Genomic DNA, 125,743 nt, shown 5'->3' with positions numbered 1-125,743 from the left:
AGAAGCAGATACACAGATCTGTATGGCATTTTTCAGTACACCTCAAGATGGCTATGTCTTGACTAAATGACTCTACCTAAAAGGTAACAGATAATAGGTGCCAGTAAAATAAGCAGTTAAATCTGATAGAGCCATCAGTCTGATACACTGATGGCAAAACACAATCTACCTATTATGTGAGAACCAATAAATAACCTCTCTATGCTTTATTTAAAAAGTCTCCGATTTTAATACAAAATATATGCCAGGGACTGGTAGTGTGCCCTCACCAATTCAGTTCTTGGCCCCACCTTTAACTCAGAGTATCACAGCTTCCTCCACCTGCTGCTTAAGGGACTGTTAATGGACTTGAACAGCTGTTCAAGGTGTAATGAGCTGCATCAGGGGGCAAACACTGGGGCAATGTGATCCCCACCTGCAGCGACCACCAGAGTGAATGGCAGGACAAAGCTCTGCTGCCCTCGGCTGTAAGCACTTGAGAGTAGCAAAGGAAAATTGGTTAGACCTCTAAGTAACCATGACTTTACATACAAAAAATTCAGGTAAGCCAATCCACGGTTTGAAGAGTGCCCTTCAATATAGAAAGCAAAAAAACACCTATTACCTATTTTTCCCTCTTTTTTGGTGTGTAGTATCCAGAACAAAGTACAAGAGCCAAGCTAAGTGGAGAGTCCTCTAGCACCCAACATACTACAATATATCATATATAAATCCTCAGTAATCTAGCATATAATGTCAGTGGTTTAGATCTTTAAACCTAAAGAAGGAAATACAAGTAACATGATTCTACCCAGGCTGGTCTCCAGACTAGCATGTAGTTAGTAAGAAGAGGTGTGGAAAATACTGCTATAATTCAAATGAACTCATAGAGGCAATAACATGGGTGGTGATCAACAGTCTGCTCTTAAAAAGAAAGTGACATGAAGACTCTAAAGTCAGTGTGTATTCTGCTAAATGCACCACTTACTTCTAAGCATCAGGATTCTAGTTATATATTTCAAAATGAAAATTATTTACATCTACAAAAATGAAAGGAATCATGTGTCTAAGGGACACCAGCTGCTAATAAAATATGTCATTGTTGTGTCGGGCAACACCACACTGACAAAGACACGGGAGGGAATCATGGAGCAGTCTACATAATGCAGGATGCTGCTGAGAGCAAGATCCTGGCCATTTTTATTTATAGAATAATCATACAGCATCAGCTATGTGCATTAGGAGGACAAGGAGAAAAGGATATATGAAACTCAGGAATGTCATCTAGGGCTTGGGGGAGCATGAGTCTGCTGACCATGTTATCAGTTTGATGAGCAAGTGTTGCCATCAAAACTGAACCCCAGACCCCTGGCCATGGTTCTAATCTTACAACAAGGCATTCCACTGATCAGCTTCTGGGATCCCTTGTCATATATCAGTCTTCGGTCCCCTGGGCATTCCTGGTCATAGCTCATGACATATGAGTCCGGAATAAGTTTGCACATCTGTTCTCAGCCCCCCATGTGTTCCTGGTCATACCTCTTGATGCACACCCTTCCCAGAGTGATCAAGCTTTCTGCTCTTGATTGATATGAAAGGCACTTTGTAAGGTTTGGCTCATATGGCTGACTGACCGGTTCTGAAAGGCAGTTCTGACTTTGTATAGGAATGTAGAGCTGCAGGTAACCATAATGGCAGCCAAACAGGCCGCTTAAGTTTAGCAGACCCACATGTCTCTACTGGAAAGAATGACAGAATTTTGTGACTTACTGACCTGCAGAGACACCAAAATCTGTAACAGAACTTCCTGTACTCCGAGGGGCTGTTTTCACCTACTGAGTATCTGATTCCAGTGATGTATAATCACAATAGTATGAATACAGAAATCAACAAGAGTCCTGGGCATTCTTATCAGTAACACATTCTATTTCTGCAAAGCATTTTTCAAATGCTTGGATTATAACAATGAAAAACAGAGGTTAGGAAATGAGTAATTTCCACTTACATACTTGGAACTCCACAGATATATGCCCTAACATTACTCACAGATTGATTAAGATAATAGATCATTTCTTCTTTAATCTTTCAGCAGTAATGTCAGGAGGAATAACACCTCCAGGGTACCATTCACTTCCCACAACCCAAGGTAGAATGTAAAGCAGATAATTTGGCTCATTTTATGTTCCAGGTGGGAGAACAGCAAGAAGTCCAGCTCCTTGGTCTCCTTTTATTGGTAGTAAAGCTTGATTAAACCAAAAGATCAGGTAAAAATGTTATCCTGGTATAATTCTGTCCTGCTCATGCACTTGACTTTAAGTGATAGAGGAATTCTTGAAAAAACATAAATCAACTTGTGTCCATCAAATTGTACTTTCAATTTTCAGAGAAAGTAAGTAGTCACTGGATCCCACTATTAAAAAAACAAAAACAAAAAACTGTGACGATTATCACAATTAGTTATAACAGTTATTTAAAAAAAAAAAAACTGACTACTCATTCCAATGGGAAGATTAATAGATTGAAAGATTAATGATGAATAGATTAATGTGTAACAGGGTGGTCCCCAGGAAAGGGGGAGGTTCCCTGCCCCACCCAAGGGAGGGTGGAGCTGAGCAGGGAGAGGAGAAGCTGCAGAAGAGACTGAGGAAGGAAGCAGGATAGAGCCAGGAGACCTGGAGGAGGCGCGTGGAGCCTAGAGACATGTGAAGAAACTGTGCTTGTCTTTTGGTTGTGGACTGGGTGACACAGATGTGGGTGAGACCCATGGGGAGGTGACAATGGCAGCTTTTATCTTGATGTTGATTTTGCTCTTTTCCTTCCGGGCTTGTCTGGTTGTTTCTGACCCTTTTCTGTGGGTCCCCACTGGAAGATGTTTTAGACTTGTGGCAGGCTTTGGGGCCTTGCTCTGGGCCATTCCCATATGGATGGACTTTTACCCATGAGGGGATGGGTAACTTTGGGTGCTTCATTTAGAAACTAGACTCTTTGCCTTACCTGTATTGTTTCCTAGTTTTATTAAAGTTCCTTCCCATTAAAGTCTCATATGTTTTGTGTTGATGAGGCGAATGGCAGAACCCATTTAGAATAGGCAGGTTTGCGGGGTTTGGGCTGCCCCTCTCCCTGTCCTATAACAGATTTGGCGCCCAATGTGGGGTGCCAAGCTGTTATAGAGCAGCCCCGATATTGAACGGGTTCCTGGCTGTGGGTCCTCACCCGCGTGCTTAAAAGGGACTTATTAATACTCCACTACAGGCAAACACAAAAGGTTAATGAAAGGTTTATTTACAAGGGAAAAGGAAATAAGGAAAATGTACAACTCAGGGAGAAAATAGGGAAATAAAGTCTTTAATGCGTCCTACCCAATCCGCCGACCTAGAAACCCAAAGGCACTCTCCGAGATGGCCGGACGCTGCGAGCTGGTGGAGAGCCAAAATGGGGGACCCCCCAAAGCCCACGTGTCTGCCTTTTATATTAACCTGGTTGCTTAACCCCAACCTCAGTTCCCAGCTACCTTCCCTTTGGTGAGGATGGGATTTGGAGTTCCCAGTGTCTTTGGCTTTGGCCTGGGGTGGGGGTGGAGTCCACAAAGCCTGTATGGAATTAGCTTTTTTGGACATCCTTTTCCCCCTAACAAATGGAGTAATAGTTAAGATAACTGAGGACAAAAACATTATGACGTCTAAACTAGCAAGTTGATGTTTCTAGCTCTCTATAAGAGAACAAATATTTGGGAGTAAATAACCCAATGTGATTTGTAAAGATTTGCAAAATGCTCATTTAATGATAAAAAAGCATACACTAACTTCCATTCTTAAAGCTTTCTATTAAATTATGGGTCAGTTAGAAGTTTCACTTTCAAGTAGAAATAACTTTGCAGATTCAGAGAATAGGTCACACAAGGTACTGCAGATTTCTCTTTGCCCCCTGCTCTGTGTCTCTTGGGGAAATTAGCTTCCATGTAATGAGGATGTTCAAGCAACCTAGGAGCCCACAGGGCAAGGAGCTAAGGTCTTCTGCCAACAGCCAGAAAGCAACTGACACTTCCTGCCAACAGAGATGTGTATGAGTCATTTTGGAAGCTGACCTTCTAGCTACATTCAAGCTCTGTGATGAAAGCAGCCCCTGCTGACATGCTGAATGAAATGACCCGAGGAACCCTAAGTGAGAGACATTAGCTAAGATTTTTCCAAAGTTCTGACCCACTGAAACTGTGGGATAATAAATGTTCAGTATTTAAGTAAGAAGAGGAGGAAGGGGGAGGAAAAGGAGAAAAGGACTCAATAGAACTTGAAAACCAGGGGGACACCAAGTCCTAGAGGATCCTGTTAGCCACACCAAAGAGTTTGGAAATTACCAAACTGCTCCCCAGCTAGGGGGAGGGGCCGAGGAAGAGGAGGCACTTCAGGAACTTCCAAATGAGGAATGAGATTATTAACTTGTAGATTTAATTGCTCCTATGTGTTTTGAGATGTAAACATTTCAGGTTCAATAAATTCAGTTACAAGGTGAGAATGTCTTACTTCCCTAGTCATTATTGGTATTTCTCTGTGTTCCCTTAGCACTTTATAAGCTTCTACTGTAGTATTATTTCATTATAAAGAATTTTAACAATTATTTTATTCATCAGTCTGCCTTTCCCTGTTAGACTGAGATCTCCTTGAGGACAGAGATCATTGTCATTTATCTTTAAATCCAGCTCATTGGTCATCTTTTTTTTAAAAGGATTTATTTATTTATGCATATAAGAACTGGGGTACAGGCCAGAAGTGGGGGGTGAGAGGATTCACCAGAGAGAGAGTGGGGAACAGAAAAGGCAGACTGACTGAAATACACTGCTAGGGGAGCAGCGGACTAGACAGGAGAGGTCTGCTGCACCATGTGGGTAGCTCCCTGGCTGGCTGGGGATCAAACTTGTGCTGCAGTGGCTGCCGATAACTTCATAGGTTGTGTCTTAACCCCTTGCACCATCAGGGAAGCCCATGATCATCCTTGTGAGCCTGGCCTTTGGCTAAAACGTAGGGTGGTGAGTGAGTGACTGAGTGACAGTGTTGACAGTGTGGTAGTCAGTAGATCACAGAGTTAATGAGGGAAAGGACATGGCTTGAGTCTTCCTGTAATCAATTAGCTTTGTTCTATTTATTGATCCAAATGGTACCTTTAGTTCTCACCAGCTGTCTCACAAATTGTGCCAGAACAAACCTAACTACAGATTCCAATAATGGTGAATCAGTAACACAGTAATAATGCCTAACGTTTGTTTAACACCCTTACAAATTATTTTTACATTTTTTTGTCATTTGATATTTATCCATACTAGATGACTTATTCATGTGGAATATAAAGAAACAAAACAAAGCAACAGACAAAACTAAACCAAAGTAAACCCTAGATATCTGATGTCGCCTTCAGGGGGAAGACAGGGGTGAGGAACAAAGTAGGAGGGGCCCCAGTGGACTAAGGTAAAGGGTTATGGGTGTTTTGGTGGCGGGTGGGGTAAGGGCTGGGAGGGAGGAGGAAGGAGGGAAGGAAAATAATCCTGTAAAATATTCTAGGAGTGTTGTTACTGTCTTTATCTGTAATGGTAAACAGAGACTCACTAAGGTTACATGATGTACCTGATTGTGTAGAACTAGTAATTTGTGTTTTTTTTTTTCCTTCCTAATATAGAAATACTTTAATGTACAAATGCTGGAAACGAGATTAGAAATAAAAAATTTGACTTTACTTCAAAACTAGTTTAACCATAAGCTAACAGCGAAACTTTTAAAAACCCATTATGGATGGTCAATTAACAGGGAAACTTTTTAAAGCTCTGAACTGATGGCAAAATTTCTAAGTCTTAAAATGTTTAATATATAAAGAGAATAAAATCATTCAAACATTCTCTTAGAGTATTTCTGCTTAGGTCATGATCTTTGTACTTTGGCTAAGGATCATTGTATGCTGTAAATGCTGAATACAGTTTGGTGTGACATCATTTATATTTTCCGTTATTCATTTTTTTTTTCTTCTGTAAAATTAGTGTCAGCACCATACTCAGGTATCAAATTGAAAAGCTTCTGCACAGCCAAAGAGACATTAACCAAAACAGAGAGACAGACACCCCACTGATTGGGAAAAAAATCTTTGCACTCCATTCGATGGATAAGGAACTGATCACAAAGACACACAAAGAACTCACACAGCTCAACAAAAACAAAATAAACAATCCAGTCAAGAAATGGGCAGAAGAACTCAAAAGAAATACAAATGGCCAACAGGCATATGAAAAAATGTTCCACATCCCTTATCATCAGGGAAATGCAAATCGAAACCACAGTGAGATACCATCTTACACCAGTAAGAATGGCACATATTAAAAAATAAATAAATAGGGCCTCCCCGGTGGCGCAGCGGTTGAGCGCTGCGTTGCAAAGCTCCCCGCGACCTCCACGGCGCTGGTTCGGTCCCCGCCTGCTCCCCGGCCACCAGAGGAGGGTCCCACATGGCGCGCAGACCTCTCCTGCCGCCCGCTGCTCCCCTCAGCAGTGTGCCTCGGTCCTTCTGCCTGCTCTGCTCCCCGCTCTGGCTCTGGTGAATTCTCTCACCCTCCCGTGCTTCTGACTGTACCCAGTGCATGTATAAACAAACACACAAATAAATAAATAAATAAAATACGTGCCTCTTTAAAAAAAAAAAATAAATAAATAAAAAAACAAATAAATAAATAATAAATAAATAAAAAAAAAACAAGCAACAACAAATGTTGGCGAGGATGTGGTGAAAAAGGAACTCTCCTACGTTGCTGGTGGGAGTGCAAACTGGCCCAGCCACTGTGGAAAGCTGTCTGCAGGTTCCTCAGTCTACTAAAAATGGAGCTACCATATGACCTGGCAATTCCACACCTAGGGATCTACCCAAAGGACACAAAAACAGTGATTCAAAAGAGCACCTGTACCCCTATGTTTATTGCAGCAATGTTTAAATAGGTAAAACCTGGAAACAACCCAAATGCCCAAAAATAGATGACTGGATCAAGAAGATGTGCCATATATACATACAAGAACTGGGGTACAGGCCAGAGGTGCAGAGGTGAGAGGATTCACTAGAGACAAAGTGGAGAGCAGAACAGGTGGATCTATTGAAATACACTGCTGAAGTGAACAGCAGTTGAGACGGGAGCGGTCTGTTGCCCCATGTGGGTCACCTCCCTGGCTGGGAATGGAAATCGCACTGCAGTGGCTGTGGATAGCTTCATAGTGCTGCATCTCAACCCCTTGCACCACCAGGAAGGCCCCTTAGCATGTAATCTTTTTCTAAACTTGCCCAAGTTTGTCAGCCTACATCTTGGTTACTTTAACCATAAACCTCAAAAAATTGCATAAAGGGGGCCTCCCCGGTGGCGCAGGGGTTGAGCACTGGGTTGCAAAGCTGCCCGCAGCCTCTGCAGCACAGGTTCGATCCCTGGCTGCTCCGCGGCCACTGGAGGAGGGTCCCGCATGGCGCGCAGACCTCTCCTGCCGCCCGCTGCTCCCCTCAGCAGTGTACTTAGGTCCTTCTGCCTGCTCTGCTCCCCACTCTAGCTCTGGTGAATTCTCTCACCCTCCCGCACTTCTGACTGTACCCAGTGCTTGCATAAATAAATAAATAAATAAAAATAAATCTTAAAAAAATTGCATAAAAGTAATTGCTATTTATACTCCTTCTGATTAGTCAAATGAGATAGTCTATTTAAAGCAATATAGTATATACCTGACATATCAAGTATTCAATACTTAGCTACTAATAATTTATATATCACCAAACTTCTTTCCAAGTATCATTATCATTTTCTATTACTAGCCTCCCCTTTACTTATTTCAGTAAAGTTTTCAGAGGAGTTATATTTTTTATTTTAATAAGAATTTATTTTAAAAGTCAAAGTACTAGAGTCTGAATGGGTCTGTCTCTGATTCATAGCTCTATTGTTTTTTCCCTGTATGGTCTTATACCAGTTACAAAATTTTCTATGCCTCAGTTTCCTGTGTTTATATGTATTATGTGTTCAAATGTGTATTCTTTTTACCTCTTCTATTCTTTATGGATTTCCAAATTCACATTCCAAATGAATTTGACAAAATGAAAAAAATATTTTATGCCCACTGGACATTTTTACATGCTTGACAATAGTTAAAGTTTATATGTAAATCAAGTTATTTTGTTCAATATTAGAAGAAATCAATATCTCAGATAAAATATTTATGTACACAGTGATAAATGATTTGTGGGTGTCCCTTTCTTCAGAAACAGCACTGATGACTTTTCCTCCCCTGTGAAGACTAAGGAGTATAATTTTGCATCACAATACTGCCTGCCAGTATTTCAGGAACTAAGTAGTATTTGCTAATGACTCCACAAACAGTACAAATGACTTCAACAGAAACTCAAAAACTTCATGATGACTGAAGAGAATCATAACTGACTGGAAATTGTACAGATTCAAAATGTATGAAGATATATCCAAGATAAATGTGCAAGATAATATGAGATGCTGAGGTCAGAGAAAAGATAATGAAGGCACTTATTCCAGTACGAAGACTTTACAGGATCTGCATATACATTCTCTTTTAACAGTTTATACTGTTTAAAATAATATGGAACAGTTTATACTATATCATACATGAAACTACTAAATCAGTTGCAACAATCTGGCTTGTACCAAATATATTTATATTCAAGAAATGCAAATATTTCACTAAAGCAAAAGAACTTAATGCAATTTATGCTTCTACCTTCCTTTCTGCCTCCACCTTACTCTGCAGCATTACCTGTCCTTTAAGACTAGTTCAAGGGAACACCACTTAAAACTAGACAGAGTACCAGATTTCAAAAACAAAAATTCACAACCAACCAAAATAACAGGTGGCAAGATATCTTTATTCTAAAACATAAAAAGCTACAAGACCCTCCTGGCATCAGTTTTTGTATGTGAAGAAATAGAAAAAATCAACAGAGAGTGTAAAGGGCTTGAGAATAGAAGAACCCAAAAATAAAGGTATTCACGTAAAAGCACAGTGGGACATGTGAGAACAGCATCTGCATACCTCAACCCAGGATGACTGCAAAACTCTATGTGAATCCTCTCACCACCTCCTCATCTCTGGCCTGTACCCCAGCTCTTGGATGCATAAATAAATATATCTTAAAAAAAACACATAACTTCATCTTTCAAATAAGCAAAAGTAAATTTAGGAAAATGAATTTTCTCAATAAGCTGAGAAAATAACATAAATTAGAATTCATAAATAAGATTATAGAATTCAGAAAAGAATTAGAAATAAAACAATATTTTTTATAAATTAAAGAAGAGATTGTATATTTTTAGATAAAAAATATGTACAATGGTAAAAAGCACTCCAGATAAAATTATAACTATAAAAACTAGGCAATGAAAAAATACATATATTGAAGTTTCTGAAGAAAAACATAGCAAAGGTTTTTACATTTGCTATGGAAAGTATCCTGAAATGTAAAACTAAGAAAAAAACACTGAACTATATTGTTTTAAGAAGGCATACTACATACTTAAGAAAATCAATCCATAAAGATCAATACCAGCACATATTCTAGCAAATTTGCACATTTAGGCAAAAAGGACCCAGTTATTTATAAGGAAAAAAAATTATACTGTTTTCAGAATTTTTGACTATGTAAATTGCTAGAAGGCAATGGAATAACAAAATTAAAACATTTAGGGAATGAAAATATGAGTTATAAGTTTGACTTCCAAAGATAAAAAAGTACAAACTGCTTTAAAGTACAAAAACTCAAGGAATACAATTTTTATAATCTTTTCCTGGGGAATATATATGAAAAAAGATTTAGGTAACCAAAAGGAATGGGAGCATGTTAGGTAGAAAAACTGGTAGCATTGAGCATCAACAGTTGTTAACACCACAAAATGAGAGATAATCAGATCTCAAGTGCCTTCTTATCGAAAAATATAAACCACTTATAAAATAGTCATTTCAAAGAAGATTGAACCTGAGTTCCTTTATAAATTAAAAAAAAGGGGTCTATTAGAATGATCAAAGTGAAAGAAGATAAGATCATTAGTGTTCTTTTATTGCTCAATCATATTGCCTTACCTGAACAGGTACATTTAGGAGCAGAGTGTAGACAAAACTGTGTCAGTCTGAAGAAGATCAGAAACTATATTTCTGAACACTATGAGACAATGGCCATGAAGATCCTGATGCAATTTAACAATCTCCACACAGTAAAACCTTGATGACAACTACATTATGACAACAATACTACAAATGAGGAATTCCCCTCCATCATTTGGGGGCAGGGAGTCTTTTCCAAGGTGCTGCCTCCACAGAAAGCACGGAAATTGAGAAATCACCTTAGCATGTAGTCCACGTACATGATTGTGGCTGACAACATGTCCTCAAGCTGTGACATTATTGCCCCCCAGTGACAGTGGCTGCTGTCAGAGCCTCTGAAATGCCAAAGGGTTATAAGTTCCTTGTTGCTTGTCAAGTCCTCACCTGGTGCTGACTCTAGTTGACTTGCTACTTTAACACACTACTTGGCGTTTTAGAAAAGATGGCATTTCATAGATCATCTTTAACAATAAAACTGAAGTCGTGGTATAATGTGATCGATTTTTGGCTCAAGTACTCAAATCTGTTTTAATTGGATGTATATTTTAATACCTCAGAATATCTGAGCATCACTTTGTAACAGGGTGGTCCCCAGGAAAAGGGGAGGTTCTGGGTTCCCTGCCCCACTCAGATCAGGGTGGATCTGAGCAGGGAGGAGAGAAGCTGGGGAGGAGACTAGGGTAGGAAAGAGGAAGGTTGGAGAACAAGAAGGAGACCTGGAGGAGGCACATGGAGCAGAGAGACATGTGAAGAAGCTGCATTTGCTTCGTGGTCCTAGACTGGTTGAAACAGATGTGGGTGAGAAACCCATGGGGAGGTTAATGATGGCAGTTTTTATCTTGATTTTGATTTTGCTCTTTTCCTCCCAGTCTTGTCTGGCTGTTTCTGACCCTTCTATGGGTCTCTACCAGGAGGTGCCTTAGACTTGTGGCAGGTTTTCAGGCCTCAGTGGCCCTGCTTTGGGCCAACCCTGTTTGGCTGGACATTTACCCATGAGGGCATGGGTAACTTCAGGTGCTTGATTTGGAAACTACATTCTTCCCTTTTCTGTATTGCACACTAATCATATTAAAGTTCATTTCTATTGAAGGTCTTACACACTAGAGTATGTTTTGTCTTGATCTGTTGGATGGCAGAACCTAACTAGAATGGGCAGGTTTGGGGGTTTGGGGATGCCCTTCTTCCTTTCCTGTAACAACTTCAGAATTAATTTTGCCTAATTAAGACTCTCTACATGTCATCGGAATACAGGATGATATAGGCTACTCATTAGTGATTTAAAGACTGATCATAGGAATAGCTCTGTACAAATAGCTGTAAAAATGTATATTGTTTGTACTAAATGCAATGCTTAGGTTAAGATACCACTTCCACAGAGTGTTCAGGATTTAGGAAGACAGATCAACCACATGGACTCTTCTCAGCAAGTAGTTAAACACCCCTGCAAAGTCGTTAATTTTTTCCAAACCTTTCTTTATCAAACTGTTTGACCTAGGGGTCTCCTGAATACACAGTTCAGGATGAAGACATAGATATGGAGGCTTTCCCAGGAGATGTCTCAGTGCACATTCTACTCCATAAACATGTTTGTCCTCTCTGATTTTATTTCTGGCAATTGTAACCCTTTTTTCATTCCTCCAAGCTCATATATTTCATTTATCAAGCCTGCAAACTGTGAAAGAGCAATGGATAAAGACTATTTCCTTCCAGAACAGATGGGCCTGCTAGTGATTTGCCAAACTCCAAAAGATATGTTCTTCCCCAAATCCTGCCAGAAAGAACTTGGGTGCTAAAATAGATACAGAAAATCCCTCTGTCCTGACACAATTGCTTGACTGTAAATTATGTTTCTGGATATAAAACCATCCAGCCTGTTTTATTTCCATTTCCATGTGCAGCACTCAATTCCCCTGACAATTTCTTAGTCATTTGAGGTTTGTGAACCGTGAACTTTAGTCTTTGGCTCTGTCCTCCTGTAGATTCACCTCTGCTAACTGAAATATGCATCGGACATTCTGGGGCATCTCTTCTGTCCTTCAGTTTTGCAGACTCATTCTGAAATCAGCCTCCCCAAATGGGTATTGCTATTCTTGTGTGTCTATGCATTCTCAGGATCTGTATTCATTGCTAATGATCTATAAAACCAGAATTTTATCATGTGGCTGATAGAGAGCTAAATCCTTTACATCTATTACCTGCACAGCTATCTTGGCAACATGCTGAGGTAGTACCCTTATCACCCCCAAATAATCAATGAGAAACCTGAAGCTCATATGTGTTATAATATTTGCTTCTGGTTTCTCAGTATCCAGGGATCCCAATTCAAGCAGGCTTGATTCAATGCAAGCTTGGTGTATTCTGTCATGCAAAGTTGTTCCCCCCAAACAGAAAGCATTTTTAAAACAAAAGTCTGAGTATAATTTTGGTGATAGCACTTGAGGGTCTTCATATAACAGAGGAAATAGAATTTAAATTTTAAAGCCTTCTAAAATAAGGTCCACAATATAATTAAGTCTTGTGTTTGTCTCCTTAAAGGCTAATCTGAGCTTTCTCATGGCTAGTGCTCGCCCCCTGCTGGCGTACTTATTTGTTTTTAAAGAGGCGTCTGCACAGCTAGAATCTTACTGTGGGGTCATTAAAATATAACATACTTTCTGTCTGCTTAGAATTTGGACAGGAAAATCACCCTCTGACCTCAGTAAGTCAATGTGTAAAAGCATCAAATGGTAAGAACTATATGAATATGCTTTATTATGATTTTTCTGCAGGGTGAGATAACTTGCCACCTTTGATTTCTGGGCAGTCTGATTTTTGTCATGTACAAAAGATGGCAGATGAACTCTTATTAGCTCTCCCTTCAGGTGGTTCTGATGAGGGAAGCAGAGAAGAGAAGGTGGATATTCTAATCAGAGACAGAATTAATTAGAGCAGAAGTTCACCTCTGTGATTCCATTTTATATCTGAAGAAAAAAAGACACTAAAAACCTTGGCATTTACGCCCATCTGTTCCTCCCTTCTCTTTAATAATGCAGTATTTCTTTTGCAGCCAGATACTTGATGAACACTGCAACACTGAAATGGAACAGTCAGCATCTTACTGGTTTGTCTGCTTCTTGAGACTGATAACTGTCACTGTGTTTGCAAAAGTCTCCTTTGGAGCCAAGGGAATCAATCAGATGTGTGCTCTGCAAAAAACAGGAGCACACACACAGAGAAATAAAATTAAAGATAACAAGTAATATACTTGAAAGAAATTATAAATACATAGAAATAGTGACTATATCAAAATATTAATTTATTCAAATAGCATCAGTATCGGGAAAGGGCAATATCCAAAAATCAGCAAATTAGTAGCTTTCAATATGTGTTCTCTATTTTTCATGCAATGATTTATACATTTATTTTTCTGATACCCTCATCAGCACTGTTAGAGTGAAAAATTATATTCCTTAATCCATCAAAATGCCTAGCACTGTGAGAGATTAGCTAGATAACAGAGTGAAAACAAAATGAAAGCAGGGATCTAAGATTATTCCTAAAGTCTGATTATATAAACAAAAGTGAAGACATATGGAAAGACATTAAAAATAAGAAAGCAGAATAATTAAATAGGAGGTGGATTTATACTTTCTATGACTTCTTTTCCTCAAATTCTTGACATTGTTAAGGTTGGCTTGTAGATTTCTCATGCTGATGGATCCAAAGATATAATTTATTCTGCTACAGTACATATTTCTACAAGGGGAATTAGCTCATGTTTGTAGTAAATAGGAAAGTAGTTATAAGGTTTTCAGGAACACCAATTTTGTTACAGAGGAAACATTACCTAATGATAAAAATTGTACTTTATGCTAAACTCTCACATACACTAACCAATTTAAAGTACTGACATACATTAACCAATATTCTCAATGCTCTCATTTTTCCAGTTTTATACTATTAGGGAAATGAAGGCTTAGAGATGCCATAGTAACAAAATCATGATTTGAATGCATTTTCCAAACCTGCTCTGAACAATCACATGCTATTACTCTAAGACACAGTGGCAAAAGCATCCCTATGTTTATTTACACTTACATCCTTCATCATGAAGAAGGGCACAGTTTGGTATATAAAAGAGCTAGAACCCCAGAAACTCTTGGCAACAAGTCCATTTTCTGAGAGGTCAAATAATTCAGAGATGAGATCTGCTAAGCATAGTCCTCCGGGGGCAGAAAGGAGGGCACAAGGCCTCAGAACAGACATGCCCATATGCTGGGTGGTGGGCAGGAGTGGGAGGCACAGGTATCCCCTCCCTCTGCTGGATCATACTTCATTGTCTCGGTATCCCACAAAGTTCAAGGAGTTGTTTACTGACTATTTGCTGCGGCAAAACCTCAGGCATGAAGAAAAGGATGTCGAAAGGAGACCTGAGGGCCATCAGAAAGTAGGAAGTCATTCCAAAAGTGTTTTACTTACACACATACACACACACACACACACACAAAAAAAAAAAAAAAAAAAAAAAAAAACACAGGTATGGCTCTGAGAGAGGGAAAAAGAAAGACAGAGGGAGGTTGAATATTTTTATGATTTTGGAGTTCACCCATCACTAAAGATAACTTAAATACTTGCATCATATTTTTGCCTATTATGTAATATATAAAAAATAGGAGATTTCATTATATGTGGAATCTAAAACATTCGGACTTATAGAAATAGACTGGAGGTTGCTAGAGGCTGAGAGTGGAAAGCTGGGGTGAACTGGGGAGGTATTGGTTAGAAAATACAAATTTGGAGTTAGAAGAGGAATAAAACCTGGGATCTAATGTCCACCATAGTGACTATAACAATATTGTATTACATACTTGAAATTTGTTCAGAGAATAGATTGTAAATATTTTCACCACACACTAAAGACATGGTAATTATGTGAGGGGATGGAGTTATTATCTGACTTTATTGTGATAAACTTTTCATCACTTTATATATATATATATATATATATATATATATATATATATATATATATGAAAAAAACATTGGGGAAAAAAACAAGGGAAAATGTGAGGGTGAGAAGTTGGCTGCAAAGAAGAGAGTATCTATGGAAAGTAACTTCATAGATAAACTTTATTTGATGCTGGGATTAGTTAAAATAAATATGAAAGTATTTACTATTAAAATGATAAAAGACTAGGGCCTCCCTAGTGGTGCAGTGGGTTGAGTGCAGCACTGTGAAGCAGCATCTGCAGCACAGGTTTGATTTCTTACTGGCCAGGGAGACACCCACATGGCATGGCAGACCTCTCCTGTCTTGCCTGTTGCTCCCCTCAGCAGTGTTTTCAGTCCATCTGCCTGTTTTGCTCCCCACTCTGTCTCTGGTGAATTCTCTCGCCCTCCAACACTTCTGACCTGTACCCCAGTTCTTATATAAATAAAATAAATCTTAAAAATAAAAAATAAGGGGGCCTCCCCGGTGGCATAGCTGTTGATCGCTGGGCTGTGAAGCTGCCCGCAGCCTCTGCAGTGCTGGTTCAATCCCCAGCCGCCAGGAGAGGGTCCCACATGGCGCGCCGACCTCTCCTGCCCCACGCTGCTCCCCTCAGCAGTGTACTTTGTCAGTCTGCCTGTTCTGTTCCCTGCTCTGACGAATTCTCTCACTCTCCCGCGCTTCTGACTATACCCAGTGCTTGACTAAATAGATAAATAAATCTTAAAAATAATAATAAAATAAAAACATAAAAAAGAAAATGATAAAAGACTAGACAAACGACTCCCTCACCCTCCAAAAATAATCTAGTTCAGGATCTAAACTGTATGAGCACCTTATAATTATTGAATGAGTAATCTGACTACTTTCCAGACTACATCCTTATTTCACATAGTACCAATGCATTTTCATGGTAATCTGAAATAAGAAATTGTCACAGATTATGAACACACCCAGTGCATCACTCTTGTGCCTCTTATTTAGAAAGGCTTTCCTTAAATGGTAATCAAACTTCAAACAAGACAAAGCATGCAAAGATATCTCTCAAAAACCAAGGACACCCTGGTTCCGAAACTCAAACTATCCTTTAGAAGAGAGATAATAAGGTGGGCTCCATACTTGGTTGTTTGCTAGAGGATCCTATACGGTTGCCACAATAACCCTCTAAGGCATAACTTGTTACACAGATAAAGAAAGTAAGACTTAGAGGAGTGATGTATCTGCCTGAGGGGACAGTGACAGCTTAAAGTTTCACACAGATTTGATTCTACTTAGAAACAAATGGCCCTTTAGTAACTGGGTAAATGTGTAGAAATGGCATTACTACCAGAGGAGGTGTACCTTCTTAGTGCTGGCACTTAGAGGCAAGAGGTAAGAGGGTGATATCAGTGGTCTATTTAAGTATAAACCAAAAAAAAGGGAACAAAAAGGATTATCTAAGGGATTTCTAAATTTCACCTCTAGTCACATCACTACATCCATTAAAATGTCATAATTTTTCCTCTTCTAAAATGTGAACAGTAAAGATTTGTTTTTTCAACTTCATTTTATTATGGTAATACCCAGCTCAGACTTTATAATGAAATTCATGGGAAACGAATTTGACATTTACTTTATAAAAAATGGAAGATATATTCTAATCAACACAAATCATCTATCTGTATTGAGTTTCCACATTCACCTTGCAGTTTGGATTTATTTACAATTGTGAGCTCTAATACAAAAAAACCTTGTCAGGAAATGTCTCTCAAATAATACTGCCTGCAATAATTTATCAAATTAGGTTAGAAAGCCTTTGTTTGAACCCAAAGAGAACATTCTCAGCCTTACACAACTGTGGTGAAGCTACGAGTTATGGGAGGCAGGTACGGTGAGGGTTAAATAAAGATGGCCACCAGCATGGACTGGTCAGCAGATTACAACTTCAGCACTAACTGTTTCCCTCTCTTCTGTGCACACTGTGCACACTCCCCTCCACGTCTTCTTGAGCTGCTGCCACCATCCATCTATACTCCACCACATCACAACCACCCAGATTCTGCAGAAGATACTCTAAATATATATAAATGTTTTCGAGATGGAATTTCAATAGCCCTGTCACTTTGATTGTGTTTCGGCCAAACACAGATTGCTCTAATGACCCACATCATTTTGGCTGGAGTAGTTTCAATTTTTTTCATTTCATAGTTCCTTTCATTCTAATGAAATAAAAGGAATAGAGCAGCTGAGGATCACGTCTTACTAACCCTGTCTCATATAATGCTGACCCCCTTCATTCAGCATATTCAATATTTAGCATTATTTCTAGGTTTTCTAGTTAATTTTTCAAGACATATTTTTATTTATTTATACATACAAGAACTAGGGTTTAGGCCAAAGGTATGGGGGGAGGGTGAGAGGCGTCACCAGAGACAGGGTGGGAAGCAGAACAGGCAGATTTACGGAAATACATTGCTGAGGGAAGCAGCGGGCGAGGCAGGAGAGGGTTGCTTCACCCCTGGCTGGGAATCAAACTCATGTTGCAGTGGCTGGCAATAGATTGATAGCTTAATAGTGCTGAGACGTAACCCTTTGCACCACCAGGGAGGCCCCTTCTTAATTAAATTTGACATAGTATGTATGACTTAGACAAAACCCATACTGCTGATTTCATCATACAAAAAGAGGGTGAAATCTTCACAGAGTAGTCCAGCATCTCTGTTTACATGGAGAAATACTACAGATAATTTAAAATATGATCTAGATAATGCACACTAAAAATACATATTTGCCTTGCACTTAAAGGCACCAATATATTGGTACTTCTGTGACAACACGCATGCTCCAATTATCTTCTTATATTTGCAAAAAGAAATCGAATTTCAAGTCTTAGTTCACCTGAGAATTATAACGGACTGAAACATTTGTGATTTCTTGATCATTTTGACTTTCAGCATTGACCTTGCATCTTGACTTGGCACCACCATAAATTCAAGTTACAAGAAGACAATATAGTGTTCTCCATGCGAGGGTAAAAACACATCATTTATTTACTGGAAATTAAACATAGAATTTTTAAAATTCATATGAGGTTTCTCCCATATCTTTGAGAGAATAAAATGCCCTATCCCTTAAACATAAATGAAAACATTGAAGAAGGAAAAGTCTTACTATTCTTTCATAAGCTTGTGCAGGGAGCGATCTAAATTTATACTTCTGTAACAGACAGATCTAAGTCATAACTTCCACTTGAAACCTATAGTTGGAAGACAAAACTTGTCACTTGCATGTGTTAGAATTTCAGAGTACAGTCACAGCTAATTTTGGATTTTATTTTTATCAAAAGAGACAGTATGGTACTAGGAGAAGCGCTGAGATCTGAATTTGGAACTTTGGGGTCTGAGTGTCAGGTTGACCAACTCATAACTGTGTAACTGTACTATCAGATTTTGAACTTCCTGGACACTTTGTTTTCTTCATTCATTTGATTAATACCTTCTTTGCAAATATCAGTCACTAATTAAAATAAATAATTATCCAAGTACATATTAGGTGAGATTTCTATACTGAGGAGTGGTTTTTCAAAGAGTAACATTATCTCATACCCTCAAGAAGCATACAGTCTAGTGCAATAAATATGCAATTAAAACATGTTATCAAAATAGATTTAGACATGGCTATGTTATGAAAATGCAGAAGAGAAACACTTGGCCAAGACTTTAACTGAGGAGGTGATTGCAATAGAATCTGACAGGTTATTGGAGCTAAATGAGATGGCATGTGTGAAACTGACAGGTACAGAGTAGTTATTCCTCCTACATTCATCACTACAAGAAATTCAGGCTCTTTAGAAAACAGGTGGGAAATGATGAATGAGAAAGGAAGGAGACAGTGGTAGAGGGAGAGGAGGGCTTGAAGCTCAAAGTCATGCACACTTTCCTGCCCGCTGTGTGTCTTCCCAGAGGCACAGCACCTGTCCAGACCTAACTGCATCTGGCATCTGGTGGTCTATTAACAAGAAACTCTGGATTCTGCTATTACATTGCTTCCAAAGGCTGTAAGAACTAGGAGAGATTTGTGATGAGAACCCCAATCATTCAGCGGCAATTTAGCTAGAAACTGGAAACCCCTAAGATCTTTCTATAACCCTTTCAATCCCAAAGTTGCACTAGGGAGATTAACATCTAATGTGTTGGCATGTGTAATAACAAATGCTTTTGGATATGTAGGTTACATATCCTCTCCGCTATGGTCTCTAGTCCCTGCCACAGGCAACTGTCCCAATTTGTAATGCATCCATTTTTATAGCAAATTTGTATAAGCTTTAGCTAAGGCCAAAAAGGAGACTTTTTATTCTGCTTATTTTATAATACAAGTCTTAGGTGAGGCCATAATATTGCTATTCCAGAAATATCCATGGGTCTAGAAGATTCCCCAGGGTTGAACCAGATAGCAGCCAGAGACATGCTGCTAATATGCCTTGACTTTTGGGGCCCTCCTAAGGGGAACCCCTAGGAACATGACACAAAAGCTGCCTGTTGGCACAGCCTATTTTCCCACCCACTCTTCATGTTCTTAAAAGGAAAGCCATCAATTTCTCATTTCCCACGGGATTCAATAGTTCCTCCTTTACATCAAATTAATGGATATTCTCCACATAGACATAAAATGTGATCTCTGATCATTTAACCATGTGAATATGAGGAAAAGAATTCTCAAAGTGCATTTCAAAATCCTCTTATCACATCAAAGTCTGAAGCATGATATAAAAAGAAGCCCAAATTACCTCCTGGGAGCAGCTGTTGAGAGGTGCTAATTCCATAACAATTTGCTCTATTCACTTCTATTTTACTTAATGTTTTGAACATAGAAGTGACATTTATTTCACATTTTGCACTTCACATAAATACAAGGCACTCCAGCAATCTATTTTTCATTTTGCTGTGCTCTTCACCAAACCCATCTAAAAAAATTAGATATGTGAAAAGGTTGAAAAATTTCACAATTTTTTATATGATCTGAATATTATGAGTATGTGGCCCCTACCCTTTAATGATTTCTCTGTTAACTTGGAATAAGAATCCCTCATTTCATTGCAATTGTTTAAGGGGAACAGTTTGCTGAGCTCATCTTATTACTACCTGATAGCCATGCACCTAGACAGTTGATTCCTAATTTGGTTATACAGTAGATTAACTGGGAAACTTTTAACAATCTTAACTCCTCAATGTCACAACTAACCTATTAAGTCAGAATACCTAGGTTAGCAGCCGGATAGGAATCAGTGTCTCTAAATATCTCAAAGTGTGTCAAAGAGGCAACAAAATCTGGAACCACTGGCTTAGCAGGAAGTTGGTACTGAATAGATAAGTGATAATAACTATTGATAAAAAATAACAGACAAGTGCAGGAGTGGACTGATGAGGAGAGAGTGAATGAAGGGGAAAATGATTTAGTTAGAATTCCTGAATTTAAAATCTACCTTGCTTATGTCTGTGTACATTGGGCAAGGCAGTCACATAGTATGAGACCATTTTCTTTTCTGTGAAATAGAGAAAATGATTTGTTCTAACAACACCACCATCATCTTAATCACCATTACCACATTTACTTCTAAATCACCATCTGAAGCTCCCACTTGGTTCAGATCTGCATAACAGGAAAGGGATAGCCATGCTTCTCCAAGCCATGGGTCTCAGGTCTTCAGAACCCTACTCTTAATATCTTAAGATATGCCCTTTTTCTCTCAGGGCAATGCCTTCTCAAAGAATGGCTTACTGTGTTATCTGCTTCCAGAATATTACTTAAAGCCACCACTATAAGTCTCAACATTGTCAAACCCCCATATAGTCCTACAGCAGGTGTATGAACCAAAGAGTCATATCATCCTATGCAACATCTATCCTTTGTTCTCTGTGGTCAAAGTTTTCCATTTACTGAGGCTTAAGGGATAAATACACCTTGAAAAAATACAAAATCTTCCTGACCAGCTGGTCTCCAGCTCTGCTGGGACACAGCCAACGGAAACACTTGAATTTGCAAAAGGATGGATTTGAGTTTAACATAAGGAAAAATGTCCTAGAAGCAAAGGTTACTCATACTTAAAAAGTAAATAAAGGGTATAGTATCCTTTTCAGTGTTAAATTTTAAATATTTTTTTTCTATTATTTTGTAGGAAAATGAGTCCTTGCAGGGTAGTGGTTAAGAACATGGTTTTTGGCATCAGACAGAACTGACTTTTCATATCAGCTCCACCACTTGCTAGTTCAAGCAAGGTGTTAACCACTCAAGCCCAGCTACCACCTTCTTATCTATGGGTTAGGATAACTAGACATACCTTACCAGGTTGCTTTTGAGAGTGAAAAGTGCTCCCTACACTAATTAATGGGTTTTAATCTTGTTGTAATAGAGCTAAACATGTTCATAGCACACTTGGATATGCTGTCGATCTACACAGTGGGCAACCCCAAAAGAGGTCAGTTATACACATTACTGTGTTGAAATACCAAAGATACCTTTAAAGATAAAACATATTTGAAATCAAGGCAAAATATTGAAATGTATCAAGTTGTAACTCGGTCTCCACTATTCAGTTTGTATCTGAGTCCAAGTCACCCATTAATGCAGCTTTATAAAGTTAAATTTGGATTAAAAGAATGCACAGAGATTTTCACATTTGTTACAAACATACATAAATGATCACTAAAGAAAGTTCAACAAAAGGGATCTTAGAAATTTTCCTGTCCATTGCTCATAGTTTAGTTCAGGAAACAGCCTTAGAGAAAAGGCATAATCTTCTCATATTCTAGTGAGTATCAGAGAACAGAGAAAACTCCAGGGTTCTTTTCATAAGATTATTATATTAAATTTCTCTTTGTAATCTATCAAAAACTGTTATTACATAAAGATCTAAAACTAGTGGGAATACATTCATGAAGCAAATGCATTTGCTTTTAGCTGGTTTCCCACAAGTTTCTGTGAACAAAGTTCTTACCTAAGCAGAACAAAATGTGTGTAGCTGCTAACCCTGAGTTTGCTCTCTCAGATGGGGGAAAAAACATAATCACTGGTTGCTACTCACTGTTTCCATATCTTAGGATTCAAATCTATAATCAGATGTGACTTTCTCTAATCAGGTGTCTATCTCACAGAAGTATTCCGTGTCTTACAAATGTGGATGGATGCTAGATGTGAACAATTTGAATGTTATCAAAAAGTACACATAAAAATCTTGAGTGTCAATTGACCTCCAACCCCCAAACATTGTCTTCTGTGACAAAGAGGAGAAATTACAACAAAATTAGGTACCACAGAATTATATCGGAAAAGACTAACATCAAATTAGCTAGTACACATCAAATACTACAGGGGCAAAAACCTTTGTTCACACCTATCTTTGCCTTGCAAGTACTTTCTAAAACTGGCTATGGGGAAAAGTAAACTACAATTTAACAAGTAAAGAAAAAACAAAGAGGCTTTCTCAGAGAAAATTACTTGACCTCTCAGTATCTCAATTTCCTGCATATAAAGTGGGACTAGAATTGCCTACTAAAGGTTTTTTTGTTTAAAACACACTCATAAATAATAAGGTGTGTTGCATGGTAGTCTCTCAATATCAGATTGCCCTTACCCAGGCCCTTCTTTGTATTTAAGTTTAGGAGTTGCCATAGAGATGACTTTCAGAGACCTGATGGGGTTAATGTAGATTTTTCTCTCCTCAACCTGGACTAATACAATATACTGAGGTAAGAGTGTCACAGATGTTTTTCTAGATATATTTCTGTGTATTGACATTTATATCCTCTTCCTGCATGTGTTTCTGACAATGAGGCTAGTGGTTCCAAAAATATGAAAAGAACAAAAAATAGATAGTGGGAGATTTTTAAAGGTTAAATATAATTTTAGGTAAGCCTGACTCTATTATAAGATACCTTCTTCACTCAAAAAGTACAAGCTCTTGAAAATCAGTATAACAAATGTTTCTCAAATTTTAATGTACATAAGAATCCTTTGAGAACTGTATTTAAAAATGCAAATTCCCAAGCCCTTCCAATAAAATGATTCAGTATTTCTAGAGCAGTGCTCCAGGAATCTGAATTTTTGCAAGCCCTTCACCTGGTCCAGGGATGATCTGAGAACAGTATCTCTGACATTCCAGGAAGCTTCCTGTAGGATTCAGCTTAGACTCCTGGAGAGATCACAAACCTCCAACTCTGGGATGTGCAATCCGAAGATTGCAGTACTGCAGTAAAGTTCATGGGGGCCTATACAGCATGCTACAGGGAAATAAAAGGAAAAAATGACTAAGTACTTCACATTATAATTAAACACATTTTGGAGAAATTAACCTACACAAATTACTTTAGATAACTTGCTAGATAACAAATTACTTTAGATAACTTGTTGTCTTATTTCTCTCTTATAACAATAGGCAAACAAATGCAAAGCCAAAAGAAACTTATAAAGATGACCTAGGTTGCCTCAATAAATAATTCCTACTCAGGTGCTAAATTTTTTGAACATCTTCCAATCTCCTTTCCAACAATAAGCAATAAAGGATTTAGGATATTAAGTAACTATCTGCCAAATAGTAGCAGGAAATTTACCTAAACAAAATGTTTCCATTCTATTTTTTCAGCTTGTAACATCCTCCAAACTGCACCGAACTAAAATACCCATTAAGTACTTTAAAGGCGCCAAGATTCTCTACTGCCGATGATAAGTCATTAATTATATTTTAATTGTCTATTCATTTCTTCATTCATCCCCCTCACCACAGTGTAAATCCCTTGAGAGAAGGCACTGTGTCCTGGACACTGCTCGCTCCCCACTGCATAGAACAGTTTCTAGCATAATAAATAGAATAGTTATGAATGACTTAATGGAAAATACCGTTAGTGGTTTACCCTGCATAAAAAAATAAAATCTAAGCTCTTTCACCACAATATCCTAAGCTCTGAATTCATCTCTCTAGCCTCATTTCCTATCTTTCACATCAGCCTGAGGTCTCTCTACACATCATACTCTCTATCATCCCTGTGGATTGACTCTCTCCATTTCCAGTTCTTGAAAGGTTATTTTCTTACCTGGCTAATTCCCACACATCCTTCTAGAGTCATTTAGCTTCTCCTCCCCTTTTTTTAAACTTAAGAACTCAGAAAATAGAAGAATTCTGGCTCTAGGCTCTTAAAGTACAATAAATATAATTCTGTTGGTCTTTAGTACTTTTGATAGTTCTTATACCAAATGTTTCTCAATAGAGTAATTTCTTCTGAAAACAGTTATCATTTTCTCCTGTCCTTCAAAATATGACATTCAGTAAATTGGCATTTTAATAAAAAAGAAAAAGCAAGCAAGCAATACTAATTATGTTAGAAAGTCTAAGTAGTTATAACCTGGGTAGTAGTTTTTGAGATGGAAAATAATATTAAATTAAGAGTTTGGTTTTCATCTATACTTCCAACCTATTCTTTTGGTTAATTTCAGTTCTTACACATTTACTTTATGAAAATATCCACAAAGTTGTACTGAATTACATAGAAAGTCAATCCCGCTGACAAAACTAAACTATCTATTCAGAAGAAACTGTCATTTTCCTGGGCCTCCCTGGTGGTACGAGGGGTTAAGCACAGTGCTGTGAAGCAATCCGGCCTCTGCAGCACGAGTCTGACGCCCTGCTGGCCATGAAGCAGCCCACATGGCGAAGTAAACCTCTCCTGTCTCGCCCGCTGCTCCCCTCAGCAGTGTATTTCAGTCAGTCTGCCTGTTCTGTTTCCCACTCTGTCTCTGGTTAATCCTCTCACCCTCCTGCATCTCTGGCCTGTACCCAGCTCTTGTATGCATAAATAAATAAAAATTAAAAAAAAAGAAACTGTCACTTTCCAAAATTTCTCATATTTCTGAAGACAAAGTCACTGTGTCACTATATGGAAGCTGTGGCTTTCAGTGTTATACTGTCCATTTGTTTCTTTTTTAAAAAATATTGCAGTAACACTGCACTATAACATTATATAAATTTCAGGTATGACTCATTATAAACCAACATCTGTATAAACTGCATGATGTTCACCATTAAAAGTCCAATTCTATCCTTCATCATACAATTGAACCCTTTTACCCAATTTATCTCTATAGCAAAACCTAGAAGGTCATCTTCTGACTTTATCAATCCATCACCATGGAACAACTCCCAGACAATAGCAATCATCTCATGCAGTCATGATTTTCTGCAATAAGACATCTAACAGGAGCCTCTGATGGGTACAAAACACTCTATCAAGGGCCGTTAAGACAAGATCAAAGAAACACAGGTGCCCCTTTCAGGAAATAAAGAGCACTGCAGGATCATAATACTTCATGGGAATAAATTCCATTAGAAGTAGAAAGTGTGCAGTGGTATTACGTAGGACTGTAAGACCTCAAGAAAGGGAAAGGCTGCTTCCCACTTGGGAGAGGATTCAGAAAATGTTATGAAGAACTTTGAACTATGCCTTGAGAAATAGGGATTGAGTGTGGACAGGAGAAGATGCAAGAAAGGGTATCCTAACAACTGAGCACTGCTTTTGAGCTGAGAGCTGATAAATCAGCTCTCTAGTTTATTTGTTCATTCACTGATTCAAAAAAATATTAATAAAATACCTGCTTTGAGTCAGACTATTCTATGCTTTTAGTACACATAGGTGAACAAAATAGAGAGCTTAGAATGCAAAATTGTTCTATCCACTTCCTTTTCTCATTTTCACTTTGCAAATCTGGCAGCATATGATTCTGGAACACATCAGAGCATAGATTAAAGAGCCCAGAGCAGACCATATGGGCTGTTGTTGATTAACTGCACAAAAGTCATCACTGTAGGTTTGAGACCAAAATTTATACCTACATTTGGAAAGACAGGGGGCAAAAGAGAAAATACTATTTCAGGGTTTGCTCACACACAAAGTATAAGAAGCTAGAGCATTCATTACAACCTACTAGCCTCTGTGCTAATGATTAAAAAAAAATTAAATTGTCAAAATCATGAAATAATGAATTCGCATTTTTCTTTTTGGAGTTTTAAGAGACAACAATAATTAGGAAAACTGGAGCTATCTTAGAATGCCAGACATAAAACATTTAATATTAAAAATGATTATATTAAATGAAAATTATCTTTATACACCAATTAAAAGACATATGGACAGTGGATTAGAACACATGAACATATTTTATGCTTTCTACAAGTAACTTACTTCAAATAAAACAGGTATACTGAATGTAAAAGAAAAGACAAAGATAATGTGTGAAAATCAATCAAAAGGAACAGGTTACATTAATATCAGATAAGATACAGGTTTCATAGGAAAGGAAATTATCAGACAATGCGAGAGACATTACTTATAGATAAAAAGGTCAATCCACCAAAAAGAGAGCACCCTAAATGAACCTGGATCAAATACAGATATGTAAAATATGTAAAGTAAGAACTTAAAAAACTAAGTGAGAAATAGACAAATCTACAATTACAACTATAGATTTTAATCTGACACCTATCAAAATTGGATAAAACCACCAGACAAAAAAATAACAAAGCTAAAGAAGATTTCAACAACAGTATCAAGCAATAGACACTAATTGACATTTGAAGAACAATCCTCCCAATAATTGTAGAATATACATTCTTTTTGAGCACCCACAGTATAGATATCAAAATTGGCCACATTATAGACTGTAGAGTAAATGCCTACAAATTTAAATGAATTGAAGGCACTATAGTGTATTTTCCATCCATGAGGAAATCAAACTAAAAATCAGTAACAGAAAAATATAGGGAAAAATCTCCAAAAGCTTGGACACTAACCAATATACTTCTAAATAGCCAGTGAGTCAAGTAAGAAGTCTCAATGGAAAATTTTAAAAATAGATAGAACAGAACAAAAATGAAAGTAAAACATAATCAAAATTGTGGGAAACAAAGAAGGCAACACTGAGAGAAAAAGTCATAGCACTAAATGCACACAATAAAAAGTCTCAAATTTGTCATCCGAGTTTCCAGGGCATCTCTTAAAAAAAGGAGCATAAAGTAAGTCCCAAGCTAGCAGAAACTTAGAAACAACAGAGATATGTGTAAAAAAAAGCAATGCAACTTAAAACAGAAAAATAATAGAGAAATTCAATGAAACAAATAACTTGTTCTTTGGAAATATAATAAAGATTGACAAATTTTTAGCAAGACTAACAACTAAAGAAAGAGATGAACAACTACAGATTCTTTAGCTACCAAAGATGTAGAGTACATAATACATGAACTTTACCCCATAAGTTGACACCTTTGATTAAATATATCAATTTCTCAAAAAAAAAAAAAAACTACCACAACTCACAAGATGAAATAATTTTAACAACCATATACAATTAAAGAAATTGAATACATTAATACAAACCACACTAAAAAGTTCATCTCCAGACTCAAGTGATTTCACTGGATAATTCTATCACATCTTTAAAGAAGAATTAGAACAAATGTTACATAACTTATGCCAGAAAACAGAAGAAAGGATACTTCTCCACTCATTTTACAAAGCTAGCAATAGTTTGACACCAAAATTGGACAAAGAAAGTACCAAAAGAAGGGATTATAAGCCAATATGCTTCATGCATCTAAATGTAACAATAGGTAGCAAAAATATAAGCAAATAAAATTCAGCAATATATAAAAAGAATTATATACTATAACCAACTGATATTTATTTCAGGGTTTCCATATTGGTACAGTATGTGAAAATTAACCAATATAATTCACTACATTAACAATTGAAGGGATAAATATTACATTATCATATACATTGTCATATCAATAGTTGCCAAAACAAACATTTGACAAAATGTAATATTCATTCATTTAAAAATGCAGAAAAATAGAAATTTCTGCAAACTAATAAAGAGCAAGTATAAATAAAATCTTATAATAATTATTATATTTAATAGTATAAAACTGTATGTTCTTCCCTAATGATTGGGAACAATGCAAGAATGTTTAGTCTTACCACTCTTATCCAACTTAACATTGGAAGTGGTAGCCAAAGCGATATGGTAAAAAAGAGAATTCAAAAACATAATAATATATAGGAGGAAATAAAACTGTCCTTACTTATCATACATGCTTGTCTATGTAGAAAATCTCAAGGATTCTACCCTCCCAAAATAAATCTTCTAAATCTAATATGTGAATTAAACAAGGTTGCAGAATACAAGATAAACACATGCAAAACAGTGGTATTTCTATATACTAGCAATATATAAAGGCAATCAAAATTTAAATATACTACTATTTCAAATTGCTCATGAAATTGAAATACTTAGGTATAAATCCAAAATATGTGTATAGAACTTTATGCAGGTTTATATAACACTGGTGGAAGAAATCAAAGAAGACATAAATAAATGCTTTGATGTACAATATTCATGAATTGGAAGACTCAGCACAGTACAGTACAGATGTCCAATCTCCCCAAACTGATATCCAGATTCAACACAGTTGTTATCAAAATTGCAGCAATAATTTTTATAGACAAGTTTATTCTAAAATTTATATGAAAAGGAAAGGAAACTAGAATAGCTAAAACAATTATGAAAAATAATAAAGTTGGAGGCACCAATCTAATTTTGATACTTATTATATAGCTATTTTAATTAAGACTATGATATTAGCAGACAGACAGACATACAGATCAATGGAACTGACTATTAAGGAAACTTCCTCAAATACCAAATTTAAAGGAAAAAAACACAAATATGTCCAACTGATTTTTGACAAAGGTGAAAAGCAATTCAGAAAGGAAAGATAGCCTTTTCAACAAATAGTGCTGAAGCAGTTGGTATGGATAGGCAAAAAAAATTAACTTCAGCCTCGGACAGAGGTTTATACAAGAATTTATACAGAATTTTACTCAATAGAAAACTAAAATCAGTGGATTACTGATTAAAATGTAAGCTATAACACCATGAAATCATTTCAAAAAAAGATTAAATCTTCAGGGACCCACAAGTAGGCAAAACATTCTTACACTTGACACCAAAATCATCATCCATAAAAGGAAAAATTAATAAAGTGGATCAAAATTAAAAGCTTTTGATATGCACAACATTGTTAAAAGGATGAAAACTTATAAAATGGAAGACATTTTCAAATCTTATCACAGACAGAGCAAAAGGGCTAGTATCAAGAATATATATAATGAATTCTCAAACTCAATAGTAAAAAAAAAAAAAAAAAAAAGCATAAAAGACATAGACATTTCACCAAAGAAGGTATGTAAAGAAAATACATTCAAGATCATTAACCATTAGGGAGGTAATTTTAAAACCACAATGAAACATCACTATATTCCAATCAGAATGTTTAAAATAAAAGCTAGAGGCAATACCAAATGCTGGAGAGGATGTAAAGAAACTGGATCACATACATTGCTGGGAGGAATGTACAGTGTCATGTCCACAGGGTAACAGTTTGGCAATTACTTAAAACACTGACTATGTGACCCAGAAAACACATTCTTGAACATCAATCATAGTAAAATGACCCATGCATTCAATTTTTGTAGGGCTAGGGTATCAAGACTCAAAAACAATGAGGAGATGAGGTGAAAGCTCTGTGAAAATAGCATTTAAGGTCCAGTATCAATAAACAATTGTAGATACAAGTGAAGTTCTAAGGATGTTCTTGCATTATTAGGTATAACTGCAGGAAAGACATTGATAAAAGTATCTATAAGCCATATCTTGAACATTCAATAGAGAGTTACCAAATAGACAAGGATAGGGAGGGTACACAAAGCTGGGAAATTGGAGGAGCAAAGGCCCAAAAGCATGCATCAGTGTGGTGCAGTCAGGGAGATACATGACTAAAGCACACAATGCTAATTGGGTGTGTTAAGGCTAAAGGCCAGAGGAATAAAGACAGACCATATCACATGTGACATGTTAAAATTTTTTGGAGTTGGGCCTCCCCGGTGGTGCAGCAGTTGAGCGCTGGGTTGTGAAGCTGCCCGCAGCCTCTGCAGCACTGGTTCCATCCCCGGCTGCTCCCCAGCCGCCAGAGGAGGGTCCCACATGGCGCGCAGACCTCTCCTGCCACCCGCTGCTCCCCTCAGCAGAGAATTTCTTAGTCAGTCTGCCTGCTCTGCTCCCCACTCTGGCTCTGGTGAATTCTCTCACCCTCCCGCGCTTCTGACTGTACCCAGTGCTTGTATAAATAAATAAATAAATAAATAAATAAATAAATAAATAAATAAATAAATAAATAAATAAATAAATAAATAAATCTTTAAAAAAATTTTGGAGTTATTCAAAGCTCATAGGTCTGCCCAGTGGGTTTTATATACCAGTGCTATTGTGACTTGTGCTAGAATACAGGGAATAGTATTAGAATGTCTAATCATATTTATTTTATTTTTTTTAAAGATTTACTTATTTATTTATATAAGCACTGGGTACAGTCAGAAACGCAGAAGGGTGAGAGAATTCACCAGAGCCAGAGCGGGGAACAGAACAGGCAGAGTGATGAAATACACTGCTGAGGGGAGCAGCGGTGGCAGGAGAGGTCTGTCATGCCATGTGGGACCCTCGCTGGTGGCCAGGGATCGAATTGGTGCTGCAGAGGCTGTGGGCAGCTTCGGAGCCCAGCGCTCAACTGCTGGGCCACCAGGGGAGGCCCTTATATGTATTTTAATGTATGCTTAATTTCAATTTTTGCATTTGTTTTATCATGCAATGTGTTTGGGCAATAACACATATTGATGTTTTGCAAGTGAACAAATATACATATTTAGGTGCATTTAATTAAACTTTTCCTTTACTAATGCAATACATTATCTACAAAGTTTGAAGACAACTGCTATTAAAATATAAGCAGTACCATAAAGAATTGTGACTTTTGCATTAAAAATGCCTTCATGGTAAGGGAGAACTCGGGCAGCAAATAGTATAGATTAGAGGCAAAGGAGAACAGTTAGGATGTTATTGCCATTGTCTAGGAAAAAAGGGACTATTATTGCAAGATTTTATCAAAAAATTAACAGGATTTAGTTTCTTATGAAAGAAAAGAAGTGAAAAGAGAGGGGCATTTGAAATGACACCTGTGTTATTGGACGGGGTTATTCAGGGGCAGCAACACTAGCCGTAGTAATTGGGAAAAGGGAATAGAGAAGCTTTGGTGGGGAAGGTAATAAGATCTACTTTTGGAACATTTTTAGTTGTGAAATTCCTTAACAATCAAATGAAAATGTCAATGATCTAGTTTGACTGGTGGGTTGTAAAGCTCTGAAACAAGATCTAACTTGGTGATAAAAATAACTAGGAGTTAACAGCTTCTATTCAGAAGCCCCACAAATGAAATGGAGTGTCCAGAAAGTGAAGTGAATAAAAAGGAAAAGAATTTCAAGGACAGAAACTAAGGGAATTCCAATATTTAAAGGAAATGCACAGGAGGAAAAGACAGAAAAAGAAACTCAGAGGAAAAACAAAAATTGTTAGGAACAACATAAGCAGAGACAGGAGTACGGAAGTCCAGGGAAGAGAGAGCTTCATGAAGAAAAATGATTTGTGTAATAGCCTTTGTAAAAAAAAAAAAATTCCTCTGATCATCCTGTTAACCTTGTCAAGTATTTATTAAGCACTTACAGTTAGAAAAAATTCATTAATTTTACCATCATAGGATTATGGATGTGAACTACAATTTAGAAGAGAATATCTGTGAACAGTATTCTCAATATTAAACATTTTTGTCTTTGTTTCACTGTCAGAGGTCAGCACAGGTAACCCCAAATCCAGTATATGATAAATTAAGAGCAACATGAGTTGCATGTTCTGTGAATCATTAAAAAACTCTGACACTGATGTTGTCCAGATGTTAGCAAGTAATCAAGTTAATCATCTCCATTTTGGTAAATGACTTCATATCTACTACATGAATCCCTGACATGAATCACAACACCAGGGACCTGACTCTCCTTGTAGCACACAAGCTGCATGTGGCACCAGGGCACACTTCCTACTGGCAAAATAGAAAATAACGTTACCCAAGACACAGCTCAATTAATTTCATCTTTCCCAGTAGTGTACTAAGATTCTCCAAAAAAAAAAAAAATCAACCAGCTGTATACTTTTATTTATCTTAGCAATGAATTAGAAAACGCAAGCTCAACACATAAGCTAGAATTCAAGGTGCCCTCTGAATCAACTCTTCATTCTGAATCACACAGGAAGGCGTATGTGGTTAGAAGCAAGGAATCATGATTGATCAATCCACACACACACACACACACACACACACACATTGTAATACAAAGGTTAAGGTTACAATTAATAAACAAAAAAGGAAAAAGAAAAAAAAAAGTTCCTGCCTGGAATGGCAATCTCATCTGGTTCTTTCCCTGGGAAACCTCTTGATTAAGTGCTTTTTCCAAATAGACACATTCATTTCAGGACAAACCCATTAGACAATGACTAGATGGTATTTTTCATTTGATACAACAAAGTGTTCTCTGCAGAGATTAAAAATAACTGTATTTGGGTTTAAATCATTCCAGTACCTTGCTCTAGAAATTTTAAACTAAAAGCGTATCTTAAGATCTCAGACCTGAAACACATATCTGCATTGCTCAATGATATTTCCACATCATTGGGCTAACATTTACAGTGTGTCTTTGGTAAATGCTGAATGAAGACATTAGGATACAGCCTTAAATCTGTACATCATATTGATTCTGTCAGGCAGTGAGTATGTGTGAGTACAGACAGCAAAGACACAAGTAAAATTCGAGAAAGTCTACTGAGGAGCAATTTTCCTTAGCACAGATGGACCAATCAGGTTGTTTTTGAACACCAATATTCTCTATATTTAATCCACCACTGCCCTTGAGGGAGTCAAAATAGACCTCTTTCCAGAAAATCTTTTAAAACTGTGGTTGTTTTTTTCAAAAATAGGCTACCAACATTTTACTCACTTTTCTAGACAACTGACTAGCCCTCCCATCAATAGATACAGATTATTTGCCCTCCATTTGCATCTGAGCTGCCCTGTGATTTTCTTTGACCAACAGAATGCAATGGCAGAGACATGTGTGGTTTGGGATCTAGCCATTAAGATGACTGGTAGCACACATTTGTGCTCTCTTGGAACCCAACTGCCAAGCTGTAAGGAAGTCTATGCTCTCTGCCAGAGACAGCAGTCATGGAGAGAAACCCTGGGAGATAAGACACCATATATAGAGAGAGGCCATGTGAGATCTGGAGGAGAATGGAGGCAGCCCAGCTGACAGTAAGCTTCAAGGTCCCAGACATGCAAGAGAGGACGTCTTGAATGTTCCAGTTTAGCCCAGTTGTCTACTGAATGCAGCTAACTGAATGACTCTAACTGGAGCAAAAGGACAACTATTCAACCATTGGAATGACAAGAAATAATAAACCATTGCTTTAAGTTCATGTTTCAGATGATGTTACATAGTAATAGAAAATTACAACAAATGACAACAGTCCTCCTGTCTTCTGTCACCATTAGGTCTCTTTTTAAAAATACTTTTCTTAAAGAAAAACTACCATTTCTTTCCTATACCTGTGGTGCTGAAGCCAGTTCTAGAATGAAGAGTTATTCTTTCCAATGGGTACAATGCCAGATAGTATAAATTTCACTATATTAGAGATAGCCTGTCTGTATTTACTATAATCTAATTCACTATATTGGAACAAATACATAGGCATTTTATTCTTCAAATTCTGCTGATTTTTATGTAGTCAGTATAAGAGCAAACTTCAAATTTAGTGTAGCCTCTCCCTACTACATGCACCTAAATGTATCATTCAGACCTAAACTGATATATCACATAGTTAACTAACTACAAAACCACAAAATAAGTTATCTTTTTTTATAATCAGATATGATTTCTTCTTCTGACATTCTAATTTTTTATATTAGATGCTTTAAAGTTACTTACAGTCGATAGTATCATCTAAAGTGTCAGGAAATACCATTTTTATGTACTAGCATTGCAAAAGAACATAGCGATTAAAGTGAACTCTATAAAAATCTCCAGGCAACATCAAATATGATCCCTTGCATTAGTGACTCCTGTCATTGTATAATCCCCATTCCTTTCTTCCAGGTTGAACTTCAATACAAATTCTTCCCAAATAGAACAGAAAGGGCATGACCGACTCCTGAAATTGTTTATGTTCCACTGACAAAAAAAAAAAATCTATGGTATATCAGGATTACTTATACAAAGGGTGAACTAGTAAATTAGATTCTGAAAGCAGCAGCACCTGGGGATTGCGCCCTAGTCTGCCCCAAGAAGGCTGTAAACTGCACTGTATTATAAATCCCAACTGCAATCGCTTACAGTAACACTTTCTCATAACAAAGCTAAAAGCAGATCTCATCAAGTATCCTCCCAGGGGAGTCTAAACAGAACTTTTTTTTTTTTTTAAATAGTCAGATATTCTGTCTCTCCAATAATGGAGATCCAATATCGGAGACCCCTCCAATAATGTTCAACATGCAGATGTGTGTTATCTCCTTTTTTATAAACAATACTTCTGCAGTTTTCAAACTCTGATTGAGCTATCGCATATACCTATTTCATTTCACTGCTGGCAGAATACACTGATATGATTTTGCTCATTGTGTCGTTGAAGACACCTTGATAGTGCAATCCCAAATCCTCTGTTCTTTTCACTTTATTCTAGAAGAGGCAGACTCCAGACTTTTTATATATATACATATATATATATATATATATGTGTGTGTGTGTGTGTGTGTGTGTGTGTGTGTGTGTCTTCTAATTAGATCAAAGAAGTTGGGATCCCTTTCAAATTTCCCTGAGCAATCACATGCCAACAGCTACCAGTGATGACTCCCAATTCTAAGTTTTAGATTTAGACCTTTTCTTGGAATTCCAGCTCTGTATAACCATCTGTCCTCTGTATATTTCACCACTACTTCAGAACTCATGTGACCAATTATTCATTCTCAGTTCTGTACCTACTGTCTGACAATGGAATCCATTAACTCCTTATCTCCTTCTACCTAACACTCTACATCCAGTCACCCCTAATTACTATCAATTCCACCTCCAAAAGCAACCTTTGAACCCACTGGTTCCCTCTCTCTTTCCTCAGTGCCTCGGTTATTGTCTGGACTCTTGCACTGTATCACAGTATCACGGTATCACTGTATCACTCTTGCACTGTATCCCTCTATACAGCTTTGCCTCTTTCACAATCAATTCCCTGCACAGCAGCCAAAGTGATCTTTTTAAAACAGAATGAATCCTGAGTGACAGTATAGTGGACTGGTTAGGAATGTTGAAACCTGGTTGAAATCTGGCCATACCATTTTAGGAATATTAGTTAATCTATGCTCACTTTTCTCAGAAGTTAAATGGGAATAAAAATAGTACCAATTTCACTGACTGTTACAATGATAAAATTAATTATCATCTATAAAGTTCTTATATCAGTATCTGGCACATCTTAAGTTCTTAGAACAGTGCCTGCACACGAAAGTGCAATATAAGCATTTGTTAAAGAAATGGATTCTACTATCTGCTTAAAATCTTTTTCTGGAGGAAAACGCTTACTCAGGGAAAGAGATCCCTCCACAAACTGCCACCTAATTACCTGTCTAGTCTCAGCTCATTACTTTAATCCCATGTAAGAGCAGTGTGCTGGGATAGTAAATGACTGGCAGATCCTGAACATGCCCTGCTATTTGATTCTTCCACTTCCTGTTAGGGATGTCCCGATCCCAAGGGACCAGGAAACACTTTGAAATCACTAAATGTCAAACTACTACTTTTTTTGTTTTGTTCTGGAATCTAATTGGTATCTCTAATATTTCATTTACCACACTGCCTTGCAATTATGTTTTTGGCAAGCCTACTTCCCCTACCAGACACACTTTTCTTTTTAAAGATTTATTTATTTATTTATACAAGCACTGGGTACATTCAGAAGCGCGGGAGGGTGAGAGAATTCACCAGAGCCAGAGCGGGGAGCAGAGCAGGCAGAAGGACCGAAGTACACTGCTGAGGGGAGCAGCTGGCGGCAGGAGAGGTCTGCGCGCCATGTGGGACCCTCTTCTGGTGGCCGGGAGAAGCCGGGGATCGAACTGGTGCTGCAGAGGCTGCAGGCAGCTTCGCAACCCAGCGCTCAAATGCTGCGCCACCGGGGAGGCCCCAGACACACTTTTTTAGATAGGGACTTGTCAGGCTTCTTGAGATGTTTTATGGTTATCAAAATATTTAATAAGAAACATAGGTTAAAATTAGTATTTATATTCATTTGTTATCTATGTTTTCTCCTTATTCTTTCAATAGTATCAGTAGTGGTGGTAATCATCATCATCTTCATTAACATATTATTAGCATCTTACTGCTTTAATATTCACAAAGTACTTTGAAGCAATTATTTTGATCCATGGAGTAAAATACAAAAAAAAAAAAAAATGATGCCTACTTTACTGGTGAGAAATCTATGAGTTACAGGGTTTCCCTGGGATTGGACATCCATAATCCAAATCCAGGACTTTCAATTCCAAATCGTATGCTGTTTTCCTAATCACAGACCCTCCCTTTAAGATGACAACTTTGTATTATTTACATAAAGGGAAATTAATGATACTTCCTCCTTCACCTTCTTCAAAAAAGTCCTCTTCTTTTATGTGAGTAAGATACATACTCCCCTATCAAAAAAAAAAAAAGACAACTAAACTATCTTGCTTTAATCAACAAGAATAATCAAATACACTAATTTCTTATATGCACGTTCTTGTAAACACCAAGATCGGGATCATTTGAATTTACTTTGTGTTCCTAAGGGGGTGGGGGTACGGATACCAAAATATGAGACTCCTTTCCAAGGAATTCCAATCCTGGGAGTTAATATGGTAGCCTGGTGGGTTATGTCATTTCAGTATTTGCAGACTCAGGAAGATATGGTGAAAAACAAAACATCCAGGCACGGGGATTTTTCATGAGCTCTAAATAAGGAAGCTCTTTCTTTAAAAAAATTTTTTTTTTGGAGACACCTGCAGATTAGGCTCAGAGCCAGTGTCACTGGTAAATAATAGTCTGGTGTTTATGTTTTCACTGGGGATTGTTTCTCCTGACACCACAAATTAAATGAGGCAGCCAGACTCTCAGAGCCTGCAATTTTCCTGAGATTGCTGCGTATTTAAAATCTAAACAACAGGGCTAGCCTGCCTTTCCAGGGAGTTTAAGAAAGCCAGAATGTAAAATACAAAAGCACTTCTATCCTATTTGACTATAAGGGTTTATACCAATGCTCAAAAATGAGTATTTTTCCCTTACTTCAGAAGTCCTTCCATATTCAGGTGTGTGGCAAATGCTAACTGCCACAAAGAAAACAAGGCTTTCCCTTGGGAAAGAGAGGCTGCATTGCCAAACACACATACCATTTGGGATTTGAAATCTTGACAGGCCCCAAACAAAGGTAGTTTGTTTTTGTCTCCTCTTTATAGATTTTAGTGTTTAACTTTTTAGTAACACGAAAAGTATATGATGCACTTTATTTTACCTTTATTTTAAGAAGCTGTCTGCCCTAGGTGTGACTATTTGAAATAAGAATCTAATGCATTTGCTATAAAAGTCCATGACTATCCAATCAAATAACCAGGAGACATTTATTCACTCCATTGAAAAGGCAGAATAATGTAAACAAACTCCCTTTGTTCCAGGACATTCATTCCCCATGAAACTGAATGCTACTTTCTCTTTATAAAAACGATCAACTGAAACAATACTCTGAGTCAATATCTGACCCAGAACAGCTGTGAAAGCACAATTTTCTACTGATAGCTTAATCCCATCTCACCTTGGAATACTTAGTTACAAACTGGCAGATACTTAGAGCCATACTGTCCTGGACGCATTTTATGAGCAACATTCCATCTTTAGGGGAAACATTCATAATTTAAATAAACTTTGATGGGACTATAACCGAGATGAGAAAGCATACATTGTACAAAAATGAAGAACGATGTAAAAAATATATAAAATTAAAAAATATAATTAAAAAATCAACATTTTAAAAGAATTCATATTTTGTTTGTTATAACACTTAGATGATTCAGTGTGCAAAAGTCTATGTTTTAATCAAGTGAAACAAGAGGCTTCTTTTGGGATTAGGAAAAGACATCTCTTGCTTTTTAATTTCCTGACTAAAAGCCTACAAATGGCACATCAAATCATCTAAAGTTGCCATGATATTTAAATATTTAGGTTAAACTAAACACAAGGTCATAAACCATATTGCCCAAATTACCCCAAACTAAATTTACCCTAACCACAAGCTAAACATATACAATAGTTTGTTAAGTTTCTTAATTCACGGGTGTAAAATATGAAAGTATTAATAGCATCTGACATTCCCCAAACATTTATCTAATTATTTTTTCAATTGAGTCTCATACCAATGCTATAAAAGAAAAGAGAAGGAATCATTATTCCCCTTTGACAGAGATGCTGAGCCTCTGAAAGGTGACATGGCTTTTGCAAGGTCACCCAGCTGGTACATGGCAGATTGGCCACATATATAGTGAATTGGCACTGAAATACACCAAGCTACACTCTTGAATAAACCTGCCTGCTACCTAGGAAAATCCACTTAGCCCCCAAACTGCTACTAGTTGCCAATCTGACATAAATTATCTCTAGCGATAATTCTACAAATTGGTAAGCACGGAAGGAGAGTTTCTGAACTGCTGTGGAGCATTTTTAAATGTGCTCTAAGAGAATCGCCAACATTCTCCTGGTGATAGTTCCACTCCAAGGAGAGCCCATCTGCTCACCCTCAATGTGCCCTATTGAGCTCTCTGGACACTCATCTCTTTCCAAATGAATCCTGCTCTCTGCAGCTTTATATTTCAATAGTTTTTACCATAAAACCAACAATGTGATCTCTACAGTAACCGTTACTATGGCATTTTGAGCCATCAATCAAGGGTCCCAGGGCAGTGCCTGCAGTCATCAAGGCTAAGAATTACTCAGGTTGTCACAACTCTCTTCATAATTATTTTCACCATAAAGATTATACAGTACAAAATTGCCATGAAGACAATCCTAAAATAATCTGGAAATAGTTCTGTTTAGGACCTACAGTGAGTATCTATTATGTGCCTGCCTCTAGGCTAGATCTTGAGGATACGTGAGTCTTTTATGAAAAGTAGACATAAAAATCACATTGTATCTTGGTGAATGGTATAACTAAGAGTTTTGGGTACAATTATTTCCACTCAGGTGAGTGCACAGATTTCACAGAAATTATTTCATTTGATCCCATTCTTACAGGTTAATTAGTAGTTGAGTAAACGGGGAGTAGAAACGAGAGTATTTTATTTCTGCTGCAGTTGACAAGCATATGAATGCATCATTGTCCATGGCACATCTCTAACAACCTAATGTTGAAATATTCTAAAGAAAGGCAAAAACTCCCAGAACAATACATGGAATGTTTTAGTAAATAATAGCTATGGAAATATACCTCAAGCATTTCACCATTGATAACTGCTTCTGAAAAATTAAAGACACTTTAATTATTACATCTATGTATACATTCTCAACGCATTAAGGATAGAAAAATATTAGCTATAACCTAGTTAAATATCATCTTTTTTGATGAGGCACAGAATGATTAAGTGTATTATTTTAAAATCATACAAATACTCACTGAAAGAAGATTAAAACTTAGATTTCCTGGTGTCTGAGTTAGCTTCTTTCTGTGATACTGCAGCTCATTGTTGTAAGTCAATAATTTTATCTTAGAGATGTCTTTTGTAAGACTTAAGAGTAGTAGTCTGAGGTCAGAAGGTCATGTTAATAAAACCAAGAGGGGGTCTCCCTGGTGATGTAGGGGTTACGTCTCAGGGATATCACGCTATCACCCCTGCGGCCTAAGTTTGATTTGAGGCCAGAGAACCCACATGGCACAGCAGACCTCTCCTGTCTCACCTGCTGCTCCCCTCAGAAGTGTATTTCAGTAGATCTACCTGTTCTGCTCACCATTCTGTTTCTGGTGAATCTTCTCATGGCCCACATCTCTGGCCTACACCCCAATTTTTTATGCAAAAATAAATAAATCTGTTAAAAAAATAAAACCCATATACATTGTTATTTATTTTTTGCTTCACATGAAAAGGAATAAGTCACTGAAGAAGAGAACATGGTGGGGGGAAGAAATTCCAAAGGTAAAGGATAAGAATGGAGGTAAATAGAAAGACCAAGAGTGAGAAGACCTCAACTTTATTGTGATTCATTCTTGTTAGATGGTCTTAAGAAGTGGTTTGCCCCATTCACTTCTGTTTCATCATGTGTAAAATTGAGCCAATAATATCTGACTGTAAACCACTTGTATGCGTTCCTGTCTTAGTTTGTGTTTGAACATATGTTGTATTTCTACCATCTCCAGGAAACCTTTTTTATATACCCTTAATTATTGCTCACCCTGTCTGTGCACTTGGTAATATTAGCTCCAGTGTAGAAATGAAGAAACTAACTTGACAAAATTATGTGACTTGCTGAATGCAACTTATCCAGTAGATCACAGAGTTCAACTAGAACACAGCTCTTTAAGCCGATTGCTTTTTGTTAGTCTGTTCTTGTATTTTTTCTTTTTTTTTAAAGATTTATTTTATTTATGTATACAAGAACTGGGGTACAGGCCAGAGATACAAGGGGTAAGAGGATTCACCAGAGACAAAGTGGGGAACAGAACGGGCAGACTGACTGAAATACACTGCTGAGGGGAGCAGCGAATGAGTCAGAAGTCTGCTGAGCCTTGTGGGTAGCTCCCTGGCTGGCCGGGGATAGAACTTGTGCTGCAGTGGCTGCGGACAGCTTCATATTGTTGTGCTTAGCCCCTTGCGCCACCAGGGAGGCCCTCTTGAATATTTTTCTTTAGAAAATTGAAAGTGCCATGAAAATATGAGGTAGTCATAACATATCCAATAATCCTATGTATCTATCTTTATGGGCCCAAAGCACTACAAATTCCACCATCCTGTCCACACACCAGAGTGAGAGGGCAGGCATCTTGAGTACTTCATAGTCCAGAAAAGATTAAATAATAAATAGCTGTAATGTGTTCTGACATTTAGAAAGTTGATATCCCACTGAAGAAGTTATTAGATTGGAGAACTCTGAGAATGACAGATGTTTAAGCCATTTGACTTCATTTCATATGTAATGTATAATCTCTACAGAGATGTGGCCAACTTTAACATTAACCAGAATGTATATATTTGCTTTGTTTGGTTCAGAAATCATCTTGAAAATGAAATGCCTTTTATTGACACAACCATAGATATAAATTCCTATCTTAAAAATAGCTATGTTAATAACATGGCAATTTTTCCCCATTGAATAATGGGGAATAATGGAATGATTAAAGAAATAATGGAATATTATTTCTAATAAGCATATTGAGACTGCTCAGCAGCTTTGAAGGTGGTTACCAATATGAGAAGCAGTTTTTACAGCAGCAATGGGAAGTTTGCAGAATAAAAAGTAATGAAAATATCAACTCTATTTTCCCATTCACATCCTGAGTTAATACACAAGAGCAATATATCTTCCTGTCACAGAAAACAGAGGCTGCCTCAAAAGTTATGCACCATCTACCCTGGCATCCTGGCACGGCTTTCATATCTTCAGTAAGCCTTTCCCCTCTTGCAACAGGGACAGTTCAAATTATCTTCCCACTGTCTAGAAAACACCCTGCCTCCATAACTAAGTTTCTCTTCAGCCTTCACAACTACTACCCTTCACGTCCATCCATCTGTAAGGACTACAAATTCCATCCATCACCGTCCACATGCCAGAATGGGAGGCAGGCGGAGTCCTTCATAGTCCAGAGAAGATTAAGTTATAAATAGCTGTAATTTGTGCTCAAATGTTGCTTCCTCAGAAAACTGTCCTGAGTCTCTTGCCTTAGTCATTTCCTGTAGTTAAACCCTCAGGCCATGTGCACATTTTGCTGTTGTTGCAGCCATTGTTAGAAGTGGAATTTATTATTTATTTATGTATGTAATTATTTTATATAAAAATGCCTCCCTCACTAGATTAAAACACTAAGAGAACAAGGAACCATACCTAAACCATCATATCCCCAGGACATAGCAGAGTGCCCAGAACATGTAAAATACTCAGTAAATGTTATTTGAGAGAGTATGTGGCTCTCTCCTGGAGAAGACTCCATTTATCCTCCTTCAAATACTATGCCTGGAGTCTTTAATCCTGAAGGGATTTATAAACCAAGAAGTTAATGCTTTATAAGAATAAGATAAAACAGTTAATTATTAATATAATGTTACTTTTGAAATTGATACCTAGAGAAATAATCCAAGAGAAAGGGAAAGAGTTTATGTACAAAATAATACAATGTAGAGTTACCCTAACAGTACATATGGAAATAGGCTTATAATCAACAATAATGGTAAAACATGATGCCTCTATTCAGTAGAATGTTATCTACATGTGAAAGTGAATAATTATGAAAATTATGCTTTAAAAAGAAAAATGCTCAAATGAATAAGGCTAAGAGAATAAGAACAAAATACAAAATTTTATGTAATCTTGTAGTATACAAATCATAGATTTATTTATAAAAATAGACTGGAAAAACATGGAAAGAAAAGCAACTTGATGTGGGAATGTCATAATCATACCTTATAAGTGTGATAAAATTATAATGAACATTTTTACTATAGTTCATTACTTGAATTAATATTTCAAATATACATAAAGTAATCCTTAGAGGCTGCCTGCAGAATGCTTTTCATTACTTTATGTACTAATCTTGAGAATTCTATAGCATGCGACATATGGCATACTTTCCAGGGTAAAGAACAACTAGGTTATGCCTTGAATGCAGAATGCGAATACCAACCAACTCTTAATCTTACCATTGAAAACTCCATGACCTACGACTATTGAGTGACTTGACTGGGATCTAAAAATGACATTATTCCATCAGAGGATTGTCAGCTTCTTGAGATTTTCCAACGTACCTCCAATCACAAAATAGTATTAGAGTTGGACCTCTGTTGGCCTAGAATGGAGATAATTCCAGCGGCATTCTGTTTAGAAATCAGAACTCAAGCAGCTATAAAGGAACCAGCTTCTGAGAATCCCCTCTGATTCCAATCAGTGAGTTAATTATTACTCAGCTAGGGAAGTTCCACCCTAAAAGCGCTGTTTCACTAAGGCAAGCATAGTCTCCTAGGAAAACAAGTAGGTCCTTCTAACATTTACACCAATGGCTAATTATGTTTGTTTATGATGCGCCAGATACATCTCCAAGCATGCCATTCATGGCTACTCTATTTCACCCTCACAACAACTCCACCTTTGAGGCATTATTATTAACCTTCACTTTTTAACAAAAGGAACTGAGACGCCATAATAGCTACATCACCAGCCCAAGGTCACAGAACCAGTATGCATCAAGTAAGGAAGTGACGCAGAGCCCACACATTCAACCAGGATACTCTCCTTCCATGAGAAGGTGAGGTCAGAAACACTTTAGAAAAAACTGGCAAGACAGAAAATACCTGCTTCCATTCTGAGATTAAATTCACGTGCATCAATGAGCTTCTTATATCTCCACATATACGAAACAAAGATGGGAGAGGAAGAGAAATCCCTCCTGAGAGTCAGAGAGGCACATACGTGACTGTAGAAAAGTCGCCTGTGTCCCTTGTTTCTAAATAGCACATTAGAGCACCACGCAATACCCAACCAAATTCTCAAGTCCATGGCTTATACTACCAGACAAATTCCATGCACTGTGTGACAGAAGTTCTCGGATGGCAGGAAAGGCTGGAAGACACATCTGGCTTCAGGATCCTTGGCTGTACCACCAGTCTTTGTGTTGGAAAACAGCCAGTTTCCGGGAGTCCCTGTGGGTCCCAGCAGTCACCAGGCAATGGGAGTGTAAGTCTTCACTAGCCCCAGCCAGTGTGTCGCATCAGCTACAAGGGTTGCAACAGTCCCTGTGTGCAGGCTGACTTGGCTATCACAGCAAGGAAGAGACATAAACAAGACTCGCTAACCAGGGACAATGTCACACACGGATGCACCTCTGAGGGGAAGGAAGGATCATTTTCTAGCTATGAAAGACTGAGGGTTGAGAAGTTTTTTCCAGCTCTGCTTTAACTAAAAAGACTGTTAACAAACTGTTAATAAGTGTGACGTGACAAATGGGTGAGGAAAAGAAAAAAGAATCTTTGTAGGGAAATAAACAGCTATTCACAAAGGGAGGGAGGCAGCTGGGACTCAAGCCAAATACCTGTTCAAGTCCCTGGAGCTGCAGCTAGACTGGGAGAGGAGCACAAACAGGGCTTCAATACACCACTGGGTTGAGTCCCTGTTGCTTCTGCAATTGAGAGGCTCTTATAAACAAGGCAAGCAAAAAATAATAATAATAATAAAACCAATAAGTACAGTTGGTAAATAATCATCTATTCAAATAGAATTTAAAAAATCCAAATTTTAAACAAATAAAATTCTGGCAGGAGACTCTTGCTAGGGGTAAGGGGAGAATTTGCCTTATACATATTCACAATTTTTGCTTTTACAGTCCTACTTCTACTAGGTTGTTTTCTTTTGATTCCATTGCCACCACCATGCTTGGTCCCAGGAATGTCTTACTCTCCTTAAAACATACAAAGCTAAACAATAGTCAAGAACAACAAAATTATTATCCCTTTCTCTCAGCTAAGACAGGTGACTGTGTTGCAAGTGACTGAAAAATTAGGGACAGAAGAAAAACAAACAGTAACAAACTATTGCAAATAGTTTTTAAAAGTACTGCTTCTTAATGTCAATGAATGTCATCAACAAATAAAAAAATCTATTTTTCAATCAATGAAAGTAGCCGAGAACTTGATACACCCCAAGCCTTTTTGTCTGAAGCCAAATGCTGGTTCCACTTTGTATATATCTTGCCTGTCCTACTTTATTTCCCATGGAAAGAATAATAGGATGACTACAATGTATATAGTACATGTTTGCATATGGGTGTGTGTGTGTGGTGGAAATTAGATGGCAGAAGAGGGAATAGGATGGCGAACAGGTCCTTCATACGTGTAAAATGTCTGACCACATCTGAATTAAATTACCTTAAATCCAAATTTTTCCCCTTGCAAATTTCAAGGTTCTCATCTCCCTGGGTCTTCACCATCAAGCCTGCTTCAGATGCCAACCACTTGTTATCTATGAACTGGTGTACCCACTCACACAAGTTCCTCCCAGACCAGTAAGAGAACTTGATTTTCTTTTTGTGCTTTAATTCTTGAGAGTGGTTGACTAGAGCCTTCCTAGTTGCTCTGTCTTTTGGAAAGAAAAGAAAAGAAAAAAAAAAAAAAAAAAAAAAAACAACTCTTGGCCTAGAGTGGACCCACCCCTCCCCCACCATGGCTAGCAGGGAAGGCTTCCAGCCCAGCTCAACCTAAGTGGCCCTGGAAAACAGGCTACTCCAGAAAAATGGAAGGCTCAGATGGAAGCGAGGACTGGTTAGTGCCCTGGTTTTTAACTTAAAGGCAGAGCAGCTGGAAGCAGGGCACTCAACACCATAGGGTCAGCCCCTTCCTCAGCCCTGGAGCCTTTAACTGCAGCCTGAGAGAGAAGTCTGGAGAATTCAACAGAAATAAATCACTGCTCACATTCAAAAAGAAAGTTGGAGAGGGAGAGATGGAAAAAAGTGAGCTCAAAAAAATGACTCACTGCAGGTTTACAACTTACATAGCCAGTAGTGATGGTATGGGAATAAAAAAGGGCAAGATTCTCTCCCAAAGTTCTCATTTTATTAAACAAATTCACCAGAACTACACTGTGAGAGAGACAGAGGGGGGAATGCCATCCTGATGGAGTTCTTAACATCCAATTGTAGACTCATAGCCAGATCATCTAATTCTTTACCTTCCTGACAATTTTTAACTATGTACAAAGAGCCTGTAACATCTCAAAGAGCAGTCTGTGAACTGTATTTCTCAAAGCTCCAAAGTGCTCACTCAAATTCCTGACTCCCTACCTGGACCCCAACTTCATCAGAATCTCTAGCAAGGGGATCCAGAAATTCATAGCTTCCTGATGATTCTTGGGCATGCTCACATTTGCGAGTTCTCAAGCTTCAAAATGTACAGGAATCCCCTTGAGAAGATGCATAAAATGAACATTCTCAGGCCTGGGATTCAGTCATTTTGGATAAGGCCCAACAATCTATATTTTTATAAATTAATTCTAGTAATTCTGAATCAGAACACACTTTTGCAACAATGCACAGAGTTTCAGGGTATTTGACAATGCATACTCCTGGAGTTCCCAACTCTCTGACTACTGATTGGTCTCATTTTTCTGTCTTGCAGATCTGGGCTTTGTCTTTCTCCCACTGGTGACTTCCTCAATGCTACTTCTCCCCATGCTGATTCAAGTGCAATAGGAAATGACACTGAAGAGAGAGGTTATTTCAGAGAAAATTCAGCTTAATAGCGATAAACTACAAAATAAAAGATTCTCATTTTTCAGGATGTCCTTCTAGAAAACATCCTTTTGTACCACCTTTGACCTAAAGGCATTGCCACCATGCAGAGACTTGAATCAGGTTGCACAAAAAAATCGCTGCCCTGGTTGTCAGCTCTTCTATTCTCTGAATTATGACAAGTCCTGATCACAAACTATCCTGCTATCCTGCACCTTCATTCAATAAATAACCTATGTTTAACTTACATAGCTAGCTAGCTAGATACATCTATATCTATCTATCTATCTATCTATCTATCTATCTATCTATCTATCTACATTTTGAGCCCCTATTTTAAGATTTTGGTTTTAAAAGTAAGAGAAATAAAAGAAACTATAGGACAATGTATATTGTTCCAACTATTTTTTCATACACCTATACTCATATGCATAGTGTTCATTCATTGATAAAAATTTGTATCTTGTATTTCCCTTAATACTTATTTATTCATTTATTCACTTACTTTTATTCAATAAACTTTTAATATACTACAGTGTATCACTATTGGTTTACAGTTTTTAAAAGTTTTAGTTGATGTAACAAGCAAAATATAACACAACTTGCTGATAATTACTTTTTTTACCAGTGAAGAAAACGGTTTTCAATTATTTGCTTAGTAATTGTATTCTCTTATTTATGAAATATACACTCAAACTCTTTGTCCATTTGTCATCTGTGAATTTTTTATTAAAAAGTTTTATATATGAGAAATGTAAATATGTAGGTGGTCACAGTTACTACAGTATTTCTCAATCTATAGTCTGTATTTTTTCTTTTGGTTACTTGAAATTTTTCATACATGTAAATGTTTTAAAAATCATGCTATATAACAGTGCATATAGCTCTTTGAACTCATGTCTGTGCAACCTTTAGGTTAATACCAACAAGCAGAATTGCTGAATAACATGGTAGATATATATTTTTTAATATTCTGAGATCCTTTATACTGTTTTCTAGAAGGGCTAGACAAATCCACATTCCCATCAACAATGTATGAGGTTTCCTTTTTCTCCACATCCTCACCAACACTTGTTTGCAGTCTTTTTGATACAGGTCAGTCTCATGGACATTAAGATGTTATCTCATGATTTTGTTATGCATTTCCCTGAAAAGTGATAATGACCATTATTTTTTCATATACCCTTCTCTTCTGCCAATGTTTTGATTGTTTTTTTGTTTTCTTTTTGTTGAGTTGTGTGAGTTCTTTGTAGACCTTGGATATAAGCCTCTTGTGGATGTATGATGTATGATGTGAAAATATTAATATTGTCTCCCATTTGGTAGAATGTCATTTCATTTTATTCATGGTTTCTTTAACCTTGCAGAAACTTTTTACTCTGATATAGTCTCTTTGTTACCTTTTGCTTTGTTTCCCTTGCTGTTAGAGTTGAGTCTCCGAAGATAACCCCAAAGTCATGCCATGGAATGTTTTCCTTATGTTTCTTATAAATATTATGATTTGGGGTTTTTTCATATATATATATATTTAATCCAATTTGAGTTAATTTTTGTGTATGGTGTAGTCTAATTTCATTTTATACATATGAGTCTCCAGTTTTCCCAAAACCATTTCTTTTTTTTTAAAGATTTATTTATTTGTGCAAGAGATGGGGTACAGGTTAGAGGCATAGGAGGGTGAGAGGATTCACCACAGACAGAGCAGGGAGCAGCAGTGGAAATCACTGCTGAGGGGAGCAGCAGGCGAGACAGGACAGGTCTACCGCACCATGTGGGTATCTCCCTAGCCGGCCAGGAACCGAACCTATATTTCAGAGGCTGTGGACAGCTTCACAGCGCTGGGCTCAACCATTGCACCATTGGGGAGACCCCCCAAAACCATTTTTTAATACACTTTCCTTTTTCCCAAGTCTGAACCTTTATCATAGATTACCTGTCCATATATGTTTGGCTTTGTTTCTGGGCTCTCAATTCTATTCAATTGGTCTGTGTTTCTATTTTTACTCCACTACCATATTGTTTTGGTTACTATAGTTGTGTAGTATAATATGAAGTGTGGAAGTGTGATATAGCCATACTTCTTTTTGGTCAAGATTGCTTTGTTTATTCAGGGTATTTTATAGCCAAGTTACAACCTAAGTGTACAATGACAGATGAATTGATTAAGAATATGTGGAATACTACTCAGCTGTTAAAAAATGGAATTTCACCATTTGTGACAATATAGATGGAACTTGAGGGGAATAAGCTAAGCAAAACAAGTCAGTAGGAAAAAGACAAATACCCATGATTTTGTTCATATGTGGAATCAAAGAGAAACAAAACAATCAAACAGATAAAACTAAACCAAAGCAAATACCAGAAATCTGACTGTAGATATGAGGCTACCAGAGGGAGGCAGAGAGAGAAGAAAAGGTTTAAGGGTGCGCAGTGGCATATGGTGGACAACTATGGGTACCGTGGTTGTGGGTTTGATGTGGTAACACACATCTGAAGAGATGTAAACCTATACCTCTAAAACTTAAAGAGGGTTGTAAAACAGTGTTACCTCATTTAAAAAAAATCATGTTAAGTAGTTCAAATTCAGTAGTTAAGTAGTTCAATTTGGAGCTATTTTCATTTATGTTTTTTTTATGAGACATAAAAATTGATTTCCTCTCTACATGTTTGATAAGTATATCTAACTTTCAGTTAATCTACTCAAATTTGGAGAAGAGTTTGCATTTGCCTTATAATTTCTCTTTAGGTCTCTATAATACCTGAGACATTGTCTTCTCTGCAGCATGGTAATTGTACTGTTCTTTTCAAACCTAGTAGGCATGAGTGAACATAGAAGTCCAAACAGCATTAAAAGGCACCCTCCTCTCTGTATTATAACCAATCATACATGAGTTGGGCTCCTTAAACATGAGGTGTCCTTGCGGTAGAAACTTTATTATATTCAGCATTTATCTTTTCCAAACACCCTGCCTACCCCAATCTCAGCAGAAAGATTTATACCAAATATGTGCTCAAAATAGTTACAGAATTTAATTGAATATCACAATCCATTGGCTTTATTAATTTTTAAAAATTTAAATTTCTAATGTTCATCAACCATAGCACTCTATTAGAAACATACATGCCTCTAACTTTATAGTTATATATAAATTTAAACAGCATTTTGCTAAGATAGGCCAGAAAAGATTCCATAGAGAAGTGGTGTAGCTAATTTGTAGGAAGCAGTTAGGTGGACCTCATGACAGAATTCACCACACAGACTGTGTATGAGTTGATTTGGCCTTGGAGGAAACTAAAGTGTTAAAAGAAATAGAAAATTATTGTCTCCCTAATGTGAGTGTTTGATAAAGAAATATCTCCACAGATTTTTTTGTTTATAAAATATCTCGCCTAATTAGTTAAAGTCTTTCTGTGAAAAGAGCCCCTGGAGCTTGGACTGGTGAACAGTACTGATTTGAGTCCCAGGGCTCAGGTTTACAACTGAATAACCCTCAGAAGAATTGGCTTCAGCTCTCAACAGCCTCGAGGGCAGGTCCCTTGGACCCAGCACTGTCCAAGGAAGCCATCTGGGGGCACAGTCACGCTGTAGGGCTAGAGAGAAGGGAGGGAGAATCCTTCTCCTTTTCACTGGCTAAACCTAGTAATTGCAGTAGCATCTTATTTCATTCAGATTCAAATCATGCAAAATTCCAAAGGTCTAAATATCTGCTCCAGGTTTTATATAAAAACTGAGCCAGAAATGCAAGTCATTCCATGCAACTCTTTAGCAAGGGACCCTAAAGCTTTTGCATTTTAATAAATGAATAACACATTATAGTTATTATTCTCATGAATGTTTCTCTTCCTTTCAATATTTTACTCTTCCCAGTATGTATATCTTCAAGGATTTCTGTGAACTTCCCCCAAGGGTAAAATGCAGTTATAGATTGAGACCCAAAAGTCCTGTGTTCTGATACTCTCACTTTTACATTACATTCTTGAGTCTCAGTCTACTTATCCATAAGATGGGAGAGCTGGATTCTATTAACACTAGAATCACACCCTGATGATTCAGGGGTTCCACTAAACTTTTTTTTTTTTGTAATTTATTGCTAGGTTATATCATTTAATATATTTATATGGAATAAAATATCCAAGCTGATAAAATGATTTTTTAAAAAAGCACAATGCAGAAAAGTGCTCTAATATGGAATTTTAAAAAGACACAAATATTTGTTTATATTCATTAGATGCTGCTATTAGAATGCAGAGAATACTAGTAATGGTAGTTTCTTGGGCACTCAGGAAGCAAGATCTTGGCAGTTTGCATGGAGAGGAAAAATTACTGTATATTAAATATGCCATTAGTGTTTGAATTTTCATCATGCATGTGTTCTGTTTATAATAAAACAGTATTATATTTACATACATATACATAAATATATAAACTATATACAAATGTGTTTTTATATGCACTGAGCTAATTATTTGTGTTAATGATAAAATCAGGTTTAATATTTTCACCATTTGCTAATATAATTTGTTCTAAGACTATCATGTATCACTTGTGCAGTAACACTCAACCAGTGTAAAAAAGGGTTTTAAATATTTTAAAACAGTAACTTCGAAAAACATGTATAAAACTAAGTGTTTATATAGTTCATTTTTTAACACAGTGGATACTCTCCAATGGGTCATATACTACTAGCTAGACCTTTTTTTTTTTTTTTTTTTTTTTGTGGGACCCTCATCGGCGGCCGGGGAATGAACCGGCGATGCAGAGGCTGCGGGCAGCCTCGCAGCCCAGCGCTCAACTGCTGCACCACCAGGGGAGACCCTAGACCTTTTGTTTTTGTAAATACTGTAGTAAAGTTTTTTCCTATTATCTCTAAGTATGTATTTGAATTTATACAGTAACAATTGCTCTAAGTTTTCAATACTATCTTTCTCAGAATGCAAGTATCTGCAAGTTTGGTGGAGTAATCATAAGACAAACAAGACACTATATCTAATCTCCAATGGTTCTGTCAGTTTGATTTTTTTATTCATTTATTCAACAAATATTATTAAGCAACACATATATGAGCATTATCCTTGAAACTAGTAATAAAGATAGTGATGGTCCCTGCTCTTTGGTAAAAAAGAAATACATGAATTTTTAATTAGATAAAAATAAATGTTATTTATGTTAACAGGCATATTATTTACCTTACCATATAAAATTATCTAACCATTATTTACCTTATGTTACTACTCATTCTTGTCATGAGAACAGTTGTGTGCCACAAAGTATCACATGCATCATCTCAGTGAATAATTATAGTAACTTTTAGACAGACGTATTATTATCTCCACATTACAAATGAGGAAACTAGTTCAAAGAGGATGAATGACTTGCTCAAGATCCCTAACAAGAAACAGAAAGACTCAATTTTTGAGGCATGAGTTTATCTTTTTTGATCACTGAGAAGTATCCCATTGTGTATATATACCACATATTCTTGATCCATTCATCTGTTTGGAGGCATTTTGGTTGTATCCATATCTTAGCTATTGTAAATAGTGCTGCAATAAATACAGGAGTGCATGTTTCCATTTGAATTAGTGTTTCTGTGTCCTTTGAGTAGATTCCTAGGGGTGGAATCAGTGGGTCATATGGTAGATTTTTAGTGTTTTGAGGATTCTCCACACAGTTTTGCATGGTAGCTGGATAAGTTTATATTCCCACCACATGTATAAAAGGGTTCAAAAGAAAACCAAATTTTAAAAGGAGTAAAATGATCATTATTTGTAGGTGACATGACAAAATGCATAGAAAACTCTAAATATTCCACTGAAAAACTACTTGAAATAATAACTACAAACTGCAGGTTACATAACAATTTACAAAAATCTTTAGTGTTCCTATATATATATAACAAGTTGGAAGACAAAGAAATGAATCACATGAAAATGAATTAAACATATAGGAATAAACTTAACAAAGGAGTTAAAGGGGCTACACAATGAAAGGTGTAAGACATGGTTAAAAGAAACAGAAGACACAAAGAAATGGAAAGATATCCCTTGCTCATGGAGTGGAAGAATTAGCACTGTAAATGCCCATCATAACCAAAGCAATATACAGATTGAATGTAATCCCTACCAAATTTTCAATGGCATTCCTCACAGAAATAGAAGAAACACTACTGAAATTCATATGGAACCATGAAAGCCCCAAATATCCAAAGCATACCTGACCAAAAAAAAAAAAAAAAAATAGTGGTCCACAGTCACAGACTTCAGACTATAGTACAAAAATATAGTAACCAAAATTTCATGGTATTGGAATAAAAATAGACACACATGAAAATGAAATAGAATTGAGAGCACAGAAATAAACCTGCGCTTACATGGATAGTTATCTACAACACACAAGCTGAGAGTATACATTTGAGGAAGGAAAGTGTCTTTAGCAAAGTATTAGGAAAGCTGGATAGCCTAATGCAAATAAATAAACAAACAAACATAAATAAAACTAGACTGTTATATCTTATTCTATAAAAATTAACTTAGAATAAAGACTTGAATATAAGCCAGAAAGAAAAATACCGGATGGTCTCACACATAGCAGGAATCTAGAAAACCTAAATAAGGGACCAAGAAAAAGAGTAACTATAAGAAAAAAAAATCAAAATCAACAAACAACTATGAACGAGAGAAACACTATGGGGGTGCGGGGGGTGGGGTGGGGAAAGGAGAGATTGGGGTCAAAATAAGGGGGTTGCAATTGTATGGGGAATATAAAAATAAAATTAAAAAAGAGATTATTAATTAAAAAAAGACCTGAATGTAAGACTTGAAACTACAAAACACACAGAAGAAAACAGCAAAACACTCCATGACATTGTTTTCAGAGATGTCTTTGTGGATTTGTCTCCATGGGCAAGATAAACAAGAGATAATATAAACAAATGAAAAAGCACAGTAGAAGAAACTATCATTAAAACAAAAAGACACCATACTGAATGAAAAATATTTGCACATCATACATATTACAGAAGGCTAGAAAGAACTCAATTTAAAAAAAATAACCAATCAAAAAAAAAAAAAAATGAGCCAAAGAGCAAAATAAATACTTCTCCAAAGATATACAAATGGCCAATAAGCACATGATAAAACACTCATCAGCACATATCATCAGAGGAATGCAAATCAAAACCACTGGGAGATACCATCTCTTATCTTCGAGAATGTCCATATCAAAAAGACCAGAAACAAGTGTTGGCAAGGGTGTGAAGAATAAGGAACCCTCATATGCTGTTGGTGGGAATATAAGCTGGTGCAACCTTACAGAATGGGGATTTCTTGAAATATTAAAAATAGATCTACCATAATATCCACCAATACTACTCCTAGATAGCTACCAGAAAAATTCAAATACATTAATTCAAAGGGCTACATGCAATCCAATGTTCATTGCAGCACTATTTACAATAGTCACTGTATAGAAAAAAAAAATGTTTCCAACAATAAAAAACAAGTGGATTAAAAAGAGGGGTATAGGGCCTCCCCGGTGGCGCAGCGGTTGAGCGCTGGGTTGCAAAGCTGCCCGCAGCCTCTGCGGCGCCGGTTCGATCCCCAGCTGCTCCCCGGCCACTGAAGGAGGGTCCCGCATGGCACACAGACCTCTCCTGCGCCTGCTGTTCCCCTCAGCAGTGTACTTTGGTCCTTCTGCCTGCTCTGCTCCCCGCTCTGGCTCTGGAGAATTCTCTCACCCTCCTGTGCTTCTGACTGTACCCAGTGCTTGTATAAATAAATAAATAAATAAATAAATAAATAAATAAATAAATCTTTAAAAAAAAAAAGAGGGGTATATATATTCACACACACACCACACACATACACACACACAATTGAATGCTATATATGCACAAACTTTTTCCATTTGCAACAATATGGATGCAACTAGAAGGTTTTACACTAAACAAAATAAGTCAGAAGGAGAAAAACAAATACTGGATGTGGTCAACTACATACAGAGAAATAAAACAAAGGTTCAGACAGAGCCAAACCAATAACAACCCTAGAAGTCTGATTATAGAGTTGAGGCTACCAGTTCCGGGGGGCAGGGGTAGTGTGAAGAGTAGCATGTGGCCCAGTGGAATTTGGGGAGGACTATGGGTGCATTGGTGGTAGGTGTGGTGTAGTAATATACATCTGAAAGGATATGATCATATACCTTTGACTCACATACAGTGTTTTAATCAATGTTACCTCATTTAAAAAAAAAAAAGAAGTTTAAGGCCTGCATTTGGTCAAGTAAACCAATCTATTTTCCAGTCAGCCAACTGAGAATGAGTAGGTATGTCAATATTAATATTAAAGGAACACTGAGATTCAAGTGTTTTTTTTACCTTTAATGCCCCTGAACAGTGTTGTAGCTACTCCACATTATCACTCTTTTCTTATGTGCTTTCAAGGTCTAAATACTAAGTACTCCTATCTCAGATGGAAACCATTATCTCCATTTTCTTTCACTTTTCCACAACCACTAAAGCAGGTCTTCTCATTCACAGCAATACCTTCTCATTACAAAACAATGTCATGGTGTGTTTTGCCTATGTTTTCTTCTATGTGTTTTATGGTTTCAAGTCTTACATTTAAGTCTTTAATCTATTCTAAGTTAATTTTTATAGAATAAGAGACAGTGGTCTAGTTTTATTTATTGCATTTTATTTATTTCATTACAAATACCTTCTCATTCACAGCAAACTAAGCTGCAAATATGACTTCCTACATGACCTAGATTTGAATACAGTCCTTCAAATTCCATTTTCCCAATACCAGATCATACATATTGACTGGTAGATAGAAAAAGTCACTGATGGCAGTATACCTGGTCTGATCATTGTGGGACTTGCACTCTATTGATTTGGTGGGGACACTAGTATTAAAAAAGGGCAAAATTATCTAGCTTTATAACCATTCTGTTCTGCATGGAGACATCATAAGAAACTACAATTAATGAAGAGAATGCCGATCAGATTTATCTTGTTCTGGCTGGATTTCAATTCAGAAGACTTAATTAGAATGGAAATTATTTTCTCTTGAGAAATTATGCAGTGAAATATTTTATGTGACATTTGATGGATGTACTTCTGATTGATTTTGATAGGCTCCATAAAGAAATCTTGTGAGGTAGAACAATACGACTGGGCCTGTTTATTTACACTAAGAAATTCTAATGTTTACATCTGTTGGGGTCAAAGTAATCTTGAAATCTGAGTGGGTCTGATGTCAAACAGTCTACATTCGCTTTAATGTTCCAAATTGAAGATATCTATTTATCAACATCACATAGTTGATTTTTTATGAACATTTATCCCATTAGTTAGAGAATATTTTAAGCAAATAAACAATTACATCAGAATATCCTGTAACAGAACAGAGCTTCAGGTTGACTAGGTGATTACCACTGGCATCTTCCAAAGGTACTTTTATCAGGATGCATGCTCCAATGTTGTGGTCTCAACACAAACATCTTTAAAGCTTCTGCTGCTACTGATTTTTCCCTCTATTTCTCCTATAATTCCTCTTATGTCATTACTTCCTTCCTTTACACTTGGTGTTATTCCCAAAAGCTGACGTTAGTACCAGGGTCAATTTATGCTAGGGTCACTATGCTTCCTTGGCCTCCTAAAACCCCTGAAGACTCATGAGTAAATCTTTTCTGCATTGTCTTCTATAATTACAAATTATACATTCCCTGCTGCTACTGATATTGAAAATTAATTATCTATCCCTTAAAATACAATAATTTCTGTATTTAGCAACTAGCAAGTATTTAATATGAGATGAATGAACTGATCAGACTCACTGGTCTCAACGCTTTTTTCAGGTTTTGCATCCAATATTTACAGTCGGTCTCTTCACTGGTGCTAATAATATAAGGTTCTTGCTGCCCAACTGGTCATCTTAGGACTTCATATTTCACATCTCAATGGATAAAATTACTTTCTTCAGTGTCTTCGTGACCATATTAGTCTTCTTTCTCATCCACTACTTTCTATTTCTGGTTACACTTGGTGATGCTCTGAAGTACAAATTTGGCTCAACAATCTTTCAATCTGTCTGTATCCTATATCTAGAAAAGTACACCTAATAAAGTCAGGAGTATTAAATGATACTAGAGGACAAGTAACCAGAAAAAGAAGCCCCAGGATTTACAGATATTAGATTACTGGTGATCTGAACAAAACTAGTTTCACAGGAGTAATGACACTGGTGTCCAGGAGAATGTTGGAAGTGGAAAAAGTAAAGGTGGGAAGTGAAGATGAATTTTTCGAAGAAACTTGGCTATAAAAGAAAGAAGTGAGAATTCATCTAGAAGAGAAAATGGAAAGAAAGGATTTTTTTTAAAAATACAAAATCAAATATTGTTAAAAGCCATGAGGAAATAGAAGAGAGGAAGATATTGAAAATAGTCAAGACAGAGGTCTGGCTGAGAGAGAAAGACGTGGAGAATACAGAAAGAGGGGAGAATTAAAGCACACATGGAGGAATTAACCAATGACAAAATGTAACTTCTTCTATTGAGGCAAGTGGAAGAGAATGAGAATGAGAATGCTCTGAGTTAACTATAAGCAAAGGAATAGGACTCCTCAATTTTCATTTTAAATAGGTATAAAGTTCCTATGCTGATATAAGTCAATAGCAAGAGAAAAGACTTGAAAATAAATGATATTATGTGTTCTAGATGCAGTGTATATGTACATATACACATGTATATGAATGTATGTTTGTGTATGTGTGTGCTCTCAAATTGCTAGCAGCATTACAACATAGCACAGTGTTTTTAGAAATTCATTTGGTCTAAAAAAATGTTCACATATTTAACTCTACTGACTTCATTTCTAAAAAAAAATAATTCAAATAAACACAAGTTTATATACAAAAATATTCAACATTGGGCCTCCCCAGTGGCACAGCGGGTTGAGTGCCACACTGTGAAGCTGTCTGCAGCCTCTGAGGTGCCGGTTTGATTCCCGGCCAGCCAGGGAGAATCCCACATGGTGAGGCAGACCTCTGCTGTCTCGCCCACTGCTCCCCTCAGCAGTGCTTTCGGTCTGCCTGTTCTGCTCCCCGCTCTGTCTCTGGTGAATCATCTCACCCTCCCATGACTCTGGACTGTACTCGAGCACTTGTATAAAAAAAATACTCAACATAATGTGATTCATTAAGGGGGAAAAACTGGAAATAACCTAATTGTTCAATGATAGAGAAGTAGCTAAATAAATTACGGTAAATCTAGGCATTAGACAATTGTAAAGAGATAAAAAAGTCTTATTAAGAATTTCTAATTTCTTTAAGAATTCTCTCATGAAAAATAAATCCAATAATGTTAACTATATTAGATAATAAGTATAGAATGAAAATTATAGCAATGTGTAAGATTATTACATTCTTGGAAATACTTTGAGTATATTTCAAGTTTAGTACAGCAGTATAAATTACTTTTGTCATTAGAAAATACATGTCAACTGTTTATTTTAAATCTTTGTATTAAGACTAATGTTGAAGGGAAGAAAAAGAAAATATTGTTATATGAAAATGAAGTTAAGGTGGGGAAATAAGTTCAGATTCCCAGAACTCAATTAACAATATAGATCATTTTCTAAGTCAGCATTGCTTAAGTACAAAATAAAGTTTGAACATTTGGGCTTCAGATATGGTGAACATTTAAAAACTGGGTGATTTAACATGAGTGATATGTATTTCTTGTCCTTCTTGAGAAAAAAAAAATGCTCAGTGAATACTGAGCATCCGTACTCCATATAAAATAACCCTGGACATACGCTGTGGCTGCCTGGTAGATTAGTGACCACAGCTATCCATAATCCTCAAGAACCTATGTGATTATATTCCTGACAATAAGAGGAAATATCAGATGCCTTTGTCCTCATCCTTGTCTTCTTACATATTTTATAGTAAATAAGTATTTACTGTAAATGAGTGTTTTATGTCACCATGTCTAGTAAAACCGTAGTTGAATACTGTAGTGTCTGTGGAACATTCTAGAAGATGAAGGGGAAATTTCACATTAAGATTCAATCTTTACTTTCATAAGGATTATAATACTTACAGGACAGTATTAAAAAAAAAAAGATATATATAGCAGAAAAGAAGTGCTTTCTTCAGGATGGAGTACAATGCTTGGTGTGAGAGTGGGAAATCCATCCACACCTATGTGGACCTGGGGAGAATTCCTAGTGAGAGGGACAACAGCAAAGGCAAGAGGCTAGATAGGAACTTTGTCAGAGACGAGGAAATCAATTATCCAGTTCAGGGTTAATTTTAGGGAATAATGGACAAAAATTTCATCTGAGAAGATTGGGTTAAGAAAATAAGTGTCTTAAAATTCTAAAATGGAACTTGACTCATTAATGAAGTTATTTTATGCACTTAAACACAACGAGTTAATTTTTGAGTTTAATTTGTAAGGAAAGTGAGGAAAATATTAGAGACAAAGTTGACAAAGAAGTGCTTTTATAACACATGTTTATTCAGATGGTCAGAACTTGTAGTTCTTAGAGAACACTTGTTATAAAAGGCTCTCTTAAGTGCTGGGATACACAATTAAATTCCTTGAGATCAAAGATAAGTGGACATATACAGATACACAGAATAGAGTAACATATATGCACAGGATCCTCCTGGAGTTCATGTGATCAAGGAGATGTTTCTCAGAAGCGACACTTACATGAGTCTTCATAATGAAAATGAGACAACTATATTAAAACACATAAGAAGTGTATCTGAGGCAAAGGGAGTAACAAGCACAATAGTCCCAAGAGAATATGGGCATGGTATGTTTAAGGAACTAAAAATGAAAAAAAAAAGCCAAGACTAGAAATGTATTGAGTAATGGGAAGAAAAAGAGATGGAGGCCAGAAAGATAATGAAAAAATACAGGTTATGTAGGAACTTGAATTGTTGCCCTGTTGATCCATGAAGCCACTGACGAGTTTTAGTCAGTTAAGTAATACAATAAGATTTACACATTGGAGAGATTACTTTGGCCAAATGAAGAATGCTGACCATGAAAGGTCAAGAGCAGGCTCAAGAGACCCATAAAAGCTTGTTGGGAGTGTCAAGAAGAGAATTCAAAATGACTTGGATCAGAGTTTATCAGTGCAGAGGGTTTCAAGTTATCATACAGAAATATTTTGGAAGAAGTACTCATAGAATTTATTAATGAATTGGGTGTAGAATATAAGGAGAAAGAGGAAATCAAAAATCTGATTGTTTGGGGGCCTCCCCGGTGGCGCAGCGGTTGAGTGCTGGGTTGCGAAGTTGCCCGCAGCCTCTGCAGTGCCGGTTCGATCCTCGGCTGCTCCCGGCCATTCTCCCATTCTCTCACCCTCCCCGCGCTTCTGACTGTACCCAGTGCTTGTATAAATAAATAAAAAAATCTAAAAAAAAGAAAGAAAGAAATACTAAAAAAAAAAAAAAAATTGATTGTTTGATCCCATTGAGCAACTGGACTCAGCAATTCCCGAAATGGTGAAAACTAGGGAAAACAGTGATAGGGGTGGTGGACAGAAATTAAGATTTCTATTTAGAATATCTCAAGTTTGACACGTCTGTTAGATTTCCAAATAAACACATATATTCAAGAAGCACTGGGATATTTAGGTCTGGAGTGCAATGGTGGTCAAGTCTAGAGATGTGCCCTTTAGAGAAATCAGGTAATATTTAACTTCTTGATTCCAGGATACATGACCCAAACAGAGTGTGTTCATGGAGAACAAAGAAAGCCAATAATATAAACATGAGATAACTAAACATTTTCACTTTGAGGAAAGGGTAGGTAAAAATCTCTATGCAGATGCATACAAAGGTTGAAGGAGTGAGAATGAGGAATTTGGACTTCACCAGGATGCCTCCTCGGTGCTGGGACAGAGCTGTCTGCTGGAGCTGCCGCAGATTGCCGTGGTGGGCGGCCAGAGCGCTGGCAAGAGCTCAGTGCTCCAGAACTTCGTGGGCAGTGTCATCTTTTTGAAGATGGAAGAAACAGTGAAGAGAATTGCAATTCTAAAATCAGATTTCTGATGATCATAAGAAACCAATGGCAGTTGTGGATCAACATGGCAGCAAGGAAACGCTGCCAGTAAGATCTCCCATTAAAAAAAAGTTAATAGGGAGGAAAAGCAGCAGGTCCCAGTGAGAACTGGGACACGGAAGATAAACGGACGGCTCCAGCAAACTACCCGAAGAAGAAAGTTGCCATAAAAGAGAACTAGAAGGGAGGAAAGCTCAGAACCCTGCTACTCTCCCCCACCCACAAAGTCTGCACTCTCTGACCAACAGAAAGGAGGAAAAAAACAAACAAACAAAAAAAACCTAAAACAACCAACAAGAACAAACTACACATCAAGCAGGACTGTGAGTGGAAAGGAACTATTTCAGCCACCACACCCTGTGAACTGGAGCTGTGACGAACCCTGCAGGATTTGCTGAGGAGGTAAGTGAACGACTCCAGGTGCCATTAGAGTAAAACAAAGACTCCCGGAGACCTACACACAGCCCCAGGCCAGCCGGTAAGCTTGTGCCGAAAAGCAGTGCGCTTGAAAAGCAAACGCAGATCACGGCTGCCCAGGTCCCCACACCTGTGAGCTAGGCTTGCGGGGAGACACGCGGGGGCCCTCACTGAGGTGAATGTCCCTCACTGAGTAATCAGAAACCAGGCGCCCGGACACGGGAGCAGGGTGCAAAAGGCACCATTTCTGCAGACACTGAACTGGGCTACAGCCCGCGTCCTGGACCTGAGGGCTTTGTAACTGAGACCCGGGGCACGAAATTCGGGGCATGGGTTCCCCACGACAGTGGGACACAAAGCAGACACAGCACCCCAAAGCCGTTGATGCTTTCCCCAACACTCCCACCTGTTCTCCATCCCACGGGGTGAAAAAAACAGCTCCCCAAGGACACTAGGAGAGATCTCTGGCGCCACCTAGTGATCAGAAAAAAATATCACCAACACCCCATAGAACAGGGACCTTTCTTCAGTAAAGGCTGCTTGAACCAGCAGAAGGCTCCTGGAGGAGCCAGTGGTGAGCTGGGAAGTTCACCCATGCCAGGCCCCTTCTGACCAGCAGTCTGAGCCCAGAGGGGGAGCGGGAACCCACCGCCAGGGCAGACAGGGCGCGCAGGGAGTGCGTCCCACATTGCCATTTTAGAACAGGGACATTTCTTCAGTAAAGACTGCCTGAAACCAGCAGAAGGCTCTCGGAGGATGCAGAGGTGAGCTGGGAAGTTCACCCTCACCAGGCCCCTTCTGGCCTGCAGTCCAAGCCAAGAGGGGGAGCAGGAACCCACCGCCAGGGCAGACCGGGGACACAGGGAGTGTGTCCCACATTGCCATTTTAGAACAGGGACATTTCTTTAGTAAAGACTGCCTAAAACCAGCAGAAGGCTCTCGGAGGATGCAGAGGTGAGCTGGGAAGTTCGCCCACGCCCGGCCCCTTCTGGCCTGCAGTCCAAGCCCAGAGAGGGAGCGGAAACCCACCGCCAGGGCAGACCAGGCACGCACGGGAGTGTGTCCCCGCATCAGCATTTTAGAACAGGGACCTTTCTTCAGTAAAGACAGCTTGAAACTGACAGATGGCTCCCGGAGGAGCCAGAGGGGAGCAGAAAAGTTCACTCAAGATGCCGGCCAGTCCCAGCAACACAGTGTCCCAATGCATATGGCAAATTAGAAAACAGACAGTAGGGAGTAGAAGAACCACACGCAACCTAGCAACTCCTCAGGAAAAAAGCACACCACAAAAAGAAAACCACCCCCCAGATTGCAACGACAGTAACTTGGAAGAACTTCTGAGCCTTCCAGAAAGAGAATTTAAAATTGCCATGATTAAAAAACTGACAGAAGTCATAAAGGAAAACAATGATAAGGGAAAAATAATCAATGATCAGAAGAATGAAATTGAATCCCTAAAGAGGGAAGTAAAAGAAATGCAGGAGATCAAAGAATTAATGGAGGCACTAAAGAAATCTGGGAAAAGCAATGAAAGCAGAATAGATGAAATGGAAGAACAAATAAGCACTCTTGAAGACACAGAAATAAAAAGAACCAAAACAGAAAATGAAAGAGAAGTAAGAAGGAAAAAGACCAAAGACAGACTTTGGGAACTATCTGACTCCATGAGGAAAGGAAACATAAGAGTTATAGGAATCTCAGAAGGAGAGGAGAGAGATGTAGGAACAGAGAATATATTCAAGGAGATAATTGAAGAGAACTTTCCAAACATGAAGAAGGAGCTGAAAATTGATATACAAGAAGCAAGAAGAACACCAAACTTCCACGATGAAAGGAAAAATGCAGCAAGACACATAATAGTAAAGTTCCCAAGAATCTAGGACAAGGAAAAAATAATGAAGCTGACAAGAGGGAAGAAACAGATAACATTCAAAGGAAAGCCAATCAGGATGACATAAGACTTCTCCGAAGAAACACTACAGGCAAGGAGAGAGTGGAGGGACATAGTCAACAGACTCCAAGAAAACAGATGCCAACTCTATCCCGCAAAGCTCTCCTTTCTCTATGAAGAAAAGAATAAGGACCTTCCCAGACAAACAGAAACTCTGGAATTTCATTACAACTAAACCCCCACTCCAAAAAGTACTACAAGGAGTCCTAAAGCCAGAACCTCAGAGGGACGAATAACAATGAAAGAAGGCCAAAAAAAAAGTTATTAAAAGAATAAATAAAATCAAAGGAAAGACAAACACAATGGCAAATACAGATGCTAACATATCAATATTAACTCTAAGTGTAAATGGACTAAACTCTTCAATAAAAAGACACAGAGTTGCAGCCTGGATTAAGAAACAAAACCCAACCTTTTGCTGTCTCCAGGAAACACATTTAGCTACAAAAGATAAAAATAGACTTAAAGTTAAAGGATGGAAAACAATCCTACAAGCAAATGGACCAAAAAAGAAAGCAGGAACAGCTATACTTATATCAGATAAAACAGATTTCAAACTCAAAAAGACAAAAAGACACCACCAACGGTCAATACATTATGATCAACGGGACAATACTTCAAGAAGAAATAACACTCATTAACATATATTCACCAAATGAAGGAGCACCAAAATATATCAGATAACTATTGTCATCTCTGAAAACAGACATCAGAGAAAACACATAGGTAGTGGGAGATTTCAACACACCACTATCAACAATGGATAGATCAACGAGACAAAAAATGAGTAAAGACACTAAATCTCTAAATAAGGATCTAGAGTGCTTGGGTTTAACAGACATCTATAGAACATCAAACCCCAAAAAAATGAAGTACACATTTTTCTCAAGCGCACATGGATCATTCTCCAGGATAGATCACATACTGGGACACAAGACAAACATCAACAGATACACCAAGATCAAAATCAAACCAACCATCTTTTCTGACCATGAAGGCATCAAACTAGAAATAAACCATAAAAAGAAGGCAAGGCACTCTCCTACCTCATGGAGATTGAAAACCACACTACTGGAAGACCACTGGACTAATGAGAAGATCAAAGAAGAAATTAAAAAATTCTTTGAATTGAATGACAAGGAAGATACCAATTTCCTAAATGTATGGGATGCAGCAAAAGCAGTGATAAGAGGAAAATATATAGCAATAGAGGCTCACATCAAGAAACAAGAAAGAACTCAAAGAAACAACCTAATCTCGAAGCTCAAAGATCTAGAAAAAGAACAACAAAACCCCCCAAAACCAGTAGAAAAAAGAAATAATAAAAACCAAAGCAGAAATAAATGAAATTGGAACTAAAAAAAACAATCCAAAAGATCAATGAAACCAAGAGCCAGTTCTTCGAGAAAATCAATAAAATAGACAAACCCCTAGCCAGGCTCACAAAGGAAAAAAGGGAGAAAGCACAAGTAAACAGGATCATAAATGAAAGAGGAGAAATCACAATGAACACAGCAGAAATCAAAAGAATAATCAGTAACTACTATGAACAGTTATATGGAAACAAGTTCAACAATCTAGAGGAGATGGACAAATTCCTACAACTCTACAATCACCCAAAGCTAGATAAAGAAGAAATAGAACACCTAAACAGACCAATTACAAGCTGCAAAATTGAAATGGTAATCAAAAACCTCCCCCAAAACAAAAGCCCAGGACCTGATGGATTTACAAATGAATTCTACCAAACATTCAGAGACGAATTAGTGCCTATCCTTCACAAACTCTTCCAAAAAATTGAGAAGGAAGGGACAATACCAAACACGTTCTATGAAGCCAACATTACACTAATACCAAAACCGAACAAGGACAACACAAAAAAGGAAAACTACAGGCCAATCTCCCTAATGAACACTGATGCAAAAATCCTCAATAAAATTTTAGCTACCAGAATCCAACAATGTATCCATAAGATAATTCACCACAATCAAGTAGGATTCATGCCAGGGACACAAGGATGGTTCAACATCTGAAAATCAATCAATGTTATCCAACACATCAACAAAAAGAAATATAAAAACCATATGATAATATCAATAGATGCTGAGAAAGCTTTCGACAAAGTGCAACACCCATTCATGATAAAAGCCCTTGAAATTCTTGGGATACAAGGAACATACCTCAACATCATAAAGGCCATATATGACAAGCCAACAGCCAGTATCATTCTCAATGGTGAAAAGCTGAAAGCAATTCCATTAAGAACTGGAACAAGACAAGGATGTCCACTCCCACCACTGCTTTTCAATATAATACTGGAAGTCCTAGCCAGAGCAATAAGACAAGAGAAAGACATCCAAGGATTCCAAATAGGAAAAGAAGAAGTCAAACTATCACTATTTGCAGATGATATGATAATATACATAGAGAACCCCAAAAACTCCACAGAAAAACTAATTCAACTCATCAATGAGTTCAGTAAAGTGGCAGGATACAAAATCAACACGCAAAAGTCAGTAGCCTTCCTATACACAAACAATAAATCTGAAGAAGAAGAAATCAAAAAAACCATCCCTTTTATTATCAAAACAAAAAAAAAATCAAATACTTGGCAATATATCTAACAAAAGAGGTAAAGGACCTATACAAAGAAAACTATAAAACACTGTTAAAAGAAATAGAAGAAGACACAAAGAAATGGAAAGACACCCCCTGCTCATGGATTGGAAGAATAAATATTATTAAAATGGCCATCCTACCAAAAGCAATATACAGATTCAATGCTATTCCAATCAAAATTTCAATGTCATTCTTCAAAGAAATAGAACAATTATTGATGAAATTCATATGGAATCACAAAAAAACCCCGAATAGCCAAAGCTATACTGAAAAAAAAAAAAAAAAAAAAAATGGAATGGAGGCATCACACTCCCAGACTTCAAACTATACTACAAAGCCATAATCATCAAAACTGCATGGTATTGGAACAAGAACAGACACACAGACCAATGGAATCGAATAGAAAATCCAGAAATAAACCCACAGATTTATGGTCAACTAATCTTTGACAAAGAAGCAAAGAATATGCATTGGAGCAAAGAAAGTTTATTCAATAAACAGTGCTGGGAAAACTGGGTCACTACATGCAAAAGAATGAAGCTTGACCACTACCTCACACCATACACAAAAATCAACTCAAAATGGATTAAAGAACTAGACATAAGACCTGAAACCATAAAATACATAGAAGGAAATATAGGCGAAACACTACGGGATTTGCACATCAAAGACATCTTTACAGACACATCACCCAAAGCAGTGATAGTGAAGGCAAAGATAAACATCTGGGACTACATCAAATTAAAGAGCTTCTGCACAGCAAAAGAGACAACAACAAAAACAAAGAGAAACCCCACCAACTGGGAGAACATTTTTGCACCCAACACTAATGATAAAGGACTGATCACAAAAATCTGCAAAGAGCTGATGAGACTCAGCAACAACAAAGAAAATAATCCAGTCAAAAAATGGGCAGAAGAGCTAAAAAGAAACTTCTCTGAAGAGGAAATGGAAATGGCCAACAGACATATGAAAAAATGTTCAACATCACTTGTCATCAGGGAAATGCAAATCAAAACTACCATGAGATACCATCTCACACCAGTGAGAATGGCACATATTAAAAAAACTAGCAACAAGAAATGTTGGCGAGGGTGTGGAGAAAAAGGAACTCTTCTGCACTGTTGGTGGGAGTGCAAACTGGTCCAACCACTATGGAGAGCTGTGTGGAGATTTCTGGACCTACTAAACATAGAGCTTCCATATGATCCAGCAATTCCACTCCTAGGTATTTACCCAAAGGACACAGAAACATCAATTCCAAAGAACACCTGCACCCCTATGTTTATAGCAGCACTGTTTACAATAGCTAAGCTTTGGAAACAACCCCAATGCCCAAAAATAGATGACTGGATCAAGAAGATGTGGTACATATACACCATGGAATATTACTCAGCATTCAAAAAAGATAAACACATGCAATTTGCAGCAACATGGATGGCACTGGAAGGGATCATGCTCAGCGAAATAAGCCAGAAAGAAAAAGAAAAATACCGGATGGTCTCACTCATAGCAGGAATCTAGAAAACTTAAATAAGGGACCAGGAAAATGAATAACTATAAGAAAGTGAAAATCAAAATTAACAAACAACTATCAATCAGAGACACTCTATGGGGGGTGGGGTGCGGGGAGGGGAGGGATTGGGGTCAAAATCAGGGGGTTGCAATTGTATGGGAAATATAAAAATAAAATTTATTTTAAAAAATGAAAAAAAAATCTCCTATGCATCTAATTAAATCAGAGCTTTTTATTTTCCCCCACACATAGTAAAACACAAATTTCATGAAAAAGTCTAACTATGGATATACTCTACAACTATTACAACTTTAATGTTAATCACCCCCAGAGATGCCAATTCCAACAACTTTCCCAATCAATACTCCTCAAAAATTAACCATTATTCTGATTTCTAACACCATAGTTAACTTTGTCTGTCTTAGAACCTCATATAACTTAAATCATAAAATATATACTCACTGCACCTGGCTTCTATTTTTGTTTGACATGCTAATTTCTAAAATCATCCATGATGTTGTATATGTCAGTACTTTGCACTTTTTTAGTGTATTCTTTGAAATAACATTTGTTTATAATATTAGATAGGTTTCAGATGTATAGACCTCTGTTATCAACGTCTGTATGTACTACATTATGTTTGTCACCAAAATTGTAGTTTCCATCCATCATCATACAATTGACCTCTTACCCAATTTACCTACCCCCAACTCCTCTTAAAGTCTAGAAAATAGTGGGTACTAAATTTGAACTTTTTAACAATATCCTTGAAAATTAATCTGCAGAGTCTTACCTTACTGCTAAGCTACAGATCAAGAACAATCTCTAACATTTTGTTATTGGCCTACAAAAATTTTTTACGATAGTCTCTTAAAATGCATGGACTACCTACTTCTTAAAACCTGTTAACTAGAAGTACACTATTGCTAATACAAGTGTTATGCAAATACACTGTTCTGGGACAGTGTACTTCCCCCAGGAAACTGATGCCTTTTGAATCTTTTCTCAATTTACTATGAAAACTGAACAGACGATAGTGACCTCTCTCTTTAGACTCCCTTGGAGCAAGCCAGTCAAGGGTAAGTATGAATTTTTTTTAAAGAAATTTTTTCAAGAAATAGCTACTGGGGGGGGGAAGTGGCTGTGTGTGTGTGTGTGTGTGTGTGTGCCTGTGTGCTTGTGTTTGTGGGGAATAATTTCAAGATTTTTAGAATTACTTAGGTCAAGAAAAACTGCACTCAATAACCTAACACTCTCACTCTTATTTAAAATAATTTTATTAGAACTATGCTTAAAAGATAACATGACTAGTTAAAAATAATATAGTCCTAACTCTAATACTAAAAAATGATGGTGATTATAATGATGACGATGGTCATTATTTTTGTGTAAAAGGAGAATAAGGTGCATTTTTAGGACTGTAGGCACCAGCAGGAGGAACTGATCCAAAAATTCTTATATTGAACAGATCAGCATGAATTTCACAGCTGGAAGGATTAGGACAATAAGTGAACACTTGTATAAATGAGGCTTTTGTCATCAGACATCAATGTTCATCAAGGACTTTATAAGCAGGGGAGGGCATAAGATACTCAAGTTAAACTGCAGTGGTAAAGACCCATGGTTTTTCAAAGTGCACTACCCCCTTGGGATTTTTAGCAAGAGTGATCCAGAAAATGAAGATAGGTTGGACATTCTTAGAGAAAATAGTTTTTTTAAATGTTAGGGTAAAACAACATGGATTAATTTATTATGGTATAGTTTATTATAGTTCCAGAATCTTTAAAATATTTATGCATTTCATGATTTTAAAAGAAAGGGATTCACCTATAGAACCCTTTAAGGGACAGCTTCCAGTCATGGCAATTCAGGAAAAGTTGCAACAATGGCATTATATTATGGACAAGTCTGAAGAGAAAATGCTACAAGAATTTGATGGCATTGTGAGAGTTTCAATTGAATTTTAATGTGCTTCTGTTTAAATGTGAGTATCGAATTGAACAGTTCATCAATATACAAGGATTTGAAAGTGCCACCAAAATACCAAGTAGAATAATAAAGGATTGGTAAAATAGTTTTCAGCACTTTTTGTAGTCTGGTCCCTATATTTCTATTTTCTTGATTTAGTCACTGGACTCTTTTGAAGAGTCATCGATTAATTTATTTATTCAAGAGCATCTCTGCTATGTGAGACACTATCGTATATGTTAGTGGTTTAGCAATGGACAAGATCTACTCCTTAATTTCATGGAACTTATATTCTAAGTAAGAAGACAAATAGTAAATAAAAACAGACAGTAAATAAATAAATTTATCATTTCGGGAACCATGAAAAATAATGTTGGATAAGGTATTATAAAGTAAAAGAAGAGAACAAATTACTTTCTCTACAAAATGTTGAGATTGGATTTCATCAGTTGTTAATCATACATAACAAAACACCTAACAAATTAATTATTTGGCTTTCACAAATAGAAGTTTATTATTTTCACTTAGCATAAAAGTAGAGGAGCAGGCCATCAAGGTCTGGTAGAATAGTTTCACTATGTTCCCAGTTTCTACTCAAGTCCTTAGACTGTGGTTTTTGTGCTCATGACATTCACGCTATATAGCGCTCTCCTATTCACCTTCCAGGCATGATGAAGAAAGAAGTGTCAAGGAATACAAAATAATATCTGCTTTCAAACGCCAGACTTACCTAGAAATACCCAACAGACTACCCTTTGCATCCTTAAAAAAAAAAAAAAAAGCCTAGGAACAAATTTAACAAAAAGCATGCAAAACAAACTCTAGAAATCTGACTATAAAATTTAAGCTTCTAGAGAAGGGAGAGAGAGGGCATGAGCAAAGTGGAATGGAGCACAATGGACTATGATGTAAGACTATGGCTATCTTGTTGGTTGGTGGGCATGGTGTGTAACATGTTGTAGCTGAAGGGTGAACATATACTCAATCTAAACCATATGCAGCACTATAAACTAATGCTACCTCAAAATAAATAAATAGATAAATGAATAAATGACATTGAAAACTATAAAACATTGATGAATGAAATTAAAGAATTACTTTACATGTTAAAATTACTTTTACATGTTAATGGCTTGGAAGACTCAACATTGTTAAAAGTCAATTCCCCCAAACTGCTTAAGGATTCAACAAAATCCCAGTCTCAATTCCACCATGTTATAGTAGAAACTGACTTTTTCTAAAATTTATTTGGAGATACAAAGGACTTGGAATATCTAAAATATATTGAGAATGAATAAAGTTGCAAGACCTAACCACGTAACTTCTTGACTACTATAAAGTTATAGTAACTAGAAGAATATGACAAAAGAACTAACAGGTGAGTCAGAGAACAAAAGGAGAGCATTAGACCCACACTTAGAGTCACTTGATTTTCAGCAAAGATACCAAAATCACTGATAGGTAAAGGAAAGTCACCAAACTATTGATTTTGAAATAATAGGCTAAATATATATATATATATGTGTGTGTGTGTGTGTATACACACACACACAAAAAAAAAAAAAACCCTTGATGCCTTCCTCACAGCAGATACAAAAATTTATTTTAGGTACATCATAGACATACATAAAAATAAAACTACAAAATGTTTAAAAGAAGATATAAAAACAGTGACTTGTGACTTGCACACAAGCAAAGATTTTGGGGCAGGACACAGAGAAAAAGTTGCACAAATATAAATGAGGCTAATCAAAAGACACTGTTTAAGGCACTGTTAATTTAAAATATAGGCATATAATGGAAGAAAATACTCAGGAAATACATATGTGTGATATTAAAGCCATATCTAGGATACAGTAAGGAATCCTTCAACTCTATCATAAGAAACACAAACAACCCAAGTGAAAAAAAATAGGCAGAAGATCTGAACAGGCCAAATGAAAATGATAGTTAGCATGCTCTTCAAGCAATAACATGTTTTTAAGATATTTATATATATTCTCACATGACTAGAAAAATTACCTTGATGATGGTCACTAATCTGTCATATTTAACAGCATATTTAGATTTATGTATTGTTTTATTTACATATTATAATTTTAATTTGTTTCAGATAGTTTTGTAAGTAATCAAACAAAATGTTTGCAGTGCTCTGAAGAACTTCAAAGAAATGCTAAAAGTTGAAAAACACTGGACTAAAAGCCTCAACCTCACCTTTGGAGTCATTCTCAATGTTTTGAATATTATGAGAATCCTATCTTTATTAAAGGACACTAAGATTAAACAATGGATAACATTAATCTTAATTCATGCTTTCAATGTTCACCAAAGAACAGTGGTTTCTCAAAATTTTGAAGGTTTTGGAGCAGACATTAGAAAACTTGTGAAAATATCAATGACATAATGAATTCAGACATGGGTAAATCCTTCTCATCTGGAACGCCTAAGAAACATAAAATGTGGTATTTATTCTTCAGCTTTCTGTACACATTATAATCTCACAGACAGCTGCAGAATACAAAACTCATCTTCAAGGGATTATAGGTATTATTAGTTATACAGCTTACTTAGGCTGGGATACATTTTAATTATGCTTGTAGACATTCTGAAATATATTTTACAGAAAATATTTTTATTTTATCAGTTTATGACTTTCAGTTACCTTATCTAAGATTTAAATAGCATCAACCATGCCTAAATCTTCATAATTTATCTTTCAAAAGACAAGGGCCATCACATATTGACCCCTTAATTTTATCTCGAAGGAAATAATCTAAAGAAACAATCCTAACAGAAAAAAAAAGTCTTTACTCATGAAAATGTTCACTAGATAATTATACATAATATTTCAATTTGGAAGCATTATAATTATCAACATAATGCTTTTGGAGCAGAGTGAAAAAATCAACATAATAAATAATAAATGTATAAGGGTATAAATGATAATAGACATTTTAATATAGTTAAAAGTTCAAATACACTTAATCTTTTTAGAAAAAATTTAGATTTACAAGATTGAGAAGATACAGATAATTCCCATATTATAATTTTTCAAATGTTTTTTTCATGATTAGACTGGAGTTAATGGTCTGGGGAAGGGATATCAGAGGTAAAGTGTCAATTTCATCATATCACACCACGGTGGGTGCTATCAAGCTGATTAATGACTAGTAATGTTGACCAGGTCATCTGGCTCAAAGAGTGTTTATTAATTTTCTCCACTTCACAGTTACTCTTTTTCTCCTTTTTAAACGTTGCAATATCGGGAAGAAAATTGCTACTAGCTGCCCTTATTTATGAGTAAAGCATTAAGTATACACCACCCCCCTCTTTGGGAAAGTATTTTCATAAGTTACTAACTAAACTTCTGCCTGAGAGATTTGTCCTTTTGCCCCCACATGTTAATTTAATTCTATCACTAGGATCTCACAGATATTTGCTTTACATGCTGGGTTATAATCAAGTATCACCTTATTTTTTTACTCAAATTTTTTAGCTTCAGCCATTGAAGCTCCTTCAGTTGGCTCTTGTGCCTCTTTGCCATTCCCCTAACAAAGTTAGTTTGGGTTTGTTGCTTTTTGTTTGTTCATTAATGCATTTTTGAGCACTCCCTTAATTTCTGGAGCTATAAGATGCTCAGACTTCATCTTGAATACTTCCTGTACTGGTGCTAGAAATAGCCATTTTTCCAAGGAGGCCTGATACTGAAAAATACCAGGTATTTCTACCTGAATGGTACTAGATATCAAGACTGAGTGCTAGATGTGCTCATTAGTAGTAGGGTATCTTTTCTCTTTTTAGGTCCTATCAGTTAACAGAGAAAACAAACATATTTATGTGTACTAACCTCTATGTATACATATACCTATAAATGTTTCTATAGGCGACTAGCTGGACAAATTGTGATCAATGTCTCCAACTCTTAATCATTACCATATGGATTATTCCAGCATCCCACACCCCCTTAACTTTCTGTGCATTGTCAACCCAACAGTGAGAAACTACTCTTTCCCTTAATTGTTTAATTCATGCAAATATTGATAATTCATGCAGATTTGTTAAGCTCACTTGATAGAAAACTCTGTTAATGAGAGAACTGCTTAGGTGTTGATCCTTTGGTGTTACAGGCTGCATTTACTAGTTTCCAAACTTACTAATAACAGCCTTTTCCCCTCCATTGCTTCAGTGAGATTGTTTCAGAAATTTATAATCTCTTCCTGGTACAGGGGGAGGAGGTAGACTGTGAAGAGCCTTATAGATCACTGTAAACACTCTCTGGCTTTCATTCTGAGTGCAATGAAGAGCCACTCATTGCAAAGTTCTAAGCAGACGAGTAACAGGAACTGACTCATGTTTTAAAAGCATTACTTTTACTACTTTTTGAGAATAGAATTTAAAAGAACAAAGCAGAAACAAGGAGGATTGGAGGAGACTATTGCAGTAATACGGATAAGAAGTAATGATGTTCTGAGCCAGGGCAGGAGAAGTGGAAGCGAAGGTATAATGATGGTGCAGTCATGACTAACTGTATTGGACTGTGAAAAAATAAAGGGGATCCATCAATGACTCTATGCTTGTTGACCTGATCAATTGGAGAGATGAAGTCGCTGTAAGTTGTGATGAAGAAAGCTTTGGGTAAAACAACTTTGGAAGAGGATCAAATCAAGTTTCATTTTTTGACATGCAAAAGTTAAAATTATTCAAACAGATTGTAGCTCAATCTACATAAAAATAAAAACCCAAAACCCATATAATTTTTTCCCAAACACATCTCTATTGAGAAAAACAACTGGGCAGATAACAAATCCATTCTTTCCATGTATCCTAAATAACAACAAAAAAAATTTAAAAATACAAAATAAAGATCACTGACTTTTAATCAAATTCTATTAACCATTTGTTTATAAATCCATATACTTTGGGGGTTACAGCTGCACACCCAGACATGCCATATCTTCACCCACCCTCTGCCAGAGTTCAAGCATTACTACCATGCCAGTTTTACCCATCTATTTCCTCTTCTCTCCTCTGCCCACATACCCTGCCCTATGGTAACCTCCACATTTTTTACAGAGTCTAAGTTATTTTTCTTGTGCTCTGTCAGTTTGTTTTCTTTGGTTGTTTATAGTCTACAAATGAGTAAAATCATCTAATAGTTGTCTTTCACTTTTTTATGCCTCCCTATGTTTAGAGCAGCATTATTCACAAAAAGATAACTTTTAAATTCTTCAGGAAAAAAATAGGTTCTATTCACATAAAATTCCATTTGCTAGGCCTCCCTGGTGGCACAGCAGTTGAGCTCTGGGTTGCGAAGCTGCCCGCAGCCTCTGCAGCACCAGTTCCATCCCCGGCCACCGGGCAAGGGTCCCACATGGTGCGCAGACCTCTCCTGCCGCCCGCTGCTTCCCTCAGCAGTGTACTTTGTCAGTCTGCCTGTGCTGTTCTCCGCTCTGGCTCTGGTGAATTCTCTCACCCTCCCATGCTTCTGACTGTGCCCAGTACTTGTATAAATAAATAAATAAATCTTTTAAATAAAATTCCATTTGCCTTTGAAAATTTGAGGAATAATTAACTTCATCACTAGAAGGAGAATTTGTTAGGAAAGAACGAAAAGGGAAAGATTTAATGTTTTCAGACCCAATGGTTTGAATACCCACATATTAGATTCCATACTATAAAAAGCTTCTTGGGGGCTGAAAAAATTAACAGGTGCTATGTGAGTGTCGAAAAGTTATACACGTGTTTATAAAACATTGGGAAAAAATAATACATTGAACCGTATTGGATTGCCAATGTTTAATTTTTATAAATTTTACAAAAATAGATTTAATGTAGTTGGATTCAATATCATGAAATTAAAAAAATAGATAAAGGGCATATATTTGGGCTTTTGCTTTTATTTTTTTAGACAATAAATATTGTCTTTTCACTGCTAATACAAGGACACCAAGCAGTAACTCAATAATTCATTCCAGCCAATGTTTGTCAAACAGTCACAGTCTGACAGATGCTGCCAGGGAAATAAAGATAAGGGCATATGATGTTTTAAAAGTTTATAAAATAATGAAGATGAAGATAACATCTACTAATTTAATTGCACCAGAGTGAGAATAAGATAAGTAGGACTCCAAAACAGGGAATTTCCAAATTCTAATGGGTAGTAAAGAATGTTTTCATAAAATGATTGACATTTGACTAGGGTGGGGTGGAGGGTGTCTCTATAATGCTGCCAAAGAGACATAATGAAATCTGAGGAACAGTCAGCCTGAGCTTTAAAACTGTTGAAGAATCTTAAGGAGAGAAGGAAAAGGCTTGAAAAAGGAGCTGCTATGATGTACTTTGGCCTAAAGTAATGAGCAGGATTGCTCACTAAGGGTGAACAACCTATAGAACTGAGATGTATTTATTTCAGCTATTTGAAAGAATTCCCATTACTTTATTCATTGATTTCATCCTGCTCATTAATTAATCTGTGTTTCTGGAACCACCATGGAAACTAGACACAGGAGTCAACAATTCCACTCTAACGCATTAGGAACAAATATCTATTCAGGAGGAAAATCCTGCACACAAAAAATAGCTATACAAATTAATAACTCAGAAAATTTTAATGTAATATCCTAAGATGGATTTCTTTGAGCAAGAAATTATATACTACCCACTACTACTACTTTAATAGATGTTAATTAACTATTAGTCACTTAATTTAATAGGTTTTCTTTATATTATTTTAATGAGCATAAAATATATTAATAAATACCTTCATAGGTCATAAGTAAACTCCTTGGTCTAACCCCATCTCTCCTATAATTTACCAAGTTTTCTAAAAATAAAGTGGAAGTTTTTAGAATTCTAATCATCATATCTGGATATGAATACTCTTGAAAACAATGTATGAAACAAAAAACCCAGTAGGTAAGTAAATCTCTCTTTTGAAGTCATAAACTATGTATGTTGATAAACATGTATTTTTATTAAAATACATTTGTATTAAAAAGAAAAAAGCTTATTTTTGAATCACAGTTTAATTGGGAGCTGAGAAAAATCTTTCTTTCAAAAGAGGAGAAGAATTAATAAAATTATTCCCAGTTTCTTCTACAAAACTTTCTCTTTGGTGAGGTTAGATTCCTAGAGGGAAATACAAGTTTGTAAACAGTAGGTACTAAACAAACACTTGTTGAAGTTAATATGGTCTGACGGAATCTGTACCTTTTGGACAGGAAAAAAAACTTAGTTGAGAATCAGAAGAAAGTTTGACATGAGTCCCCAACACCTTGCTTCTACCTGGTGAGCCCCTGAGGGCAGACGCAGAGAGAAATAGTGGGTTACTGAGGAATGACAAAGGAGCTACACAGAGAATAAGATGTCCATGAAGACAGTGAGAAAAAGGAGACTCTGCACTGATGGGACCTAGAGAAATAACAATAGTCTACAGCCATACCACCCTGAATGTGCTCGATCTCGTCTGATCTCAGAAGCTAAGCAGGGTTGGGCTTGGTGAGTGCTTGGATGGGAGAGAAATATCAACAAATCCCTGCCTCACAGCCATGGACAGAGACAACCACCTTGTGGCTGCTGAGACTGCAGTTAAAATTTTACAAAGTGAAAGAACAGAAACTTCAGGAAGGTTTACTTATTTTGACACACACACATATACACACACACACACAAAATTCTAAAATATTTTCAGTCCAGTCTTTCATTTTCCAAGTTTAGAGAAGAGATCTGAGTTATAAGAAAATAAAGTATAATAATCGATGTCCAGCTTCATAAAAAGGGACATTATTTAAAAATAAGACTCATTGCACAGTGGCACTGTGTGTGGCTAGTGTTGCTGTTTGGGTAGAGAGAGTCACAGGAGATAAAAGTGGAGGATAAGAGAAGCGAAGAAAAAGGGAGAATGAGAGAAGCAAAGAGGGAGCAGGGAGGAGAGAGGGAGAAAGAAAGGCAGAGTGGGAAAAATTGTTAGAAATAGAAATTTTTTTTCAGGTTAGGAGCTATCAATGCAAAGAAAGAAGAATTAACTAATCTAGTTAGCTAGATCTTTTTCTCTTTGGTACTCAACACACAGATTTAATAGATCATCTTGGTTCTTCGTTTAACTACCAGATAGAAGAATCTGCTGAGTTCTAAAGGCCTAAAGATAGGCAGTGTCACTCTCCCATTCCTACCAGATCACCTGGTAACTAGGGTTTATCATTCTTCACCCAAAAATCCCTGTCCATCACTGAGTGGTGTGGGGTTAATGGAAACAACAGAGAGCTTTAATTTCCCCAACTGCAAGACAGAGACTAAAATACCCACCTAGACTGCTGTTGTGTAGAGTAAATAAGCCTATTTTTATAACATGCCAAGTACAGTTCCTGACAGTAAACGATACTGAATATCGTGGTGGTGGAAGAGGAACAGCAGAAGCAGTAGTGGCAGAGACCAAGAGGCAGGGGCTGCAGAAGGAGCTCTTCTCAAGGTCATCAAGAACTAAAACCCCGAGGGAAGTTAAGTCCAACTCAGAATCACTCAGATCTATTGTCTGCTTTAAAGAGTCGGTCTTACAGTTTGGGGGAGAGTAGAAAACAGGGTGTAGGAGAAAGCAATGAACTATAGTGGAAGACTATAGATAATTTGGTTGTGGGAAAACTATGGTGAAACCACACCTGAAGAGAGAAATTCTATATTATGAAAAAACAAACAAGAATGTTTAAAAAGAAAAGAAAAAAAAAAAAAAACTCTTGTGGAGTAGAAATATAAATGGATTGCCAGTGAACAACAAAAATAAATAAACATTCACAGAATGCCAAGACTCGAGGTTTGGAATTCCCAATCAGTCAAAGGACAAGACTGAAACCAAAACAACAGTCTGATCCAGATCAGGGGGCAGCTGGAATAGAATGGAGTGGATGCAAGTCAAGAATGAAGTAAAATGGGGCCTTCCTGGTGGCGCAAGGGGTTGAGCACTGCACTATGAAGTAATCTGCATCCTCTGCAGCACGAGTTTGATCCCCGGCCGGCCAGGAAGCAACCCACATGGTGCAGCAGACCTCTCCTGTCTCGCCCGCTGCTCCCCTCAGCAGTGTACTTCAGTCAGTCAGCCTGTTCTGTTCCCCACTCTGTCTTTGGTGAATCCTCTCACCCTCTGCACCTCTGGCCTGTACCCCAGCTTTTGTATGCATGAATAATCTTTTTTTTAAAAAAGTGAAGTAAAATGGATCCTGAAAAATTACTGAAAAGATCACCACATGTTGAGTCAGTCTGCCAGGATCAAATTCTGATACTAGCTAATTGCAGGACCTTGACAATTCCTTCACCTACCTGTGTACCAGGTTCCCACCTAAAAAACTGATAGGCTTCACTTGATCCATAGATGATTGGAAAATACCTTCCAGTTTAAGTACCTTATATAACAATGGTGTCAATGGCCTGGTGGACACCTAGACCTGGTTGTATTGAGAACTTCCCCCAGGGTCCCCATCAAAGCAACTTGGAAAACTGAAAACAGCAGGGAAAATGAAAGTAATCTATCCTCAGACTTTTCCTGGAATTTTTTTCCCCAGAATTGCATATCTTCTGTTAAATATCCACCAATACCCTGAAATATTTTATAAGCTTACTCCAAATATTAGAATGCTTTGGGGAAGTCTGAGACTTTCAAAATCAAAACAAAACCCAGTTTGAAAGAAAAGACTTACTTTCCTTAGGTTATGTACTTCTTAAAAGTAAAACAGAACTAGGTATTTTTCTCCTGAGATTTCTTCCACAGCCAAACACAAATATAACTTTGACAAATAACAGATCTGTATTATGACTAAAAAAATCATGACATAAAAAATCTAATCTTGGGAAACCACATACTCTCCCTGCATAAAATAGCAATAATGGAAACAATATCTATCATTTCTGTCATTTATGCATTTAATTGCTTTTCAAACAGCTCTAGGAAAGAACATGTGATAGACCTGCATGGGCATTTGGTGCTCTCCTTTTGGGTTAAGAAAATTAAAGAAATTCTTTCATTTTGATGCAAAAAAACAGTTATCTTTTGCTTCTGACTCCACCCAAAAACCCGAGAAATTTGCTTTATTTGTCAGTTTCTTCAGGGACTTGTCTGATACCAAGAAGTGTTTCAAAGCAAACAGCAATAATACTTGATGTCAGAAATGGACATGGAAATAAGTAAATTCCCATTTTTGAGGCTCCCAGCAACACAGTCCATGACTCACACCTACCAATAACTTCCACTCTTCTCAGGCTGGTACTCACATAGGGTGAGATAATATATTTGGTTTATTTTCCATTTTATAGAAGTTCATTGCTATTTCCCCATTACACCATTTCCTACAACTTGGTTTTCTCAGATATTGTAACTATATACCTCCCCCACCCTGATATCTCTGAGTATTAACAAAAATGTTGACCATTAGGGAAAAATACTGATATAAACAGTGGAGAACAATATTTTTCCAAAGTCTGTCCAACTATTTAATGCTTAACAACACCTATAAAGACCATGCCACTTTATAAATCAGAACCTCGGGATTGCTATACCCACAGCCCCCCAAAATCTGTTTCTTGAATGTATGGATTGGACCCAATTTCGGGAAGACAGTAGGGCACCATCGCCAAATCCATTTTCAATAAATGTAAGTTATGTTTTGATAAACTCTGTTAGCTTGTCAAATGGTAGGAAAATGTTGAAATGTGAAAAATAAATTACTGAAATGTCTCTTCTCAGAGGACCATAGGAGTCATCAAGCCTGGCTGAATAACTGATTCCCTGTCATGAGATATTTAAGAAGTCTGACACATTGTAAAATCAAATGTACACATACACACAAATACAAACAGAAATAATGACTGTGGGTCACATGGAATATCATGAACAATAATACTATATGATCACCATAGATATATACAAATACTACTACAAGCAAAAGTACTACAGCAACAAAAATTTCTAGAATTTCTAAACTTGCAAATCCCAAAGACAATGCCACATTTTTATATAACACTATATAATAAAAACCAAATGGGCACAAGATAATGGAAGATTTTGAAGTAGTTCACAAATCAAAAGCATATACCCTTTATCTTAAATATTTTGATTTTTTATTACAATAGCAACAGCTGACATTGCTGAACATAAGAGTTAGATACCATATTCAATGCCTGAAAATGAATTATCTTAATTAATCTTCATATACCCTGAGAGCTAGGTATTATTTATACCCATTTTACAGAGATTACAATTGTTCACATTCTGGGCATCTTCAAACCAGACATGACTTATTTCTCCTCCCCTCCCATGGTGCTAGCTTCTGGCCTTACCTGGGTTGACTTTTTCTATCAAGACTCAGAGAGGTTGCTGGTAACAGAAAGGTAATTAGCATTAAGCAATCACAAACATTAAAGACTTGATGTATGGTTCTTTTAAATATTTGCATTTTAATAAGGTCCTCTATGGTTTTATGTAAGTAACACAGGAATATTCCACTTATTGGAAGAGATTTTTGAGCACAGATTTCTTTAAAAAACCCCCAGGTGAATAAATGTCAGGATTTTGATGATAAGTTACAAAATCAACTTGCAAACCTCACAATATACTTGACAAGAGAAAACTGACTACAGAAATTTCTATTCAGGCTTGATGACTCCTATGGTCAAAAGCTATTATTGAAACTTAAGTCACAGGCCCCACTGTAACAGGGTGGTGGTAAAATAAAAATTAAAAGGGGGGATTGTAACAGGGTGGTCCCCAGGAAAGGGGGAGGTTCCCTGCCCCACCCAAGGGAGGGTGGAGCTGAGCAGGAAGAGGAGAAGCTGCAGAAGAGACTGAGGAAGGAAGCAGGAGGGAGCCAGGAGACCTGGAGGAGGCGCATGGAGCCTAGAGACACGTGAAGAAACTGCGCTTGTCTTTTGGTCGTGGACTGGGTGACACAGATGTGGGTGAGACCCGTGGGGAGGTGACCATGACAGCTTTTATCTTGATGTTGATTTTGCTCTTTTCCTTCCGGGCTTGTCTGGTTGTTTCTGACCCTTTTCTGCGGTTCCCCACTGGAAGATGCTTTGGACTTGTGGCAGGCTTTGGGGCCTTGTTCTGGGCCGATCCCATATGGATGGAGTTTTACCCACGAGGGGACGGGTAACTTTGGGTGCTTCATTTAGAAACTAGACTCTTTGCCTTACCTGTATTTTTTCCTAGTTTTATTAAAGTTCCTTCCCATTAAAGTCTCATATGTTTTGTGTTGATGCGGCGGATGGCAGAACCCATTTAGAAAAGGCAGGTTTGCGGGGTTTTGGGCTGCCCCTCTCCCTGTCCTATAACACCACCACTGGATAATAAACACTGACCAGGGAAGAGGATCCTGGAGAAGTTGACAGCCCTATTCATTTTTTAAATGAAGTTCTATGCATTATTCCTCATTCCTGTTATTCTGGATTAAAATGGTGAAAGTAATGTATGATTGAGCAAGACTTCTTTAAAATTTATGTGAATTTGATTTTAAATGTCTTCAAGCCAGAAGTTATGATTTTAATACAAAACAAAGCATTTTTAAGACCACTTTGACAACTGACTAGAAGAGGGTAAAGTTCTACCTACTTGGTCCTAAATGAGGTTCAAAATAAAAAAAATTAGGCAATTACTAAGCTCTATTTCTCCCCCTACACAGAGCAAAACAAACAAAACCTATTAGATTTAACTTTATAAATAGATACATACAAACACAACATACACACAATTTTTGAACTGGTAGAGAGGAGTTAATGCAGCCTTTAAAGGATGCATTGTTCCCTTGCTGTTCCCTCAGCCACTGCTGAGCATTTGACTCAAGCTGTGAAGCATTTGACAAGGCCAGCGTGACTTGGGGCAATACAGAAAAGGAGCACTGCCTTTCTATTTCACTTCCAATTCAGCCCCAGATTCCTTTTCTCTCGCTATGATTCTTTATTGCCTTCCAAATTCACACTCTTCCAGCCTGCTTCTTTTATTCATGAACATTAAAACCAAGCCATTGTTATCCTAAAACCCACTTGGGTATTCTCTAAGGGGAGCAGGAAGTGATGAAGTCTGGAGGAGGCGGCTAGCAATCACCTCTTCTCATTGTTAGCAGCTGCAATGGTTTAAGCAGACAACTTCTCCTGCAAACTCTCCTTTTGTGACAATTTCAGTAAAGGAAGGGTGACAAGGCAGCTTGCTCTTTGAAGAAAGGGGAAAGCAGTCCTGGTGAATTTCTGTTAAGAACAGCATTTCCAGAACAGGATAGGTCATCCAGATCAGAGGTCAGGACTTGGCTCCAGAAGAGCTCCCAACTGATCTCACAGAGAGCCCCAGGAAGCTAAAACCCTATTTTGCTGTCCCCAAAATGCTGACCTACAGCTGCAGTCTAAGGCACAGCACACAATCCTCTCTGAAAACCAAACACGCACTTCAAATATCATTAGGCTATTCCTTCAGCTTTTCAAAAAACAATTGTGAAACCTCTGCAACATAAATTAACTTCTTTGAAATTTAAGGAATAGCTCAATAAAGTTTATTCTGGATGAATATTGATTTTCCATCTAGTTCCTTCAATCTTTATAAGCTTTTGAGCCAGCTTTCTAGTTCTCAGATCTGAGTAAAATTACCATTCATCTAGAGCTCTCATACCATTTGCAGTCTCTTTCCGTTCTTGGCTTTGACCCTGGTTTTCTCCTTGGGCGGCTGACCCAAAACTGAAGACAACAGGCAAAAATAAATAAATAAATAAATAAATAAATAAAAATTATATGTGTAGCAGCAAAAGCACTGGAAAATGTTTCAGTGGAGTTGCATTTTAATCACAGGATCCCCCCTTGTATGCCTCCTTAACATTGCAAGATCACCTCATAGGACTCACCTCCTTATATCTATGAAGATAGGCCTCCCCAAGATATTCAAAAAAGACCACCTACAGAACAGGCCACTTTGTCATGTTGATTATTTCAAAAGGAAATCAATCAAGGCCCTTGCAATCAAAGTCTTTATCAAAGACTCATTAGAAACTTTTACCACTACTTTAACTCCCCAGACGAATGAAAACTGGGGTTCATATCCAGAGTTAGGGTTAGTACCAGATAGAGCCATTTGATCTGAATAACCATCTACACAGCAGGACATCTAATTACAGAGCATTTGCTCTTTATCAGGTAAGTCCCTTCTTGTCTTCCTGAAGCTCCTATTCCATTCTTAATCTCAAGATCTGTATTTCATTTTACCTTTGAATGGTTCAGCAAGGTAAAGAAAAGGAGAGTCAGGCTAAATTTCTCAAAGGAAGGGAAAATTTATTGCGCCCCATGCGGACCTCATGGACCCAAGGTGGGGGTCAGTGAAGCTGCTCACGTTGTCAGGGGGAAGCAGGCTTTTATAGGGTGAGGAGAGGTCAGGTGGGAAACTGGGTTACTAAGGCAGGAAGAAGTGTGTAGGGTGGGGGAGTTTCTTTGTCTGAGAAAAGATTTGTAGGGCTGGGGAGGTTCATTGTCTGAATCCTCTAGGCAGGCTTCCGCATTCCTGTTCCCAGGTGGGCTTCCTGGTGGGTTTTTGCATTCTGGCCTCCTGCATGGACCTTTCAACCTTCCTCTTTTTTTTTTAAAGATTTATTTATTTATGCATACATACAAGAGCTGGGGTGTAGGACAGAGGTGCAGGGGGGTGGTGGTGGTTAGAGGATTTACCAGAGACAGAGTGGGGAGCAGAACAGGCAGATCTATAGAAATACACTGCTGAGGGGAGCAGCGGACAAGACAGGAGAGGTCTGCTGTGCCATGTGGGTAGCTCCCTGGTCCCTGACAGAACTCGTGCTGCAGTGGCTGCCAACAGCTTCATAGTGCTGAGACTACCCCTTGCACCATCAGGGAGGCTGCATCTTCCCTTCTTTAGACCCCTCGTGTTTATGTGGTATTCGCATAAATACATCCAAAATCAAATTTGTTTTCTCACCTATTCATCTGACTTATTTTGATAATTTTATCAGTCCTTCCCAGAAGAATTCAAAGGGGTGAAGGGAAATCCTCCCTGACCTCTGTAGAGTGTTATGTTCACAAAGTAGAATCCTAATACTAAAAATGAAACAATTATGATATTAAAAGAACACAAAAAATTGTATATGAAACAAATAAAGCCAGACACAGAAAAGAACGAACTCAGTGATTTCACTTAGAGGAAGTTCATAAACGGTCAAAACTAATCTAGAACAACAGAAATCACCATCATTCTCGGGAAGATGGCATCCATTTCACTGGGGATGGAGTAAAGAAACTGAGGTGAAGGAAATGTTTTCTATCTTTATCAGGTATTGTTTACAAAAGCGTACATATGCCTCAAACCTCATCTGATTCTACACTTAAGATCTGCACATTTCTCTGAACATGCATTTTATCTCAAGGAAAGGAAAGCTGCTTTGATTTTCTTACCCTAAACCCTCTCCCTAAACATCCTCCTGATCCTCCTCTACCTTCTTTCCTCCTTCTGCCACTCTCCCTCCACTAGCTCCCCCTCCAAGCACACTAACCTTTCAATTAACCTAGCCTCTCTCTCCATCACCTTGTCTTGTACTTGAGAAAGTTAAGTTCTTTAAAATTCTATGAATATTGCCCTAGTTTTTTTTTTAATTTTTAATTTTATGTATTTTTTACATCATTTTTCATTTTTGCACAATGTATGCATTTTCATCTTTGTTATAGTCCCCATACAATTCCCACCCCCCTTGTTTTGATCCTACTCCCTTCCCCGCCCCCCTGTAGTGTGTCTCTGGTTTTAATGGGACTAACCCCTGGGCAGACCTCTGAAAGTCAGGGCAGAAGCCTTGAACTTGACTGTGACTTTGCTGAGCTATGATCTTAAGAGCATCTGCTCACCCTCAGGGAGGGAACATGACATCGGTGGCTCTGAAGGGGCAGGACACACCAGAGAAGGTAAAGTAAAGGACAACTGGAGCCTTTTCTAGCTCTGCTACACAATCTCCATGGAACCTTAACACATTTTTCCATGATTCAGCTAATCAAGTTGAATAATTATCTTCAAATGTCTTTTTTAAACTGAACTGTTGTTATCCCAGAGGCACCTTATCTTGACAACTTTTAAAATGGCCCAGGGAAAGCACTTCCAGAATCTCTTGGACCTGATAAGTTAGCTATTGGGTTAACTCAACCACTGATTCAAATTATTTCAAAGAGTTTAATGACCTAAGACCTATACTCTAGTCAGTGGGTGGTCCCTCAACAGTCACAGAATTAAGAAACATCCTGCACTGAAGATGTTGGCTCTTAGATCAAGATGAAATTCAAATATAATTTTTGAGGGGCTTCCCTGGTGGTGCAAGGGATTAAGCACAGAACTATAAAGCTATCAACAGCCTCTGCAGCACAAGTTTGATCCCCGGCCTGCCAGGGAGCTACCCACATGTTACAATTATCCTTTCATGTCTGTTTTGTCCTAGAAGACCTCTCCTGTCTCGCCCACTACTCCCCTCAGCAGTGTATTTCTGTCAATCTGCCTGTTCTGTCCCCCCACTCTGTCTCTGATGAGTCCTCTCACCCCCTACACCTCTGGCCTGTACCCCAGTTCTTGTATGCATAAATTGATCTTTAAAAAAGATTTAAAAAAGAAATTCAAACATAATGTGAGATAAATCATCTCACTGATTTCTGAAGAGTATGTTTATGGCAGACTTATAGTAACACTATAAATTACTTTATTGTTTAAAGTGCCAAGAAGCTTATGAAAGCACACATGCATGTGTCCCTCCCTCCCACTACCCATCCATCATTTATCTACCCTTCCCTCCAGGCACCAAACTATTGGCACTGGTTAACTCTGGAGAAAAGACTCATAGGAAGCCTTTACTATCTTACTCATCTCTGCATTTGTTCATTTGTTGTATGTGGTGGTTTTTTTTTTTAAATTCATATATATTTCGATAATTACAAAAATGACTTAAGATATAGTAAAAATTCTTCTAGAAAGAAACAGACATGAGAGGAAAATTATAACAGTCTATACCCACTTTCTTGATTATATTTAATAAAAAACAAACTTGTCCATCCTTATCCAAAGATAAAATCATAAAACTACTGAAATTTTTAAAAAAAACATGACACTAGGGGCCTCCCCAGGTGGTGCAAGGGGTTAAGTCTTGGCACTATGAAGCTATCCACAGCCACTGCAGCACAAGTTTGACCCTGGCCAGGAGCTAGCCACATGGCACAGCTGACCTTTCCTGTCTTGCCTGCTGCTCCCCTCAGCAGTGTATTTCAGTCACTCTGCCTGGTCTGTTCCCCACTCTGTCTCTGGTGAATCCTCCTCCCCTCACCTCTGGCCTATACCCCAGTTCTTGTATGCATAAATAAATAAATCTTTAAAAAACAACAAAAAATGACAATGGCAATAATCTGCTCTTCTCACTTGATTTCTTAGACATGTTACGTGAATGTCATGAGATGTGACTCTTTTTATAGAAGAAATCAATCTTGGTCTACAGCATTTTCTTAATATCTTGACAACCTAGTTTTATAATGTGGCCGATAACAAGGGGCAGTTGAATTGCCAGGCCTCTTCACCACTCCTTCAAAGAATAATAGATCAATGAACCATTCCTTTTTTTTTAAAAAAAGATTTATTTATTTATACAAGCCCTGGGTACAGTCAGAAGCACAGGAGGGTGAGAGAATTCACCAGAGCCAGAGCGGGGAACAGAACAGGCAGACTGATGAAATACACTGCTGAGGGGAGCAGCGGTTGGCAGGAGAGGATTGCGCACCATGTGGGACCCTCGCCGGTGGCCAGGGATTGAACCGGCACTACAGAGACTGCGGGCAGCTTCACAGCCCAGCGCTCAACTGCTGCACCACAGGGGAGGCCCTCAATGAACCATTCCTTTAAGTCTTCCTTTTTAGTATAATATTAAAATAAGAAGGTTTTATTTTTGAGTAGGGCTCAAATGAAATTCAGTGGAAATTTGGGCACTTGAGTTTGTAAGTTTAAATTTTCCATTGAATTAGGAAAACAAATTCTAATGTATATATAAGTGACTTTAGCACCACACTATGCCAAAATATGTGTGCATTTTTTTTTAAAATGCAACATGAGCAAAAACTCAAAATAATCATGAATAATTGAGAACACATTGTGTATATCGGACTACAAAAAATATTTGATCTCAAAGAGGAAAGATTTCTTGGCATAAAAAATATTACACAGGCCCAAAGCCAAACAAAAGTATTTTAGAACACATGCCCTGTGCTTGATATCTGATACAACATTTTAATAATTCGAATCCTACATTAAAGGCCCCTCCTCAGCCTCTCTTGCTCCAGAGAAGTAACACTAAGGGCCAGCCAACTTCTCCAAGGCCTGCCTGCCATGTGCCAGCGAGTGTGACACATGGAAAGTACAAGTCACAAACTCAGAGTGCTAGTCCTTGAGTAAAGTGGCCACGACACTAAAGCTGGAAACACAGAATAGAGGCAGGCTGCAAAATACAGGCCACAGGAACCGCTAAAGAAGTAGCAGTTCCCTGTGCCACAGGCTGCAAGGGAACAAAGGGAGTATTGATTCTCACTTGATTGCCACTTCTTTCTGCTCAATCAATCTTACATACCACTGCCAGATCCATCGTCCCAAAGTGCAGCTCTAATCACATTACTCTTTCACTTGAAATCTCGAGTCTCTCCCCAGTGGCCTGTTTATTTGGAAATCTTTACCCTGACGTGACATCAGCCTCAACACCACCTGCTGTCCTCCTCACTCAGAGACTTCAGGGTCTGGGCAGGAAAGAGAAAAATGTTGGAAAGCTACAGGGAGTATAAAGACTAGGCAGGGCCCAGCTCAAGACATCCAGATTTTTAATGAAGGAAATAAACTTGTACAGGTTAAACAAAATAAGACTGAGGTCCAGGGACCTGCTGGACTCCAGGCTGCACCCCAGGGAGACCACAGTGAGTCGCTTACCCTGGGCGCCATTTGCCTTTCTCTTCTCATTTGCTTGATTTTCACTGTCCTTCAATGCCTGTAAGACCACATCCTCACCTTCAAGACTGATCTTAAATCTGCTTCCTCTAAAAGGCCTCCCAAACCCCCTCAAATCAGAGGTAATCTATCCTTACAAGTGGCATAGCCGTGAGTGTGTGTGTTATTGTGCAGGCATGTTTACATACATGTATAAACTTGTACTTCTAAGATTTATAATTTCTGCACTTAAATTATATTCTTTACTAGGCCTCCCTGGTGGTACAGGGGTTAAAGACTTAGCACTATTAAGCTATAGGCAGTCACTGCAGCAGGAATTTGATCCCTGGTCTGCCAGGGAGCTAACACATACTACGCAGCAGACCTCTCCAGTCTGGCCCACTGCTCCCCTCAGCAATGTATTTCAGTAGATTGGTCTGTTCTGCTCCCCACACTCTCTGTGAATCCTCTCACTATTCCCCCCCCCACTATTCCCCCACACACCTCTGGCTTACACCCCAGTTCTTGCATGTATAAATAAATTATATATATATATATATATATATATGTGTGTTCTTTACTGAGTAGTAAGAAAGCTCTTGAGATTAAAGACTTTCTCATTATCTTCAGGTATATCATAATACCCTTATTAGGTATCCAAGACATTTTCAACAAACTGAATTGAAACTGCAACATGAAAGAAATACTTTTTTTTAATTATTATTAAAATTACATGCAATCTATTTGAAGGGAAAAATCATGTGCTCACAAGATGACTGCTTAAATTAATCACATGGTAATTAAAGTATGCCAAGACACACTATGTGGAAGAACTGATGAGTGGTGCCAGCAGAAAGCAGGTTGGGTTTCAGAAAAATAGGGATGAATAAGAGCCGGGGTGGACTGGGATGGTTTTGGTGTGGGGTGCAATCTGAGCTGGGCAGTGAAGGCTCTATAGGGCTTGGATATATAAAATGGTGGAGAGACATTTCAGGAAAGAAACTTTGACAAATTCACCTGACCACTCCTGGTGACATTTCTCATCTGCATGATAGACGTATCAAACTGGAGTGCCTCCCTGGTGTGAAGCTGTCCGCAGGTGCTGCAGCGCAGGTTCAATCCCGGCCAGCCGGTGAGAATCCCACATGGCGCAGCAGACCTCTCCTGTCTCGCCCACTGCTCCCCTCAGCAGTGTATTTCATCAGTCTGCCTGTTCTGTTCCCCACTCTGTCTCTGGTGAATCCTCTCACCCTCCCACGCATCTGGCCTGTACCCCAGTTCTTGTATAAATAAATAAATCTTTAAAAAAAAGTTTTTTTTTTTAAAAAAGATGACGTTTCGAACTGGATACCCTCTAAAGCCCAGTTTCAATCATCTGAGTAACGGTCTGGCATGTGGTGCATTTGGAGATGACAGTGCATCTGCCACTGGGGTCACAATCGCGGGTGTAGAAGTCAGACAGACCTCAGTTTCACTCCTGTGCTACCACTCTCCACACTTGTGACCTAAGAAGAGATGTGTAACTTGTCTCATTTGTTTTTATCTATAAAATGAACAATACTAAAACTGCACACTGTACTAGGTTGTCAGAAGAAGTAAATGAGATAATGTTGTGAAGTATTTTGTATATGACCTAGCATGGAGTAAACACACAGTAAAATCTAGCTTTCATTATTATTATTAGAAATACACCTGCAAGGGAATGTGCAAAATTGTTTGACTCAAACTTCTCCAGTTTTCCCAGAATGGGGACTAAAACGTGGAGCTAACGGCCAAGTGCTAACACATTCCGAACATTGCACGATCAGTCTTTGAGACTCTTTGGAGGTGACTAAGCCATCTCGCCCACACTGCCACCACCACCTTGCACAGCTCTCCCTTCCCTTCTACCAAACAAAGGATAATGCAATAGGGGTGAGGGGTTAAGGTGGGGAGGAGAGAAAATCACAGAAATGTAAGTCATCTGTCCAGGCAAAGGCATTATGTTACTTTTCTTTCTTCTTTCTTCCTATGAAAGGGAGAGGGGAATGCTCAATCTTCCCAAAGTCAAATAGGGGTGCCTCCAAGACATGTACAGGTAGCATGTACAGGTAGCTGACATTCCATGCCATGACTGTAAGTATATATCTACAGACTACTAGTTGATTTGCCTCTGAATTTCACTGATTTGAGGAAAAGGACAGAAAAAGCAGGGAAAGCACTCTCAGCTAGAATCTAGCAATAAAGAAATCTTGCTCAGTGAAATAAGCCAGAAAGAAAAAGAAAAATACCGCATGGTCTCACTCATAGCAGGAATCTAGAAAACCTAAATAAGCCAGGAAAAAACCTAATTATAATAAAGTAAAAATCAAAATCAACAAGCAACTATAAGCCAGAGACACACTATGGGGAAGAGCAGGAGGGACTGGGGTCAAATAAGGGGGGTCCAATTGTATGGGAAATATAACCAAGATAAAAATGTACACATTGTGCAATAATGAAAAATGATGTAAGAAACATATAAAATAAAATTGAAAAAAATAGAAAAAAAAATACAAAGAAATAGACCTACCCTCAAGGATACCAGGGTTTTGCTAGGAACACATCAAAGACAGAAAAGCAGAATGTCATATCTAATATAAATGAGCAGAAATTGCAATAGAAATGATCAGCTGCTTAGATTTGGAGGGTCAGGGAATGCTTCGCCAAAATTCAGATATAACCAGAACCTGAAGGAGTCCTTCAGGTGGATCAAGAACTGATGTTCCAGATATGTGCAGAAGCTTCATGATAAGAAGAAACACTGCATGGGCATGGGAGGTCCATTAGCATCTCTGGAGCCTAGGGAATTGAGGGAGAGTGGGGCATTGGTAGGGGAATTGAGCAAAAGAGGAGGAAGTCATGAAGAAACTCAGGAGCCACAGTGTAAATGAAGTTCTTTGTAAATGAAGGTTTGTAAAAGAATTGATAAGAATTCAAGGGAAGATCCCTAGGAGTGGAATTGTTGGGTTGTGTGGTAGCTCCATTTTGAGTAGACTGAGGAACCTCCAGACAGCTCTCCATAGTGGCTGGACCATTTTGCACTGCCACCAGCAATGTAGGGGAGTTCCTTTTTCACCACATCCTCGCCAACATTTGTTGTTGCTTTTTTTTTTTTTTTGATATGTGCCATTCTTACTGGTGTAAGGTAGTATCTCAATGTGGTTTTAATTTGCATTTCCCTCATGAAAAGGGATGTGGAACATTTTTTTATAAGCCTGTTGGCCATTTGCATTTCCTCTTTGGAGAAATGTCTTTTAAGTTCTTCTGGATTGTTTATTTTGTTTTTGTTGAGTGGTGTGAGTTCTTTGTATATCTTTGTGATCAGTCCTTTATCAGTTGACTGGAGTGCAAAGTTTTTTCCAATCAGTGGGGTATCTCTCTGTTTTGGTTAATGTCTCTTTTGCCGTGCAAAAAAACACTGATTCAAAAGAATACCTGTACACCTATGTTTATTGCAGCACTATTTACAATAGGTAAAACCTGGAAACAACCCAAATGCCCCCAAATAGATGACTGGATCAAGAAGATGTGGCATATATACACAATGGAATATTATTCAGCAATCAAAAATGATAAAATCATGCCATTCACAGCAACTTGGATGGAGCCAGAAGGAATTATGCTCAGTGAAATAAGCCAGAAGGAAGAAAGAAAAATATTGGATGGTTTCAGTTATAGCAGGAATATAGGGGAACCAAATAAGACATCCATGTAAAAAAATAGTAACAGTACAAAACACAACAAAGCAAAAGCAGACAATTATTAATCAGAGACATCCTGCAGGGGAGGAGGAGGGAGAGGAATCAGAGGAAGGAAGGGAGGGAGGAGCACAGGGGACTGAGGTGATGGTGCAGGGGTGCACTGCTGAAGAAAGCTCTATGGGGACTACACCTGAGGTGGTAGGGGGACACAAATAATGTTTAAAGATGAACAATGATGTAAAAAAAAATATATATATATATAAAAGAGAGATTTTTAAATAAATACAATGACAAAAAAAAAAAAGAATTCAAGGGCAGTACAGAGCAGCCAGATGCATTTGGGGGCAGGTAACTTTGGAAGTGAGAATGAATTAAAAGTAAAGGATAAAATTAGAATCTTCCTCCTGCCCCCCGATTTAGGGAGAATGAGGATGATTTGTGATGGTAGAATCGGGAAGAAAGAAATAGATTCCCACGCTACTGTCACAGATGTGCAAGCCTTGGTCTCGATTATATATATGAAGGAAGAAAGGGGTGGAGCTGTCCTTGAGTGTCCTAGGCACACCAAGGTGTTTCAGAGGAGAGGCTTTACTTCTCCCCTTTATGCTATGACCTTGGCCAAAATGTTCAAACCTCTTTCCTTAGGCTATTCATTCATAAAATGGAAATAATGATCTGCCTTATAAAGTGATTATGAAAGTTAAGTGTGATAAAGCACATACAATGCCCATCTACTAGCTAGCACATATTAGTTGCTTGTAATAATTAGGACATAGGCTTAAGTGCTGAAGTTTCCAACAACAGTGACTTAACTAAGACAGAGTGTGCTTTTCTTACATCCACATGTAAGCAGTCCTAGGAAGACCACCCAGATGGCCAAGGATTCTTCCATCTGTTGCTGCGCCATTAAACACACAGCCCATTCACACCCTTTCCAGACAGTGGAAAAAAGAAAAAGGAAAGGTGAGAAGGAACATCGCATACAAGTAAAATTCAGGTGTTGTCTCATTTAAAAAAAGGAGGGGAGAGAATGCCTATCGGGGAGACATCTAGCAGTTAATAATATTCAATATACGATCATGTTCTATAGAGATAGAAATTGATTGCTTAGAGGAAAGGAGAAAGTGGGAAATTCTGGTAGGTGAGAATTGGTAAACCTTAAGCATAGGATAACTCCAGTGATTTATTGAAAGATAATGATTTGCACAAAAATTATACAAGGAAAAAGAATATCTCAAAGAATTTAAGCTTCATGTATCAGGAGTATTGCACAAATTAGTTAAAGCATTTAGAATAAAGCTAAAGAAACCTTCAAATATTATTAATGAACTATTTTTAATAAGAGGGTAAATAAATCTTAATATTGAGAGAAAAATGAGAGCCCACTGGGTATTTCTATGGATTCCCTTTTTTAATGGAGAAATACGTGATACCATGGAGGAAAGTGTTAAAGATTTTCTTCTGCGCATGACATTTCTTTTAAAGAAAGCAAAGTGAATGTTTATATCCAAGTGGGCACTTGCTTTTGGGTAACCCATGAGATATGTGCTATCTCATAAGTGAGCCGCAGAGCCTGGGAACCAACTGACTGGCCACGCCAAGATTGCAACGGTTTGCTGCCCCCATGTGGCTGTCCTCTGTAACTGCAGCAACTGATTATCTGCTGCCCTAAAGCTCTATTTTGTTTTGGTTTTACTTTCTTGTGGAAGTAACACTGCATTGTGATATTAAATAAGCTTCAGGTGTGCATCAGGACTATATTACTGTAGGTCCAATGCCAAAAATTCAATTTCATCTTTCACCATACCATTGTCTTCATTTTCCCAATTTACCCAATTTTTCTCTTTTCCATTCTTACAAGTTCTTTTTTATCCATTCTGACAATAATTGGTCTTCTAGGTGAAAAATCTATTTTCGTGTCATTTACTTCATTTGTTTTCTAGCTTTGTATGTTCAAATTCCAGCTCCTGTTCCAGGATCTTTGTCTATCTCTCATCTAAAATGGAGGACTATCACTTAGCTTTTTTTTATTATTATTTTCCAATGATTAATCTAATTTTTAAAACTGTCCCTTTACAGAAAACTTCAGCGAGCATTTCCATACCCTTGAGTAATGAAACCCGATATCTAGCTTAGAATTTAATTTATTTTCAACCCTGCAGAACTTAACAGGTTGTTTTTATGTGTTATAGTTTGACCCAAAGCAAAATCAACAATCCTAATTGCCTGTGGTTTAAACAACAGTAGAAAAGGCATTTTATAGACAAGGCACTTCTCCAAGCAAGAACACCTTGTACATTAAGCAAAGATGAAGGTGCTGCTCGGGCAGACTGCACAGGTTCTTAGGTCTCCCCAGTAATCCCTCATCTCACACCTGCAGAACAGTCCATGTGAGCCCAGCATCCAGCTTCCAGATTCTTTCCAGAAAGTAAAAACCTGAGGTGGGCCCCCAGGCAGACGATCAACTTTATTCCTTTAAATCTGTTCTTCTGTTATGAAGAACTGTAGGCCACCACTGCAGAGAAGCAAGAGCACAAAGAGAGGAAGGGTAGGATGTGAATGCCTCCCAATGCGTAAAGGGAGCTATTGCATCGATATGGAACATTGCTAGTGTCTATCTGATAAGTAAAAAAGATATATTTTGTAGTTTTAGTTTTTGTTCTTATTATTACTTCAAATGAGCATGTTTTCTCATGTTTCTTGCTTCTATTTCATTTGAATTTTTCTATAACAATTTACTTGAATCCTTTGACTACCAGGCTGGTGATTGATAATAGAAATGAGAGCAGGCATCCTTATCTTTTCCATAAATTTATCAGGAATTCCTGTCACATTTCTCCACGAGCATAATGCCAACCATTAATTGATAACAAAACCACTTTCAAAATAAGCAGGTTTCCTTTACTTTTTTTAATTTTTATAAATTTTATTTTTATATTCCCCATGCAATTGCAACCCCCTTATTTTGACCCCAATCCCTCCCCTCCCCCCCCTTATAGAGTGTCTCTGGTTCATAGTTTTTGTTGATTTTGATTTTCACTTTCTTACAGTTATTCATTTTCCTGGTCCCTTATTTAAGTTTTCTAGATTCCTGCTATGAGTGAGACCATCCGGTATTTTTCTTTTTCTTTCTGGCTTATTTCGCTGAGCATGATCCCTTCCAGCTCCATCCATGTTGCTGCAAATTGCATGTGTTTATCTTTTTTGAATGCTGAGTAATATTCCATGGTATATATGTACCAAATCTTCTTGATCCAGTCATCTATTTTTGGGCATTTGGGTTGTTTCCAAAGCTTAGCTATTGTAGCAGGTTTCCTTTAAATGCTAAGTTTATTAAAGATGTTTCTCAAAAATGTCGTTTGAATATTCTTCTAGTTTGTATTAGGTGACTTTAATATTTTTGTCTCTATGTTCATGTATGGAGAAAGTCTGTACATTTCTATTTTTTTGGTGCTATTGGTACTCTTGCAACTAGTGACATCACTTTCATAAGGTGAGTTACTAACTGATAAGTGTTCATCTATGCTTCACAATAGCTTCAGCAATTCAGTATCTTTGTCTTCTGAAAGCTGGAGTGAATTTATTGCCTATATGTTTGGCTCTGGTGCCTGCCTGTGGATCGGGAGTGAAGTAGGAGAGAGTTCTCTTTCTTGATTTTCTTTCTTTATTGTTTCTGCCTGCTCTTGAATCCAGATTGTCCATCTTTCTCAGGAAAGTTATTTGTTCTATATTTTGATTTGTTGTTATTCAGTATTCATTTAGAATGGTTAAATTTCTTTATCTGAATAAATACTCCCTCACTACTGATACTGGGTATGCATGCTGTCCATAAAGTTTTCTCATAGAAACAGCTCTGAAAGACAATGTTTTTGCTTTCCATTTTATTAATTTCTGCTCCTACCTTCATTAATTTTCTTATGTTTATTTCTTTAATACTGCAATTTATCTACCTCCTGAGTTGGAATATATAGCTCATATATTTTGAATCTTTTTTCTTTTTGTTTTCAAAAAATATAAGGTTATAATATGCTTTTTTGTCACAGCCATTTATATTTTTTACTTGTCATAAACGTGATATAATAGCATCATAATTTCAGAGTACTGGAGAATAACAACTGAGAAGTTTTCTTGCTCCCCCTGCCTTCCACATAGTCTTCTTTGACTCTTTAACATGAGTTATTTAAAAGTTTCTTTTAAAAAATATTTATTTATGGTTCCTTTAATGTCGTCTTTTGCTTAATTTGTTTTTACCATCTTTTAGTCACTAAGGTTATTTTCTCTATTGGTTTTTAGGTCAGAATTTCTACTTTAGGAAATGTATTGCCATTTTCCCTTTAACCTAACAGATAATCAATTTTTAATGTGTGAATGTTTCCTAGTCAATTTACCTCTAAGTGGAACCAACTTTGAGCACATTTCTACATTTATAATTCTAAAGAAAAACATTAATAGAAGTATAATTTTAAATATATATTTTAAAAGCTATCTCAAGAAAAATATAGCCTGAGATTCAAAACAGGTTTTGAAGGATCATTAGTTATGGAGTTCAGTGAGTCTTAAAACCTGAATCAGCATTCTTCCCTCTTTCTCTCTCAGTCATTCTAAAGTTAAGTCCCAGCCCCCAGTAGTTCAGAATGCAACCCTAATCAGTGATAAGGTCTTTATAGAGGTGATAAAGTTAACATGAGTCCATTAGAGTGGGGTCCTAATCCAAGAGCACTGGTGTCCTTAAAAGAGACACACCATGCGTGCAACATGCATTACAAAGGCCACCAGAGGGCACAGTGAGAAGACAGCAAGATTAGGAGAGTCCTGGGGGAACAGGCCTTGTTCTTGGACTTCAGCCTCTGGAGAACTGTGAGAAAATAGTTATTGTTGTTTTAACATGGTTGTTTAAGTCATCAGGTGTGTGTGGTATTTCATTATGGCAGCCCTAGCAAAATAATACAATCACCCATGGACCACAGTTTCTACCACACCTTTCATAACTGAGGCCAAGTACATTTGCAACCCATTAGCCATACATGTATATTGTTTTTTTTTAAAAGAAAGATTTCAATGCCTATGTCTCTATCAACAATAGAAAAACAAAGGATGGTTCAAGTTAGATCACTTTACTCTCTATAATTCTTATGTTTCTAAGAGACGGTCTCATTCCTTTAATTTGCCAGAGCAAGTCTGAGAATCCAGGTCTTCTGGCTCTCAGTTCAAGGCACTTTCCCACTCACTACACAACCCACTCAATGGACTCAAAGATCTGTCTAGAGAATTCACTTTCTCTCCATCCCTAAACATAATATTGCACTATAGTCAAACTACCAAACTACCCTTCAAGCTTTTGTGAAATGAGTATTTCTGAAGCCATTCATAAGGCCTGATACCTCTCTATCTAGAAAGAAATGTGGTTACTTTATAACAACGAATGCAATCTAGAAAGAAGGTATTCTCTAGAGACATCTACACCTATAATTCGACAAACACTACTGATTTCTCAAGTCAACCTCTTCCAGTTAATAATTCCTTAGTTGTGAAATATTTAAAGATATTGCCAAGGCAGGCAGAATATTAAAAGTTTAAAATTGAAAATCACTTGCTACAGGAACTGCTTGAGGCCTGTATTATCTTCAATATTTCTTTGACTGAAAGCCATTATATAATTATGTAATAAGTCTTTGCAGTATAAATCAATGGAGTTCATATTAAGAAGCTTTCCTTTGAAAGGGTGAAAATGAGACTGGGGTTGAGAAAGTAAGCAGGGAGGGGAGCATCTCTTGATTTTTCCTATTTAAAATTTTTTATTATTTTCTCCTTCCTCAAGTCTCATTAAAGATAATGTAAATAAATAAAAAGGAAGAAAACATCCACCTATCATCTCACCATCCCAAGAACCCATATTGCTAATTCAATATACCTATTTTCAGTCCCTTTTATATAGACAAACATTATTTTTAATTGAAATTCTACTTAGATTGATTTTGTAGATTGGATTTCTCTAGAAGACCTTGAGACCAGGATTTGAGTGCTGGCAGTTCATTGGACTGAAAATGTCAGGAAACACTGGTAGGAGAAAGAAAGTAAGACAGGAAAGGGGAGGCAGCCAATCAAGAAGGTAATACCCAGGGAATGACCACTGTGGGTAACTGGAGCTGATTCCAATGGGAAATTCTGGGAGTCAGTATAGAACATGGGTCTCAAAGTCATCTCAACAAAGGGTGCAAAACCTATGAATGTAGGAACTCAATAATCCCTAGGTGAGTGCTCATTCAAGGGCATGGTTCTTAACCTCTTCAAGCCCGCTAAACCCAAAGAAACTCAGGCCAAGAGAAGCAGATGTTGGCAATGGGAGCAGCCAACTGAAATACTAAGAGGGAAGGTACATGACCTGGCACATACAGCATCTACCACAATCGGGAATGCTGTTCTAGGTACTGTATTTATGCTGCTAATACCTTGAATCTTTTACCTGATATTGAATGGTCTGATAATGTTACTGCCACTCTTTTTTGGCTGCATATTACATTAGTGAATGACTACACTAATTTCTGATTGTTGGTATTGGGATTTCCATCTTTTTTAATTGTAATATAGAAATTGTAGCAAATATTCCTGTATTGAAATATTTTGTAGAGTCATAACAGTATAAGTATTATAAAATAGCTAGACTATGAAGCCCTGCATTGAAGGATATGCATATGCATTTGGGGCTTTGGATTTGCATTGTAAAGCTGCTCTCTAGAAAAATTGGAAGGACTTACACAATTAGCAGTATGAGGCATTTCTATAGTTTCTTGACCACTACTGAGCCAAAGGGCAGGGCTGCCCCAAAAGGCCATGGGAGTGACCAACATGAGTGGACTTGGCTGGAGAGAATTATTCTCGAGCCTTAAGATTTAGTAGAGTTTGTCATACTGATTCTGGTCTTTCTTGAGAAATGTTACTCTTCTCTTCCTTCTAGTTTCTCCTTTTTGTGATCAGACTATCTATCCTAAGGCTGTTCCTCATTGCATTTCAGAACCCCATCACTTGCCTGGATTCACAGGTTCATAGCTAGAGAGGAATTTAGCTGGAGAGGAATTTTGCCTCAGAATGTATTCTATCTTGACACTCACCCAATCTGATTTGAATGATATTTAGATGAGACTCTGGACACCAGGTTTTACAGATGATGCTAGGAGGATTTGAAGACTTGGGATTGTGATGAAATGCATGTATTTTGCATATGAGAAGGACATACTTTTAGAAAGGACAGTGGTAGATGCAATAGGATCAACTGTATCCCCACAAAATTCTTATGTTAAAGTCCCTAACCTCCAAAGTGAGGGCATTTGGGGGCTCTGTGTGGTTATAAGGCTTAGATGAGTTCATGAGGGTGAACTTCATGACTGCATTAGTGTTCTTGTAAGAAGAGACACCAGGCGCAATCTCTTTCCCTGTCCCTCTGCCTCTCTCGCTAAGTCCCCAAGTGAGGACAGAGCAAGAGACCTCTCACCAGCACCCAACGATGCCGCCACTCTGACCGTGGACTTCCCAGTGTCCAGAACTGTAAGAAATAAATTTCTGTTGCTTAGATGACCCAATCTATAGAATTTTGTTATGGCAGCCTGAACAGATTAATGCATCTGGTATAATTTCACAGGAGAATTGATGCCTAAGCATGCACTGCATGGCGTAGATACTCTATGTGAGAACTAAGTTGGCCAGACAAGAGAGCTGAGCTGGTGGGAAGAGGGGGTTAGAGTGGCTGAACCCTGATTAATGCAAAACAGGAGAAAGCACAGAGCCAGGCAGATGTATTTTTCCCTTTTAACTCTCTTTCGTGGACTACTCTGAGGTTTCATTCCTCCTTTCAGTCTTGGGAAGCACTGAATGCCAAGTACATCCACTGAGCAATCTGCTACATCTGTCTTCTGCTCACCATGCTCCACATCTTCTCGTGCCTTGATTTCTTCCTTTACCTTACAGGTTGGTACCTCTTAAGAGAGCAACACCTTAGTTATTACCTCAGGCTCTAATTTTTAAAGGACCCATACTAAAAACACATATTATAGTAAATATAGTGTAAAGACACTATATTTTTGTAATAATAGAAAAAGTCCAGTGAACTTATAGGAAAAATATGCAAAAATTATTGAATTAGATATTTTACATTTGAGGTGACTACTCAGATACCATTATCTTTTAAAACGTGAGCAATAAAGTTTCCAATTAGATCCCTATATAAAAGTATGAGCTGAATATAAGATATACTTAATTGGATTCATGGCTTTTAAACACCTGTTCCCAAATAATAAAATTACAAATTTGATAAGAGGTCTCAAATATAATGTCCTTGAACACATTCACTGTTATATTTATCACTGACATAGGTTTATTTTAAAAACTAAACTGAATGTTCAAGTAATAGGAAATGGAGAGAAATATATTATAAATAATAAAATCAAGATTCAAAATGATCTCATTCTCTAGTGTGAAATATCTCCTTCTCAGAGTGAGTGCAAAAATGTTCTGACAAGGTTAATTTTAACAGGATAAATCCAAAGCCCCACATTTTGGCTCGGAAATTCAAATATACATGAACTGGGTAGAAAGAAACTATTTCATCTGCAAAAGTAAAATCTAAGGATTCAACTAATCACAAAACTCATATAAACACCTTTATGAATCTAACTGGTCTTACACTTTATTAGAAACACTTTTTCTAGAATACCCAAAAGAACTAGTTCACCATCCTCTGTGCTGTAAGACCTTTTTTTTTTTTTTTTTTTTTTTCAGGAAAACTGGGTCCAATTCTTAGGAGCCAATATGAATTGAAAACTGCTAAAATGGCCAACATATTTAGAAAATTAAGGTTAAAAACTTAAGTATCTGAAAAGCCTGTCATATAAAAACGAATGATTGAAAGAACAGGAATATTTAACCTAGAGAAGAGAAGATTCCTGGGGGATTTGACAGCTATCTTCAAATAATTGAGGAGCTATTATTAGAAAAAGATGTATGCTTGCAGATTAAAAATCATTCTAAGAAGTTTCCAATGATGATGCCCAGTGACAGAATGAGGCACCTTAGGTGGCAATGACCTCTCCATGACTAAAAATATCCACATAATGGTCACACAATAATTTAATTAAAATTCTGTTGACCTACATACACAGTGGCAGAATGGCAGGGCAAGTTACCTGCGATAGGGCCTACAAACATCCTCCTTTAATTCTGAAAATTTGAATAAAATTAGGTCATAAAAGAGACATGTAAAATATCATTTAAAACACATCATCACATGACTCTCACCTCAGTAAAATACTTTTTAATTTAAAAAGAAAAAATAAAACACGTATCTTCAAAGCTTAAAATGACCAGACAATTTTATTCTACTTAACAGAAGGCATCCTAATGCTCAATGTCATGGGCAACAAAGAAGCAAAATATCCAGGAAGAGAAGATACATGGAGCTGATATGATTAGCATAACTGAAATGTGATTCAGGTGAGAAAACTTGCTTGAATTTTTTTATAGACACTGGGGCAGCCACAGCTGGGGTGGGGAGCCTAAGGAGCAAAAAGGTGGAACAGGGCTATCTCATTCTAAATAAGTAGCAGAAATGACAAAATAAAGGGAATGTGCATTGCCCAAAACCCTTATGGAAAACCCAGGTCACCAAAGCCAGCAGTGAAATTGGGTGGATGTGCAATGGGAGGACAACACACACAGGTATCAGAGATGTGCATGGAGTCCAGAATCTGGACAGGGAGATAAAAGAAGGGTCTGGGTAACAGCCAAGGATGATGTTCACTTCCCCATTTACATGAAATTTCTGAGCATGAGGTTGGAAATTCATAGCATGAAAAATAAACAGAAAAGAAAAAGAAAGTAAATTTGTTTTATAAGCCATTTTCTTCTCAAAGACTTCGGAATAAGATTATAACCTTCCTTGCTTCTTTTATTCTTGTCTTGTAGTTCCTATAGCCTTTCTTTTATGAAATAATGATCATTGTAAATAATTTAGCTTTGTTTTGTTTAGAAATCTCAATGGCAATAGGAAATACAAACAAATCTGGGCAAACCTCCTCGTTTTTCTTTTAATTTCAACAGTCTGTGAAATTGAAATTCTGGAAATGTCTGGCCCACAACATCCATCCATATTTGCAATTTGATTTTGTGAGGCAGTCAAGGAGATATGTTAAGTTTGAACTAAGAAACATGTTTGAAAGGAATCGATTCACCTAGCAAATGCAATCAATAGCTGTACAAATTATTTCCGTTATACCATACAGCTTTATTAACTGCTTTGGTAAGTGTATGTAAACTAGTTTTATTGTCCTGTGAGTAGTACTGGATTATTTATGAAATACAAATAAACAAAATAGAAAATAGCAAAGTTAATCATTTTCAATATTTAGGCTTTGCAGACTTTACATATTAAATATTACTACCTAGAGATATTTCTAAATGCATATAAAAAGACTTAATATTTTAATCTCAAAAATGATATGTTGAAGGCAAAAAAGTATAGTTTGAATCATATGACTATGACTGAATGCTATTGAGTATTTTTTCCAAGCAATGCATCAATTCTTTTTAGGATTAAAAATAAATCATGAATGTGAACTCTGTCCACATTTACACATGAAAAATTTAAGATGCATTGTGTTAGCCATTAGGTGAGACAAGCATTATTTTTCTGAGTCTATTTCCAAAGTTAATTATGAGAACAAAATGACACAATGGATAATGTGGAACTGTGAGTTGTTTTTATCACTGACAATTATATTAGTCATATCACAATACTAAAAATAAATCAAGCATAATTTAATAATATTTGTAACCTAATGATTCAAAATGCATATGAAAATTTTATATTTTACATGGTTCCCTTTAATTTCACTAAGCATCAATGTTAGAAAAGAGTTTCAATTGATAGAACACTAGACAACATCTAGCCTACTCTCGTTTCTATCTAACCACAAATATTTTAGATATACCTATCAAAAATGAAGAAATGAAACATGAAATATGACATTCATACAGAGCATAAAAATACCATCTCTGCAAGAGCTAAATTAGAAATCCCAAAATAATGTGTGTCATATCTTATACTAACATATCCCGAATTCTGAAAGCAGCATGTTAAGTGTAAATTTTAATTTATGAACTGCCTTTGGGAATGAAATAAATTCGGGGTGACTAAGTTGTTTTAAAAATAACTTTGCCTTTATTATTTTAAGTAACATTGAAAAGAACCTTCACACCGGCTCACCACCACACTTTCTGCCTACTAATCCAAGTGTCATCCAGAAAGAGGTAGCTTATTACATAATATTTTATACTAAATCACTTCATTTTTCAGATAATTTTCCTCCTAATCCTCTGCCAAAATATGGGGAAGAAGTGGAATCTTTTCTCTGCATAATTTTCCCGAGCAGACTGCCACTGCCAGCTGTGGAAGGTTAATAATAGATGCTCAGTGCCTCTCAGGGTATTACTGGTCATGGCAGCACAGAGCCTGGGGTTGACACACAGGTTACACTAGGTCATCCTGCTCAACAGATCAGCGGCAATATGTTTTCTAAATCTCCCTTCCATGGAGTTCAAAAAGTTTGATGTCTCCTCAGATTTCGGAATATTTCCAAGAGTTTATGTTCCCAAAGCTGACTGTTAGTTCAGTACAGAGCAGCCTTTCCATTTCATATGGACTATTTGCTCTGCCTGGTGCCAATCCAGATGTGAAAACCAGTGTTCTTAAGTTCTATAAAATTTAGTTGTTGTTTTTTGTCTAATAATCTCTACGAAAGATTTGAGATATGAGAATTATCTACATCACAGAGCAAACAACTTAAATTTTAATGTAGAACATTTTTCTTTCAAATCTTTCTCATTTCTTAGTCCTCTTTTCCCTTCCTTCTTCTTAAGTTCTTATTTTTAAAAAAATCTATGACCTGGGTTCTAGCCTTCCACAGCCATTTTGTCCTCCATTATAGCTTCTTTTTCTTCCCTTCTAAGCTATATCCCTGTCTTCTTTGCCCCTCAAGGGAATAAAACAGAAATAGCTCTTTTTTTTTTTTTTTTTAATGCAGACTAGTTCAATTTCCTTCACACAGCCTATCACTGTGCCTATATAAAACAACATTCAAATCATCCCTTTAGGATTCAAGGGTGGTTTTCAATTTAAAGACTCACATCTAAGATTCAAAATTACTTGGAATAGTAATACCTAAGTAATTATGCTCCAAATACCTCCTGCTAAGTGAACATGATGGGGAATAAATTCCCTGGAGATGATCAGGCAAGTTACTCCTACCAAATGATACCCATATTTCAGGGAGTTGGAGACAGAAGCTGTCACAGCATGCAGGTAGAATTCAAGGTTCATGAGTCCTGGGTGGCTTGTTTTGTGTGTTCATCTGAGTCAAATAGTCTTATATTTTCCTTATTTGCTCAACTACTAGGTTTTGAGGCAAATCAGTTATTATCCTGTAAAGTTACAATGAGTTGCCCAGTAATTTACCAAGATATGGTTTAATGTTTTCTCTCTTTCAATATTAGCTGCCCTAAAACAGGCAAGTTGATTTCTACTTCCAATCATGAAGGACTACCAGAATTCAGAATTACTCTGCTGCCATAAACAACTGGAAAACAATTCAAAAGTGCAAACTATTTTCAGATATTGGACTATGCACAGTTCAGGGTTATGATGCCAGAGAGAAATAAAACACAAGGTAAACCTTATAACTGCCTAACTTTCTACCTTGAAGCAATTTTCAGACAGTAGCATAGAAAGGAGAGACTCCAGGGCCTCCCTGGTGGTGCAAGGGGTTAAGCTGCAACCTATGAAGCTATCCACAGCCAAAGCGGCACAAGTTTGATCCCTAGCCAGGGAGCTACCCACATGGTGCAGCAGACTGCTCCCGTCTCACCTGCTGCTCCCCTCAGCAGTGTATTTCAGTCAGTCTGCCTGTTCTGTTCCCCACTCTGTCTCTGGTGAATCCTCTCACCCTTCCACAACTCTGGCCTGTACCCCAGCTCTTGGATGCATAAATATCTTTTTAAAAAAAAAAAAGAAAGAAAGAAAGGCAAGACTCCAAAAGAGCCTAGAGAAAGAGGTCAAATTTCAAGTAGTAGAATGAGGTAAAATTTTCAGGGCAGAGTACCTGAGAGAGAGAATTTATGCAGAGAAAAAGTTCAAGAAATTTATTTTGGAGTTACTGTAAGTCTGGAAAAAAAAAAAAACAAAACATCTGTGTACACATAGGGGGATGTCATGAAGCGAGACTAAGGGAAGCTCATAGGGAAAGAACAATTGCAGAAAATTGTAAGACAAAAATTCTCAGAGCTCATATATGACCTAAAATAATTTGTTTCCCAACACCCAAAATAAAGGACCCCAATGAACACAATGAGTATTTATAAGAAACCACTAAAAGGCAATCATTAGAATGGTATTTCTCTATCTAAAGATTGTTCCTCTATCTAAAGATTGTTCCTACACACACGAATGTAGGAATTTAGCTCATGAAATGCTTTGCCGAGTTCCTCTTCCTTTCAGAGCTGCAGGTTTGGGGAGCCTGGGGTACCCCTCGGTCTACCCACTAACACTTGCGCATTTTCTTTGTTCCTGACATCTCACTCAATCTTACACTAGGGTCCCTGTAGCCCATGACAATATCTCTGTCTAGGTCTTCCAGAAATATCATTCCCATCCCTCAGCTCTATAGAGACCTAAATTCTCTGAAGTTTGTTCAGGTGCTAACCATCACTGAGGCTTGTTCTCTGGCTGACAACTTCTAGGATATTCTTGACTCTCCCTCAAAATCTAGATGCCACACATGACCAGATGATAACTAAAGGCTCTTCCTAAAAGATCTTAGACTCACTAAATGCCCTAAACTTACTAAATGAAACATTACAAGTGAATTCTATCAAACTTTTAAAGAATAACTTATGCCCAGCATACTAACATTACTTCTCAAGGCCCAAGAAGAGGGGATGTCCCTGAATTCATTCTAGGATATCAATGCTACCTTAATACTGAAACCAGATAAAGACAAATTGCAGCAGCAATCATGAGAAAAAGCAGAGAAATGGAACATGGCATTATCTGACATTTAACTATACTATAAACAAACAGTAAAACAACATGTATTAGAATAAGAATAGACACATGGCTCAATAAACACAGAACTAAATATACAGCTATAAATCCACATATATATTAATACTTAATTCATGAAAAAGGAGACACATACAGTGGGGAGAGGAGAGTCTGTTGGAAAAATTGTTCTGATAAATCTGAAAGGCCATATGTAATGAATTTGGGTCAATCTGTAACTCCATACTCAAAATTAAATTCTAAATTGATTAAAGACATACAAATGGATTAGCTATATGTACTGCAACAATAAAACATACAGAGGCAACATTGATATGTTTCATGTTTGTGGAAACTTGACCCCTATGACAAAGAGCATAAAAACAAAAATAAACAATTAGGATTATCTCAAATTAAATTTGACATAGATAGACAGACAAAAAAGACAATCTACTGAATGAGTAAAAAGATTTGCACATTACACAACTGAAAAGAGAGTAACATCCAAGATATACCAAAAAAGTTATTCAAGTTAACACTACCAGAAAAAGAACATCCCAATTAACAGATGGGCAGTAGATCTGGACAGACAATTCACCAAAGAGGATATCCGGAAGGTAAATAGCTGCATGGAAGAATGTTTATTTTACCATCACTTTTAAAAAGGTAGATACAGGTCAAAACCACAATGAGATAACTCACAACCTTGAAAATGGGACCTATTAAAAGGACTCTCAATTGACAGAGATGCAGAGAAAAAAAAGGAGGATTACACTGTAGGTGGGACTGTAAACTGTCACAGTCATTTTGGAAAGCAATCCGGATTTACCTTAATAAAATAAAACTGGAAATAGCAATCCCACTATTGGACTCATGCAATTATAGGCTCTGCAATGTTTATTGCAGCACTGTTCACAACAGCTGGGACACAGATACAATCTAAGTGCCCTCAGAGAGAGGAGTGGATTAAGAAGATGTGGTCCATCTATGCAATGGAATAAGCTCCAGCCACAACAAAACACAAAATGTTGCCATTTATCAAAAAATGTGAGGAGCTGTAGGGTATTATGTATAGTAAAGCCAGCTGAAATGATAAAGACAAATAATTGAGATACAGCAGAAGATTCAACGAAGTTAAATATTTATACAAACTAGTGGACAAAATAAAAGAAGCTAAGAAGGAAAAGGAAGGGAGGAAGGGTCTAACAAGCAGAAAGAATGGTGGGGGGGGATGACTAAGTATAGATAACGAAGAGTTCAACATAAGATATAATACTGAAATGCCATGCTAGCATATATTTCAGGGGAGTTTAAATAGAAGTTATATTTTATAAAGTATATTATTCAGGAAAAACTTTTATTAACAAACTTTAGATTTTGATATTTTATTGTTGTAATCACTGAATTTTCATTGAAAATAGGAACCAAAAATCAAATCAACAAGCAACTATAAACCAGAGACACACTACAGGAAGGGGAGGAGGGAGTAGGATCAAAACAAGGCGGGAGGGAATTGTATGGGGACTATAACCAAGATGAAAATGCATACATTGTGCAAAAATGAAAAATGATGCAAAAATATATAAACTAAAAAATTGAAAAAAATAGGAACCAAGTTTATCACCTCAAAAGCAGAGCAAGTTTGAAAGGTCCAGGAAGCATTATTCAATCAAAAAAAAAGTTCAAAAGATTTTGTTTTACACTGGCTTACTGTTTTGCCAATCTACTTTCATCCAGGGACACTGCCTTTTGGCAAAAATATCCACAAGTTTTTGCCAGAATTATACCGTGCCAACATCATCTATAGCCATCTAGAGATTTTGGAATCATACCCTGTCTGAAAATAAACATTTTTTCAGACCTTTAGCATATTCTGAATATTTTATTTTCTCTCTCGACTCCATGAGACAATATACTTTGCCTTTGTAGGAGATAAGGGGAAATCACCCCATAACCCTTTAGTTTGTCTTGGGTTGGTCAAATAATATCCTCACATCAGACATATTAGTAAAAAATAAATAAATAAATAAAGTTAATGTCATACCTACAAGGGAGCCTACATAGATATGAAGGGTCCAGGGAAGGGAAGATATAATGAGGCACAGATTCTGAGCTAAGGAATGGGATAGGGGTCCTGTGGTTTCAAGAAGAGGGGCAGGGAATTTACATGATGAAGAGATACACTGTAATTAGAAGTTATCTATATCATATAAATAGGCTTGTCTGATAGAAAGGTTATTTCTGGTAACAATGCTAATTCCAGGTAAGATCTCCAATTTTCATTCTTTTAGGTAGTTAGGGGAGTGGTATCAGTTTCTCATGAGCCTGTGAGACTTTGACTGACCTCAATTCAAAATAATCCACATGGCAAAATGACATCAGGTCTTGGGGAGGCCTGTTCTGAACACTTTCACCTTGACTTTCATTTGCCTTCACATACTCTCCTTTCTCCACATAATTATAACCTAACATCTGCAGACTCTAATCTTGGTCTTCTCATTCATGGTCCCTACATGAACAAGAAAAAGGAAGGGAGGAAGGGTCTAACAAGTAGAAAGAATGGTGTTGGGGGAAATGATTAAATATAGATAATGGAGAATTCAACAGAAGATATAATACTGAAATGCCATGCTAGCATATATTTTAGGGAGTTTAAATAGAAGTTATATTTTATAAAGTATATTATTCAGGAAAAACTTTAATTAACAAACTTTGGATTTTGATATTTTATTGTTGTAATTATTGAATTTTCATTAAAAATAGGAACCAAAAATCAAATCAACAAGCAACTATAAACCAGAGACACACTACAGGGAGGGGAGGAGGGAGTAATAAAGAAAAAAAAATGAATACAAGCAAGACAAAAAAAAAATAACTGCTTAATGATAAATTGAGGCATATTAAAATATTAAGTTTATTTGAGCAAAAATTTGTCAGGCAGTGTTTAGAAGCTCCACTAATAGGAGCTTGGAGAGGGATTTTTGCAGAGACAAGGAGAAAGCAAAGGAAGGAAATTATTGATCATCTATAGCTGCAAAGCCTAGGTGGTGTTTTTGAATGACTGTAAATAGTGTTTTGATTTCACAACCCTGAGGCATTTACAGGCTTAGATTTTGGTTTGCTTATGCTGTCCATCACAGCATTAGAATCACCTCTGCATAATGGCTTCCTTGCCTAATTATTTGAATAGTGTCTATCTTAAACAGTCAATTATATTTACCAAATAGCTGACCCAATTTGTTTTTCAGCAATAGAAATATTAAAATGGCAAAGATTTCAACTGAGAAACATCTAAAGGATATGAAACATCAAAGTCACAAATAGCTAATTTTTTATTATTCTAGTTATGAGCATATGTCTAGCTAATTAGAAAAATTTTTAATAAAATATAACTTGTTCACATGTACAAGAAAATTTATCATCCTGATATTCAGCATTTTCCAATTTCAAGCAATATAAACCCAACTCAAATTAGCTTAAGCACATAACTTTAGAAAAGTTAAGGAGCAGATGTTTTGGGTTCAAGTGTTCAAGTGTCACCTCTCTCAACTCAGTTTCCCTGTGTCAACTTCATTTTTGAATCGAGGCTGACCATGCCCAACTGGTGACAAAGATGTCTTATCTACTTAGGCTTCTATTCTACCAGCTAAGAGACTATACCTGAAAGAGAGGCTAGCCCTCAATGTATCCAGCACAAGTTTCAAGTGGGTTCTCAATGGCCTGGCTCATGTCACAGTTCATAGTGAACCTTCACTATGACCAATAGGAGGCAGAATTCTGATTAGCCAGTTCTCAGTCACCATTTCAGTCAATGTTCTGAGGAAATTGACAGACTCATCAGAAAGTCCTGGATTGAAACTGTGAAGAATAGTTTCCCCAAAGGTAAAACAGTGTGCTGCTGTGTTACCAGAAAATTCATCTATGCTCATACTTTATACCTGGAAAATGATCTTTATCTTCTCAACAAGTGCAATATTCACACTTTATCAATAAGTGAAACAAAATTCAGAGGAATTAAATTCAGTATCACATAGTAAAAAAGCAATTTTGAACTTTAGTTTCTATTTTCCATTTAGTTTCTAGTTTCTATTTTCCAAGATCAATATTCTTTCCACTTTGCAAAGCTTCCAATTCTCCTGCTCAGTAGGAATAAGAGGTTATACATTTTTCAGATTGTGAAAGAAAATATACTGAAACCTAAATTTATGTAAATGTAAATATACAGCTTGGTGTTCTTCACTTATGTTCAGAATATTACAATGAACATCAAAATAGATATTGGTATTAAGAAAGTCATAGAGCAAGAGCTTAACAGACAACTGTCTACCCTTACCCTGACTTTAACATATATAAAAATCTTCCCTAGTTCATCCAGATATTCTTCCTAGCCAGCTTGTGCCAAAGTCTGCAGGTAAGAAGCAGCAACCCTCTGAGCAAAGCTTGATGTCATAACATCACCATGGCAACACTAGCAATGAAGACAGGAGATGCAAAATTAATCGGCTGCAGTGACAATCTTATGAACTGGCAAATAGTGCAAATCCACATAAAACCTTTAACAATCTTCCAGTTTTTGTTTCCGTTAAATAAGACCACAGATCTTATAAGTTTTCCCAAATAAAAATTCCAAACCTTCTATTCTTAGGACATTCTTTGGGAAGTACCCATCTATCACATGTACTATAAACTTTTTTTTTTTAATTGCAAACAGTAGTCAATCTTTCCACATACTGGTTCTCAGCTATTTTTTAATAATAAATAAGATATCCTATTTTTTGAAAACCTGGCTATGTTAATACCTATTAGTTCCCTGTAAATTTTTGATTAATGAAAATGTCTTGAGAAATAATGTGAAGTGAGTGCAGAACAAAAACATCCACCCAAGATAAATTTTAAGGAATGAAAAATGTGTATGTTTCCGTCTAACCTGTGGTTGAGCTTACAAGAGTTATTTGAAACAAATAGGAGTTCATTTCAATGAGAGATAACAGAGTGTAGTAGAAAAAGCACAGATTCCAGAGTGAAATAAATTAGTACTTAAATCCTAGCTCCACTGATTGATAAATGTAAAATGATCAAGTGTTTTAACACCTTTCATCTCAGTTTATAATGTTAAATAGGGATTGAAATAAGTCAAAATTTCCAGGATTCCTGAGAACATTAAAGATAAGGTATATGAATTAAAGAACATTAAAGATAAGGTATGTGAATTGATACACAGTAGGTGGTACAAAAAAAAAAAAGACAACTGACAGCCAATTTGATTTTGGACTTTGGCTTCCCATTTACTTCTAATATTTGTGAGCATGAACAAACCCTCTTAGTCTGGCATTTATGTACCATATTAGAATCCTGGGACCTAGAATTGCTTCCCTGGTCCAAGTTATGCCCCCTACTCTCTTCTGGAACCTATTAATTCTGAATCCTGCCTATTCATATCTGATCTCCTGTTCTCTCAAACCAACCTTAACAATGGGACATTGACAGTTCTTCAATGCCTTGACTCATACCCAAAATGGAACCTATAATGCTAAGAGTGACACAAATTACTCTAAGATTTGGACATCAAAGCAAAGGGAGGCCATTATTAATCATTAGATACTCAACCCATTTTTACCCTGTATACAGGGTTTATCTCCAGTGGTTAGAACCTTGTCTTATGGCTGCTCAAATCCTGGAGGCCCCCATTTTAGGCATTATCTTCTCTCCACTCCTTCCCAGTGAGATCTGGTTTCACTAGAAGCAGATCCCAGTTTTGAGTTCCAGAGAAAATAGATAAGGTCCTTCACAGCAAGTACTCAATAAATGCCTTGGTTTAGCCCATTATCTCTCTTTGATAGAGCTAAAATTCTAAAAAGATAATTTCCTGAAATTTAGAACAAGAGGAACACTTTTCAGACATATAGTTGTTATTCTCAATCTCTTCCTGCACAGGTAAACCACTAAGCAGGCATTCTTCTTCCTATGGGTATAATTTCATTCTAGGGAAAAATTCTCTGTGCTAAATAATAAAAGTGGTATCAATTTCTAATTTTTACGTAGTGCTAAGGGAGTGGGTTCTTAGCAGAGACACCCAGTTGTGAAGTAAGAACAGGTGCACTTCCATCCCATTAAAGTTCATTTGGTTGCAAATAACAAATCATTGGATATTTGAAGATTTCATAAACCTAGATATATGAGTCTTGATGAGTAGGAGGGGACAGTAAGAAATAGGACAGAAATAAAATGTTTGCTAGCAATAACACTACTAGGATGAGAGGCTGGAGATTAGAGTTAAGTATTCTAAAGTGCTCATATGGAGTTATTAATACAAGACGTTTAAAAATTGTGCAAACATATCCAAATTTATTTAAAAAACAAAGTAATTATAAAATTTTCAAAGAGAGAAAAAAAATCTAATGAAGGCAAAATAAGAGAAGGAGAAGCAATATAGGTACATGTCTATATGGACACGTGTGTGTGTGTGTGTGTGTGTGTGTGTGTGTGTGTGTGTGATTTTTCCACTGTGAGAAACCTGGCTTCCAAAAACCCATCTACTTATTTGTTCTATACTGGAATACATCTAAAATACTTTTAATCATAGGGAAAAAAGAGAAGCATAAATATAAAAATACTGGGAATTAAAATAGGTCAGAGAATAATCACAACTGGAAGGTAAAAAGTATATTTTTAATATCCTGAGCAAATAAATTTGAGAAATCAGGGTAATTTTAACTTTCTTATAAAATTATTTATCAAACAGGAATTAATAAGAAATTAAAAATCTGAATATACCTGAAACAAGAAATTGAATTAATAGTTAAAATTCTAACCAAAATCTTCACAGAAAATCACCAACACTTTAGGCTTACTAGTGATTTATACCAAATGTGCAAATACTTTTACAAACATTTCCAGAAAAAAGAAAAATAAGCAAAACTTCACTGAACTATTTTATGAGAATGGCAAAATCTTAACATGAAATGTATAAGAATGGAAAATTAACCTCTCTCACAAAATAATACAAACATTCTAAATAATAAGTTGTCAAGCCATATTTAAATATATAAAATCATAACAATCATAATGAAGCAAAATATTAGTAATGTAGAATGACTTAATATATAAAATCAGTGTAATTTTCCATAGTAAGTTTGAAGAAGAAAACCATCACAACCATATCAACAGATGAAAAGCGCTCAGTAAAATTTAACCACCAATTAATAGCAAAAATTAAGCCTAGAAAGGAGCTTACTTAACCTGATAAAAACATATCTACGAAAACCCGCCATACTTATCACAGCTGGTAATGAAAAAAAACCTCTTCAAAATCGAGAGTGTTGGCAAATTTGCTAGTTTGAAGAGTAAATCTTCTAAGAAAATAACAGTGATGAATGGCATAATAATATGTGGCAATTTTATGGAAAAAAGATAAAACTTTTCAAAAAGTATTAAAGAAGCAATTAATAATGAATACATATACCATGCTATAGACAGATAATATTTAGAGATACTTCCCAAACTAGTGGTACATTTATGCAATTCCAATTCAATAAAAATCCTAACAAAATTTTTTCCTGGCAAATTATAGGCTAATTTGAAATATCTAATAGAACATCAAAAAAGCAGGAAAAAATTTTCAAAAAATGAATGATTAAAGGAGTGAACATTGACTATCAAAATAACAAGATTTAAAGCCAAATTAGTTTAGGAGGTTGGCAGGAATGTATTAATCTAAAGTAATACACTGATTAAAAAAACAAACAATAGAACACAATACAGATCTGCACACATAAAGTGTGATCCAACTAAGATGGTGTAGGGTAAGGAAAAATGTCAGGCTTTTCTGCCCTCCTGCCCTCAGGATAGATGATGGATCCTTGCGGTCCTGAACGCATGTCTGATGGCGGGCACCTGGAGTAGGGCGTGGGCATAGGTAGATGGGATTCACCTGGGCTGAGACTGGGCTTTTAAGGGCGGCATCACGGGGACGCTAGCAGCAGCAGAAGTCAAGTAGAAGCCGAAAGAGAAGCCGAGAGAGAAGCAAAGAAGCAGGAGCAGAGATTACCAGAGAGCCCAGATAGAGTGAAGATTTGCTGGGAGGACTGCCAGCCTCCCGGCCCCCCAGCACCCCTGCCTGCCGAACCCCAATAAAAGACCTGCAAAAAAACCACTGAGGACTGTGACTCCTCCTTTACCCGGTCTGCATGGGATCAGAAAACCTGCACTGTGGTCCAGTCCTGCCCCTGCAGATGGTATTGCAAACCAGTGGGGAACAGGTTGACAATGCAATAAAGGGTGCTAGGGCAAATTCCACGTTAGAAAAAGTGAAATTGGGGGCCTCCCTGGTGGTGCAAGGGGTTAAGCTTCAGCACTATGAAGCAATCTGCAGCTACTGCAGCACGAGTTTTATCCCCAGCCAGGGACCTGTTCTGTTCCTCACTCTGTCTCTGGTGAATCCTCTCTCTCTCTCTCTCTCTCTCTCTCACACACACACACACACACACACACACACACACACACGCATCTCTGAATTGTACCCCAGCTCTCATATGCATAAATAAATAAATCTTTAAAAACAAAGAAAGAAAAAGTGAAGTTGGATCCTTACTTGATATTATACACAAAAAACAATTCAAGTTATAATAAACATATAAATACAAAAACAAGCATTAAAACTTACGGTCGAGACAGTCAGCTCTCCCTCCTGTGTTCTCCCCTAATGCCATCTGTGGGCTACTTTGGTGCTGCTCAGCATGGTTTTTGTTAAATGGCAGCTGAAAACTATTCTAACTCTCACCTCGGCCAATGGAAAGCCCATGTGTGAAGTTAAGCCTGAGAACAAGGAGCTAGATGATTTAAAGTGTCAGGACATGCACTGCAGCGCAGTCCAAGACTGAGCTGTCCATACCACGTAGAAAACAAATGAAATAGTGTGAACAACAGGGTTTTTCAATAAGGCGGGTCAGTGCCTGATTGGGTGGGCAACCAATCAACAAAACAAACACCTGCAACGCTGTAGGTTCATTCCAGCAGCAGACGGAGAGCATCAAGTAAAGGAAGAACTTGCTAATTTGCTCTACAACTGAGCTGCCGTGAAAGAAAATGTATTCTAAATCAGAAAACCTGGGTTTGTTTCTACATGCTGTAGGGTAAGTAGAGTATCAGGGTTTTCTGCCCTTGCACATTAGGATTGATGATGGATCCTTGCGGTCCTGAATGCATGCCTGACGGTGGTGTGGGCAAGCAGAAGTGGGTACACCTGGGCTGAGAGAGTGAGCTTATAAGGGCGGCTTCACGGGGGAAGCCAAGAGAACCACAAGAGAAGCAGAACTACCACAAGGAGGTAGAAGAGAGAAGAAGCAGAGAGAATGCCAGAGAGCCCAGAAAGAGTGAAGACTTGCTGGGGGCTGGGAGGCCCCCAGCACCCCACCTGCCATGTACCTGGTAAATCCCAATAAAAGCCTACAAAAGCCACTGAAGGCTTTAGGACTTCTTCACCCATCTGCTCAGGTCACAGAGAACCTATACTGTGTCATTCCTGTCCCTACACATGCTCTGGCAGATATTCTTTAGTATTTCTCCCTTCCTGATGAGTTTTTTTTTTAGCACATAAAATAATGATGTGTACACATAAACATTGCATTTTGTTTTCCAAATAGACAGTGGTATGCAAAGCAGAGCACAAAGGGAACTACCCAGCTTTTGGAACTTCTGATATGACCTTCACTCCCTTGAACTTTTGCAATTAGTCCCTCTCAAATAAACCCCCTATAAATTATTCTAATTTGAGCATGAAAACTCTATTTTTGGACTCTGATTGTATATATATTTGTCCCAGGCTTGGCATCAAATCAATGTTTGCTTGTGACATCAATATTACTGCCCACTGTTTGCTGTAACCTGTTCTAGCCTAGGTTCTGAAATTCTGAATCCTTAGAGAAGAAACCAGAACTAGACAGTGGCATCCTCCAGCCAAGTTAATATAAGCACCTCAATATGTTTCTAGAAATTAGGTTGAGAGGCAATAAACCACAGTTCTGAAAAGGAACAGGTACATGGAAAATTTATATATAATCCATGAGTGACAGAATAGAAGCCAACTTATTAAGTCCTATTTATTCCAGCAAGTCTGATTCCCTAATTTCTTGCATAAACTTGAAAGTTTATACAAATAAACTTTATAATTTATACAAATAAACTTTCTAATCCATCAGTATTACAAAGACATTTACTATTAATAAGGAATTTTTTTCATGTAGTAAAATTATAAAATCACATTGCTTACACATTTTAAAACAAAAATATGAAAACCAAAGAGTTAAAAAAAGATGTCATATTTCTCTTGTCTAAAGATATCTTTATCGTCACACATTGAAGATGATATTAAGGAGCAGGGCAAAGCAAGGAACAAGGATATCAGACCAGGAGGATTTAGTTTCCCAATCCCCAATTACTTATAAAGTTCAAGGGCATGCTGATCACAGTTGGGAAAATTTGATTTGCTCTGTGTTGTTTTTCTGTGCTGTCAGATAATTATCATTATTTAAATTTTATTTTTTAAAACCCTCTGCTCTTCCCCAGCCTCTGTGATTTTTAAAATTTGTTTCTAATATAATGAAAAAAACATTTGACAAGTCAGCTCCAAAGACTTTCCCAGCAGCATCTCCTATTTATCCTCCTGTTCCCAGCTGCCCCTTGCTCCTTACACAGTCCTACCTTGATACTCGTACTGCAGGAGGCCTTGTCCATCCTTTCTTACCTACGTCCCTCATGTCTGGAACCACGCCTGGTAGATTCACCATATTCTTTGTCCTAAGTGTTTTTGCATCAGCATTTTTTGCTATAAAAAAAGGAGATGACCACTAAAAATAAAATATGAACATTTAAAAGGACATAATAAAATGTAAAATCAACCACATTACAAAGATTCTATTGTGAAAGACAAAAGCCCAAAATATCTTTTAAACTGTGTGTAGATTCATGGCAATATTTGATTATTTGCCATAGTTTATGAATTACTAGTGAACTCTTTTATATGTGCCATAACTTGGTAAACTTGGTTTTGACAGGTGGAGGGTTGACAGCGCTCACTGAAGCACTTACAAACTGATATATTATCCTTTTCTAGGAGAATATGCAGTCTGGCTTGAAGATTTTTTTTCATTTTTTTTTTCTATGGATTTGATATACATAGTTGTCACCCACTACTTTAAGACTGCCAGATCTACTGTCACTGTACAGGCCAAACTTGAAACCAAATTGTCAGGTCAAAGTATCAAGCAGTTATTTTATCATTTATGGCAAAATTGCCATACAGCTAAAATATTTGCAATGCTAGCAGCAAGGAACTTAAGGGGAATTTAGTTAGAATTGTCCGGAATGAAACCCCACCCTGCTTTTATTCAGTGAAGCCTTTCTAGCAATTGCCCCTTGACATTTTCCTTTCACACTGTATTGTCTTAAAGTTCTAGTATATTCAGGCACCAAAATATCCTTCTTCCCTCTACACATCTTCCTAGACAGGTGTTATCTGCCTTGCCCTGAACTTCTGCTTTGTTTATTTTGTTTTTATTTTTTTTAAAGATTTATTTTTATTTATACAAGCACTGGGTACAGTCAGAAGCGCGGGAGGGTGAGAGAATTCACCAGAGCCAGAGCAGGGAGCAGAGCAGGCAGAAGGACCGAAGCACACTGCTGAGGGGAGCAGCGGGCAGCAGGAGAGGTCTGCGGGCCTTGTGGGACCCTCCTCTGGGGCCCGGGAGTAGCCGGGGATGGAACCGGCGCTGCAGAGGCTGCGGGCAGCTTCGCAACCCAGTGCTCAACCGCTGTGCCACCGGGGAAGCCCTGTTTATTTTGTTTTAAACATCTCACTTATTTTTCACAACATAGGATTTCTCCCCATAGGTGCAGTCACCATAGTTTCCCCACCACCAAAGTGCCCCCAGTCCTCTACTATTCTGCATTGCTATCCCCTTGCCAATTCTTTCCTACTCTCCTCTCACTCCTCCTCCTCTCCTTGATGTCTCAGACTGATTTTTAAGTTAATCTGCCTTGCGTGCTGCGAAAATCTATTGTGGACCAGGCACCCTGCGATAAGCTCTGGTAATGCAAAGATGCAAAGTTAAGAAGGTGGGAGACAGCAGACATTCAGGCAAAGCACATTTCAAGCATCCATCCTGGAGGCATGTGCACAAGGCTGTGAAAGCACAAGTGCCCTGGAAAGAAAGAACACCAGAGTTAAAGACACTTCCTGCTGGACCCAGTCTGCACCATTTCACTGCAAAGTCATATTCATAGTTTCCGTTCCTTTGGGAGAGAAGAAAAAAAAAAATTCTTAGGGCAAATACTGTGGTCTCTGGTGGATATCAACCATTCTGAAGCCTTATTTTCTTTTCCAGAATAATGGACAAAAATGGACACTCCCTCTAAGACAGAAGAGTTCTTCTGTGACTACATCAAGTTCTCTGTGATAGTTCTTTTTTTTTTTTTTTTTTTTTTTTTTGTGGGACCCTCGCCGGTGGCCAGGGATCTAACTGGCGCTGCAGAGGCTGTGGGCAACCTCGCAGCCTCGCAACCCAGCGATCAACCGCTGCGCCACCAGGGGAGGCCCCTGTGATAGGTCTTATTGCACAAGGCCTCTCTCTTTCCTAACACATGCAGAAGCTGCAAGTTTGAATTTTTTAAAACATGATTACCTCGTGATTTTCTGTAATTCTAGGTTGTAAAAGTCACAAGGACAGCATTGTGTTTGAGTTTCCTATCTGTGTATCTTTAGCACCTAACACAAAAGTCGGCCACATTAAAATGTTCAATAAATGACTCATAGCCATGAAGTGATGATTCTTTTATCAGCTAATATAGTTACATAAATGCAGAGCACTGTCTCATGTAGTTCTTACAATAACCCAATTTTTAAATATCAGAAAACTGAGTCCGAGAATATTTGAACCCAGGTCAGTCTGGCTTTACTGAGCAACACTCTCCACTCTACCATCCTATAATAAGATTTATGCTCTTAACACTAAGCTTTTAACACTGAGAGAATTGAGTCAGTGATGTTTTTCCAGAAACAGTAGAGACTGGAAGCAACAGAGAGGAGAAAGAATCATTTTTAGCAAGTCCATCTGATACTAAACACAGAAGCAGCAAACTCCTGCTATCTAACATTCTACAATGACAAATTGGAAACCATTTAAATATCACCAATAAACAAATGGTTAAGTCAATTAGGACATATCTATGTGATGGAATACTATGAAATTAAAAATTATGAAATATGAGATATGGGAGAATGTTCAAGATGCATTATTAGAGAGAAAATGGATATTTTAAAATAAGCTAAATATTATAATTTAATTGTACAGCATATATTACATATATGTTTTAACAAATCACACACACATGCACATAAACATTTTTGAAGTATATATATATACTACAATAGCAACAGTGTTATAGATAGCAGAATTGTGGATGATCTTAATTTTTTCTATTTTTGATTTTCCGTATTGTCTATAACTATCATATATTACTTTTAAATTCTTGAAAGTATAATTTATTACAAATATTGGATAAAAGAGACTAAAGCAAAATATTAACAGTGATTTTACTCTGTATGGTAAAATAACAACTTTACTTATTTACAAATAATCCTTATGTCTTTAGAAATTAAAGCAACTCAAAGGTTTATAAGACTAGACTAAATTAAATTCCACCCCAACTCCCAGTATGCTGTGACAACATTCAAGTTGCAAATTAAAATTACCCTCTGTACCTTTCCACTCCTCTCTATGTAATTTTGCAATCCAAACTGATGTTCATAGCAACTATCCCCCAACATATGTTCACAATTGCATTATATACATGTATACAATACAAATACAAAATATGTGTAGACCAGAAACATAAGGCCTAAAATAAACAAAGCATCTCCAGAACACTGCTATCATCCTAGAGTTCCTGAGGCTGTACTAGCGTTAATTTCACAGCCAATTTTTGCCTTTTGGTTGCCCGTGTTCTGGCTTCATTCCCAGACCAGATCTTGGCTCAGCTAGGAATCAACCAACTGCTGAAAATGCAGACTTTGAAGCCAAAAGGCTAAGACAGAAGAGCTTGAAGAATGAGCCTAGTGTCACCTCACCAACAAGCTTTACCTGATGGAGCAAATCAGAGTAGAAGTTCCTGCCAACCACTGAAGAAATTCCAGGGTGAACCACAGATCATCTGGGATCAGATACAGGGAGTTGGGTGGTATGTTCCAAATCTGACTGCTGACTATACCCTAACTACAGCACTTCTCTTTTGATTATGTTCTATGTGGGTTTTCTCTCCTCCTCCCATGTGCATTCTCCTTTCCCACACCCTTCAATTCATTTCCACTATTAGCAGTAATAAAATTCCTTTACACCTTCTTAACTGCTCCAGCTGACCAGGAGTTGATCGAGTTGCCCCAAAAGTCTGGGGTAGAGAACAAGCAGAAGCTTGTAGGTTCCTAATTAATTAGCAGAACACCTCAACCCTCCAACTAGCTTCATGGAAATCAGAGCTCCTGGGAAATCCAAGGGTCAGGGGTCTCACTTGTCAAAATCTAAGGTAAGACTTTTAAAGAGTTTTGCAGATGACAAATTGGAAACCATTTAAGCATCACCAATAAGAAAATGGTTAAGTCAATTATGACCTATCTATGTGATGGAATACTATGAAATCATTAAAAATTATGAAATATGAGATATGGGAGAATGTTCAAGATGCATTATTAGAGAGAAAAGGGACATTTTAAAATAAGCTTGAGACTTTTAGAAAGTATGCCTCATATTTTCAAGTTATATACTTTCAAAGTATATATATAGATATACACACACTTACAAGTTATAACTGGCTTAAAGCCAGAGCTGTTAAGAGTCTAGTTGTTTATTGGAAACCTGAGTAAAATATCTATTTTGCTCTCCTTAAGCAGTTCATAGGGAGCTTCCTATCTCCTCACAGCTGTCATAACCATGAGCTGATGCACAAGCTGCCTTCCTCAGAACTTGTGTCATTCATTTAATGGGACAGGTTATTACTAAAATTGCATTCAATTCAACAGGCATTCCTTGTGAACCTTATGACCGTTGTTTATATACTGCTCATTATTTGCAGGACCAGCTTATTAATCTTTATTAATTCAGGTGCCAAGTTTGCAACATAAAAACAGATACTAAATTTAAATACATGCATTATGCACTCACCATTCTAAAAAGTAATGCAGTAGAAGGCATTCCTGAGACACTGTTACCCATTTTGCTCTATCATTTCATTACTCTCAGAAATTTCTCTGAGGCGCTTAAAGAATAGACTGATTAACTAGGATGATATGCAAGACCTCCCCTTTCTTTCCCCCGATAGGGAGATAGAAAAGAAGGTGGGCGGTGGAAAGAAATAGCAGTGGAGGAGAATAACAGAAAGCTTAAGAGTTAGAAATACTTTCTAATTTGTGAACTACAGCCCTCCAAAGACCTGACTACTAAGCTTTGAAAAATGTCAGATATATCCTTGCTTCCTCTGATCAGAATATTTGCTCGAGACTATACCTTCAGATGTCCCCAATAACTCCTGCTGATGGAACAGTTTAGATGTTGTGGAACCAACTTCACCCTTTATCAAGCTAAGGGAGTTAAGTAGTCCTATTAGTTGCGGAAAAACAAATTCTTCTTCACATTCAGTGGTATAATAAGTAAGCTCTCTGGAAACAAGAAAGGTGGGAAACTTCCTGTCGCAACGAACCCACCAATGTCTATCATCTACCTCTTCTAATGGCCATTCATGGAAATGAGGCTGTAAGAAGAAAACACCATGGACTTTAGGGAATGGACTTGGGGCATCTTTTCTGGCAGCCCGGAGGTATATTCCTCCAGATTCTCTTCTGCAGTCTCTCGATATTTAGCTAAGAATCTAGAGTCAGAGATCTCTAGGTTAGCAACATGTTAATTTACTAAAATAGAACCATAAAAATTTAGGAAATAATTCTCAAAATAATGGAATTAGATGGCAGAATCCATCCATTGAAATTATATTTTCAGTGTTTTTCCAGTGTAAACTATGCTAGACGTGAATGAAACCAGTCAATTAAATGAGTTGGATTGCAAAGGCTTGAATAAGTGGAGAGAGGATGGAACAAGGCTGAGTAAGGGGAGCAGAACAAAGGTGACGAAGCAGAAATGCATGTGAAGCACAACAGTGAGGCAGAGAGGGGTCTTTTAAACTGGATCACTCAATAGCCTACCTCCAATCTTGAGTGCAACTATCTATTATCAACACAGCCAGCAACTCTTCTACCCTGCCCTGCCACACCTCCCTAAAGGATTTCTACTTGATAGAAAACTCAAAGGTTTACCACACTCCCTAGGCTTTGCAGGATATGATACCTGACTCTCTTTCAATTACATTTTCCACCATTTTTTTACCTAGTTTATTCCACCCATCTACTCTGGTTGTCATGCCATTTCACAAATATCCACATACTCACTTTAAAAATACTGCACTTTGCGCTCTTTCTAGAATTCCCATAATAGTCACACAAATCCCCCTTTCAATTATTGTAGTTCTTATTCAAGTGTCCCCGCCTAAGAAAATTTTCTTAATGACCCTATCCAAAATAGCACATGTATTTAGTTAATTGCTCTTTTTCCTCCTGTCCTTCTTATTAATACTTTACAATAAAGGTTTATAACTGACAACATGTAATTTTGTTTATTGTTTGAATCCCCTACTGGCTTTAAAATCCATGGACGCAGAGACTTTATTTTGATTGTCTCTGTATCCACGAAGCCTACTACATACCGAGCATATGCTAAGCACTCAAAAGCATTTGTAGGTTGAACAATTGAAATAGAGTGAGTCATTCACACTGGAGTATGATGAGAGATAAATTTGGCCAAGTGGATAAGGAAAAAGTATCTAAAGACTCAGGATGATTTTAGATATGGAGGTAACAGAGTGTCTGCAGAACAGAATTCAGGCATCAGGACCCATAGTTTCTGGTATACTAAACAGTGTTTTCATAATGATACTGTGTTAAAATGAAGAAGTACCTTTTTCGGGCCTCCCCTGGTGGCGCAGCGGTTGAGCGCTGGGCTGCGAAGCTGCCCGCAGCCTCTGCAACGCCGGTTTGATCCCCGGCCACTGGCGAGGGTCCCACATGGTGCAACAGACCTCTCCTGCCGCCCGCTGCTCCCCTCAGCAGTGTATTGTCAGTCTGCCTGTTCTGTTCCCCACTCTGGCTCTAGTGAATTCTCTCACCCTCCCGTGCTTCTGACTGTACCCAGTGCTTGTAAATAAATAAATCTTAAAAAAAAAAAAGTACCTTTTTCATCCCAAAATAAGGTAAGGAGAATGCACTCACTCAGATGATAGAATTGGTATTGGTATTTACTGAATTCCACTTCACTTTTACAAGACATGGGAGTTGCTGTGGCCTGGATTGTCCTGGCAAAACTTTTATGTTGAAGCCCTAAAACCACTATAACTAATGTCTTTAGGAGGTAACTGGGTTAAATAACTTAATGAGACTCAAACCCTAATCAGACAGGAATGTGGCTTTTTAAAAAAATCTCTCTTCTCTCTCCCTCTCTCTTCTGTATGAGGACACAGCAATGCACAAGCCAGGAAGAAAGCCCTCACCAGAAATCTAATCAGCCAGCACCTTGATTGTGGATTTCCCAAAACTATGAGAAATAAATTTCTGTTGTTTAATCTATCCAAGCTATGACCTTTTGTTTCAGCAACCCAAACTAACCCAACCAGGCTCCTTCTTATATTTCTGTTTGACTAAATATTTTTTAACTTTTTTTTTTAAGATTTATTTATTTATACAAGCACTGGGGTACAAGTCAGAGGTGCGGGAGGGTGAGAGAATTCACCTGAGACAGGGAAGGGAGCAGAACAGGCAGAAGGAGCGGGCGAGTCAGGAGAGGTCTGCCGTGCCATGTGGGTTTCTCCCTGGCCAGCCGGGAATCAAACCAACACTGCAGAGGCTGCGGACAGCTTCAGAGCGCTGAGCTCAACCCTCTGCACCACCGGGGAGGCCCTCAACTAAATGTTAGAGCTTCTTTCCTGTTCATGGAGTCTTCTGGGAACTCTCTCCTGAGTTAAAAGAGAGCAACTGGTGATGATGGTAAATGAGACTGTTTCCTTTAGAGACACTGACTGCAAAACTTACATTTATCACTGAGGCAGTCAGCATAAGGACCCTATTATATTCACCCTTTGTGGGATGGGATGTCTAATTTCCTTTGAAACAAGCAACCAATTTTCAGATTCATATTATGATTTCCCACAGATGTTTGTCAGGACAACAACTCAGTCCATACACGCTCCCATCCAGTTATTCTCAGTGCTTGTATCAGTGTTCTAACATACTTTAGGAAAGTTGTTGTAAATGTCTTCCGTGACCAGAACAATATTTTTAAAGTAATGTACTGTCCACGTTATATTTTAATATAGAGTATGTAACCATTTTGTTGCTGTGAAAAATAAACTTGTTAAATTAATTTTAAAAGAAAACAAGATACACATACACATATTATTAAAAGAAAAATTAAAAACGTGAAGAAAAAGAGGATAGTAGTAAATCATCAACCGTCATCATCATGGATGATGTTAGCTAATGCCTACTGAAGACTCTCAGAAGTCAGATGGTGCATTCGAATGACCCATTTTATTTCACAGACACCCCTGAGGATAGTTACTATACGCATCATCTGGCTATACAAATGAAGAAATTGAGGCCCAGACAAGCAAAGTAATGATCCCAAGTTCATAAAAGTTAGTTGATAGCATAGCTGGAATTTGAACCTAGTCAACACACCCTAAAATCCATGCTCCAAACCACAACATAAACAGCCAAAGGGTATTTTATTCTTTTGTCTTTCTCCCTTTTTACATGGTAAGCATATTTTACCATTACAAGGAAAAAATATTTTTAAGATTCTCCATATTCTTTGTTGTCATAAAAACAAAATAATATTAAAGTATTGATATAGCAAATTCAAGGTGATACACAAAATACATCCTACAATTATAACCTGATTCATAGAACTCTGCCTTGCATGTATAAAATACCATTGCCAGAAAATAGGCAACCATGTTCTGATGGAATGACCCATCTCTTTCAAAGTTAGCCTGCAATGCCAGCATCTGCAGTCTGAATCATAAATTTCCACAGAATTAAAAAAAAAAAAAAAGATACAGAGCCATGTGGTATGAGATTTGGGAAAAAAAAAATGTTAAATTCATCACTCTTTAAATTTTTAAATATCTCATTAAAATGAATCATTTTTAAAATATAAATTTTTGAATGCTATAATTTTCTGAGATATGGACCCCTTAACAGAAATATTGAACAAGATAATGAATAAATTAAAACTTAATAGTTATATGGCCCTTAAGAAAGGATAATTAAGAGAAAGGAATATGTTGGAATTTGTACATCTCATTAACTTATTAAAAGTTTATTAAGTACTGTAAAGTCATACATATTATTTTACTTGGATGAAAGCCTCTTATCTGTTATCACTCATCCATTCATTCGCTATTTTCTATATTCATGGCTCATTTATTATAGTTAAATAAACGGGCATATGTTGTAGATTCTCATAAACATTGTAACATTTGTAAGTGCATAATAATAGCTAATGCTTTTTTTTTTCTTTCTTGCTGTTAATCTCCTCAAAATGATTAAATTGCATCCTTGATATTCACTTAACTATGGGTATAGGACAAAATGTTCCCAAATTACAACCTAGAATTATATGCTCTGAACTATTAAACTCTGTTTAATTAAGATGGATTCCTTCCTCTCAGATATTGATTGGAAGTCCTTGTTCCATA

The 125,743-nt window shown here is 37.2% G+C and overlaps 1 long non-coding RNA gene across 1 annotated transcript; it reads right to left on the bottom strand.

Moving 5' to 3' along the window:
• Positions 1-23,301: 23,301 nt before the first annotated feature.
• LOC129146931 (uncharacterized) lies at positions 23,302-109,755 on the bottom strand. Its single transcript, XR_008554315.1, has 3 exons — positions 109,556-109,755; positions 82,778-82,842; positions 23,302-23,330 (listed from the first exon to the last, which is right to left on the bottom strand). It is a non-coding gene; the product is annotated as an uncharacterized LOC129146931 (long non-coding RNA).
• Positions 109,756-125,743: the final 15,988 nt, after the last annotated feature.

Source organism: Talpa occidentalis, unplaced genomic scaffold (assembly GCF_014898055.3).
Source record: "Talpa occidentalis isolate TD23 unplaced genomic scaffold, MPIMG_talOcc4v2.1 talOcc4.11, whole genome shotgun sequence".
Lineage (NCBI taxonomy): Eukaryota > Metazoa > Chordata > Mammalia > Eulipotyphla > Talpidae > Talpa > Talpa occidentalis.
Note: the sequence above shows the minus strand (reverse complement) of the source record. Positions and strands in the feature narration are given on the sequence as shown.